Genomic DNA, 144,179 nt, shown 5'->3' on the forward strand with positions numbered 1-144,179 from the left:
CATTTTCTAAGCCGCTTCTCCGTCAGGGTCGTGGGGTTGAAGAATTTAATGCCTCTAAAAGGAAATTATAATTGTAATTTTTCATTTTTTCTACGATTTCACTGTTATACATACACAACCTCTGTTTTTAGGTTCACTGCTCATTTGGCATAGTAAATATAACGACTGTGATTGGTCTCCTCCACCAATATCTTCCAAGGTTTTTTCTGCAATTTGTTCTTGAGAAATGTCCTAAGAAAAAGTTCACATCAGATTCATGATGTGTTCCTAAACCACAGAGTTGTTCACACCTTTGTGCTCTTCAGTGTGTATAGATTATGTTCTTGCCTAAGAACAAATCCAATATAAGAAAACACTGGTAAATGTCAGAGTCTTTGTAAAACCTGTAAGTGGGTTTTGAGAATTTCTTCTAAAGAACAGTTGGTGAACGAGGCCCATTGTTACCCAGGGTTTCTATCACCACCATTATCAAGACATCTTGTTGCTAAGTTTCATTACAAAACACCATTTCAAATCAAACCACTCTGAATGATTTTGTTAACATCTGACAACTGTGTGATGACAAATGCTTTTTTGATAAAGTAAACATTTAGGTCAATGTTGGTCCCCACTTCAGGTTCTGGAGTATCTACACATTGAAATGTTTTCCTGCTTCTAATTCAGCTAATCAGTTACTTAGAATATCCTTCCTGACTTGAAATGGGTCAGTTGGAGCGGGGAAAAGTGTGCTTGGCAGGGCAGGGTGACTCTAGGAGCAGGATTGTGAAAAACTGGGTTATTCTAAGCTTATTGAAAGGTTACGTGGAACAGTGGTGTAACCCATTTGGAGGGGCAAGGACAAGGGGACCTACAGTGACTAGGCCCTCTAGAACCTTTATTTGGCCTCTCATATAGATGCTGACACAATTGTACCCCCATGAGTCCCAAAAAAGATCCAATTTCTTAATCGCATACCTGTTAGCTTCCTCTCTCTCCTCTATGTCTATCTTCCTCTTATTCATAATGCAGCTCATCCATGGTAACCGTTTCAATTGCATCCTTAATGACCAGCAACATGATATATTCATTATTTACAAATCAGAAATCTTAAACAGTTAGTAGAACAAACACTTAGGTTAATGTTGGAAGCTACTGCATGGAGTGGTGTGCCTTGAGAGCATCAACAAGTTTGAGACAATAGGAAGTAAACAAGCACCTCATAAAATCTTAGTTTTACCTTTTAGCCTTTGACATGGGAGCTGTTTTAGTTTGGGCATAAGTACAGCATTGCAGTTGCTGTAACACAGGGCTAAAATGCATGCTAATTTTAAGGTGATAGTTTGATTTTAAAAAGTATTTACAAATTCATTTTCCCCAATGTACTCAATCTACAAAGATATGTTTGCTGTCTGAAGTTTAGTTAGTTTAGAAGTTTAGTTTTGGACGAGCTAGACAAATAGACATAACTCCCTCTTAAAAAAGACGATTCAAGAGTTCTTTAGTAAAGATAATGGTTATACATAGAACCACGGACACTCGTGAACACTTGCATGCTTAAACGGTACTTTGCATGGTGAAATTTCTCTTCAGATTGACTGAAAAACAGAAACACTAGCGTATGTATTCTATATACGCTTGTCATCACAACAATAGCAGAACCCTTTTCGGTGATATATAGAGTCATTTTCACAATGTTTTCAAAATGATCATATAAAACACATTTTCTATTCACTGGAAGAACATTTTCACCATGCAAATGACAAATTAAGCATGCAAATGGTTCGTTAAGTGTTTATGGGTCTGTATAGAATCATTGCCTTTACTAAAGAAGCCTTAAAGAACCATCTTTTTTAAGGGTGATGTTGCATAGCCTAGCTAAAAACATTAATAGCAGCTGTCTTGAATTGGTAACATTTAGGCATGCAGTTTGTACAACACTAACTGACCATCATAATCATATAAGCTCTACATTAAACCTGTAGCACAAATGCTAAAGAAGAAGAGTTCAGACACCAAACATATCTTGGCTGACTGATTACACTTGGGGTAAGAGGAAACTAGGTTTATCTAAGTTTAGCATTCCTGCAAATATTGAGTTTGTGAGACATTTGTGAATATGAGTGCATAACATCCTTTTTGGATGTTATTAAGCCAAACACTACAAACTATTTATGATATAATTGTCAGATTTTACCAGTGATTTCAAACATGTTTTTAAAATGGTAATTTTTCAAGTTTCAATTTCAAGTATTTTGCCTCCCCCTATGCGTGGCAATGCTGGAAAGATGGCTGTTGAGCACAGGCTTCCCTGTAGGGTCTTTGACCAAACTCACAGCTCAATGACAAAACTTAGTACCAGCAGCTTAATGCTGTCTCAAAGGTAAGCGAGACTTTATCTGGGTCACTGTATTTGCCAAAATTCATTTTAGTATGATGTCTAATGGTAATGCTACAGAAAAATGTTAGCTTAAAACTTCAGTCAGATTGAAGACAGTGAGACAAGACTCACATTTGTGATTAATACACTGTGTGAGGCTAAATGTTAATGCACTCTTACGCATATCATTCTTTGTTTTGTTTTATTAAAGTTTGCTAAAAGACCCCATGTAAAAGATTTCCTCAGCATCTAACATTGCACTGACTACATAAGCTTATCTGTTGCTCTGACAACCTCCTTATTAGACATGATAGCACTTTAACATAGAGAGACTAAACGATTGCCCTGGCTTGATTTATGTAAATATGATATTTGTAGATAGTTGTATGTCATGCAGTGTCAGAAACCACATAGGTAAACAGTGTTTCATGATTCAGGCATGCAGGTTGTACAATGCTAACAGTCATGAAGCTTAGCTACATTTTTAACTGTATATATTGTCAACTCTCAAATATTTCTGCATTGAACATCTTGTAAAACATCATTTTTAAATTATGAATGTTTCAAACTCCTGAATGTGCTTCTAAATGTGTTTTGTACTTCTGAAAATTTTAGTCTCTTAGCCAATGTGTAAAATGTCACAGCATTTATAGATCCTGTGTTGGCTGGCTACTCCAGCATTGGCTGGCTGCAAACTAACTGACTATAGCAACGCTATTTCTTTTGGAAATGCTCAGTTCTGGTTTGGTATTGTAGTCTTATTACACATTAATTGAGATCTTAGACATCTCCTTTAGTGTATTCAATTTCCACAAATTTTAGGGGAAATTAGCTAAGTTTTCAGATTCATAAATATGCCGTGGCATATTGTAGAGATTTTTGGAGGTGTCCCAAGCATAGTTACAGTTGCTAGGCTATGAAGGACCTTTTGGGTGAACAAATTTTCTACAGTGCCACTTTGAGGCAGACCAGTGCTGCAGCTCTAGTTAGTTAAAAAAACCAAAGACAGAAGCTCACTGTTTCATAGATGAAGCAGCTAAACAATGAACTTTCCTTGAAATTGTATTTGAGTGTCTATTTTACCCTAATGAACAACATAACGTCACAATAAGTTTATTTTTCAAGGAACCCCAACAATTTTTTAAGGTTTTAAGGTTTTTAAGGTTAAGTTAAATAGTACAAGTGGTAAGCCTATGTAGCCTGTAATGAAAGTTTGACAAACTCACCAGAAAGAACTGACATAGGACTTTTCTGAGTTTTGCAGTTGAGGACTTTTAATTTTCATAGCTCAAGTGCAAAAACATATTAAGGAAATATAGGTTACTACAAACATTCAGTTGTTGTGCATTCTGAGTCTTTAAGAGTCCAGATCATGCTGAATGCTTCTCCCTTTATTTAAAAAAGAACAGAATTTGATGTACTATGTAAACTAAAGTTAAATGTAAATTAAGGTTTCAAATTGTAAGGTTCACTCTCCAGCCCATACATAGAAACAAAGCTACAAAAACTGACTGTTTTGAAGTCTGACTGTTTTCACGAAAACCAACATTTATTTATTTCAGCCTATTCAGCCAACAGCAGTTTAGCCCCATCCACTCAAGCCTAAATTATAAAGAGTATTTCAGTCTAAACCTAATTTTCGATTGAGGCTTGATACAGGACAGTCTTAAAAGCACAGTAACAAAAACTGCCTGTTTAATTCTGAGGGATAAAGAAAGTTGGGCACATATTTATTATGACGGTTTTTGGTACATCCAAACACACCAAAACATTAAAAGTGGACCTCAGGAAAAAATAACAGAAGAAAACAGTAAGAAATGGGCTCTTAAAAATAAAAGTGAAGTGTTAACAATTCAATCATAAAATAGGTAGAGTAAACCTTAACTAAACCTTCGGTAGAGTAAGGGGTGGTCTTGGCAGCCATAGTGCATGATCCAGCTGAGCAACAGCTTTAGGGCTGTCAGGGTATTACAGGCTAGAATAGAAGATTGAGCTTGGGAGTAAACTCTGCCCAGGAAAACCTGAATCAATGTGGAAGAAGATGAAAAGAAAATCATGCATTGTCAGCTTTTGGGAAATCAAATATTAATGGTAAATAAATTACTCATTGAGCTGAAGTGAAAAGAGCTATAGGCAGTACTCTTGTCATTAGGCAGAAACTTTATGTCATGCCAAGCTGCCAGTGAAGACTTCTTCCTGTTCCACTTCATAATGCCTGCTACAGACAGAAGTGTACTAGTTTATAAAGAGTACACACAGAATATCCTGTTCAAACACACTGCGCAGTCTGAGTGGCTGAATGGGTATTGTCTCATTCAGGTAAAACAGGACTCATCATCAGGGTACTTGCGTTCATCTAGATCAAATGACTCACTGGCAGAACAAATCTTTGTGACCATATGCGAAATCAGCTTAGTGAATCATGTTTGTTGAGCCATTTCCTCCTTTTGGGTGCTCCTGGTCAAAAGATATGTTAACAGATCCTCACGATCCACATTAAGCCATAAAAATCTGAAAATCTGAAGTATATAAAACTATAATATGAAGGGCTGCATTTCTAGATGCAATATAGGCAGCTTTCAGAATTTTTCTGTTTTCCATGACATATGTTATTGGAAGGGGCCTTAACACGGAGAAGAAATATCAGTGCTGTATTATGATTAATACCACTATTACTAGGGGAATAAAGACATGTTTTTTGCATTATATCTCTATGACTATTCTTTTAAAAAGCTTATTATATGTAGTAAAAGTGTAATGTCTAATGAGACAGTGATCTTTTCCCCTCTCTCTCTTCCTCATTCTCTCTCTCTCTCTCTCTCTCTTTCTGACACATACACAGATATACACATTTAGTGCACCTGTACTGATACTACTTTCTCCATATTGTGCAACAGGAACCATGTCTGACAGGTTCATGTTCCCAGGAGCTCTGAGGTGTTCCTCTGGCTTTGTGGTTCAGGGACGGTTACTCACCTCTTTGTTCGGCTCTTTTCCCGCCCCCTTTCCCAGGGCTCAGGCTAAACAGAGCAGCGCCTTCCCTGGCACTGTGCCAGTTTCAGACTTTCTGAGTTTCACTGATGTCATTCAGTGTTAAAGCTCAGGCAGAAGGTGCTGCACTAAGGCTGCTGCCTGGGTCTAGTCCTGCCCATGTCACATCAGCATGCCAGACACTGAGTCATTTTTCTCATGGAATTCAATATAAATAAGATAAGATAAGATAAGATAAGATAAGATAAGATAAGATAATCCTTTATTAGTCCCACAGCAGGGAAATTCACAGTATTACAGCAGCAGCAGAGTAATAGAAGTAAGGCACTCAGTAATAGAAACGGGAAACAGTATAAACATTATAAACATTATAAATAATAAAAATTAAAGTTAAATCTCTAGACTATTTACAGGAAAATAAGAATAAGAATAAAATAAGAGTTGCATAAGATCTGTATTGCTAGAATAAATAAATCATTTTCTATAAATAATATTCATTGAATGCAGTTTTTGTTGAGGGTTTAAACTTTTACAAAAAAAAGATTCAAAAGTTAGAATAAATTAAATAAAAACAAAACAAAATATAATTCCTAAAATTTACAATGAAGAAATATAACCAAAATAAATGATTATAAAATAAGACTACCATTGATGCAGAATCTAAATAAACAAACCAAAACTTTAAAAATACACTTGGAATGGCATCTTAAAATGAGTGTGTTTGATGGACGCCTCATGGCAAGCAGTTCCAGAGCTTGTGACCACAAAAACAGAAAACAGCCTCATGACTTCTGTTCCATAAAATATATGGCAACATTCTGAAGTTCTGACCACCAACACTGACCATTGCAGATGTTGCTGTTCACAAATGTGTCTTGTGTAGACTGTAGATTGGACTCTCTTAAATAGTGCGTGGGGCTCAGTCACACTTCTACACACGACAATCATCAGTTAATGGTCCTGTTCTTCACGATCTGTGTTAGATCAGGGAAAGCAAAAGGTCCTCCAGGACGTAGACTGAGGAAAGTGTTTCATATTTTAACCAATTATATTTATATGTTATATATATTATATAACATATATAACAATTATATATATTATATTTATTTATGTACTTGAATAAGGACAGTTTCAAAAACTGAGATTCTGATCAACAAATCTACTCAGTGCACTGACAGTTTCGACATGTACTCATGTCTCACAGCTGTTGTCTGTGGATTTGCCTGCAGGCAATAACGTTACTCACTCCTGCCCCAACTGCCATGCTTCACAGAGATTTCCCCAGTTTCGGTGTGTGTCTTATAAACTGTCATGTTTTCACTTCACACAGAGGTGCTGTGTCACGTTGCAGCAGTCCAAAACATGTGCAACGAGCACAACATCCCAGAATAAGCCTTTTTAAATTGAAAATAATTTTTCATTTTTGATAAAAGAATGCATGAACAGTTTTTGAGTGCATTAGTGGATGATGTGAGTTGAATACCTCTTCCACTCTGAAATGAACAAGCACCCACTGCTCATATCTGTTACCTGTGTCTTTACATTTTTAAACCAAAAGCATGATTCCTGACCTTCAAACAGCAGCCTTTCCAGAAACCCGATGAGCTGATAAACACTTCAAAGCTTCCATATCAGCCTTGTTATGGTCATTGACAGAGCTGGATTTGTGCCATTATCTTTTCAGTCTCATCATGGCTTGATTGGATTGACTATTGTGAGGGTATCAGGCTGACCATTGAACCAACGTCTCTATTTCTTACTCTTAGCCCCTCTCACTGCCTGACCTGTCAAAAAAGTATTGGGCAACAGCACATTGAGCAACTGAGGACTTGGCTTAGTCAACATGATCGGGATGCAACATTATCACTTGCTGGTGTTCTGTTGTCTGCAGACGTAATGCTGTGGGAATTTATTCATTAGTTTAACTTTGTCTAACATTTGCCCAAAGAACATTTGGTCCCATACCATAATGGTCAAAAACATACAGGCAGCCTTTAGCAAACTTGAGATCGGCTGCATTTTTTTCCCATTTTGCATCCACAAGTTTTGTGATATTTCTACACTTGGAAGGTTTGGATTGATTAAAATAAATCCTGATGTGATTTCTCTGTTAGTGCTGTTCATTATAACAAGTTTGAATGCTAAGAACAGACTAAGACCCCCTGAAGAGGTTTATAGCAACTGCTTCCCATTATGGTGCAGTTCGTTTTAAGTGTGAATGCAATATGGACCAATGATATCTGTACAGACTAAACACAGAATGAAGCATTATCTGTTCTTTAGACCTTCTTTTCTGTCTCTACCTGGCCCTGTTTGGAGACAAGCGTTTTATCATCTCTTCATGAGGTCTGAGTAATCATAGAACGTATGGTTTCAATTTTAAAACATAGCTGAGGTGCTTTTTAACCCCTTAAATGGCAAGGGCCCACCAGCAGGCCTGAAGTTTTGTTGCACACTTACATAACCTAAGAATAGCTCAGCTAGTAATGGAATAATCCTTAATATGTAATAAGCCTTAAGGGTTTAGGCCATTATAAAATACTTGATATACACATATCACATACAACTAGTACATCACTACAACTAGTACAAATCTCTTCTAATTAGGCCACACCGTTGTGATTTTGGGAAGAACTCTGTTGTGCAGAGGTGGTAACCAAAATGATGTGTTGTTAATATGACAGGACAAGCCAAACTCACAGCCTGGTTGGAACATGTGATGGTTTTTCTGCAGAATTTTGAACATAATTTCTATTTATATGCTGAGTTTTACCTGTTGGGGGAAAAAATAAGATATAAAATATGCTGTACCTTTTGCACAGGCCACATTTTAAGTTTTATTTTTTATATAAAGTATGGTTGTTTAGTATGTTTAATTCAGCAAATCGAGCACTAAAATGTGCAGAAATGTGTTCTCTGTAGATGAATTAACTTACTTTTACGAAAACATGCAATTTGACCTGAGGCGCCCAAATGTTTGCGTACAATTGTACTTTAGCTTTCATCATCTGTAATTGTTTGCACCAGTTGATCAGTAAAATATGATGTGCTGTTTGGTAAATAATACACTACGACTTCACATACGGAGAATATGGAAATCCAGATAATAACAAAAGTATCACAAATGTTCTCCCAGCTGCAACCTGATATGTGTAATACCCAAAAAACACTGAACCATGGCAGTAGAAACGCATGCTCTCCTTTAGATAGTTTCGCAAATCATAATTGTTTCATACAGTGTAGCAAAACATGAACGAATTTGCATGAAAAAGTTGAGATAGGTCTGATCACGGTAGACAGGACGCTGGAGGTGTGTCCTAGTCTGGGAATTAATAGGTGTTGCCATTCTCACACTCTTTGTTTAGGGGAGGGGGTGATGTGACTCATGGTGACTTTGGCTCAATAGTACAACGACAAGTGGGGACAAGACACTAACAGTAACCAGCAGAATCCCACACTTCCACATGTGCTGGAGTTGAAGGGAAGAGAAAGTGACATCAGGATTTATTTACCCTTGGTGATTGGTCTCGGTTACATGAGTCTCGATGAGCTAGTGATGAGTGAAGTGTAGCCATTAAGCATGTATGTTATGTCTTGACCTGCTACCCAGAGTCCTACAAACAAGTGAATTAAATTGTTTATTAATTTATTAATGTATTAGCATTGCTGTTGTTAAATATAATTATTAGACATTCACCCCCATGCAAAATGTATAAGAATTCAAATAAAAGCAGTTCATACTATAAAGGCCTCATGACAAATGTATCCTTGCTTATATCTTGCTTGTAACTAGGCCACAGTTCTGGAGACCTTACACGAGCAGTGTGGAGTATACCACAGCACCCAGCACTTTGGAGTATACACTATATGTCCATAGGTGAATTCAGCTGCTGGTGCAATTTGCAACAGCTTGCTGTTTTGGCATGTGAAATGATCTAAAATCTAGTCAGTATATCAAATATTTCTCATTTTGAATATATTGTAAGCTTAATATAAGATTATTTAACTTATGTCTGCACGTTTTAGGTGATTTTTGTAAGTGAAACTATCCCACTACATTGACAGTGATCTTTGCATGTTTCAAGCATATTTTTTACAACAAACAATATTATCTGCCAATATATTCAGATCATTGTACCAAATCAGATCAAGTAGAAAATGTTTCAAACTGGGAAATTTTGGATATATGGACTAGATTTAAGATAATTTCACTTGCCAAGATACTATTTCTTGTACCCATTATGGACACAGACATTCAATTCCATACACAACAACCTTCATAGAAAAGCACTGTAGATTGAATAGGTAGCTCTGGAGCAGCTGCACATGAGCCTAAGATCATGCTAAATGAAGTGCTGAAGTGGACCAGTGGATATTTGCTCTCTGGAATGATGGAGCTCCATCCAATACATTTGGGAGCTGGAGTTGGAGTAGAGTTTGTGAACTAAAAGTAATCCTGCAACATCAGTACCTGCCCTCACTATTGCTCTAGTGGCTGAATGCAATCAGATCCTCACAGCAATGTTCCAACATCTAGTGTAGCACCTCCCCAGAAGAGTAGAGGCTGTTATTGCAGTAAAGGGAGGATAAATTACCTTTGATTTCAGAGAAGAAGCTGGATGAGCAGGCGTCTACAAACTTTCAGAAATACAGCGTAGCTATAAAAGCATCTCTACCTTAAAGATATTACACAAAATTCAACACCATCAAGCCACCGAAAAAGCTTGCAGAACTATAACAGAAAGGCTACAGGCTTTATTAAGATGCAGTGTTAATAGTCTAGCAGTATCTGTATGGTAGGCAGCCTACTGATCAGTGTAGTAGCTCTGTTTTATGGGGCTTCAATTATGCTTCTAACAGCCTCTTCAGAGCACTGCTACATGTCCAAGTACTGTTAGCCACTGAGCAAAGAGTAGAGCTGAGAAATAGCTGGACAATCTGTTCAGTCTGTAAGCTATTAAGGTAATACTAGACTCCATGAATCAGTGTGAAGCTATTTGGCTAGACATATTGTATTGGCTATTTCAGACTTGATTAACCCATTAAAGCAATATTGATTCAGTTATTAAACTCAAAGTCAATGTGAATCAGAAATCGTTATGCCTTTTCCTTCAGTAGCGTCATGTACTTCTAAGTGAAACACAGTATCAAGCAGGATCCTTGAGCTAGCCAAGTATTTCACTCGATAAAATCAGTGGGTGTAAGAAGGGGGAGGTGAAATATGTCATTATTGGTTTATATTTTTTTCCCCACATGTTGGTGCACAGTGATGTAATCAAAATTCAGAATATGTTTACGAAGCAGGCAAAAGTCACAAAATGTCAACCAAATATTACAGAAAAGCAATAATTTTGTGTAGGGATTATAACTAAAAACTTAAACTAGTAAGGTAAAAAAAAAAAAAAAACAGTCAAATTTGAATTCACTTGACTTTAAGACTTATTATTCAGTTAATAAAGTCAGGAACTAAAATATGGATCCACATATGAGACCTTAGCTTTAAACACCATGGGTCTGTATGTGGGTCCACATTGTATATGACATTTAAGTTTTACAGTAGTTACTACAGTCAGGTCCAAAAATATTTGGACAAGTTATGGTTATTTTAGCTGTCCACTACAACATATTGGAGTTGAAATTAAATAGTGAATATCAGATCAAAGTGCATTCTTCAGCTGTACTTTAAGGAAATTTAAATACAAATTGCTTGTTCTTGAGGCATTTTACCTTCAGTTTTGCCTTTAGTGCTTCAGCAGTCACATCATCAATAAAAACATGCCCTTGCCATAACACTACCTCCACCATGTTTGGCAGATGAAGTGGCATGCTTTGGATCATGAGCAGTTCCATCCCTTCTATATATCCTTCCTTCCCTTCTTCAATGTATCTGCCCACAAGATGTTCTCCCAAATTCAGTGAATGATTTGTTTGACCTCAGGTTTATTTATGTTGTCTTTTTTTTTTAATTAATCTTTCTGTTTCTGAGGCTTACAAATGGTTTTTGGTGTCACTGGTCATGTGGAAACCCATCTGTATTTACATTGGTGAAGTCTTTACTTGCCTGTTAACTTTGACACAGATACATCTACCTCCTGGAAGGTGCTGGCCGACTGTTGTTGTAAGGGATTTTTCTTCACTAGGAAAAAACTTCTGTCATTCAACAGTTGATTCTTTGATCTTCCAGGCTTGAGCTCACCAGTGCGTTCTTCCTTCTCAAGAATGTACCAAACAGTTGATATGGCCTCTGTTAATGTTTTTTGTGTCTGTCTGATGGCTTTGTTCAGATTTCATTTTGAGACTTAACAACAGATTTCAAAGGAAAGTTCCACCATTGTAATCAACTCCAGACCCTTTATCTGCTTACTAGTAAGTTAAAAAATGACGGAACAACACACATCTGGCCACGGAACAGCTGATTAGCTAGGTGTCCAAGCACTTTAAGCCACTATAATTGGGGGTAGAGGTGATGTGTATGGAATTGGTAGTAATTCTTGATTTTGTAACATTCGGAGAGTGGGAGCCTTCCTATACTCCACAGAGAAGTCACAATAAGTCTCAGTTCAACATCTTTCTGGCCTTTATCTCCAGCTACCCAGCAGCCTGCTCCATCTGAGATTACTGTCACATTTCTGAGACTAACACGTGAGACAGCTGCATACTTTCAACAGGGATGATGTCTGCTGTTATATTTTTCGGGTTAAACGACATCCTGCTGTTTAACTATGGTGAAAGGAATGGGACCAGTCAGACCACAAATACTCTGTGATTAGCCATTACTTACACAAATGTAAACAGATCAAGTGGCAAATTAAAAGAAAAATATCGAGTTATTTAGATAATGCTTTATTCATACATTTATTATTTAACGTCCATTTAACGACCAAATTATTTTATATTTACATTGGCATCTCTATCACTTCTCTTCCAGAATACTGAAGCTCGTACAGAGCTCAGTTATTTCAGAACGAGTGAGGTGAGTTTGCTCTCTTTTAACCTCAAGGTGCACGTGTGTGTTACTGATGATGAAAACACCTGTTGCAGAGCCTTTCTGAAAGTCTACACTCACCTGACCGGCTTGACAAGCCCTTTCCCAGCATCTCCACGGAGTCCACTGAGCTAAAGGAGCCGGTCTGACCGGAAGAACACTTACTTCATTTGTCTGTGCATACACAGCCGACAAGGCACAGAGCACTGCTTGACCACACCGACATCCGCTTCCTCAAACACAGCTGTCTGAAAGTATTTCTCGGCTCATATCAGAAACTGCCCTCTTGATCATAAGATACACGTAGTCAAATGCTCCGTAATCAGAGGTAACTCGAGTTGCCTAAACTCGTACTCAAGCACAAGACTTGTCACTTCACTGGAAGTCAGCCTAAATTGAAAGTGCTGACTTCCCTACAGAACTGTAGGGGAACTCCTAGGTGCACTCCTCAGGAATTGATGTTCATTAGGTTTTGTGGATCATTTTGGTCTAAAAAAATGCTGAAACTGAAAGAAGTGAAAGTTACGGGGAAAAAAACACAGAATAAAAAGAAAATTACTTCCTCGATATGAATGACTAAAATGTATAAAATAGGTTAATTTCATCACACACACACACACTTGAGTACAAATAAAAAATCACATATCATTACTCTTACAAATCTATCAAAATGTGATAGAACTATAGTACAGCACAGTCATTATTTTTTCACCTAGAAAGCTACCTGTAGTTGTACAGCTACAATTTTGACTGTATTAACAAAAGGTCTGCATTTATTTATCTTGTTTTTTTTCATGTCTGCACCATATAAGTCTCATTATAAATATTATGAAGTTAGTCACAGTGCTTTTTGTTACTAAAATCATGTGAAAAAAAAGATGATGCTTTTACTCAAGTAGAGATATAAAGAACTTTTCCAAGCATGTCTCTTACACAAAGATAGGTAGAGAGAGAAAGAGAAAGGGGAAAAAGAGCAAGAGAAGATGAAGAGAAAGACAGAGAGGATATAAATGGGTGGAAATTAGGGAAAGAGAGAGAGAAAGGCTAGAAATAGAAGGGAGAGAGAGCAGAGAAAAAGAGACATACAGGCAGATAAAGGGAGAGGACAAGTAGAGAGATGAGAGTAAATGAGAGACTTGCAGAGGGAGAGAGGAGAGAAAAGAGATTGAGAGAGAAGGGGGTCAGAGGAACAGAGAAAAAGAGAAAGAGGAATAGAAAAGAGGGCAAGAGAGAAGAGATAAATTGAGCAAAAGAGGAAAAAAGAGAGGAAAGATAGAGTGTATGTGTGTGTGTGTGTAGTAAAAGAAAAAAGCAAGGGAAGAAAGGCTAGGAAAAGAGCGAGCAGAGAAAAAGAGATACAGCAACAGACAGGCAGATAGAAGGAGAGGACAAACATATGAGAGGCAAACAGACATACACAGGGAGAGAGAGAAGAGAGAAGAGAGGCATAGAGAGAGAGAAAGAGAGAGAGAGAGAGAGAGAGAGAGAGAGAGAGAGAGAGAGAGAGAGACAGCAGTGCTTGATGAAAAACAGAAAGGTATTAACAATTAAAGCTGACATGCTTTTAACTCAAACCATCTTGGTTAAATACTGCCCCACAGTTCTCTGGAGTATCTCAGGTATTGCAGGCGTGCAGTTAGAACACCTGTCTCCACGTTTAGGCACACTTCAGTTGACCCTGCAAGAAGTCGTTTAGAAAGGGAGCTCAGAGCCAAAATTCAAATGAAAAGCTGAGCTGTGGGGAGTGGTGGTGGGGAGGGGCTATCTGGTGTAAGTTCTGAAACAGTTCTCAGAGAGGCGCGGGGGATGGAGGGCGTTTTGAAAAGCACAGCAGTGAGCCTTTTAAATACAGTTACCTCCTGAGGACCAGCAGCTGAATCAGAAACATGAGGTGGACATTTGAGAAGCTACTCCTTATTTACCAGCTCCCCTATGGGCTTTGCAGAATATGTGCTTTGCCTGCTGAAGTTTAAAACTGTAATGTGATTTCATGCATACAGAAACAGGTCTTGGTTATAGGTCTGTGGTTATAGAGCAAACAGTACGTGTATTTTTTTAAGATAAACAAATTATAAACTATAGGTGTATACGTTGAATAATATAGTACAATAACATACTGGATTGAAATGTTTTGCATTCAATATAGTGGAGTTTTCAATCAGCCAATCTTTCAATCAATAATTTGTTCAAGTATGTTGTTTACACATAAAGAATATGACTTTTTTTTAGTAAATTTTATTCATATATTAAAATGACGTACATGTTTGAATTGTGTAAATTCAATGCACTACCTCTTTCAGGGAATGATGGTGGCATTTCAAGGCCTATAAATAGTCTACTTCCTTTTAATTCACGAAGTGCATGCCAGGTTTAATGTAGGAACTGAAACGGTTGTGTTGTTTTGATTAACCGTTTTTGCTTTGTCAGTTAAGGGACAGAAGGGCGGGAGTGACAAACTGTCTCTAAAAGCAAAGAGAGGGAAACTCCCAGCTCAGTGGGGTTCCAGCACCCTTCCTGCACTGTGGGGTTTCCCTCCAAAACACTTCAGCCTTCAGGCGCACAGTTAAGTGGAGCAAGATCTACAATATCCCCCCTTTGTCTGAAGAGTGGCTATAATGAAAATGAGTGGGGTTCCGTTAGCATGATTAATCTACATGATGCTGACTTGAATCCATTATGTGTCAATCATCATTAGCAACACTGGCATTTTTAAGGAATATTTCCTCTGCCATTTGCAGCATCCAAAGTTCAACCAGGTCATTGATCTGGAGCACTGCTATCATCTGAAAACATTTACCCCTCAGTAAGGATCCTGTTCTTGCTAATTTCAACTGCAAATGAAAACACAGTTCAGCGTATCCTGCTTCTTTATCCATAGTCTAATGTCAAAAGAACTCTTTCCTCTAACCCTCAAACTTGGCTATAAATTAATGCAAATGAGTGGGGACCAGGTAGCATGATTAATTCACATGATGCTAACTGGGATCCACTATGCGCCATCTATGCTTTATCATTTAATTAGATCACCCAAAGTCAGCAGGTCCCACACTGTTATCACTTTTATCACTTTTATCATGTTTTTCCTCTGAACAACTTTTCTTCCTAGGAAGAGCCCTTTCCTCGCTAAGGTCAATGGGAAATGAAAACGTAGTTTAGCATTACTGACTTCTTTATCTAAACTCTATCAAAATAACTCTTTGGCCAAAACGCCTAACATGGTTATGAATTAATGACAATAGGAATGAGTTAGCATGGTTATTCTTCATAATGCTAACTTGGATCCATTCGTTATAACCAACATTCACATTGTAAACACAAAAATTCCTTTACTATTTTTGCCAAGCATCTAAATCTGACGAGTCCTCCACTGGCACCACTTTCATCTTTTATTTATCCTGTGAAAACCTTTTCCTCCTGGTTTGGGTCCTTTTCTTCCTAATGTCAGCTGGAAGGAAAAACATAGTTTAGCATATCCTGCTCTAGTAATATCAAAAAACACTTTGCCCAAAACCTTTAACCGGGTTATGAGTGAATGAAAATGACTAGGGGCTAGTTATCAAGAGTCCATACACCCTCTGTGCCTTATTCCTTTACTGTGGCTTCCAAAGCTGATGGGTCCCTCTTTGTCATCACTTGTATCATGTTTTTCCTCTGAAAACTTTTTTTTTTCCTAGTAAGGGCCCTTTCCTTGCTAATGTTAACTGGAAATGAAAACATAGCATAGCATAACCTATCTAATCTAAAGTCTAACACTAAAATAACTTTGCTCAAAACCACTAACATGGCTATGAAGTAATGACAACGAGTGAGGATCAGTTAGTATTACTACCAATGTAATCTATGTACTTACATGTAACTATATCCTTAAAATGTAACTATATGCTCTTCTCACGATTCGATTCTCACATTATTCTCACAACATCTCGAACAAAAGTTGAATGAAGAAAAATGACGGCTGTGTCCATGCTTACTTACTAATGAACATGCTGGTGAAGGTTGCTGATCGATGCTGGCTGCTGACTCTTTGGTGCCCAAACAATGCAGTTGCATTTGATGCCATATTAACAGAATGTTCTCTGTTATGCACATTTTTTTCATCACAATGTCACAATACATTGTTACACCCTTTCTTATGATCACTTTCATCACATTTTCCTCTGAAAACCCTGTTCTTCCAAGTAAGGGCCCTTTCTTCCATAATGTCAACTGGAAACACTTATTATATGAAAATACTTCAGCACACACACAATCTAATGCACACAAACACAAAACACCCTGCTGCGTCTACAGTGTTTACATATACACAGGGAAGTCAACAGTGTTCATGGCCGTCCATCAGGATCAGGTGCCCCGTGTGTAAACATGAGAGCTTATCAGGATGCTAAATAAGCTAATACCCAACACTTATGGTGCAGTGATTACTCTGGGAAAGTCCAAGTCAAGTGACAGGATGATGTTTGTGTGCGTGTTCTGGAGGTTAGAATCTGACGCACCCCTCCTCCCTTGGGCCAGTTCCTGGCCAGTTCACACCTCCAGTAGGGATGATTATCCTGCTGGAGGGGTCTTCACAGCAGGCTAACACACCGCCCTGTGAAATTTCTACCCTCCAATCGCTTTAATGGCTTCTCAGAGCGGGGTTCATAAGCAGACCGCTCCAAATGGTCAGGAGAAGTGAGGTGTAGGTGCTTGGGAACCAGTATTCAAAAAGAAAAAAACTCAGGGTCTCTGAACTCTGACCTTCGAGGCTATTCTTGTCCAGACATGACCGAGGCCTAGCATGAGAAACAGGAGTAAGCGCGCTTAATCATTGGTGATAAGACACTGACCAGAGAACACAAAAGTTTTGCTGGAAGTACAAACACATTACAGTGCAAGTACTACAGGCAGTGTGGTTCTCTTTTCTTTTTACAGTGCAGGCAAACCTGTATGTCTGCTGTCTTAGTTAGAAGTAAGCTATTAGTAGATCATACTACCAACAGATACTAACTAACTTTAGTACTAAAATACTAACGATGATTTATACTGTTACCAAACAGGGCTGAACCTTAAAGTGCTTGTAGAGTTTAACAGTTTGTAGAGAAGAACAGGCATAATGATGCAGTCATTACTGAGTCAGTAATGGGTCGATGACTAAGTGTCCATGTGTCCACCAAGCAGACTCCACAACAGCTGTTCTTCAGAAATTATGTGAAATTGATATAGTTAACTTTTGCCATATGTCATTTTGCCTTCAAAGGCACTTGGACTGTTAAAAGACACCAAACAGGTTGTAAATATACATGCACTGCCAGTCAAAAGCTTTGACACACCTAATTCAATGACATTTTGATCTAAAACTCGACATTCAACCTTCACTATTCATTTGCTTTGTTTCCAGTCTAATTGGCCATTAAGTACAAGTTAATAGTGTACAGGAGGTGTTTTTAATCATATCAGAAATAAGACAACCTAGCAACGCACAGCAAAACGGGAACGTTAAAAACAGCAGTTTCTTAAAATCCGTAGGCGTTTCTGTCCACTGTGAGAAGACAACTCAACACTAAGGGTCTGAAAAGATGTGCAGCTGTCAAGAAGCCCTTACTTAGAAAAGGAAACAGACCAAAAAAAAAGGAGAAAACCTGAAAGTCAAACAGAGAAGTGAGAAGCAGAAAAAGCAACCAATTTTTAAGACTAGGCTTCGGCACACTGCCTCCTCAAAGTCTTCTGAAGAGAGCTTGTGTTACAGCTTTAATAAAAGACTTTGGTGTGATTTTCTGTTAAATATTTATATTTCTGCCATTTTTCCCTCAATGCTAAAAAACTTTACAATTTGCACTTGTCTTCACCTATTTTATTCTAAAGTGTGGAAAACAGTAAAAAGATGCAAACCCCCTTCTTTGATGTGCATAAACTTTTGACTGTTAGTGTACATGACATAGTGGCCGGAACACAAAAGATCCCTCAGTCTTATGAAAACCAAACAATGTAAGAAAAATAAATAAATAAATAAATAAATAAAAAACCAAACACTTCAGTGGCTTATAATGCTACATTAACCAACACAAACCTAGTACAGGTTTTGTAGAGAGGAGTGCAGTACTAAACAGGTCTCAATCAAATCTGCTCCATCAATTATAGTTTGATTAGATAAACAGCATGTATGCAAACTCTAAAACTCCTCTAGACTGGAAACACTTTCTTACAAAAGAGCTTGCACAATTAATTACTGCTGACTCAGAAAAGAGCAGGGGAGGTGGATTAGCATAATCCAGCAACAATAGTGACCATGCTGGAGACTGGTAAGAAGGTTGGACTGACTACAGTCAGTTTCTATACATTGTGTAAGTGTAAATTACAGTAATGAATCCCACTGACGCTAGTAACTGATTGCCTAAACCCTGTTACTTCAATTTGAAGTCACACAGAAACGGATTGCACTGACTATTTAAAACAATGTTAAATGAGCCCTTCAAATAGTTACTGGTGTATTAAGTACCAATTCACAGTCTGTGCTGTACAGTAAAATACAGATTTTAAAAATACTGTTATCGTCATTCAGTAACGACAACTGATGAACCCAGTTAGTCAACATTAAAGAGGCATATGGTTTCCCTCTAGTGGGTAGCAGATGTTAACACAGGAAGTGTATCGACAGCAATAAAAAACTAATTTTATTTACAGATTTGTTTGAAAAATGCATGTACAACAGTGATTTTAATAAATCGGTGGATACATGTAAAATGTTACTACACATCATTTTTCCCTATAAAAACAACCAACCATACAAACAAACAAATAAAAAATGATTCAGTTTGTAATTATCTACTCATTACTAATAAATCAAGTACTTTGTCAATTTATCTGAAATTTGTTAAATTATCATTTTTCTTCATTATTATTATTATTACTATTATTATTATTATTGTTGTTGCTGTTGTTGATCACTTTATGTCAGCTGTCAGAAAAGGCCAAACTTTTTTTTTTTTAATATTAGAAGAAATCACAGGGAAAGCAATTCCAGATTGCACGGTGGGGATATTACACAAGGACGCAGTGATTCAGGATACTGTTCTCAATGAGTTTCTAGACTGCAGTGAAGCAGTTTCACTATAGACAACTGAGGAGAAAATACTGGAAAGAGAAAAAGAAAGAACTGTGAATACATATTTGACAAACAACGTAACTGAAAAGCTATTCTGAGCATGCAGAAAGGCTAGATGTGCTGGCATTACATCTTTACCTTTATGTCACCGGCTCTGTGCAATTATCTCCTGACAGCTTTTGTACACGTGAACCAGACAACTGAGTCTTGGCTTTGAACTCTGGGGGGAGAATGCAAAATGATGATGTTAGAGTCTCTGCGTGTAACTGATTCCAATGCAAGATTTCAAAACTTCATATGTTTAGTACCTACTATCTGTCAGATGTCATGCAGTTACACTTGAAGTCACTGTCTAAATGGTCAAAATCATTAAAGGGCCAAAGGCAAAATATTTTCTGTAGCTTTTTTTTTTATTAAAAGAGCATAGATCATTCCCCAGCCCATATACAGAAACAAGTTTGAAAGAACAGCCTCTTTGAATTGACTGGTTTTGTGAGGTCACAAAATGAATACACTAAAATATATCCGCCTATTTAGCCTGCAAGAGTTAAGCTCTCTGCATTTAGGCTGAAGTTAGAAGGAGCATTTCAGCCTGAACCGCTTTTTGAATTAGACACAATACAGAGCAGCCGAACAGAACAAAGCTTGTTCACATATAATCAGTCTTAAAGGCACAGTAACACAAATTTACTATTTAAAAATATATAAACAAACACCTGGAAAAGAGGGACGACACTGGCGACTCCATCCGGCTCTGATGAGTCTTTTATCAGAATGCAGAGGTAGTATATGATACTATGCTGAAAAAGAAAGGCCTGTATGATTTTACAGTCAAAATTTACAGTCAGTAGCATTGCATGTACATTATAGGATTGGTCCTAATAAACAATAAGGAGTTCCCTTACCATATAAATTGCTTCATTAATAACAATGTCTTTGATCTTGTTCATTTCAATGAATGTTGTGCTCTCCCTTCCCGAGGCATAGAAAGAAGACAGCTGGACACCCAGAGAGCCGATTATGAGAAGGGTTTCTTGGTCCACTTTCACAAAGTGGATGTGCAGCATCATCCCAGCCAACGTCACGATGATGGCACTAGACAGGACAGTGGTGTTCTACAACAGACATTACACAAGTCTTACAGTCAGTCCTCATAAAGTAATCAGATCTTATTAGGTATACACTGTGTGTCCAAAAGTGTAGACACCTTTTCATGCACTATTTCTTCTGTAAGGCAATAATAGGGGGTGTGTCCCCCTTTGCTGCAGAAACAACATCTGCTTTTCTGGGAGGGCATTATACCTAGACGTGGGACCATTTCTGTGAGGATTTGATTACATTCATCACACAAGAGCATTAGTGAAATCAGGTTCTGATGTTGAAATGGCATTTGTGATCCAGAGCTAATCATTCAACTCATCCCAAAGGTATTGCATATAGTGCCATCACTCCAATGAAAATAGTTCCACTGCTCCTCAGACCAATACTGGGGGCTTTTATGTCCCCCTCTAGCTGATACTTGGCACTGGGCTCAGTGACCTTAAGCTCATGTAGGCCAGTTAAGACAGAGTTACACTTATATACACATACATGTACGCAAGACGACCGCTCTCATTTCATGATCATCCTGAACATTAGATGACCATGTCCAAAGAAGGGAACACTGCTCAGATTACCAAGATGTGATGCAGCATACTGAGCATACAGAGCAAACCGTGACACCAAGAACTACAATGGTATATTGCAAACAGAGCTTGTCTGCAAATACCACCACTTGTATGACAAAAAGACATGTTTAAGATATACATTAGGGTCGGGTGGTACGACGATAATACGGTATACCATGGTATGTAAAAATGATGACAATACTGAAAAGTTCTGATGGTATTTCAAATGATGGCGTGTCAAATTTCTATTCTATGTCTGACAGGATAAACAAACACATTTCTCCCATTTATTTTTCACTGATTAGTGGTGTGGGAGTTCACCCACATGGTGCTAAGCATTAGAGATGGATCTTTGAAGGGAACAGGTTCTTATGGCTCTTTGTTCTTTTTTTCTTTTTTATGGGGTGGGGGTTTGCTTTCTTTGCAAAACAATCACTAGGATAATGACAGGACAAGATCTAAACCAGATTCAAACTAAGACAACCCACCAATATATTTTTTTTTTCATATGTGTGGAACAGGTTTAGGTTTAGCAGCACTAAATTACTCATATTGCCAGACCTGCCAGACCTCACTGATCTGCACTGTAAACATTACAAGGTGAAGTCATATCCCTCTGCATGGTCAGTGAATGTCTGTATGAATATATATAACATTATATTTATATATAAATAAAATTGCTTTGCTTTAAATGCAATGCATGTAGTGCTTAATATTAGGAAACTTTTTGCTGACGCAACAAAAAAACAATTATAATGAACTTTTGTGCAAAACAGATTTTAGTGAAACAATTTTCTGAAAAATATTTCGCAGAGGATTTCCAAAAATAACCCCTGCAGTGGACTAGTGGACTGTTCTGGGATGTGTACACCTTAACTGCTTTGACAAAAACATGACTGAAACGTGAGGCAGGGAAAAACAATCTATTTTTAATCCTTCTCTTAATTCACTCTCTAGCTCTCTCAACCACCGTTGCGCTCTCTCTCTCTCAGGCTCGTGGAACTGGAAAGGCCAACTTTGAATGGTGTGTTTAAACAGCAACCAACAAATCCTGTTCTTGCTGTCTATATGCAGTGATACACGACTCTGGGTTATCTGTCATGCCCCCTGGTGGATATGGCTTTTAGTCTTGTAGAAAGTGGCATGGCATGGTTTTACCAAGCGGGAGGGCAGTGTAATAGCATTCAACAAATGCCACAAAATACGTAAAATATCCAAACATACAACAATAAAAGTCTAGTACAATAGCATGTGTGTGTATATATATATATATATATATATATATATATATATATATATATACACATATATATATAACCACAGAGCTGGAAGATCAGAACAACCTGAAAAATTTTAATTAATACAGCAGTAATAAACTTAATAATCCAAAACAGTAACCACTAAAATACAATAGCATATAATTATAACACCCCATTTAGGGTATTATAATCAAAACTGGTTTTTGGCACATTTTTTTAACATTAAATTTTTCATCATGAGTTCTCTTTAACTGACTGAAAACTAGCACCTTAACTGTATTAGCAGGATATGTTATGTTAGCCACGCTGAAGCTTTGATGGTACACATCTCCAGTCATTTCAAGGGAACAATTTTGCCTAGCAACAGCCACTCAATAGGTTAAGGGTGTTTTCTCCACAGGCCCAAGCCAGTACTCTCTGTGCTGCTGACTGTCTCACGGCTGTGCACCAAATCTAATGGAGAGTTTGGAATCCATATTGGTGGCATGGCACAGATAAACATCACGCCAACAACTCCTTGCTGTTGTAAAGATGATAAACTGTAATTAATGAACCAGTTTTACAGACACATATAAAACAAAATGTAAGTATTTAGTAGAACATTAGTCACATATTTCAATATTTTTAGCTGTCCTTTTTTTGCTTGAGCTAAAGTGATAAGGCTGTGCACCAGTATCCATAACTGGCTCCCAGATATGCAAAAGACATGCAGACGACTGTGTCTGCTCACACACACACACACACACACACACGCGCGCACGCGCACACGCACACGCGCACACGCACACACACACACGCATTTTCTAAGCCACTTCTCCCTCAGGGTCACAGGGGGTGCTGAAGCCTATCCCTATCATTGGGCGGAAGGCAGGATACACCCTGGAGAGGCCACCAGTCCATTGCAGGGCAGACAGACATACATACACATTCACCCACACACTCACACCTAGGGGCAATTTAGCTTGTCCAACCTGCCGGACTGCACGTCTTCGGCTTGTGGGAGGAAACCCATGCAGACACGGGGAGCACATGCAAACTCAACACAGAAAGGACCCTGGTCACCCGGCCGGGGAACCGAACCCAGGCCCTTCTTGCTGTGAGGCGACAGCGCTAGTAGACATATACGTCTAGTTAAAAATAAAGTACAACTGTGCCTTGACAACCCATATACAAAGCCACTTAGAGCCCATGCTCACCTGAAACCCATATACACACACACATACATTTTTCATATATATATATATATATATATATATATATATATATATATATATATATATATAAATATATGTGTGTGTTTGTGTGTGTGTGTGTCTGTAACCAAAACAGGCACAGTAACCAAACACCAAAACAGCCTGTTTAATGGTCACATAAAATGAATTATGGCTGTTTTACAAGTCTATTCAGGGGCTACATAGGACTACGCGTACTGTAGCTGAAGAAAACAACGTCGCATTGTGCAAAACGATATACATCAGCTCAAGTAACTAGTGAACTGTTGCAGCCAAATCAAGTCACAGACAGATTTAATTCGCGATAAAATACTCTCTTTAGTCTAATACTTACCTACTTACTTAATAACACTTGCCTACAATGATTGGTTACAGGACTGAGACCGAAAACCTAGCTACTCACCTCTGTAACAAAAAACACGGCATAGGCGACTAACCACACGGAGCAGGTGTACACCATCACCTTGCGTAAAGACACCTTCGGAGAGCTGACAGTAAACTCTCTGCAGAAGGGAGTGTAGTTTTGGCAGTCCACCGAAATCGGCTGTCCGTTTATGTCTGTAAACTCTCCCTCTTCAGCCATGTTGACAATGGCTAACAGCGCCGGCTAACGATACCTCGGCTGTCACAAATGAACGTTAAAAAATGTCAAGAAACCTGCCATCAACAACGAAGTGTTCTTAAATATCAGCTGTTTTATTACCGAACAAGTACCGCTCGAAACAACTTCACAAATCAAAATCCACTTGATGCTCTTAAGGAATATTTTCTAAGGCTTGTTGAAATTCAGTTCACGTCAATGAAAAAGAACTCGCCGACCTCTGAATGCACAGTGTATTGTGGGAAATTGAGTTTCACAACAGTGGCGTACTACAACTTTGTAAAACCTCTGTGAAATGTGAGGTGGGCATTGATGCGTTTCTGTAGTACGGTCAGTTTGAAATATTGGTCAGATCTAAACATCTGTCCCATCCCAGTATTGTTTGAAGCGTTATCTGCTGAGACTGACATGATGCTGTGATAACTGTTCTTCCTTAAATGAAATAAAATAGCACTGTGGAGTACTAAACTCATCACAAATTTGAAAAGCTTTGTCCCCTGTGTTTAAAACAGTGTCCACGTTTCTCAAAGCACAGTGAAAGATTTTGTGCAATTCCAGCACTGAGATGTAAACAAAGTCATTCATAGTGGTTTGGCATGCGCTCATTCACTGTAGAGAAACTTATAATGTCATTGCACTGTCTGTGCAACTGTCTATTTTTTCTGTGCATATGACAATAAAACTTTCAGTGAGGGAGGTTTCAGAGGCATACAACTTTTCAAACGTTTTGGTTCCTATCACCACCACTGTGAACAATTCTGACTCAAAAGCTTCTCTAGAACGCAACGTTTCACACCAAACCGCTCTGAATGACACACAGCACTGAATATATCTGACGCACTTAATTGTGCAAAGATTTTGAAAAATTACCCTTTAATATAATTTTTTCCTTCCTCCCCTTTCCTCCTCTGCTTTTTTTTATTTATTTTGTTAATTTATTTAATTTATTTAATTACCACTAACTGTGGTAATTGCTGCTTTGTCTCTTAAGGCCGCCGTGCGAAATGTATTTGTAGAGCCCGTTTCACCTTAGCTTTAAAACGGCTCTTCAAAGCAGTTTCACGTCATGTAGTTTCCAGTCACGCACTACATCTCCCTACAAACCTTGCGTGAAAATTTCCCCTCCGACCTTCACGCTGAAAACAAAGTCGATCAGCTGATGTGACTTGGCAACAACACTGCGAAATCAACCGGCCAGCGGAATTATTTTAACCTGCTGCTTTAAAAAAACAACCCAACCCTGAGCTGTCCAGTAACTGGCATCTTTGTCTGAATTTGTCCAGAAGTAGTCAGTTTCCTGTCCTCCTGCCGCTTGCTTGGTGGAAAGCATTAACGCTGTCTGGCTCGAAAAAGAAGATTTGTTTTGCTGTTTTGCTAAGTCAGGAAGGCTGCTGACCGCAGACTCCGCCGCTGTTATTTTTGGGGTAAACGTACAGCAGAGATTATTTGAAATTTAGTTGACATAAACCTGCTGTATATAAGTGTACATATATTAAACCAAATCTAATATTTGTTGTCATTGTATGTTAGCTAGAGGGCAGTATCCCTTTTTTTCGCAGCGTCAACGAACGAAATGCTAATGCTGCTAGCTTGCTGAACAAAACAAAAGCTCAACACGTCCGGTGCTCCGAGCTGGCGGTGAACAGCGATTTGATTTGGGAGTATGTACAATCTGGTAACGCATTTATATCTATGATATTGCTTATTTAAGCGATTGGTGACCAAGAACGGTGGTTTGAGAAGTTTTTTTTCTGTTGGGACAGAATGCTAGGCAGCTAAGTGTACAGTACCGAGGCCAGTGTGGGTGCTAGCTGATCTATTTCTAGATTATAAGTGGCTAGATTTAAAAAATATATATATATATATATAATCACTTGGTGAGCATTCACTTAATCTGACATTTGACATGACAGTTGGAGATGTGCGTTACATTGTAATTTATTGTAAGTTAGCTAAGTGAATTATATCTACTTTGATCGACCAGTGTCAGAAGTTCACAAGTTAGTATCGGTGGTAGCTGTAGGTTGTCTGAACTGGGATTTAAAGCAGAAACTTCACGTTTTTAGCCAGTGCAATAATTTAGTTAGTTAGTGCTAACTAGCCTTTACAGCAGTGACCTAAGTGGCACGTGTATGGTGGTGTTATTTGTTTGTGGTGCTGACTGGTTTTACTGGTTTTAAAGCTGACAAACATTTGGATGGAATAATATAAGCCTCGTTTCTTACCCAAGCAATACCATCGCTCAATGATTCGAATGAACAGTTATCAGGTGCGTTTGGAGGTCTAAGCCAGTTGCTTGAAAGTCAGTAAGCTACCTCGGTTGTGATGAGCGGACAGGGTGTGACTGGAGCTTTGGTCTGCCAGGAGAGCTACGCGTGCGGTGGCTCGGACGAAGCCGCCTACGAGTGCGACGAGTGCGGCAGCCTGCAGTGCGCACGCTGCGAGCTGGAGCTGCACCGGCAGGAGCGCATGCGAAACCACGACAGGGTGCGAATCTCTCCGGGCCATGTGCCCTTCTGCGACTCGTGCAAAGGGGACGGTGGATGTCCGGCCAATGGTTCTCGCCTCAGGGCCGTGGTCAGGTGTCAAGGCTGCAAAATAAACCTTTGCCTGGACTGCCAGAAGCGCACGCACAGCGGTGTGAACAAAAGAAAGCACCCTCTTTCTCCTTACCCACCCTGCAAACCTCCGGAGGCAAACATGAACTGTGCGGACGTGGAGTTAGAAGGTGTGAAGGCTCAGCTGGACAAGGTCTCCAGCTTTCTCTTGGTGGATGAGAAGGAGGAGATGCAGGTATGGGAATGAGTTGCATTGAGACAGGTTCCCAGAGTTGGTCCTTTTGGACCCCATGCTGTGCACTGTTTTGTGCTATCCCTTATGGGCTGGGTCAGGTGTGTTACAGTAAGGGATCACAAAAAGATACTGAGGAGGGGTCTGTAGGTCTAATCTTGGGATGATCCTTTTGGTGTCTTTTTCTTTCCCTATAGCTCAGTCAGTGTTTACCAGTCCTGATCCTAGAGTATTTCATGAGATGCATGTTTTGGTACTTTACTTGAATCAGCAGATTTTCCCCATATGACAAATGTGTTCCATCGACCAAGACATGTTGGATGTCTGAAGTTTACTTCTTTTGATAAGCACATTACATTAGCACTGTAGCTTTAGAGCAAAACGTAAAAAGCAAACTTCTGATACCAAGCATGTCTTGGCTGATAGACCATATCTAGAGCATGGGGGATTAGTCTCTCCTATAGTTCTATAAAGATTAAGTGCAGCGATCCTTCTGGACCTGTATTGGGAAACAGTGCTGCAGCTGTTAAGAAAACATGTTTTAACTATGTGAAATGTCCAAGTAGATGTTGTCCCAGTTTCTATTATTTATATTAATATTTACACAGCATTGTCAAATTGTATGCTAAAACTATTGATTATTGACGTTGGCCCACAATTTCTATAACACAATATCACAATAAGATTTGTTTCAGTGCAGAGATTAAAAAAAAAAGAAATGCCTAAAGATGCATTTTGCATTTACTACTATTAATTTTTTAATCAACACTTCAATTACGAACAGGTGAAGGCTGCAGAGGAATTTGTGAGCAAACTAGGCTGTGCACCAGACGAGCTGCTGAAGGTGGTGTCCATCTTTGGTAATACTGGGGAAGGAAAATCGCACACGCTCAATCACACCTTCTTCAAGGGCCGTGAGGTGTTCAAGACGTCACCCACCCAGGAGTCATGCACTGTTGGAGTGTGGGTGGCACTGGACCCGGTCCATAAGGTGGTGGTGGTGGACACAGAAGGGCTCCTGGGAGCAGGAACAAACCAGGGTCAGCGTACCCGTCTCCTGCTGAAGGTGCTGGCTGTGTCTGACCTGGTCATTTACCGCACACATGCCGATCGTCTTCACGACGATTTGTTCAAGTTCCTGGGCGACGCCTCGGATGCTTATTTAAAGCATTTCACGAAAGAGCTGAAAGCCACCACTGCCCGCTGTGGTCTGGACGTGCCGCTTTCCACTCTGGGCCCAGCTGTTATTATCTTCCATGAGACCGTCCACACCAAGTTACTAGGCTCAGGTCAGTGAGCTGGAGCTCTGCTGCTACTGTTCTTCAAATGGACAAAATCGTTAGTTTGATGTGATCAGTAACAAAGTGGTAAAATATTATTTAGTTATATATAAATAGCTAGTTGTTATACTGAATTTTTATTTTGTTTTGAAGCTTCATTCTTGTTGACACTGGCTGATATATTGGTCAATACGGGTATTCAAGTAACGTTGTCACAAAGTAGTATTCATTATTAGTTTTGGCAGTTTATCAAAAGATAAATATTATATCAACGATAGCGTCTGTTGCATAAAGTAGCAGTATTCTTGTTGCTGTAGTGTATGAATACATTGTATTAGGGTTCCCTCTGGTGGATTTTTAAGACAGGAAAACAGGACAAAACAGTCCAATCAAAACAATGTCAGGTTTGTTGAATATATAGATCATTAACTTTATTAATACAACCTTAAATATAATCTATTACTGTGATATATTTAGAAATTATTGCGACATGGAATTTTATCAGGACTGCCCAACACTAATTCTTGCTTTTCAACGCTTTTCAGATAAGCCATCTGAGTCTGCAGAGCGTCTTCTCCAGGAGCGCTTCAGAAAGCTTGGGCTCTTCCCAGAGGCCTTCAGCTCTATCCAGTATCGAGGTACACGCACATATAACCCTCCCACTGACTTCAGTGGCCTGCTACGCAGCGTGGAGTTGCAGCTGGACAACACCACCACACGGTCTCCACGATCTGCTAGTGTCATCTACAAGGCTCTGCAAGTGAGCATACTTCTACACTTGCCTATGTCTAAAAAATATTTAAGATTTTCTGAAGGATTTCCTGAAATCCATGTGAAACTTGTGTACCAAAGTTAATTTGTTAATTTTACATGATTATTTTCCATTTTCTCTTTATCTCTCGAATACTGTACTTGTACGATGTATATATAATATGTATACATTTATTTACATGACTCTGTTCTGCCCTGTTTTTTGCCTCATTTAAAAAAACTGTAATGCCAAAGTCTCCTGTAACAACACTCCTTATTCATCACTGTGAACGGGCAGGCTAAACTGCTACAGGCTGAATACGCGGTCACATATAAGTATGTTCTTGATTGTGATAACACAGTCATTATCAATATATAATTATCTTTTTTTGCGTACTAACTCTATGGAATCGCTGAAGTGAACACCATGTTTTAATCTGGTTTACATATCACAACAAACTGTTATACTCAAAAAATGTTTTTATGAATGTTTTGAGTGGTCATACGTATGTGATTTTAGGCCTTGAGTGAACGGTTCAGTGGAGAGATTCCTGATGAGCATCTGACCAGCAACTCCTTCTTCCCTGATGAGTACTTCACTTGCTCCAGCATCTGTCTCAGCTGCGGGTGAGCTTGCATATCAGTCTTCTAAGGTAGACAGCAGTACTACTGTGGAGTTTAGTATGTTTAAGCTAAAGCCTGCTGAATATGTGGGTTTCAGCTCAGGCTGCAAGAACAGCATGAACCACCTGCGGGAGGGAGTGAGCCATGAAGCCAAGCAGCGCTGCCGCTATTCCCCTCACTATGACAACCGCATTTATACATGCAAGGTCTGTTGCGCCTTTCAGGCTGTAATACAGTATAAACTCTATGATTAGATGTTTAGTGTCCTTTGATGATGTCTGCTTTTTTGGCCTTGTAGGCATGTTATGAGAGCGGTAAAGAGGTAATTGTGGTTCCCAAGACAACAGCGTCCTCTGATTCACCCTGGTTTGGCCTGGCTATATATGCCTGGTCGGGGTACGTCCTGCTATTGGTTATGCATTGGAGAATTTAGCCAGTTTATTGACCCCTATCTGAATGGTGAAATTGTATTTCTTTTTGCAGTTATGTGATTGAATGCCCAAACTGCTCAGTGATCTACAGAAGCAGGCAGTACTGGTATGGGAATCAGGACCCTGTGGACACAGTGGTTCGTACTGAGATCCAGCACGTTTGGCCAGGGGTGAGTAAAAATTAATGAATTAATAACAAGTGTTTGTGTATATAAAGTATTATGGTGCATTGGGGGTGCAAATATCACTGCTGATATATTATTTGCTGGTAAATTATCATTTGCACATTGGAACTACAGGCAATGGTATCAGGTATGTTTATATACGTACAAACTGTTAGCTTAGTTGAAAGCAAAATATGTTCAGTTTAACTCCTGGATATTGGCCCAGGACCAATTCTGTTTTATTTCAGCCAAAGCAATTAACATTAACCATAAATAAGATAAATAATGTAAAAATAGAAATAAAAAAATAGAAAATATGGAATTTAACATGACTAAAATTAACAGAACATTTTCTTGTAATGGAAAGTTGATGCATGCTTATAACAGTGAGAATCTATGAATTATGAAGTAATTATCATTACAGTTGTAGTAGTTACTGAATAATAAGGCAAAGTTCATAGAAAAAAAAATGAATATAATGTCTGCAGGAATAGTTGTTGCTACTGCCCCTGATCTATCTAGGTCAAACCTATCACAGGATAGCTACCAATGTGAGAGAGTGACTGTGAGTGTCCAGCCACTGTTCTGTCCAGCTCTTTTTCTTGCTTCTGCTAAAACAATCTGTCACTGCCCCCCCATTTTTTTTTTTTTAAAGTCTGATGGATTCTTGAAGGACAACAACAATGCTGCCCAAAGGCTGCTGGACGGAGTGAACTATATGGCTCAGTCTGTGTCAGAGCTGAGTGTGAAACCTGCCAAGGCCGTCACTTCCTGGCTGACAGACCAGATTGCCCCTGTTTACTGGAAACCCAACTCTCTCATATTTGTAAGTGTTGTAGCTTTTCTTCTCTTTCTATTTAAAAAAAGGAAAAGTAGAGGATAAAACTACACAGGATGATGCTGTATGCTAGGGAATGACTAGGGTTATGGTTAGTGGTATGTGTAATAACAGGTTACATGCAGTGCATGATTGTTTAAATATAGGTCAAGGTGTAGGGTCAGGTCATGCATTCCATACATTTCTTTCTTCATGGTTATAACAACTAGACACTACCTTAAAGTGAGTTGCAGAACATGGTATAAGGGTAGCATTGTAGCGTACTCTATAGAATGTATGTCTTTTGGCAAATGTTTCAGAACTGCTACAAATGTGGTGAGGACTTCAAGGATAATGATACAAAGCACCATTGCCGGGCCTGTGGAGAGGGCTTCTGTGATAGCTGCTCCTCCAAGTCCAGGCCTGTACCTGAGAGAGGCTGGGGGCTGGCACCTGTAAGGGTCTGTGATGCCTGCTTTCAAAACAGGGGCATACCAGAAGGTTAGCTGTGTACTAAACATGCTTTGGGCAAGGTTTGAAGAAATTATTGAATGTTTTCAGCGTTTAGTAGATTTTTAAGCAAACTGCCTATGAGGGTTTATAGACCTCACTGGGTGTTTGTAAAAGGTTATGCTTTATCTGTGCTCTTCTTTATTAGAATCATGTTTCAACTTGTGTTTTCCACACAAGTATTTATGACCGCTAAATGCAGTGCAAGTTTGGCTGCTTCTGTATGAGCATATTTGGTCTTTCAGAGCTGTTGGATGCTGCATTAGCAGAGGAGCAGAGTGGGACATTGATAGCCAGAAAAGTAGGAGAAGCAGTACAGAACACTTTAGGAGCTGTGGTCACTGCCATAGACATCCCTCTAGGTTTGTATTACACCCTTCACTTATATTCCAACCCACATACATACATACATACATACATACATACATATATATATACTAGCTGCCCTGAATTGCTGTTTATGACTCTCGCATAGAGATCTCCATTTCTCAGTTTTTTGCCAATATTGGAAAATGCCTCTTTTCATTGTGTGTATATTTTATGAAGAATGGACCAAAAGAAATGGCCCAAATGAGTTGTAAAAAGTCTGGTTCCTTTGACTTGCATTAAAAGTAGATTTTTTCCTTCTCCTGTTATTTTGGAGAAACAAGGCTTTCTTTTGACAACAGCGAAATGCAGAGAAAAATGGAAATAAGAACATGAAGCTCCTCCGTTGTTGCTACTGTTTGTGTTTACTGTTAATGTCACGAATTACGAGAAATCATGTGACCATTCAAGCCAAAGAGAATTTTGCCTTCTTTTACAATGTAAAACATAGACGGGTGCTTGACCAGTTTACAGAGAAACTGTTTTTTTTTTTTTTTTTTTTTTAAATTTCCTCTAGTCATAGTAAGCATGACTCAGAAGATCACACGACAAAATGATTACATGTATTTGCTGTATTTCTACCGATATTATATTGATGTTCTTACTTGTGTGTTAGGGTTAGGATGTGTTAGTTTGACAAACAGTAAGTGTAATTTGGAATGATGTCAGAGTAAAAATTCAGAAAAAAAATGATAGTGATAAATTAAAAATAGGTCTCATGATTTTATTTTCCATATGTCATTTCCCAAGTGACTTCAGAGCATTCTATTAAAAGTCAGCTATTCTATTAAGTCATCATGTTTATTCGCTCCATCTCCAGGTTTGGTTAAAGACGCTGCTCGCCCAGCCTACTGGGTACCAGACCAGGACATTCATTGCTGCAACCAGTGCCAACGTGAGTTCAGTGCCCGCCTCTCCATTCATCACTGCCGGGCTTGTGGACAGGGTGTGTGTGATGTCTGCTCCCCTGACCGTCGTGCTGTACCCTCACGGGGCTGGGACCATCCTGTGCGGGTGTGCATTGCATGTAACCAGAAACCTGGAGACCTTTAGCAGGACTGGAAATTTCAACATTCACTCTGACACCCACCCTCGCACACAAGTTGCATTGGTTCAGCCCACACTGGGAGCGAAGCACCGTGCTATAAAGCTTTCTGTCCTGTAAAGCAAGAGGAGCAGCGCTGCCTTTTCATCCCAACATTTGGTTCTTTCACACGCTCGTCTGCACTGCTCTAGCTTTCAATGGACGCCAGCGCCACTGAAGTCCAGCTCAGAACGAAAGAGAAGCTAAGACTCATATTTAATTTGCAGCTAAAATCGATTGAGGAAAACTTGAAATTATTTTTGACAATCCATTGCTTATCATGTTCTATTACCCATGTTCACTGTGCAGCCATCATGCTGATTTCATGATCTTTAAATCATATCTGGCTGGAATATGTTTTTGGGTCATGTCCACCAAATGCGTATTTGGTGCTTATGACCTGAAGACCAGCAGATCAGCATCCCATTACAATTATGGTCTGCATGAATCCAGGGAAGGCCTGTACTGTAAGCAAAGGCAGCTGAATGGCCATTACATAAAACTTGCACAGCAGGCTAGTTTACCCTTCTTGAGCTTAAGACATTTTCAGGCGTTATTTAGCTTTTGAGTTCTTACCCAAGGAGTGACTGTTTTTATCCCCTAACCCTGAAGCATACCCTTAATGTAGTGCTCTAGGGCCATTTCATTTTAACCCAGTGTATTGCCTCCTATTGAGGAGCCCATCTCCTTGATTTTAGGATGATCTCCATAACCCAGTTCTTATTTTATAATGGAATTATAACACTAAGCCATAGAGAAACTGCACAAAAGTGTAAGATGTGGCATTGCCTAGGTGGATTATACACTATGATGCCAATCCACTTGATTACACATTCATACAGTCATTTACTGCAATGTTAATATTCATATTTCAATCACTGGTACAGTAGCTATTGTCATCTAGCCCCTGGTATGGGTTCATAGATTCATATAAAGGGTTCTCTGCCAAAAGAAAAAAACAAAAAAAAAAAGCTTGTCTAATAGAGTTTGTTTTATTTGAAGTGTATTATTAGGATGACTGAACGTGACAAACAGACTTAAGTAACACAAATATCAGTAACTGTCATGTTTTATGCACCTATGCTGATTAAATTAAACTTGAGTACCTCTCTAATGTAATGCAGTGGTGAGTCTTTCAAGTTGAATTCTTGTGTTGTACATTTTAGTCATTTTACACCACAATACACCTGCTTCAGTCCTTCATGATTCTTTAAAATGTGTTTCAAATTAGAAAGCACTTAAATTTTAAGTAAAAAAAAAAAAAAACACTTTAAAATTAATATGTACTTAAAATTAATATGTACACTAATACATGATGTGTACAGTTAGTCCAGTGAGTATTTCACGAAGCAGAATTTATAAGTTTAGCCAGACAACTTAAGCCCAAAATCAAGCCTTTCAAACAGGATAAAAGCTGAGGGACATTCCTATTAGACAGTCCTCAATTTTGGGTTAACATCTGGCTGGATGAGAACTGCTGCTTTATGAAATACCCCAAGGATTTGGAAAAATATTGGCATATGGTATTATTATGGTGCATCTGACCACATCTGTACATCCAGCAGGTGGTGCTGTAGCTCCATTTCAAAAGCCATACAGAAAGGATGGCTTTTTTTTTTTTTTAACCTTTTAAACTTTCCCACTGTATTTCTCATTTCTTATGAACTCTCTGGGTCTCTCTCAGATAAGTTTTTCTCTAAAGCATAGACTTCATCCTGCAGTCTAAAATTGCACTTATGGAGGTCAAAATTCAAATAGCTTCCATGTGTGCATTATTAATATGAAAAAAATTCTAGCGATCCATTTTGTTCTTCCTTTAAAGACCATATGCCCCAAACAAGTACGATTCAATCTAAACAGAAAAGAACACAGCTGTTAGGATTCGTAACTGGTCTCTATATAATTGTACATGTTAATTTACCAGGTTCATGTATGCTCTGAAGGAATTTACATACACAGCAGAGAAAGATTAAACTGGATTACATAATCATAAACATAATCTTTTTGTTGTTTAATACAACAGTCTACAATCTACCTTTTGCTGTAAGTCATTGAAGCACTACAGAGTGTGTGGTTACCAGCTAACCTTGTCCTTTTGGTCCTGTCCAATCTTGGTAGTCATTGTTATATGGGTAGTAATAAAGATCACGTTGGACAGCCATTAGAAGGCCAGGCAGTCCTCTGCGGCCTCCCAGCTGAGAGGAGAACACCACATTAGGGATGGAGTCTTTCCCTGCAGGGTGTGGAGAGGGAATGGTCCTGATGAGATGTCCATCTCTAAGGCTCCATAGACGGGTATAGCAATCCTGGCCCACTGCAAACACAAGAGGAAATTAAAGTTATAAAATAAATCCTAATATGAGTCAGTAAAAGCATAAAGTTCCATATAATTTTGGCCCAGTATTAACTGCAAAACATTGTCACACATTAATTGCTAAAATAAAAATGAACATACTATACACACCTGGGCAAAATGGCACAACACTAAGCTTTTAATGGTCTTAGCAACAAATCAAACAGATGAAGTAATTTAATATGGTGGCTTTTCCCTTTGATTTCTTTAAATGTTCTTTTTGTGCAATGTTTTACAGAAAGAAGAGTCCCACTCAGCATCTTCATGGCTTCAAATAGTTGAAAAACATTGTTGAGCTAGTTTGTGTTTTAAGTGATACCAAATATTTTCTATAGGGTTTAAACCTGGACACGGACTGGCACAAACTGTCAGTAAAAAACATATTTCTTATAAACATAAATATAAAAAATAAAAAAAGAGACATTTGTGCCTTTCTGGTTCCCCCAATTGAACAAACAACCAATGCTGCAATAATAACAAATATTTTTAGTTCTTAAAGTTCTTCAAATATTTTCAAACAGGTCAAATTTATTATGCAGGCGATGAATTTGAATAGTAGAGGAGGTAAGAGGAAAACAAGGAACAGAACAAAACTAAACTTAGGTTTAGAGGAAAGTAACTTACCTAACAAACAAAAAACAAACACACAACGATTAGCCTAACTTTATAACTAAAGCAAACCAAGACAAAACAAAAGCATACAAAAAGAGCCTTTTCCCTCCAAAGAGGTTATACACTACTGCTACTGTGTGAATAGTTACTAGTTCCTCACCAATTTTTAAATAATAATCCCCATAGTTTAAAATAATTTTGAATTAAAATAAGCAAATCAAACAAAATTGTAAAGTTTGAGATTTAATGACATTAATCAAATCAAAATGAGCTCCAAGTAAGACCACCTCTTGTAATCAGGAATGTTTTGAAACATTTACGAAGACATGCATCAAATGACAGTATATTAATAACAGCAGCAATACTTTGGGTTTTCCTAGTAAGTGGAATAAAGAACATCAAAAAAGGATGGGAAAAATCCTTTTACCTGCTAGCAGCAGTCCTTCTTGCTCACTCAGGTGAAGGGGCAAATAAGCATACTCATTGTGATGACCTTCATACTGCTTTACTGATCGCTTAACACGAACGTCCCACAGCTTAATCTGATGAGATAAAACCAGAAACACACCAATGTTAACATGAATTAACATGAATTAATATTTTTCATTAAGTAACATTATTTAGTCCACTAGCTATACGTCAGGCATCAGTGGCAAAAGGAGCTTCTTAGAGACAGACCTTTCCCAGCATGTCAGCAGCAAGGAGGTAGTTTTCATCCTGGAGGAGTCGGACGGAGGTGACAGCGGAGTCCTGATAGAAACGGCAGGTTTTCCAGCTGTGGTCCCGTCCCCGGCCTCTCTGCCTCAGGTCAATGCTGAAGATTTCCCCTGAACGGCAGCCATTAAACAGCACTGGAGCCTTACACAAACAGCATTTGTGTAAGTCATTATGGTACTAGGCTCTGTATCGGCAAGTATTAAAAAATATGTACTTGGTCTGAAAAACTGTCAAAGCATCGCTAGAGCTGGAAGTTGCTTAGCGCTAACACACATGGATGCAGAATGCTGGCGTCAGTTTGCGCGCCTTGATAAGAAAAGAATGGCTTTGGATGCTACATGACGCAAAATGGCAGCCTTGAGGCTGTTCCTACTCACTCTCAGGGCAAACTGTTGGGTCAAAACATCACTGCCAGTGCTGTACGTCTGTCTTCGTCCAGTCACTGCATCAGTCACAATGACGTGCCGTGAAAGACCTGAATATGCAGGATTAGATTTCTGCTCATTACATCAACACAAAAGTGAAAACACGCAATTACCAACAAAGAAAGAAAAACTCACCTGTGCTGAAAGTTTTATCAGCCTGTGGATTTAGGCACCAGGCACAAGACCAAGCTGTGGAGATCTTAAAACTGCAAAGCATACCAGGCTGGTCTAATTACAGAAAAAGAGGATGCAGCTGGAGTTAAATCTGATATATGAACGAATGACTTGCTTTATTTTATACAGTAGTTCAAAAAGTAGTATAGTGTAGTAAAGTGTGGAGCGTAGTGGAAGCAACTGAGTTGTCTCACCAGGATTGGAGTTACTGAACAGAGAAGCAGGCAGTAAACTGACACAGCCTGGGGTCTGAGATATACCCACCAAACACAAGCTGAAGGGGGCTCATCAGGAAAATAAAGATTCCTTTCATGGGTTACATTGTCTATTAACACAACACAAAGCAGTTGAGAAATGAATAATTACCACTCGAAAGGATACAGAACATGGGAGTCTGAATGAGTCACAGATGCCCAGCACACAGAGGTCATCTGAAACAAATGAAAATAGATAGTCTTATTAAATGATTTCACAATCTCATGAAAAACAGCTGCTTTTCCAGTTGAGCGTCTAATACATATTCTGTTTATAGTGCATCCAGATCACTTTGTTCAGCTGAAGTAGGCTTACACCAAATCCCTAGGATTACAAATCGTTTGGTTGATGACTTTAGGTTTAAATTCAGAATTCGCTTCAGTAGAGCAGTGTTTCTATTCACTGCAGGAATGTCTGAAAATCTGCCTTAATGTTTGAATGAGTCCATCTTCAGTCTATTTTAGCAATCAGCATTACAAAAGTACATGTGCAACAATGCCCGAGTCACAAGACAATTTGTTAGCCACAACCTAATGTGCCATTATTTCAGTTTAACTCTTATGTTTTATCTTTCTATTGTTTTGCTCATCTTCCTATGTTGAGTGCTTAGAAAGAAAAGTATTATATAAAGAATGCTGTTCTTTATTATCATTATAATAAAGGTATTATCGTGAAATCCGTGATCTTACCTTGCGGTTAGTGAAGTACAAATTATCACACATCTCTACTGACAGAGAGCCCTTCCTGCAGCCACGGAAGTTCATGATACCGTACTTGCAGCCTCCATGTGACACATCATTCACTGTGAACACCTGCTCACAAGCTGAATCAGCCTAGGGAGAAATATTAGGCAGATGAGGTAGCAAAGGCTTGTTTTGAGTGTACTTACAAAACCAGTTAACTCAAAACTATCTTATAATAGAAGCTGTAAATACAGACATATAAATACAAACTTGAACACATTAACAATAAAGATCTTGGGACAAGAGATTGCCAGAGTTAACTCCCCAGCTTGCTCGGTCTGGCAACTAGACTGAAAGTTCACTGTCCTGAACAGATTTTATTCTCTCCCAAAACAATTTAGCTTTCAAAAACATTTTAATACAAAAAAGCCCACATACATAAAGCTCTTTCAGATTATTTATTTATTCTTAAAGCAAAAGCTATTATTACTACAACTACTTACTTGTGGTGCAAAAGAATAATCATAAGAAAGCAGAAACTATGTAAAAATCTATACACTTGTGCTTTACATTTGCAACAAACTTTTGTAGTCCTTTTTAATAATAACTTGATTTTTACTATTTAACTTGACGCACAATTGAAATAGACCTTTTTTCTGCAGAAAGGGTATGCCTGGATCTAAAAGTGAATAAAGGGGGAAAATATATAGATTCTCTCTTGTATTCACTATTACAGCTTTTTAATATAGAATATTTTACTTAAGTATATATTCCTTATACCTAGCATTACAGTTCTTTTGCTTTTGTGTCTCTGTGAGGCTTGTGGTATGTTCTTCGAGAAGGACACTGACATTTGAAAGGACTGGTTTATGCCCAGCACCAAACTATCCTACCAGACATGGCAGCAGCCTGTGGTACCAGAATTGAAACTAATCTCCTTCATTGTTGGAGAAAGGTGACAACTCGGGAACCTTCGGCCTGACTGAGAGCTACTCTTGCTAATGGCATTAAGATGATCAAAGGACACTAACTTTGTTGCCTGAATTTCACCAAAAAGGTTCCTGAGCTCATCCATGTCTGCATGACAATAATAGTTTTGCTCTGTACTTATAAATAAGCAATTATATATGTAGCCTGTCTTATTTACATATCATTTGCAAAAGGGTTTAATTGCCTTGTCAAAATCTGTGTTAGATGAAGAAGACACTTGTAGGTGCCCCCCAACTCTCTCTGTCTCTGTGTTACATTTCTTTTTTATGCTCCTGTAATTCTGAAAAACATTTTTCTTATTAAATATGAATCTATGCATTTTTGAAATTTTATGTGTGGTCTCCTCTTCTTTGTTTTTGAGGTACATCACTCACAGAAATTATAATGTTTTTTATACATTTCAAAATTTTTAACTTAGTCATTGTGGTAAACAAAGGTAATATGAAGTAAGGACGGAATGGTTGAACATCATTTTGCCCAACCAGGCAAGTGAATTGTGGCACTGCTACCCCAAGTCAGTTTTTTACTTGCCCAGTAAAATTAATTTAAGTTCTTTAAAAGACATGTGACTGTACTGTTTCCTGAGTGAAAACTCCTAGATACTTTATACTACAAGTGAGATTTGAGTTTTCTGGTTCCTTGTTTATGTACGGGAACACTTATGAAATGATCATCTTTGGTAACAGAACATAATCTACAGAGTAAGAGATAAAGTTCCTTGATAAAGGAATATGAATGATTCCTTTAAGAAAGGGATGACACAGATAACACAGACATAACTTCTGCATTCATCTGTCGGAAGAGAGGACAGTTCTGGCTGACCTGCAACATGAACACATTTTCATTGAGGTCTGTTAGGCCTTAGTTTGTCCACTGAGGCAGAGACAGCAGCTCACCACAATGAGGCGGAAATTGTCTGTGTTCGGGCTGTTGGAGTCGGAGCTCTGCACCTCCAGTTTGTGGCGTTTCATCTCACTGACCTTCACCTCATGGACCAGCCTGATAAAAAGAACAGTCAATGCTTTAATATACACCATTTGAAAATGCCAGATGCCCTACACGGTTTGAAAAAATGAATTTTAGCTATGTTTTTACCTTAGTTATTCAGAGTCATGACATTTTGTTACAGCAGCATCCATATCCTAATTATCGCTGATTTACCTTTTTCAGCTAATATGGAGGGAGAAAGTATGCATGATGTATACAAGCTTCCTCTGATACTTTACCTACAATAGGAGCTTGAGGGCAGCATACCCAGATGTCTCCTCTGCAATAGCAGTGCAGTGTTAAGTCCAGTCCGTGGAGCTTTCTGTGTTTTAGGGTTACAAGGTTCAATTAGTAAAGAAGCATATGATCTACACATAACTAATGGTACTTTCCATTACTCTTGTTTCTTTTGAACATATGGAACACTATGCATGGACTCTAGTGCTTAAATGCACGTCAGTATCTAAAACCTCACCTTGTTCGGGTGCTCATCCTCCACAAGCAGCTTTGCCCTCTTTTTTTCTTGCTCCTTCGTCTCCAGCATTTCCCTTGTTAACGGATTGCAGTTGTTGTGTCCAGGCAAAAGCCGGAAGTAGCGGTTCTTCTCTGGATCGAAGTAGAAGCCTGGCAATTCTATTAAAGAAATAGTTTGGCACAACAATCTTATGACCGGAATGTTTTGAAGGAATGCACCAGAATTTTTCAACGTAATTTTTTATCTGTCCCATATGTAACACACAGCCACATACAAAGGTTTGCGTGCCCCTGGCCAAATGATATGTTTTTGTTGATGTAAGAGAAAGTAAGTTCAAATATTCTCTACAGAGAACACACTTCTACAAACCGAATGGATAATTACTGTTTATTTGTGACATACTGAGAAAAAGAAATCAAAAAACATAAAATGAAGCCTGTGCAAAAGTTATGGCACATTTTATATTTTATGTTTTATTTCTCCCCAATATGCTAAACTCAGCAAACCAATAGAAATCGTGCACTAAAATTTGTAACAAAAAAACATATTTACATGTGTTCCCTGTAAAGGATTTAACTTCTTTTCATTAAGACAATCAACAAAACATGGAATTTGACTGGGTTTTCGCATACGACTATATGACTGAATATTTAGAAAGCATTTAGAATATAACAGGGGTCTCTCACAACATGTTTCACAAAGTGAGGGTTCTTGATTGAATTGCAGCAAAACCTTACAAATGCAATAGTGGTTATTTTATTTCATGACCGTTAAGATGCTCAAATGCAGCTTAATCCCTGTACGTGTATACACACACACACAAACATATATATACACATATACATACACATACACACATATATATATAAATAAATGTGTGTGTGTATATATATATATATATATATATATATATATATATATATATATATATGTGTATATAAATAAATAAATGTGTGTGTGTATATATATATATATATATATATATATATATATATATTTATATATTAAAAAAATCAGTTCTTATGCTGTAAAGAGATATTTTTCATGTGATTGGCCGTTTTGTTATGGCAATGTAGCATGGTAAAAAAGATATCCAATGTTCATGAGACAGGAAATAGTGGGTTAGACTGAACTAAGACAGGACCCAGAAAACCTTACGGCTCACAGCTAAGCAGCAACCGCCCATTGGCTTTTGTTGTGAGTGTGTTTCAAATCAACAGGTTTTTTTTTCACAAAGCACACGCAAATGTGTAGAAAAGATTGTCCACTGTAAGGAATAACAGATAAAGCAGATGCATATTAGGTTGAAAAATACTGCCAGTGTTCCACTGGTGGTTCCCAATGATGAGAGCTGACCTGGAGCAGCTGTAGTGGCTCTTGATGAGGAAGCTGTGTCTTGGTCGGAGTTGCTTTCTGCTGCTCTGGAAGAGGGCCCTGCTGTTGCATGGTCCCATCTGCTCAACAACAAAATGATATTAGGTTAATGATGCAATCCACATGTTCCATTTCTCACACCGCAAAAAGCAGCATCATATTTTGGTAGACTAAAATGAAAAAAATAAATAACCAATCGCTGAGACAGGTGTTCAACTTCTCACACATCTTTGGCTTTGTCAATAGAATGAGATGCTCTGGAGCAGCTGCATGAGCCCGAGATCACTCTGCTATGCAAAGTTTCAGCTAGAGGAGTTCTCTGGAGTGATGGAGCTCCAACCAATAACTTTAGAAGCTTGCTCGGTGAAATGGCTCTCAAAAAAAGGGTTCTGCTATTGTTAAGTGGCAAACCTGAACATATAGAAGAACCCCTTTAGGTGCTAAATAGAACCATTTTCAAGAAGATTCCATGAAGAACCATATACAACATTCTCCAACAATCTGAAGAACCATCTTACCATGCTTGGCTCTATATAGCATGTAAGGTTCTAAACAAAGCCACTGTCTTTACTAAAGAACCATCCTTTTAAGCGGGTAGTGTAGAGGTTTCCCACAACAGCAGGAGCTGTTACCGCAGTAAAGGAGGAACAAACTCCCTATTAATAACCTTGATTTCAGAAGAAACGCTGGGTGAGCGTTTCACAACCTTTGGGACATGTAATGTTGTACAGTAATGAATTAAACAGGTTAACACGTGCTCAGGGACAACAAGGACTGCTAATTCAGTCCGGTTGTAGTCAGTTGGATTTACCCATACTCGGGACTTCTGCCAGCGGAATGATCTCTCCTTCTCCAGTCAGCCCGATGATGATGAAAGAAGCGTTTGCCCCTCCCTCTCCAATTTCTCTTCATTTCTCTTGTTCACATAAAATGAGGCACTGAAGTAAAAAAAATACACAGCTACAGCCACCCACTTCAAGCCAACTGTGCATGAGGGAGAGTAGCTAAGGCACGTCTGAGCGGTAGCTAAGCTAGCTAGCTAAAGGTTACAACGCGAATGTACACGTGGCAAACCACGTTATCTGCACATGCTTTTGCTGTTGGTTCGACAAATTTCATATACCTAAACTCTGCCTTTGACTCTTTAACTCTCTATATGTTCTGTTTGCCTCAGAACGCCTTCTTCTTCCGCACTCACACAGGAATCACCCTGTCTCGCCATGGACAACGTTGTTTCCTCGTGTGGCTTAGCGAAATCCCCGCCTCCTCCGCGTCCCATTGGTGGGTTTAGCAGAAATATGTATCATCCCGGTACGGGATTGGACATTTCTGATGTCAATCATCGCGAAAGACGGAACGAGCGGGACAACAACACTCACGGTGTTTATGTTATAGATCCGTGTGGCAGAGAGAAAAGACAAGTTATTTTGGAATAAATCAAAAGCTTTGTAGGCAAGAGGGGCGGTTCACATTTAGCACGCAAAAATTAGGAGACATTAAACATACCCACAGGTTTTGGTCTTATCATCTTATCACTATTACAATTCTGTGAAACGTTGAAGCGATTTTCATGTGAACAAAATACGCCTGTTTATCTCTGTTCAGTGAGATGGGTACCAAATGGGTAAAATAACAGCAGCAGAATAATCTAAAACGAAACAAAGTGAAATACAATTAATGAGTAAAGAACATAAATAAATAAACAAATAACACAAATAAATACATTTAAAAATCAAATCATTGTGATGACCAGACATTAAGACAGTAAAATAAAATATGTTGCATAGCTCCATATATTTGCGGAAAGCACTGGTCTTCTTCTCATGTGTCATTTTAAGGGAATATGTATATATTTCTATATGTTTTGTGTTATGGATTTGACAGCTATCTTAGGCCACGCCCATCTTTTAAATCCTGGTGTTGTATTGGACAAACTGCTGGACGCTGAGGTCCGTATTGGTTGTTTTTTTCATAAGGGTCCCAAAGAAGTCTGAGATTTTGAATATTGGGTTACGGTGTGGCAAAATGGCGACTGTCATTCAGAATCCACTAAAAGCGTAAGTAATAAAAGGAAAATGAACGCTGTAATTTTGATAATGTCTGTGTTGTGGGTGGTGGAGTGTCTCAAAGCAGCTGTCGGAGGAGCGGTGAATGCTGAGACTGTGTGCGTGTTTGGTTTGGGACTCTGCAACCTGCATATATATATATATATATATATATATATATATATATATATATATATATATATATATATATATATATATATGTGTGTGTGTGTGTGTGTGTGTGTGTGTGTGTGTGTGTGTACTTGTGCTGCGATAGTCCAGTCTTTGTGTTTGTAGAGTTGCTTGCAGGGTCCGTAGCTCTGTGCTTGGGTGATGATATTCGGATCTGTTTGTCCTCGGTCTGACTTACGAGGCTGGAGCTTCTTATTTGCCAGCTTCTTGTTCGAATTTTCCCGTTCCACCTTAAATGGTGCGGCAGTTCTATTCTGGCGGCTGAGGTGCGAGAATGGAATTGCTGCACCATTTAAGGTGGAACGGAAAAAACTCAAACAAGAAGCTGGCAAATAAGAAGCTCCAGCCTCGTAAGTCTCCTAAATCCGACTTCAGCTTACCTGGATACTGATTCTGCAGGTTGTGCATGCTACGTGTAGCAGTGCTGTATTTTTGCTTTCAGTGATTTAGCCGTGGTCCTGTTCAGTGCCGTGTTTAAGCAGTGTGCTCAGGTTTGATAGGATCTTGCTCCGCTTAGGCTTTTGTGAAGCGCTTCGTTTTTCGCCTCAGCGCCAGGCTGAACACGTTTAAAACGCGACTGGAAACTTCCAGACGCTTTTATTGTCCTGGTTGAAGCTCCACAATATTACTGAAATGAAATAACTGCATTTGTTCCACATAGCATAATAGATTGCAAATTCTTTAAAGGGGAACTCCACTGAATTGTCAAAACGTCTGCATAACACCGTGGTTGAGATATAAACAGTCATTCAGAGTGATTTATTGTGAAATGGTTTACTTGTAGAGAAACTTACTGACTCCGATTTCTTTACAGTGGTGGTGATAGGAACCAGGGGTCCCAAAGTCTATTTAGTATCCAAATTTACCAGTGAACCATCACAAGTTTGATTTTATATATGTTGTGTGTATGTATGTTATATATATATATGTATATATATCAGACATTGGGCAGCGTACTAAGTATCCCATGTAACTATGTGACTTTCTGTGAGGGAGCTTTCAGAAGCTTTAAACTCTTCAGATGTCCGGTTCCTATCACCACAACTGTGAACCATTCAGACTTGGTTTGTCTAGAATGAAGCATACGCTGAATGATTATTTTTGATGCCTCGACCATTTAATTATGCAGTAATTTGGAAAAATTGGTGAAGTTCCCCTTAAGCATGTTTCCACACTGAACACCTCCCAATGCTAAAGTTACAGAGTTATAAACTCCAGTGTAGTAATGAATTATAGTTAATCACTGAACTGCATACTCTTTAATTAAAATGAATAACAATGTGTCTGTGGTTTAAATGGTGTTCAAAAAGCTTGCTGAGTAATGGCTAAATAATATAAAAAAAAATGTAAAGTGAATTATTGCAGATGCGGTTACACATTAAAATAAAATATGTGATTATATTAGTATATGTACTTACAATGTTTATTGAAACGCATTGGTGTAAACTAAATAATAAGGTTAAAGATTTTGATAACAGTGATTTAGTCCCGATTAATCAAAACACACACAGATCACTAATCCCAGCATGCAGTGTAGTTTTTGAGATTTGGCTGAATGACTTTCATATTTCATATACTTTCATATCCTGCTTTTCTGCAGAAACTCTACAAACCAATCTAACACTGAACTGTGACCAATATTACAGTAAATACGAACCATCCATATATCATACAGTCCTTATTGTGGTGCTGGTCAGTCACATATTTTAACAGTTTACACAGTTTAACTTGGACAACTTTTATTACCTGATTCATTACTTCTGCAATTTCAGTTTTCGGCTGAGAATCGTTCAATCTTAAATTCCCCATATCATGAACTGTAGATTTAACTTGCTTCTTGAAATAAAAGAGTGTGTGTTAATATAGTGTATAAATATTGTTCAAGTTTCAAAACATACCATTTACTTCTCAGTCCACACAGTGCATGGATTAAAACTAAACTGTAAAAGCAGCCAAATTTGAAAACGCTATTTTTGTCACCAAAACTAACACATTTACATATATCCACCTGCTCAAATTAAAACTGATTAGCTCTGCCCATTTGTGTTGAAGTTATGAGAGTTTCAGCCTGGATTCCTCTTTTATTGAGACACAATTTAGGAGAGCCAATCAGAAGAGAGATAATTTACATATATTGGTGTTCAAGGCACAGTAAAAAAAAAAACAGCCTGTTTAAAAGTTTAGAATCAGTTGCCATTCAGTAATAAATACAGTGACACCGGAACATTTATTCACAATTTAATGTATTTTGGGAACAACAAGAAGTTATGACCTTTTATGAAAGTACTATGAACAGCTATTTGATCAGCAAGATTTGGTCACAGATTTTCAAATATGAGGCTTTTTGGGTATTCATTTTATTATAAGTTAAGTTTCTATGCAGTAGAGCTTTCTCAGTTATCATGGACTCATCTACAGCTTAGTTCATTGAAAAGGTCTTAACTTTAACTGCTTCTATAAACAGTTTGAAACCTATAGAAGATTAAAATATTAAAAATATTAAAGTTGGAATTAATATTAGTAAATTTGATTTTATATTATTGAAAACAGTGACTACAAACTTTTGAATGGTCATTTAAGTAACCTAAAACCACAAAGGTGTGCTGATGTACTGTACTCTATTATTAATTAATTATGTAATATCAGTGGATTACCTTTTTCAGTGTACTACTGATAGAAATCAAATCACATCCTATGAGAATAATATCTGATATAGGCTGTTGGCAAATATCAAACCATACTCATGTTGTTGCAGACAAAGATATGACATAAATATGAATGGCAGTGCCCTGACCTTCACAGTAATAGATCACTTACAATCAGTCGTGTGCATTTATCAGCCATAATTTCCATTCTGCTTATCCATAGTGTGAACCAGAAAGGTCACAACTGATGCATCAGACTTGGCATATGTGGATTTGTAACTGGGAGTGTGTGGATGGTGTATTGTGGGGGCGGTGCTGTCTGCAAGCTGTAGGGTGGTGCAGATTATACACACACACCCAGGACCCTTCAGGGCCCATCTGTTCTGAGGAGCCGCCTGAGAGAGGTGTCACACCGCAAGAGAGAGGGAGACCCATCTGCTCAAAGAACTGGAACACACACACTCCATACACATAAACACCCTATACACACATGCAATACTGTACAAAAGTCAAAGACTCTTCATGTATTTCATTTCCTGTCAAAACAACAATTAAGTAAGTAAATAATTTTTTGAGGATATTTCTGGTGAGGTTAGATATAAAATAATCCACTTTCATAAATAATAAAATAAACAGAACTGGAGTTAAAAAAAATGATCAAAAGATACAGAAAAAATGGGAAGAAAACAATGCTACTAACAACCATGCAAGAGCTGGTATACCACCAAAACTGTCCCCAGCAGATCAAGCTCACTTAAAGCTTTTATCTTTGAGAGAGAGGAGGAAATCAAGCTCCACTCTTGCTTCAGATCTGAAAAAATCCACAGGTTCCTGTCCATCCTTCCACTGTGAGAAGACAACTCAATACTATAAAGAATGTGTAGCTGTTAAGAAGCCCTTACTGAAAAAAAGGACATTTTTGGAACAGTTTAGTGTATTTACAACAATTTAGTGAATTGAGTGCAAATCTGCAGAAAAATGCGACCAAAATCTAAGACTGAACTTTGGAGGTGTGGAAAAATATACTTGCAAATTTGAAAATCTGAAAGCAAGTTTCCTGAAAAGAGTGGAAGCTGTAACAAAAAGGTAAAGAGCAGACACACTGAATACTGAAAAACATTGGGCCTCATTCACCAACATCATTTTAAATGTGTTCTTGAAAAAAAGGCTCTAAGAAAAAGTCTGTGTGATTCATTACATGTTCTTAAATCACAGAATTGTTCTCACCTCTCATGTAGATTCTGTTATTACCTAAGAACAAATCCTGAATAAGAAACACTGGTCAATGTCAGAATCTTTGTAAAAACTTCATAAGTGGGTTTTAAGAAGATATTTCTTCTAAGAAATAGAGTGGTTGGTGAAAAAAGCCCACTGATATTTAGTTAATTGGGGGGTTGCAGAGATGTAGACGGGGGCCACAGCACACACGTGTCATCACACGCTTTGCCATCTGTCCTTGTTCCTGTTTTTCTCACTGCTCTGTGTTCAGTGTCACCATCTCCACTTATTGCATTATAGAGGAACCTGTTCACATGGGGGCAAAAAGATGTAATTGTCCCAGAACTGCTGACTTTGTTTTTCTTGGTTTTTGTAAATCTCATCATTGCAGGAGATGTGTGGTAGTTTTCAGCTCCTGAGCTCTTTGCTTTGACTTAAGACTAATAATATGATAGATAATATGACTTATTAAAATATGTCCAGACACCCCTTCTAATTAGTGAATTCAGCTATATTAAGGTGCACCCATTGCTGGCACAGGCTTTTGACTGTATTCACTCAGTCTGTATAGTCTTCATAGAAAAGCATTGGGATATTTAAAAGTCGTCTTTCCAGAAGAGCAGAGGCTGTTACTGCAGCAAAGGGGAGACAAACTTCATATTAAGAGTGCCAACTCTACCTAATGAGCGACATAAGCAGCTGTTTGTGGCCTTGCTGCCACCCTAACAACTTATGGGTTTTTGGTGCACCAATATATTGTCTAACATGCTTGAGAAGAAAACGTAAAGATGTAAAGGCATGTTTTGTTGCAGTGTTAATGTTATTCCATTTGTTTTGGCTTGTAGTTGGACAACAAAAAGTAGGGGATCTGGGTTTCAGCTTCACAAAACCTAACAAATGCATTTAACAATAGCAGTTAACAACTTTCTTAATCCAGATACTCAGGCTGTGATTAATTCAGGTTGAGGTGCCCAGGCTGTCATTAATGTGCTTGTGCCATCAACAATATGCAATAAGTGTATCATTTAGGCAGCTTATGTCAGTCATGGTTATTAATTAGCCTCTAATTAAAAAATATCCTATATAGGCCCCCAAAAGACTAGAGCCAGCCCTGCCTAGTATTTGCGTTGGATGAGCAGTTATCTGCAAAGCTTTTTGAATTATTCAGTAACTACTATGAAACTAATATATAAACTATAAAGACTATTGTGAGATTGAGGAATTAAAGTGTGAACCCTTTAAGTTTAACAGAGCACTGAGATTTGAACCATCCTATATCACTTAACTTGTAAGGGTGTAACAGTGCTCATATTTTAAAGTGATGTTGCATTCTGAGGTCAAGATTCTTCTTCTTCTTCTTTTTTATATCTTACATAAAAATATCTTGTTTCTACAGAGCTGTATATATCGTATTAAGTATTATTGCCATTGGAACAAGTTGTGTCTCCAAAATGGGAACTTTACAAGGGAAGGACAAAGCTTTCATTTATAATGGAAATTAAAATTTTGGCACATTGTATAGATCAGCTGGTGTTTCTACATTAGTTTTAGTTTCAACAGTGAAGACATACTACATAGATTAGTTTGGCTCAGATTTCAAATAATCTTTTTCAGAACCCAATGTGCTATGCACTAACAGAAGAATCCCCAAAAATCACAACCTCAACAATTTATTAGGGCTTTAGGAAAAAATTGAGTGCAGATGTGCACATATCATAAGCTCCTCCCATTGTAGTACAAATGCATATACATCATCACTGTAATATTCAGATATTTCTTATCTTTTTCATAACATTGAAATGTAATGAATGTAATGTGTCTGAATCTCATTAAGATCTTGTTGCATTTAGGTTAAAACATTTTCTCTCCATCAAGTTGCTGTTTTGGATACAATGTTTTCATTAAAAAGGCAGCAATGCCCACAGGGATAACAGGGGGATGGAGTCAGGTAGGGTACACTGTGTTCTACTTAGATTGAAGGGGTTGTGGGAGGTGGAAAATATTGAGGTTAAGTTATAATGTGGTTCTGTTTGGGGGGGGGGGGGCATGTTTGCAGGAGTCTGCACCCCTCCCCCATCTTGCGTGGGAGCAGCTTGATGGGGGAATCATCTGTCTGGATGAATTTTGGTCCTTACATCAGTGGTGCACTAAAAACACAGAGGAGCCTGAAATCCTTTGTGTGTGTGAATAACTGGGGCTTGTGCCAAAAAAGAGAACATACCGCTATGCCCTTTTCCTGCGCTGCACATGGAGCCTGCACATGTTCGGTTTCTGTGTGTGAGAGTAAGACTGGGTGCAGCACATGCCTACATGGTTTTTATCCATTTTTACTGTACTGTTCTCCCCAAGGCTCTACAGTAATAACTCCAGCTTCTAGATCCACTCCTGGGCTTAAAAATGAGAGAGACAAAATGAAATGATACAAAAAAACATCTATCTTCTCAGTCTAAACCCCCCTGCTATTCTGTTCCCTGCCTGCTGAAAAGCGGAGCGTGGCAGAGCCTGGGGGGAACACGACCTTTGGCCCTTCCCTCCTCCTCTTGACAAAGCATATGGGAAAAAAACCCTTTCCAGAAGCTCCTGAACCTACACGCTTTGAGCCTTGCCCCTTGCTCACAGCTCCCTCCATTATGTAAGGCACTGGGGTTTCCCCCATACAATGTAGATGATATCCTAAAAGGAGCAGTAAGCTGAAGGAGCATGTCTGTTCAGACACGCTGATCTGGTGTAGGCCGGTTAAAGTGTCACTGATTGGATTTGATCCGAACTCATCCAGATAACCACTTCAGGAACCTTACTCTGCACCCTGAATAGAATTTATATGGTAATTCCACAGATTTTTCAAAATGTCTGCAGAATTCAATTGTACACATAATTATTCAGATGTAGACAAAATAATTCAAAATCATTCATTGTTGTCATATGATTCGCCTCAGATGAACTTACTGTCGTGGATATACTGGTGATATCAGGGGCCGCAATGTCTACAACACAAATATAGCCATTTTATTTACTATCTAAAAGTGCCAGTGAACCTACCTGTGTTTTTATGTGAAATGTTGCTGATGGTAACTTTGTAAATCTGGTAAATCTGAACAAATGAGCTTTTGTTGGGTGCTATAATGCCTTTTAGTGCAGTGCATGTACCTCTCCACCATGCCTATATTTAAAAAAAATATGTTTTCAGCCAAAACGTGTCTCAAAACTATCGTAAAACAATGTCTCAGGCATCAGGCAGCACATTCGTAATATGTATAAGTTGTAATAAAGTTCTGTGAGGGAGCTTTTAGAGGCAGTAAATGCTTCAGGCGTCTGGTTGTTATCACCATCACTGTGAATTGTTCTGACCCTGTAGGTTTATCCCTACCATTCCACTCCCAATCTTAACCATTTAATTATGGAGAACTTAAACATTGGTGGTATTCTTATATGTATTCCATGTGCTTCAAAGTGGGCCACTATGGCTTTTCTAAGGCCTTGTCTACACATGTCCAGATATTCCTGAAAATGCCATTTTCTTCCCTCCATCAGATCCCCAGTAGAAGTGAGTAATATGATTTGTTTTTTCAGACATCTGATCTGTTGGAGCAAACAAAGACAACCATAATGACTTTTATTCAATATTTGATATACTGTGTTGCACAAAATTCAGTTAAACGGGGGGCTAATTTTTCTCTCCATGATGAACCATGCAGTTGGTCAGAGGTCTTCAAGTACTGACAACATGTATGATACATTCAGAAAAGCAATGTATTGCATTGTGATAAATTTTATCGCAATAATGGTATATATTGTCATATTAGACAGCCCTAATGCACATCAACATCAACATCAGAATCTCTCCTTATACAAGAAAAACAAAAACACTTTGAAAACGCTCACATGAGCGTTCCACTCAATGAGGAAGCAATGTCATAAAAGTGAACACTAAATGCCTTAAAAAGGATAATGTGAGCATGTGTATTATCTTGGCCACAAAATTGTGCAAAACTACAATATACATTTGGATGGGAGGAAGAACCATTGCTAATACTAAATTTATCATCTCTACAAATTGTTCTTGTCTCCAGTAATGAGAACTGCAATATTTAGCTTTGAGGCAAAAAGGCTTAGCCAGTCTACTTAAATACTGGTGATTATTAATTATTTCTAGAGACGAACACAGACCCATAAATACTCCTAAATGAACTGTGTAAGATAAATTGTATCAGAGGTTAATAGTAATAAGAGATGCAGTCTGTTTTACAGCAGCCATAATGCTATTCTGGGCCAGTTTTGCAGTTTTAATACATATTATACTGAGAAAATGTGTTTTTTTGGTCTTACTAGTGCATAAGAACATTTACTATGAGAGAATGATCATGTCCTTAATTAGAGGCCACAATCAAGTCTTACATTAAATTGTCTTTGGAAGTTCTGGATTACTGCCTGGGCTTTTTGCAAATTCATCAGACGTCATTATTTTAATCAGCAGTCTCATCAGAATCACTTGTCACAAATTAGGGAGTCGTTCCGTTCCATAGAGCTGTTCACTGTTCTAATGGCGAGACAGCAGCACAAATTAATTAACTGTCAATTGGATTAATGAGTATGTAATGAGGCTAGAGCACTGTAGTCTCCTGCACTCAATCTCCAAACTCATAAAAAGCAGCTGGACTGCAGTGGTCCACTGAGTTTGATGCAAAATGGTTCACTGGAGAGAAATTTACTCTTTATAGTGAGTCAGAATGCCTGCAACATGAATATAGCCATTTTATTTTCAGTCCAAAACCACCAGTGAATCTACACATTTTTATATGTAATATTGACATTGGTAATATGTAAGTCTGACACCAAGATTTCAGACAGAAGGCAGCATACTCATATTCATTTAATGTAAGCTTTTGAGATGCATTTAGATGTCTGTGACCATTCAGTGGCCATCGCTGTGAACAGTTCTGGGATTTGGTCAGGATACTCATAAATTTGTGAATTTCCCCGCTGTGGGACTAATAAAGGATTATCTTATCTTAAATTTGTCATTTTTAACAGGACTAATTGGCATATTGCAGACTTGCCAGTGCTTTAACAAACTATATTTTTTGTAGTCCTGGTTTAAAATCCTCCGTGAAAGTGCACAGTGTGTTATCTATATTTAAGGTGTGGTAGCACACATTTGAACAGTAAATATCTTGTCTCTGTAGTGTATTCAATTGAATATAGGTTGAAAAAAAGATTTGTAATTGTATTCTGTTTTTATTTATGTTTTACACAACGTCCCCACTTCATTGGAATTGGGGTTGTAAATGTATATTAGCTTAGGTCTTGCTCATTATTATAAAATATTGTACCTAAATAGTATTGAATACTGAGATAAATTGAAAATGCAAACATGCTAGCATGAGACAGATTTAGACGCACTGCTTATTTTTGCCATATTGGAATAGTATCAAATTAAGACACCACCGTATAATATTGAACAGAATTATGAGCTTTGTGAATCATTACAACCCTAATAGAAACAACAGCAGACTGAGATTAAGACCATTGAGGCCACTTGGTAGAGTATCTGCTAGTAATGCGGCAAGTCAACGGGTTTAAACCCGACTCAAAATGAATAACCGTTATACAATACCTCCCTGTGGAGAAAAAGAAAGTGAGTGGAGGAACACTTTTGGTCGACGACATTGCATAAGAACGCTTTGTTCCTCCCTTTCCCTTTTCCATCGAGGCACTGTTTATGCGGTGAAACCATATTCATATTCCGGAGGCTGTGGTGCAAAGCCCATGTTTAATTCAAATTCAGCACTGATTATCGCAGCACTATGCATATGGATCACAAAAGGAACAACAATACTTTGAGATACACCTCCCTAAGCCAATGATTATTCAGCACTCGTCTAAAGAGGGAGCCTTAAAATCCACTCAAGAGGTCTATTTGAATATGAAAAGATTTCCTCTTCTGGGCAGAAGAGGCCTCAGCACTGCACAGCTGAACTGAGGTTTGGGTCAGTAACGGCCGCTTCTGATTGGAACGTCAGACACTGAACGTTGCCCTCTGTGGAAGCTTTGTGTAGCTCTTGGGACGACAGCAGTATAAACAGAGCCCCTCTGCCGGGTCTTTAAAATCTCACACACTGCTGGGATGCTGTGTGACACCTAGCTTCATGTTTATTCTTCTTCTTCATCTGTTTCATACACAGTTTTTATGTTCAATAGCACTGAAGGGGCCAGCAGAATTCAGCTAAAGCTTAAGGGGGGCAACAGCTTTGAAGCTTTAAGGCACTTGGGCCCATAAGTTTAAGATTATGCTTTTATGAGTGTCACCATTCAAGTGATAGTTTTGCAAAAAAAAATGTGCTTGTTTAGTTTCCTTCTTTAGTTTTAAACTGGAACAAATCATTGCTGTCCTAACTAAGCCATGATTCTCCAAAATGGTATGTTGCCAATGGTAACATAGAAGTTGTTTGTGCTTTCATGCACAAGAGAAGCGAAAGCAGTAGATAAAGTGTAGATAAAGATGGGGTTGGCAAATGTGTATGTCATTTTATTCTGTAGAGAAAACTGCACAAGAATGTTACTACTAGCTTGTGAGCTGACATAAATTTGTTAAGTCAGTACCTTGAGGTTTTGATTATTAAGGCACTAAAGTTATAGAGGTGTTCACTCATTCAATAGGCAGCTTGTTCAATACACATACCTTCTCTTTTTTCCAGCTCTCCTATTGGCGGTTGCTTCCATGTTCAGTCATGTAACTGACTATCTCACACTACAGCACCTGTAAATGTTTTGAGCTGTAAAAATCAAACATTTGAAAATATTGGAAGGCCTCCAATCAGTTCAAAGCTCAAGCATAAGGCTAAAGATGACAACTCATTTCCCTTCTTACTCTTATCATATCATCCATGCCGTCAGTTGTTTCCGATGATGCTTGTGATTCGGAAAATCACTTCTGATTGTGGAAAATTAAAGATATAATTGAGCTAAAAAATGTGCATCTGTTCTGCAAGTTTCATTTATCTTTTTTTAAGATATAAATGAAAATGAGATACAGTGCAATCTCTGCACCATAACGCTGGCATTTTGTAAGCCATTGACAATTATGCAAACTGTGATAGTGGAACATCCGGGAGGAGTTTTTTGAATAATGCCTTGGAAATTCAAATGTAAAATCTGACTGAAATTCCCATCTGTAGTCCAAATATGACTTTTTGCCAGACAGTTCCTTTTAGAACCAATAGAGCTTGTCTCGACTGCAATGCAGCATGAGGATAGAGTGTTGCTGGTTGTGGAAGCTGAGCAGCAGTTGTGGGATGCTGAGTGATCGCTAAGTCTCCATTTTTACCCATGAGATGGTGCTGATAAAGTAACCTCTGCTGCTAATCTGTGACCAGTTTTCCCTTTCACCCCCTAAACTCTGAAATCATGGTTACGAAGAATACGATCCTAGATCAACACCAAAGGCCAAGTGCTTCAGACAGTACTGGTCAATGGCAGGTGACTCAGTCATGGCCCTCATACAGTTTGTGAGCTTGAAGTGCTTTGAACTTCTTCAGCACTTTCCACAGTCTCTGGCAGAAAACACAGGCTTTTCAGGGAATAATTCACACAGGAAATGTAGAGAGGAAGAGGTATAAAGAGAGGGAAAAGATATACAAACGTTAAACAGGAAATCTTTCATTTTACTTCAAAACTATGCAGTTTGATGTAATTCAGACATAAAAGAGTTCTGCAGATATGAAGTACTCCATTTAGGTTTGTATATAAGAAAGGAAAATGAAGTAAGATCGCCTGATAACTCCTCATTGTAGCCATAGATTTGTGAATTGCGCTCTCATTTTCATAGAAATACATCAGCTTTGTTAGTCGATTATCACATTACCGTAGCCGCCCCATTTCACTCTGGAAAACACACTCCCTTCTACCTACCTGTTTACTCTCAGTCTCTCGCTCTAGCTCTCTCTCCCTCTCCGAACACTGAGGCCCTTTGTGTCCCACTGCTGGGTCAGAGTATTCCTCTTTGTCCAGCCCAACATTCCACACATAACTGTGCATCCTCTAACCCTGAGCAGGGCTGATCTAATCGAGACAGGACGCATTCTGGCTGGCTCATGCCCAGCACAGGAGACTCACTTTCAGCTTTCAGTTTACAGACTGGTGGATCTTCTCCTGTCCTTAATAATAAAGGTGCCAAAAGGAATAAAATAGGGTTCTTTGTATTGTTGCACTGATATTATATACTGCACTGATATCAACACTGGCCTTATTAAACTGATCAGATATTGTTCATTCAAAACAGTTTTTTAGTCATGGTCATTAAAAATTTGTAACGAGGCAATTTTGTGAACCATCAATATACATTTCCCCACAATCCTAAAAGAATGGTGCTGCATGACTGTCTTTACTATGCTTCATAGCCTGTATTTATATATGTATACTTTCAATTAAACACGAGCCTACAAGTCTACCCGTGTCATTGAACGTAAAATTCCAAATAACGTAAGCTTATTATTTACCAGAAAACTATAAACTATAAAAAAACTATAAGGAACCCTGATTGAAAGGACAAAATTTTAGTTTCTCCATAATCTTCTATTAAAATATAATGACTTTTGTGTTCCTCTAAAATTTTGCCTGATTTTTGATTGTCTCCATGAGAAAAATAATAAAATTAACCAATAACATAATGTTTCGTCATCCACTCCTACCACCCCCATCTATCATCATCAGAAAATGCTGAGTTAGCTCACAGACACACCCTTATACCCTTTTTGGCATGGAAACATGATACATTATGGAAGGAAAATTTATTATGATTTCCAATTCTCTTCAGTTTTGACAGAGATTTTACAGTTCTTGGATACCATTGACCAGGTATGTCAAACTGGGGACCTTCTAGGCCATAGTGCGGCAAAGATTAGCATTCACCCTCATCTAAGGTGCTGAATTCAGTTTTGAACGCCTTGCTAATTAGAGAGTTGAAGTCTGCAGTGTTTTGCCCTTTAGCCCATGAGGACTAGAGACTGACACAAGATCAACTTTTAGTTCCAAGAACCTTTCAGTGAATGTTTTTTTAAAGAAAATAGATGTGCAATTTGAAGAAACTTAAAAGTTCCCAACATAATGTAAAAATACCAATTGAGGTTTTTCTAGAAGTATTTAAGAACCTTTATTTTTAAGTTGGCAAACAGGGCCATCAGTCTTCTAAGAGTATGTTTTTCTGGGAAAGGTATAAGAGTGACTGAATTTTCCAAAATGCCTTACATAGTGTCAAAGAGAAATTGCATTGCAAGTAAATGTATACCTGGCCTACTGACTGACTACATCAGTGGTCACTTGAAACCTGCTCCTGGAGATCTACCATACTGCAGACCCCAGTTCCAGCCCTGATCGACCACACCTGGGTCAAATAATCTAATGATTGATTCAGAAGTCCTTAATTAGCTGAATTAGATGTTTTAGGTTTGGGCTAGAATTGAAACCTGCCAGAAGGTAGATCTTCAGGGGGATTGTTGACCACTAGGCTACATAAAGAAAGCACACATAGCCATCAACAGGAATTTAACAATTGCTGGTAGCGCACTGAACAGCAAGTTAATGGTGGTGATTGAATGAGCTGTGGAATGTGGCTGGCAGACTAATACATAACAAGAGCAGAAGTAAATAAGCACAAACATCTCGGGGTGAAATGAAGAAAATCCTCACAACAGCAAAAGTTACTCATGATTCTGAAAATCTAGCATGGCAGTGTTTTGTATGAAAGGGACATTTGTGTATTGGCAGTAGGGCTCTAAATCTCAGTGATTGAATTCTGATTCTTTAAGAAGTCATTTCAGTGCGTCATGATTTTTTCCAAGATTTAAATTGATTATTTTAGAATTATTTCTAAAACTACACTGTGTGCACTAATGTGAGTGGAGGAGCTATTTACACTGTATGGAATATAAAATAGGGATAAACCAATAATGAATTTTTATGTCCAATTCCGATTTCTTTACAGTCAAATTTGCTGTTTGTCGGCAGATTTTTATCAGCCTTTTTTCACCTAAACCTCACATTGTGTGGATTAAATGTACACGTGTAACACACTAGTACCGCTATTTACTATTAGCCGAAATGGTCATATAAATAACATTGTTTACTCTTTAATGAGCCAGGCTGCAAATTCTTAAATGGAAAATTAGTTGCATGTTTAAATAAAGAGCCATCTGGCTGTGTAGTGCAATACTGACATGTTGGTACAGGTTTTGCAGCGGTTATCACATTATTTACATCATAAAATTAAAAAGCATAACTTGATTTTATGAAGCTAAAATCAGTTCATTTCAATCTTGGCTGATATCTGATTATATACAGAATCTATAATAAGGCAGTAAAAAAAACAATACAAGATTTTTTATTTTTATGTGTAGCCAGAAATGTTTCATTTTGTCTAAATAAAAATAGGCACATACTTGAATAGTACTGTATTTGACAATAGTCTGTTCTAGCTTTCCAGCTGAATGACTTTACATCACTGCAGTGTGATGTACTGCTAAACCTGTAATTGATGACATTTGTAAGCCTGGTTTGAAACTGACCATCTCGACCTTCCTTTTTTTTTTTAAGTAATACTGCTAAATAGATAATCAGAGTGCTCTGTGCTAGATTTGGTCTTGAAGAACTGTAGTGATGTGACCTGAACTTCTTGCTGTTATTCCTCTCCAGTCTTGGTGACCAGTTCTATAAGGAGGCCATCGAGCACTGCCGCAGCTACAATGCCCGCCTGTGTGCTGAACGCAGCGTCCGCATGCCCTTCCTGGACTCGCAGACAGGTGTGGCTCAGAACAACTGCTACATCTGGATGGAGAAACGCCACAGGGGGCCAGGTACCCGAACCCTAACTAAAGCAGTGACATGAGAAAGGCCACAAAAGGCCAGTGATGAAATACACAATGTTCAGTAATTCAATGAATTTAATATTAATATTTATTACTATATACTATACACTCTTCCAATTGTAGTTCATTAACAGTAGATGGTGTTTCTTTTAGTAATACATATATGTATATGGAGTAGGGATGCAAACATTTGGCAAATAGTTTTGACCAACAACAGGTCATCATTAGTTGGCAATTATTTGTTAACAGACTAACAGACTAAATATTAGTCTAAGTCTAAAATTAAGGGCCCAACAAAATATTGATTATAAAACATATCAATCAGGTTCTTAAATTTGCTTTGCTGAGCAATATTTGTTACCACTGTAAAATATGTAATATACAGACACTTATGAGTGCGAGTTCTTCATTAATACACTGAGATATAAAAAGTATATAGACTGTGGACTGAGGTCTATTGATTTGATAGGTGAGAGACTATATAAAACATAGACTAAACACTTTAAAAAGATTGTACATCAAGTTGTTTGGTAAAGAAAATGGTTTTATATAGAACCATGAGCACTCAAAGAACCCTTTTCATGATTAAACCATTCTTAACATCATGAAAGGTTTTTGGATTGATTTTTTAAAGGGTTCTGGTACTGTTATGACAACATGCTTGTAACCAGAGAGGAACCCTTTCAGTGTTATATGGAACTCTTTCAAAATTTATAGCACATTCTCCATCTATTTGAAGAACCTGTTCATGATGCAAAAAAAACTATATTCATGCAAAGGGTAGTCTGGGTTTTCATGGTTCTATATAGAACCGTTTTCTTGACTAACCAACTTTTTTTCTTTACAACCTGGTTTATTTTGACCTGAGCCACTGACAGTTATAATATGTTCATGGTTATATACCCAAAAACTAAGAAAGATGGACTGGAATGTACTCATTACTAGTTCATGTTAAAACGAACATAAATGCTGTGAGTGGGACTAGCTTAGGCTATGTCTACTCTAGTAGGTCTGGAAAGCTATTGTTGTCCATCCTGTCCTTCTCTCTACTGCATCACTGCCGATATGTGACTTTCTAACACTGCTATGCATCAAACTTTTTCTTAGAGAACATGTGCGAAATGTCTGTCGATATGGTACTACGATTGCTTTAGTTGTGCTATCACTCAAAAAGCAGTCTAGAACACCATTTATAGCCTCACTTAGCAGAAAAAATGTCCTATTTCTCCATCGTGCATGCACATCAAAAATGTTCCTCAACTTGAAAGATAAATGTGTATTCAAATAAGAACTAACATTTTTTTAACATTAAAATGTTTACATTTTGACATTTTTAAATATTAACACTGGTAGAGCAATTGTTTATTTGTTTCTAACAGCCATAATATTGTGTAACAGCTTCAAATGTGGCTCAGCAAATCAGATTTTAAAATTGGAACTAATCAACATACAAGCATGATTTTATATAAGCGAGTTTGTCTCTGATTAATAACTACTAGCTGTTAATTATTAGCTACTGTTATTCAGAAAAATAAAGCGTTGCTCATTTCTCTAGATGTGCTCTTTCCTTTCTCAGTTTCTGCTCTGAATTGTTTTAAAATGAACTGAACAGTTCCAAAATTCCCCAAATATGCTTCAGATCAAATGGTCAGTCATCAGTGGGCATCACATGTATTCCGTAATGTTTGATCCTGCCACAAGTATTTGGATAAAGAGAGCTTTTGCTATACACACCCTTCAGAGCTTTCCTTTAGAGTACAAACTAGATCTAGGCTTAGAAGTTTCACGTCAGATTTATTTGGTGTTTTTTTTTTTTTACACATTTCCAAACAGACACAGGAAGCAGGCTTGCTTTGTAGTGGATGTTTTAATACATACTTGATATTTTAAATACAGGACAATTTAGCATGTTATAAACACTGGATTAATAAACACAGACTCTCTTTGTTTAGCCTACTTAGACCAACCAGCTGTGGTAGTTAAGCTACATCCTAAGCTGTATCCCAGTTTTGCTTCAGCTTTATGCTTAAGTCTGTTATGAATTGAATAGCTTTTCTATAAAAGACAGCAACACAGTGCCTTCCATCTGACCCAGCTAGAGCCGCTGTTGATATCAAGGCAGCAGCAGTCTCTGCCAAAAGGAACAATATGCTACTGAGAGCTGGACACAAATAGAATCAACATCTTGCATGCTAAAGCCTCTCAGACACACCCTGTACTTTGTGGTAAACCAATGTTTATTGCATGTTTTTTATTTAGGGCTTATCTCTATCTCTGTTGTTTCTTCTCTTCAAGCCCGTGTCTAGTTTAGTTCATTTAACCGCAGCAACTGCCATAAATTATTCAGTCACTTTGGATAATATAAGCTATGTTTTATGTGAGATCCTCTCAGGACTTTAAATGTGCGGGTGAAGAATTGTTTAATACAGTGAGGTTCAAATGTCTGAGAAGTGTTTTTAACTACAAATTCTATTATCAGTATAACAATTTGAGTGAAAATAGATTCTTTGAAATAGGTACATGAATTTTGAAAATTTTTTTAGTTTTTGAATTAACTTTAATGACAGTGTGCACTCAAGCTGGACTGTACAAGTTCAAAAATCTCTAATAAGCAGTTCAAGTGCACCCGAGAGTCACCTAAACACAAGCTTCAGTGGAAAAAATTAGCCTAAAAAAACAGTCTGAACTTTTTGTACTAAGGCTTTAACTTGGTCAGTATCAAACGGAGTTGGGATGTAACAGAATATAACTTTTGGGAATACGTGTTCAGAATACAGAAATGAAGTATTCAGTCAAATGTACATTTCAATTCAGAATACAGTTACATTTTACTATTCTAGGAGGACATTTTTAGGATACTAACTCACTAAATAAAAAAAAAATCTTACCAACACTATTCACATATTTAAATAGTGACCTAACAGCAGAATCTTGAATAATTATTTATTTTACTTGTTGGAATTCTTATTTGCTTTAAATTTTCAAAATCCTATAACTGTGATGTTGCCATATTTAAATGAAAAAAAAATCAATGTGAGAAATTAGAAATATGTTGTAATAGAGTTATAATAAAAGTAATAGTTGTTTTTGTAAAAGTGGTGATCAAATTCCGTGTTTGTGGTAACATATCAAGGAATAACTTTAAATAGAAAAGTACAGTATATTATTTATCACTTAATGAGTTCTTAGTGTTCCCCAAAAACTTGAAATATGTAATAAAACATCTCTAGCTTAGTATTTCAATCTACACTGCATAACATACAGTATTATTGAATAAAATATGAGCAATCGTTAATGTGATTTCAGCTTTTGACCAGTATTCTGAAACAGTGATGCTGTTAGTAACACTATTTACAAGACCAAGAAAGTTATCTGCTAAAACCGCTCATAGACTTGTCAGGTATGCAAAGCAAAACCCCCACATCACTGCCAAGCATCTACAGAAATATTTGACTGGCATGGGAATAGTAAATGAATGTGCAGCATTGTTGGACAAACATCATCCACATGGGAGGTTCATCAAAAGAAAAACTTATCTCTGATCTCATCACAGAACTCAACATCTGAAGTATGCAAAACATAAGACATAGATAAGCTAGAGGTATTTTGGAATAATTTTCTGTGATCTGATGGAATGAAAATGAACTCTTAGTCCTAACTACAATACCCAAGAAAAAATTAGGAACATTTAAATTAAAGAACACCTCTCCTACTGTTAATCAAAGGGTGGATCTGTTATACTTTGGGGTTTTTGGCAGCCGTTGCTGCAAGGAAAGTGTTGGGCAGATTTTACTAAACATCAAGAAATGTCAGTGAAGATACTAAAGATGGAAAGATGTTGGATATTACAACAAGGCAATCATCCAAAACATACATCAAAATCAACTTTAAAATACTCCCAAAAACAAAAGACTAAAGTTGGAATGGCTTTCACTGTCACCAGACTTAAATGTTAAATTGGAAATCTGTGGTTAGATCTTAAATATGTTGTGTACGCAAGATGACTTTGGAATATTTCTAAACTAAAAGTGTTGTGCCAAGAAACAAAGTCCTAAATCAAGAAGAAGGACTGTTAGCTAGGCATAAAAAACTATTGGAGGCTGTGATTCCAGCCAAAGGTGTTCTTACTAAGTACTGACTAAAAGGGTTCCCAAACTTAAGCACCAGCCACATTTGTTTTTCTTTCCAATATAATGAATTCAGTATGTAATTACAGAAACATGCTTGTTATTTGAGTGTGTATTATGCAGAGGTGGTGTCTCTGTCCTTTCACTTAGAAAATTAACAAAATGTAAAAGTTGACCTTGAGTACCCTTTCAGAAGCAGCTGTGCCATGCCATGAAAAAGTATTTGCCCCCCTCCTGATTTTCTTTGCGCTTCTGTAACAGTGAGTTATTTCAAATCTTTAGATGAAATGATTATTCTTAGAGACTTTTTTGTAGAAACTTCTGTCTGCTCATCTGTCCAAGAGCTGAAAGCAAAACATAAACAGGTTATGCAGCAAAGAAAGTCAAACAAAAACAAGTTATGATCCAAAAAAGTGAAGCAAATCCACATCTCAATGTCTGAAAAGAAACTAAAGTAGTTTTGGAGTGGCCTAGTCAAAGCCCTAACTTGAACCCAATAAGGAGGCTGTGGCAGGGTTGTATAGTTGCAGTTATTACTGCCACAGGTCATGAAATCTGTTATTAATCTTAAGGGGCAGTTACTTTTTCATATGGACGATTCGCATGTTGGATAGATTTACTCCTTTATGTAAATTAAATAATAATGCAAAACATGTGTTTTGTGTTTGGTAAAGCTCTGTCTAATATTACATTTTATTTAAAGATCTAAAAGCATTGACTGTGACAAATATGCAGTAATAGAGAAAATCATGAAGGGGGTAAATACTTTTTCAATAATGACCTTTTTCTGCATGGTTAGTTCAAGTTACTATATCATGTCATACAGAGCAAGTTTCACCATATCTTTTCATTTAGAAAACAAAATTTTTGTTTGTATCAAAGTGTAATGACTTAACCACCTCTAAAACATCTGATGTTTGATTACATCACTGTGCACCAGCAAATGGAGTTAATAATATTAACCAATAATATGTTTCATCTCCACCTATTATTGAATGAACATGCTAGGCTAGCTCTGAGATCCTCCGTGGTAACACATTTCAAAATGGAAATATGTCCAGGAACCAACATGCATTATGAATTACAATTCATGCTGACATTATTTCATTTTTATTGTATTATACTTTGTATATTTTTACTCAGTTTTGCCTCCAGTTTAGCTCTCCCCATCACACAATGATATCAAACTGGGAGAGTGCAGGTTAGTAGAAACCACTTCTGTTAAAAAGGCTGCAAATTTATTGAACAGCTCAGCATGCTTAGAAGAGAACACTAATGGCCAATTGTGTTACATAATCTAACAGAAGCCCGAGTCTAGTCTAGTAAGTGTGCTAACATTAATTAAGGAAAGGAAAGTGAGGGCTATCCTACCTACCTAGAGAGAGCATGTTCAGTTATGCTCTCTTGGACTACTGGCCATGGCTGGCACACTCATTTTAAACATATAGTACTCCACTCCAAAATGATAACTTTACAGGAGTAGAAAAAAACCCACTTTACTTTTAATGTGAAGTCAATGGAACCAGACCCTTGTTCCAAGTCATTTTTGCCTGTTTCTTTTGGTCCATTCATCGTTAAATCTACACATAATGTAAAGGGCATCAAACATTGTCAAATTACATCATAAACAGAAAAATGGCATAAAGGTTAAAGATACAAGATATACAAGGTTGTGTTCTGACAGCACTGATGTAACTGTAATAATCACTGTGTAATAATTTTTCCCACTGCAATTTTATTGTTATGTACTATTAATTGAAGAGCTTTTATTCCAAAACACATTTTAGACTACTTTCAAGAGTTTATTTCATCATATGAATTGGGTGTGGGCTTTTCACATACATGAAATATAATAACCACTGTTAGTAGAGCAGTGGGTATCAACAGTGACTTTTTGTTTCTTAGCAGTATCTGAGCTCAGGACTGTCTTTCTCTCTAACCTACTGGTAACTAGTAAAGATACTTTCTCTAGATAGACAAAGCACTTCTTGTAAGTCGCTCTGGATAGGAGCGTCTGCTAAATGCTGTGAATGTAAATGTAAGCAATAATAAAAATGTGTTTTCCCTTAAAATGGTTTAAAATGTATATACAGCATTTTGACATGAAACTCTTCAATGACATTTTCCTTATTTAGTGACTGGGCAAAACTTTTTTTAGTATTAATTTTTAGTATGTTAGTGTCTGGACACACTGTTTTGAACATGCTTGTGTGCCCCTGCAGGACTGGCTGCAGGTCAGATGTACACTTACCCTGCCCGCTGTTGGAGAAAGAAGAGGCGACTCCATCCCCCCATGGACCCTCAGCTTCGACTGTGTGAACTCAGGCTTGGTATGAACATAACAGAAGGTTCCTCTGTCTTTCTCACACAGACACAAACTCCCTCCCAGGCTATACACCTTGGCTTCATATTTCTTTCGTCTCTCTATCTCTCTCTCTCTTTCTCCCTCTCTCTCCCCTTCCTTTTCTCCATGGTCATTCAGAGACTGTAGCATTGGCCCCATCTGGCTCTCATTACCCTTTCTCTCTTTCTTTCTCTCTCTCTTTCTCTCTCTGTCTCTCTCTCTCTCTCTCTCTCTCTCTCTCTCTCTCTCTCTCTCTTTCTGTGTGTGTGCCCTGACTGGGCCCCTTAAATCATTTGGCCATGCAGCATCAGAATGTAAGCGAGGCTTAGTTGGTGTTGGTGGTTGTTGTTGGGGAGGGGAGGGTTTGATAGAGCTTGTGGAACTCGATAAGAATGAATAAAGGCCAGTCTGTGTCTAAAGGAAGCCCAATGCATTGTTTTCAGCAAACTAATACTGCAGTCTAGAAGGCCTCCTTTCACTGTGCACCAAGCAATTCCAAGTGCCTTGCTCAACCAAGGAATGAAATATCGCAGATGGAGAGCCTTGGGTAGAGCTACATTTGTCTACAAGACTTATATAAGGCCTATAAGGATACCGGAGCTGCAGAGTGTAAACAAAGCTGTGCTGTGAAATTGCATGTTGGCTGGATTAGGGCAGAGTTCCTGTGCTTGTCTAAACTTTGAAATCAACTTGCTGTATCTTACATTTCAAGAGAGTAAGAATGCTGCCACTATAAACATGATCGCCATTCAACAGCTCACACTGTAAAAAGCGTGTCTCCTCTTTAAAATACCAAGGCAACCAGCTGTACAGCTATTTTTAAGTGAACTCAATTTGTATAATTCTTGGGGACCACTTAATGAAACCGCCTGTGTTGGCAGCTCTCTTAAAAACAATGACCTCTCTGAACTTGGTTCCCTGTTTTTCAGTAAAAGTTATTTTATGTAGTTATTTCTCACTCATAGCTTTCTGAAAAAAAGCAAAAGAAAGAAATACTTTATTTGCAAAAAGCAAAACAATCCTATACATTTATACTATATTTTTTCTATTTTTGATACCAAAACCAACAAAAAGAAATCACAAGTGTTAATTTGAACCTGACAATATAAAATGTAGATTGACTGCTAGCGTAATTCATTGTGTATCTAGGTAATTAATTACATAATAATGTTAAATGTGATTTATTTCTTTCCTTCACTTAGAGGGGTATTATGGGTGGGTATGGGGTTACTGTGGCTGGAGGCTGAGGATCTTGGGGTGTTTGGGGTGTGGGGTGGTTGTGGTACCACATCACTTTATGTCTGTATGACTATGAAGAAGCAGGGAATTGTGTGACATTAAGAATGAAATGAAAAAGAAAAGTTTAATCTCTCCTTAAAGGAACTGGTGGTGGTGGTGACTATTACAATCAAAATAAAACAATGAATTCATATAAAGAACTGTATGATGTACATGGAGTATATAGCAAAGTAACAATGAAATCTCTAGACTTCTAGACTTGAATGATTAGATGTACTGATACCATTTTGCAACTTCATAAATGGAAATTCCACCAATTTTCAAAATTTCTAACTAAATCAAACCACACAGTGGTTTATTGTGAAATGGTTTATTGTAGAGAAACAGATTTCTTTGCAGTTATGGTGATAAGGATCAGGGGTTACAAAGTCTCTAACACAAATATATACTAGTGAAATTCGACACATCCTAGAAATAATTCTCTATCAATGCTGTCTAAAGAAAAACAAGCATCTCCAAAATGGTAACTTTATAGGAGAGGGCAGCAATGGTTATTTTTAAACTTTCATATTTAATGTAAGTTAATGTAAAGAGATTTTCTAAGCAGTTTTAGAGCATTTATATTGGTGCATTTATCAGGAAAAGTTCACATAACGTAAAGAAAAACTGCTGTTCAAATGATAAAGAAAAAAAATTAAAATGGCAGTAATAGTTTTTTGTTTAGTTGGTTTTTGGACAGCAGTGATATGGTAAGTTGATAATAATAAAATAGTGGTAAATCAGAAAAAAATAATGAAAAAGAATCTCAGTGAAGCTTTACACATCCAGATAAATCTCTTTTATGTTAAATATATAAATCACTCAGAACATGTTTTCAGTAACAGTATTGTCATGTTTGATTTTTAGAACCCCATGCAGTTTCCATGGTGCATCCCAACCATTTATAAACTCTCTAGGTTTCTGGACAGCAGGAAGTTAATGGTTGTTGTCCGGCCAGAAACTACATTTTCACCCATTCAGAATAGGCTGCATTTGTTCTGTTCCAGCATAATGAAAACTGTCTTTTCACTCAGTCGTCATGACTAAATGTCTAAACCATGTAAGAGCTGCAAACAGCCACCAAAACATTTTCACCACAACAACACAGCTGTATCTTTCCAGCAGAGACAGAGTCCATCATTACAGATACAGTTTGGAACGTGAGATATGTGTTTGCTAACAGTTAGCAGCCTAATGTTATTTCTCTCAGGGAAAAGAAATGTAAGAGCTTCTGACGTGGATGTAGAGGGAGAACATATTTGTGGCCACTCAGTCGGTGAAGCCTTATAGAAAGCATGGTTTGTGACATTTCTTTTCAGACACACAAACTTTTATCTTCTAAAGAAGATAAAACATGCACAGACTGGTACTGATGTCAGCAGAGAACAAGTAATATATATAATAATAAATTGGGTAGAAAAAATGTAGATAACACACAATACCAAAAAATATTAAACACATAAAACAAAAGATGTGCACAATGAAAAGATGTATTGTAAATATTTGGACTTCTGTACAGAATTAGCTCAAGAACAATGAAGAAAAACAAGTATTCATACATAAGGTGTTTACGAGGGTTATGCTATAATATGCTATAATGTGTAAACCCAGCATTAACTGTAATAGTAATGAGCTAAATATATACAAAATAATAATTTGTGGTGTACTTTCTGTTGGCTGTCTCAAACCCTAAAAATAATACATACATATTTTGTTCAAATATAAGATGTTTAACATAAGATATACATATAATACATATATGTAAATAACTGCTCAAAGCTATATTTGCTGGTCAAGTGCTGGCTAGCACTGAAATACCATTGTAGCAGTTTTGTTAGTGAGAAAATGGAATGTTCAGTTATTTGTTTTAATAAAATAAACATAGGTACGGTATGAGTTCACTCAAAGCAAAGGATTTTATGAACATATGAACATATTTGCATATTTACACATATTTAGTCTACAAAAGTTTAGACCTGAGAATTCATGAAGAGGTTATAAGGAGTGTTTCAGCTCAGACTACTTTTTGTTTGTGGCACAATACAGGGCATTGAATCAGATACACAGTTACATTAACAATCAGTGAATAGTTAAAGTTATGAAACAGCTGTGGTATAAACAGCTGTTCGAACAGTTGTCAATGATTTTAGCTGCTAAGGCACAGTGAGTGAGACTTCATTATTTTTGTTAGTGTCATTATGCTTTATAACTAATTAGTGGTAGCAGAGTCAAAGCAGTGGTGGTGCAGGTGAAGGGTCTCACTGCAGAAACTGCATCTTGAGTTGAACATCAATGAGTTTAGGCCTGATCCTGGAGAACTGCCAATGTGATTGGCAGTGAGGTATAAGCCTGTGTAGTACTAAGAAGTTAATGTGAAAGACCGGTGTATATTTTGGAGTTGGGTTAGAGTTTATGTAATCATGCACAAATTCAAGACTGCATCCCACATTCACAGGAGTTCAACTAACTGCAGTGTCAACCGAGTGTAGTAAATGCAGAAATCAAACTAAATCAGTTCAGAAACTAATTATTGAACTGAAAGGGACTACACTGCACTTTTAATTTATATATATATATGTATATATGTGTGTGTGTGTGTATATGTGTGTGTGTGTGTGTTTTTGTGATATCACACAATCACAAGAGGAGTAAAGTAAATTCGAGACAGGCTGTTTCTGTAGCTTAATTTTTTTCATATATAGACTTTATTGACCTGCAGAGTGAACTGTACATTTTGAAACTTCAACCATGTTTACATAATGTATCAAACTCTTACATGCAGAAGAACATCATGTAAGGCAGGTTGTGCTTTGGACCCCCTCCTTTAGTGGCTGAATCTGATGATTGTGTGTTTTTGAAAGAGTTTGAAAGAGGACTGCATAAAACTACTATTGTCATCATATATTTTATTGTCATCATATCTGATTTTAATTTGATGAAAAGTAATTGTTGTGCAAACATCATTTACTTTATTTGAATTATTTCTTGACTTTAGCACAAACAGAAATGTCACAAATGCAGACTCAATTCTGTTTAGAAACATAAAGTGATAACATAAATCAAATGTAAATGCGATTCATGTCATTGTCAATAATCACACAATTATGCTATTTGAATCAGACATTAGCAAAATGTGTAATATATATATATATATATATATATATATATATATATATATATATATATATATATATATATATATATATATATATATATATATTAATAACACAAGAATAATAATACAAGAATAACTCAAGACATTGAAAGGTTGAAAGCAAGCATATTGTGTTAAATTATGTTGGCACGTCCTTTTGCATTTTATGTTTTATTTGTTTCTTTGTTTGCTGCTATTAATTTCTACACACATTTACACCATTTAACAGGAATTCAGGTTTTAAGTACTGAATAACATTTGAGTTCAAATCCCACAGTCGCTAAATAAATCTATACGAAATTGTGTTTCTTGACAGTCACTGATTGGCGAATGCAATCTAGTGATTTAATTAAATTCAGGAAGCTGGGAATGGCAATCTGTTGTGCTGATTGTTGCGTGTTTGAAGAATTTGTTCCTATTAGGCTCTTTGTCTTTAGTGTCTGCTCCGGCTGCTGATTAGCAGGTGGAAATGGGTGCGAAGAGTACTAGGAGATGCTCAGCTTGTGCAATCAGCAACTGAGTGACAGCACAGTTCCCACGAGACTGAACGAGCCAGACACAAAGAAGAGAGAGAGAGAGAGAGAGAGAGAGAGAGAGAGAGAGAGAGAGAGAGAGAGAGAGAGAGAGAGAGAGAGAGAGAGAGAGAAACTAAAGGGAAAAAGCCTCATCCAACACATGGTTCTTTGCTTTGTTCTGGAAAGAGTACACAGAGCATGGAGGTGTTGGATGCCATGATGTCCATTGCTGCATAGATTAAACATGTAGAGCATCAGTGAACAAAGCTCTGGATTGAAGAAACAGAGTCTTTTTCGTCTCTCTCTCCTTTATCCCTCTTTTATCTTGAGCACCTGGAGGCTTTCTCCTTTCATGAGGCCTGCCAGACCATCAGCTCTGTGGAATAAATGTATGAAGCGCAGGTGCATCCAGGACAAAGCTCACCCAACTGACCTTCTCACCGTCAGCACACATATACACAGAGTGCAGAGATTGATGGTTAAGTCATCCTGAGTTGAATTGCCTTCACTTTATTATTTTTCCTTTGTTTTTATTTTTCCCAATGGTATATTTTGGTTACAAAAGTCATAGAACTCAGCTGTTCATCTTTCCTTGCCTTACTCTGTCTTTCTTTTCTCTTGTTTCATTATCTCTCTTTCCACATCTTTCTTTTTATTGCTTTTTTCTTTCACTTTCTCTCTTATCTTCTCTCTCCCCCCCCTCTTTTTCTTTCTATATTGTCTCTCTCTCTCTCTTATTAATTCTCTGTCTTTCAGTCTCTCTCTTATTAATTTACTGTCTTTCTGTCTCTCTCTCTCATTAATTCTCTGTCTTTCTGTCTCTCTCTCTCTCTTATTAATTCTCTCTGTCTTTTACTCTGTCTCTGTCGGTCTCTCTCTGTCTGTCTCTATCTCTCATTAATTCTCTCTGTCTCCTTTTCTCTCTCTCTCGCTATCGCTCTCATTAATTCACTGTCTCCTTCTCTCTCTCTGTCTTTCTCTCTTTCTAGCTTTCTCTCTCATTAATTCTCTCTGTCTCATTCTCTCTCTCTCCTTTTCTTTCTCTCATGAATTTTGTCTCCTTTTCTCTCTCTGTCTCTCATTAATTCTCTCTGTCTCCTTTTCTCTCTCTCCCTCTCTCTCTCTCTCATTAATTTTTTGTCTCCTTTTCTCTCTCTCTCTCTCTCTCTCTCTCACTCTCTCTCTCTCTCTCATTAATTCTCTCTCCTATTCTCTCTCTCGCTCTCGCTCGCTCTCTCTCATTAATTCTCTCTCCTATTCTCTCTCTCTCTCTCATTAATTCTCTCTCCTATTCTCTCTCTCGCTCTCGCTCGCTCTCTCTCATTAATTCTCTCTCCTATTCTCTCTCTCTCTCTCTCTCTCTCTCTCTCTCTCTCTCTCTCTCTCTCTCTCTCTCTCTCTCTCGTTAATTCTCTCTGTCTCCTTTTCTCTCAGAAGCTGATTTGATGCCTAAGAAAGAAGCCCCACCCTCTGAAGCCACAGCTCTGGAGGCTCTGTTGAGAGGGGAGGGGATTCTGGAGAAAAGGAACACCAGCTCTAAAGAAGAAGAGACGCTGCTGGAGATCCAGGTACGCATCTACACAGACACACGCACACTTGCTTCGAAATACCCTGTCAGTCAAAAACGTTCAAAATAGTTACAGTTTAAAGCATCTTATTTAACATTTTGTCACTGTCATAAAAACCTTATAACCTCATTTTTTGTTTTATATATTTTGCCATTTCAAATGGCAACCACTGTTTTTTATTTTTATTTTATGACTAATCGATCAATAGAAATGCTCTAGTACTTGGGCTAATAGGAATATTTTATTATTTGGACCTATAGAAGTGATTAATTATGTGAACAGTCCGCTACTTGGACCATGTAACGCGGAGTGAGGAGGCAGATGCATATGCTGAGATAAGCGAGATTTATTAGAGGCAGATCCAGGGTCGTGGTCAAAACGGTCCAGGGTCATAGAGCCAACACTGATAGATCGAGGGGCAGACATAACATAAACCAGAATGAACACCAACACAACAAACATCCAACAGAGACCGATACATCAAACAAAGACCGGCAAACACAAGAGGCAAACACAGGGCTTACGAGGGTCAGGTGAAAACAATCAGGGGAGGAGTTACCAAACAAGGGGCAGGACTTAAAGCAAAACAAAATGCACATGGACAAGACTGGGAGGGGCCAATCGTCACAGACCAATAGAAACTTGGAATGATCATTTTTTCTCTGACTCCTGTATTGGTGCCATTTTTACGAGGTACTACCAGTGTTCTTTAAAAAAAAGGTGTCAAAAGGTAACAGCTTCCTTGCATTATGCCACAGAAGAAACACTTTCAGTTCCCTAAAACATTCTGTGGGTGGTTCTTTTGAGAACCATTTTCATAAATGAGATATAAAGGTTCTAGTAATAACTCCTAAATTGGTGTTGCACCTTTACATTATGAGAATATTCTTCATACTCTAAAATATCTTTTCAAACATGGTTCTTCTGGTAACCAAAAGCGGTTCTCCTGTGGCATCACTCAAAGAACTCAAAGAAGAGTGAGGTTTATTAAAATATATATATATAAATAAACATATTGTCAAGCACTTTATGTCCTTGTTGTGATGTCAGCACTCATCGGCACTCAAACCTTTCATCTGGTTAAAACATCTTTAGACTAAGAAAGTTCTGCTTTGTCAATGTGTGCTTTTAACAACAGTTTGGAAAAAACTGTCAAGTCATTATTTTGAAATTATCCACTGTTTGTACCAAGCATGGGACTTTAATGAACATGAAGCTGAGTGTTGTAGAAAAAATATGAAATATTAGCAAAACTTAGCATCTTTTTATGCATTAATTGAAACGTAACAATGAAAAAAGTCACCAACTTTTGCTGGACAGCGTGCATTGTGGCCTGCTTTGAACTCTGTACAGGGCCTTCACATTTTGAAACTTTCTTTGATGGTCCCAGTGGAGAGGCTGGGCATCCGTTGTCTTATTCACTTATTCACTAGTCCAGTTCCTGCCTACGATACAGAGATGAAGAGAGACCCCCTGAAAGTATCAGAGTTCCCCTCAATGACTGCCAAAATCTTCACTGAGTACCATTGTTTGGCTCTTGTTGAAGATATCGTATCGCGTAATTCTGAAATATAAAACGGGCCGGTATCTCCTCTGAGCCTAAAAATATTTTCCCATGATCTGTAGAGGGTGCTCGAAGCTGAGGAAAATGGGGACGGTTTCCATGATGATGAGGACTTTGAAGTGGACACACCGAAGAGGAAGCAGCGAAACAAAGGCAGGGTGAGTGACGCGGCACATCAAAGCAAGACAACATGGAAAAGTAATGCTATGACAAGAACAGAGGAATAAACAGAACAGAAAAACACATCCTGCATTTAACCCTGAAAAGTCGAGTTGTTACTGCTATACTATTGAAATGTAATTACATAGTTACATCATTAATTTGATGAGTTAATGGAGAAAATGTAAAAACGTGATTTTGTTTTGAGTTCAAACAAAATAACATATGTCTAAAGAAAGCTTAGAATCTGTTCTTTTGGCTGAATTTCACTGCTTGTTTCAGTGAGCTACAGGTGTGAAATAAATTTCTAGCCATGCTTTTATTATCACTGATGATGGCACATCTGTTAACTGCTGTGTTGCTCAGAGCCGGGGCTCTGGCCGCAGGAGGGCAGAGGCAGTGGCCAGTGATGACCAGGACAAGCCCTACGTGTGTGACAGTAAGGACCACCTCATTACACTGACCAAAATCAGTATGACTCTATCACCTTCAGCAATTCCAGACAGCTGGTAGCTAGTTCTCTGCACACTAGGGCTGCACCATATGGCCTAAAGACTTGTGTTGTGAATATGTTACAATATATTGCAATTGTGATTCACCTCACAGTATGAATCATCATTATAACATGTTTCTGAGTGAAACACAGTATCAGTGAGGGTCTCTGAATGAGCTGGGCATTTTCACTCAGTGATGGGGGTGGCAGAGGAGGAGGTGCATTATGATATTAATGAAAATGATAGCTGCTGTTGTCATATTCCTGTTGACAAACAGTGATGGTCCAAAATTACTAAAGAATCTTGTATTAACTTCCATTGAAATTAGAGAACATTTTTCTCCTATAAAGTTACTTTTAAAGATATGAGGTTTTGTTTTCAGAGCTAGAATGTGATATTGCCAAAAGTATTCACTCACCCATCCAAATAATTCAAGTGTTCCAATCACTTCCATGGCCACAGGTGTATAAAACCAAGCATCTAGGCATATAGACTGCCTCTACAAACATTTGTGAAAGAATGGGTTGCTCTCAGGAGCTCAGTGAATTCCAGCGTGGTACCGTGATAGGATGCGACCTGTGCGACAAGTCCAGTTGTGAAATTTCCTCAGTGCTAAATACTCCACAGTCAACTGGTATGGCAAAGTGGAAGTGATTGGTAATGACAGCAACTCAGCCATGTAGGCCACGAAAAATGCGGATGCTGAGGCGCACAGTGTGCAGAGGTCACCAACTTTCTGCAGAGTCCATTGCTACAGACCTCCAAACTTCATGTGGCCTTCAGATTAGCTTAAGAACAGTGTAGAGAGTTTCATGAATGGGTTTATATGGCCGAGCAGCTGCATCCAAGCCTTACATCAAGTGCAATGCAAAGTGTGGAATGCAGTGGTGTAAAGCGCCGCCACTGGACTCTAGAGCAGTGGGGATGTGTTCACTGAATCACGCTTCTCCGTTAGGGAATCTGATGGACGAGTCTGGGTTTGGCGGTTCCCAGGAGAACGGACTGCATTGTGCCAAGTGTGAAATTTGGTTGAGGGGGGATTATGGTGTGGGGTTGTTTTTCAGGAGTTGGGCTTGGCACCTTAGTTCCAGCGAAAGGAACTCTTAATGCTTCAGCAGAACAAGAGATTTTGGACAATTTCATGCTCCCAACTTTGTGGAAACAGTTTGGGGACGACCCCTTCCTGTTCCAACATGACTGCGCACCAGTGCACAAAGCAAGGTCCATAAAGACATGAATAAGCGAGTTTGGTGTGGAAGAACTTGACTGGCCTGCACAGAGTCCTGACCTCAACCTTTGGGATTAATTAGAGCAGAGACTGTGAGCCAGGCCTTCTCGTCCAACATCAGAGTCTGACCTTACATGCGCTTCTGTAAGAATGGTCAAAATTCCCGTAAACACACTCCTAAACCTTGTGAAAAGCCTTCCCAGAAGAGTTGAAGCTGTTACAACAGCAAAGTGTGGGCTGACATCATATTAAAGCCTTTTAAGAGTGAGAGTTGAGTGAGATTAAGAGTGAGATGTCGCTCAAGTTCATATGCATGTGAAGGCAGACAAATTAATACTTTTGGAAATATAGTGTAACAAAGTGTAAACTACCTTCACAAACTGCCTTTTTCAATAATGAACAGCAATAAAAGTTGCTTTGTACTGTTTCATTTTAACTAAAAAATAGCTCGCTTTCATTCTGAATAAACAATTCAATGATAAGCTCACAGTGCATCCAGCAAATAGGGGAAGCTTGTGCATCTTTTAAACAGTGATAGAAAACATGGCGGCATGTGATATGTTAAAGATCTGCCTTTATTTTGGCCCAAAAATATGTGTTTACTTTTGTTAGATTACATAAATACTTTGATTGATCAAACTAGCCAGAGACGTTAATCTGAAACCGTGATTGGTCATGTGCTAATTGGTTTGTGGGCTCATTTGCATACTGAGGCCTTCTTTTATATCAGTATTGCAAAAGCCAAATGCTATATTGTGCAGTCCTAACACAAGAAGATACAGGTATAGATCACAGGCTCATTTGTTTAATTTTTTCATGTGTAATCCTTTATTCCAGTGAGTTCATATATTTACTCCTCATGTTCCTTGTATTTCTCAGTTGCAGGGCATTAGTGTGGGTTTCTTTAACCTTGTTAACCTATTTCAGCCATATTAACAACCCAGAAAACTTCAAAGTCCTCTGCAGTATAAAGACTGGCTTGTGTTGTATCTCTGTATATGTTTTCCATTTCAGCATGGACAGTAGGCCTGCGTGGTCTTTTGTAATCTCAAGAGCATGTATCTACTCGGAAGGAAAAAACGAAAAAATCTTTGGGTTCCAGAAGCATCTTTGAATGAAACTTGTTTTGTCTTCTTGTCTGTTCTTTTGCTTTGTGTCTTCTCTATTCCAGACAGATACAAACAAAAGCATAACTCAAAAACTGCTGACTCAGGTATACGGCCATGTTGCCATCTTCCTCTTGCTTGGACTTAAGGGCTGCACGAATGACAAGGCTTATCAAGGCTGTCCGCTAATCAGGAGGGCTTAACGTTAACCAGCCGAAACGGAGCTAATCTCGCGCTCTGCATTGTTTCCTGCTTGGCTAATGCTAGGATGCATGGCTAACAACGCTCAGTTTCTTTATGCTAATGGCTTTACTGAATTCGAGGTAATAGGCAGTGAGTACAGAGATTGCCTTTAATACTTCTGCTATGCTGCCACCTCTTCTGACCCCAACAATAAATTTGCCTCACTGGTGACATGCATGCACTGACTTCCCTTTTCGGTCTTATGTTATGCCTTCCATTATGCCTTTGTCTATTTTAAATTATCTAGCATCTGTAGAGTTCATGTGTAGATGCCAGTCAGAGTGCAGCCCAGCCAATGTGGCACTCCAGTTCACTAGTCACCTGTAGTTTTGGTGTATTACAGATTACTGTAGGCAGTTTAATCCTTTGCTGCAGTTGGAAGCCCAGTATTATATTAATCTAAATACATAAAGTGATGCAAATTCACTTGATTCAAATGCATACATGATTTAAACATATACACAGTGGTAGTATCAAAGTTAATTTTTTCACAGCGCTAATTTTTCCTAGTTTGTTGCTTCAAACCATCTGCAGTTCCACTGATTGGGTGCTGTATATGGATGTTTTTATATTTTGGTTTCTATTTATTTTTATTTAGAAATTTGAAAAAGCTAAAAGTTGCCAATGTCAAAAAAGGCAATTTGAATGAGGGTGTTTAAATTATTGCATAAATCGGAAGTTCTATTTATTGTGGCTGTCTTGATAAAACCACAGATTTTCCAGCTACTGTCATGTTATGAATTTGTTCATCACTGAAGTACATCTAGTCTTGCGTGTCATTTACAAGCAAAACAAAGCACAGATGCAGCAATATGAGTAACATCTGTAATCTGACCGACTGCAGTCAGTGCTTACAGGAGAAATACTAACAAAAGCAATGGCAAAAATACAGTTCTCCTCAATACAAGAAGTAATGTAGTATGATAGAGTGGCTACAATGTGGATCCACTGCTTCTCTCACTGGATGCTAGCGATGAAAATAAGAAAATGTGTTCACCCATTTTCATGTTTTCACTGCACTGCATTAGATTTTTTTATTTTAGTTCAATTGAACCCTGCTTTCAGGTCATGAAAATAATGTTATGAAGTTATTGAAAGTAATCGATATATTCTTACAAAGCTTATTTTGTCCAATCAAATACCTGCAACAAAATGCACTGCTTTTAAATGGAGCAAAAAACACATATCTTCTAAACCGCTTATCCTTCTGGGTCACAGGGCAGTTGGAGCCTATCTCAGCAGTCATTGGGTGGAAGGCAGGATATACCCTGGACAGGTCACCTGTCCATTGCAGGGCAGACAGACAGACATACATATAAATTCACAACCACACTCACACCCAGGGGCAATTTAACATGTCCAATTAGCCTGACTGCATGTCTTTGGACTGTGGGAGGAAACCAGAGAATGCGGAGGATACCCACGCAGACACGGGGCGAATATACAAACTCCACACAGAAAGGAGCCTGGTCCCTTCTTGCTGTGAAGCGACAGTGCTAGCAAAAAACATATTAGAACAAATAATACATGTGATTGTGCTTAACTACAGAAATGAATATGATTAATTGCAATTTGCCAAAAGTGGATAAACTAAAGACAATATTGTTATTGATTTAATTTTATGCATGTGAAAATGAAGTTCACGTTTGAATCAAGTAAATGCATCACTTTTTGCAGTGTATGTAATTCACACACACAAAAAATTGCTTTCACTCTGACAGTGAACTCAGTTAACGCTTGTAATGTCGTTAATCAATAAATGAATCTGATGTTTCTCTGCTTCATGAAAACAACTTGATCAACCCACTGCATACCAAATCTAATTTCTACAATCTAATAATGTGACAGCTTGCATCTATCAGGTTCTTTTGATTAAGCAGGTACTGTACGTATTAGTGGAAACTTGACCATAGAGTTGAAAAGTTAAGACAGGCGAGATCACATGCCTCATGTACTACATCCTGTATGTTAAATTACAAATGTCCCTAAATAAAGCTCTTTGTGTTATGCTAAAAATCCTGTGTTACTGGCACATGGATCTAAATCAGCAGGGGTGGCCTGATACGAAAGTGATGGGCTGATGGCAATTACACATTTTGATGGCTGTAGTGCTGATAAAGAAATCTTTATCCTCAGTGAAGTTGCAATGTAAATTATGCACTCCCTGTGTTACTACAGTTTAAGCTCCTTAGAGTTCAGCCACAAATTTGGGCGCTCAGCTGAAGCATACACTGTTTACTGCATACGTTACATAAAGTCAAACTGAGAATGTTACATAATATGCATTAGACTAAGATTAGCAGTGAACTAATGTACTATTAATTATTATAAATTACTTGGCCCTAGAAAACAAAAAATGCCAACAGTAAAGTACTGTACTTAAAGGGGAATTCCACCAGTTTTATAAAATTTCTGCATAGTTCAACTGTTGAGATATTAATAAAGTTAGTTGGGGTGGTTTGATGTGAGATGGTTCATTGTAAAGAAAAAAATATTTACAGTGTTGAGGATAGGAAACTGGGGTTGTCATGTCTACATAACAAATATATCAATTTTATTTACTATCCAAAAGCACCAGTCAACCTACTTATGTCTTTTGAGTGTTTATATCTAATGTTGATAACGGAGAATTAGTGGTAAATCTGAAAAAAAAATTCTTTGAGGATTCTTTGAGGACTATTTTGCCCATTTGCCTGCATGTACCCCTCTACCATGAATGAATTGTAAAGATTTTTTTGGCTTATTTGGTCAAAATTGATTCTCAAAACCATTTAGATATAAAGGCATTAAATGGCTCCGATGTCTGGTTCCTCTCACCGCTGTTGTGAACAATTTGATTTTGGGCATTCAACTGATTTATCAATATTACGTTGAGATGTAATCAAATTCATTCAGAGTGGTCTGATGTGAAATAGTTAATTGGCTTCCCGTTTCTGATTTCTTTACAACAACGAGAGGAACCAGGGGTTGTAATGTGTGCTATACAAATATAGCCATTTTATTTCCAATCCAAAACCAGCAGTGAACTTACACATCTTCTGAGTTTGTGTAGGTAACATGGTTGTTGGTAAAATAGTGGTAAATAATAGTGCCTTACCACAACCTGCATGTACCTCTCTGCCATGAATGAATTTTAAGAAATACGTTTTAGGCCAAAAGCTCTTTTTAAAACTATCATAAAACAATGTTTCTGGCATCAGGCAACATATTCATAACATATTTGTGTAAAAATGCTCTGTATGGTAGCTTTTAAGGGTATTAAACACTTCAAACATCTGGTTCTCATCACCAACATTATGAGCAATTCTGGCTGAGAAGGTTCTCTAGAACAGTGCATGACATGTCAAACCATTTTTACATTTTTAAAATGTTGGTAGAATTCTCCTTTAAATCCTATTTCATTATACAGAAATTTGAAAACATCAGTGGAAGTCCTTACTGTGTTATAACACATCACTGGATGAATCGTAGTATTTGACTAATAGCGATATATATTTATGCACATCTGACACTGCTATGGTACCTATTCATCCCTACCAGCCAGAATGTACCGTTATGTAGTTTAGTTCTAGCATGTGATGTGCTCACTTCAGAATTGTATTGCTATTATTTTATCTGCAGCATAATCCTGACATAGTTCTATGTGCTTGCCCTGTAGTCTGTGTGTTAGCAATTTAGGCCCAGCTGCCCTGTAGATTGAGCTTTTTAGTATCCCAGCTCAAATAGGAGTGTACTGTAGCACTGATTTCAGATCAGATTGTTTTATTATTGTGACTTTGCACCTTCTCCTTTGTAGTTTGTGGTAAGCGTTATAAGAACCGGCCGGGTCTGAGCTATCACTACACCCACACACACCTCGCTGAGGAGGAAGGAGAGGAGGAGAGAGAAACGGAAATTCCACAGTCACCGCCCGAACACAACCCTGAAAACCATAAACGTAAGATGACTGCCAACCTGGCATTATTATACACAGTATCTGCTCAAACACGCCACATGCATAGTGAAGTATATACTGCTTTTGGTTTTTAACGTCTAGACATTGCATACAAGATTAGCCAAAACCACTACAAACAGAATTAGAGCTCTGCAGCCTGACTATTGACACAAATAATGAAGAGCTGTTATTTCTTGAGCAACATTGCATTAGCTACCTAATTCTTAAAGAATTGGCTTTAGGACTCTTTTTTTTTTTGCTGCTTTCTAAAGTTTTTAATCGGGGAGCACCTTCATGCAGTTCAAGCATGCTGCTATGCTCCAAAGAATCAATACTTTGTACCTATTAATCATTTTGCAGACACCTACCAATAATTTTATAAAGCAGCTAAATTTTATTTCGTTTAACGTTTTACTAGCAATTCCTGTTCCTTTTTATTTACACTAATGTTCAAAACTTGCTATAATCGTGTGAAAGCTTCAATGATTTGAACAAAATTCAGTGCTCAAAAGTTTTGGCACACTTCTATTATCTTTTTTTTTATTGAATTTGTTCATATATTTTGGAAATTGTGCTCTGCCATATTGAAAAGTACATCATTTTAGATATATTATAACTTCTCACACAATATGTTGGGCCCAAATGAGCAATAGCAAGCTAGAAACATTCACCTAACCCTCTGTTTTACTTCAAAGCAGATTATGGCACACAAATGCACATCTTCAAGCTGGAGGTCTACAGTTCTACTCCTGGACACGCCTGACTTAATTTCTTTAATATTCTGAGATATTGCTTTAGAAAACTTCAACTTGATTTGCAAATATATTAGATATGAAATGTCTGTGAAAAAGAGAACAGATACGTAAAAGACACACAAATGTCTTATATAATTTTTCAATCATTTTAAGTCTCAGTTTTTTGTTGTGGCTGTTGTTGAGTGTTATAATATTTCTGATGGATACAAAAAATAATTGATAACTTTAACTTGGAAAATAATTTGTATTCAGAGTGTGTCCCGGGACTATGTGTAAAATCAGTTTGGTTTCAGATAAATCTATAAAGTGGATTCACTGTGCAACTTCATAGCTAGAAATCTGTCAAACAGTAAACAACATTATACAGAATGCCTCATGTTAGAAAAGAGGTCATCATATCTTGAAGGCGATTTAAATACATTATTGTAAATAGATAATAACAGGAACAAGTCAAATGTAAAATAAAATATAAATCTTCTTGCATATAAAATAAAACAAATGATTAATACACCAAGTGATCATAAACTTTTAATGGTAATTTGAAAGACTGAATGTTTGAGTGTTTTTTAACATTCTCTTCACTGTTTTATTTACACTGTTCTATTTACATACACCATGAAGCATTCTGAGCAGTGTATTACATTATATGTATTTATGCATTATTATTACTACTGAAATATTCATCTTTGTGGCCTGTTCTTTCCCTGTAGCCCAAAAGGGACCAGATGGTGCGATCATCCCCAATGATTACTGTGACTTCTGTCTGGGGGACTCAGGCTCTAACAGAAAGACAGGCCAGGCTGAGGAGTTAGTGTCTTGTTCCGACTGTGGGCGCTCTGGTCAGTACCTTTGGGATCTATTACACTCTAAAACTGCCCTACTCACCTTGCCTCATCATCTCACCAACATCTGAGGAGTAAAACTACTGCTACATCAAGCAGCTTATCTCCACCTCCATCTTTTCCTTTTCCATCTTTTTTGGCAAAAATACTGCTTCTCTCTTCGCAATGTCCAAACTGTCCAAACTGTTTTAGATTCATATTGAAACAAAGCAAAAGTTTGAACACCCTTGGTCAATAGACATGTTCTGCTGATTTTGTAAGTAAAAAATAAGGCAAATACATCTCTTACAGAGAAAAAACTAAATAGGACATTTTTCTTTATATTTGATGAGCGTAACGTATTGGAATAAATAAAACATAAAGGTATAAAATGAGCCATAACTTTTGAGCAGGCCACATTTCATCTTTCCATACATGTTAAATTCACAAATAAACAGTAATTGTGCATTAAAGTGTGTGTTCGCAGTAGAGGATTTGTTCACTTATTTTCACTTAAAAAATGTAACAAAACATGTCATTTGACCAGGGGTATTCAAACCTTTGCAAAAAACTGTATACATGCAGATCAATGTGGATGACTTTTTGACTGTAAAGTTAGAAATCACATTTCACAGTCCTGTGATATATTTAAAAAATATGTCTCAACCTATTATGCAGCTTCTGTATTATAAAATATTATATGAGATATTGTATAGGGTAAAATAAAACAATCAACATAGTCATTTGGTTTCTAGGACAGGCCTTATTAATAAGTCATATTAATAAGCAACATCAGGAATTTAAAGAGAGAATATTGAATTAAATAATTTAAATGTACCATGTATTCCATTTGTTTCAACATGTTCTCATGTGGTGTATTTCATTATGTTTAACTTATGTGCACATATACCATCAGCGCATAGTTTGTAATGAGTGTGTGTTCATTTTCTGGTATTTTACTGAGTTGAACTAGTTGTGGTTTGGGTTCTTGTCTGTGTAGATAATGCATGTTTCCCAGTGTTGGGTAGTTCTTCCCTCAAACTGTAATGGGATTACTTTACTGATTACATCCTGGAAAAAGTAATCTCACTACTTATTACTTTACTTCTTTACTTCTTTAATCTCTAAAACCCAAACACATCTGTACCACCTGTAACGTGTAACGGAAAATCAAATATTAATTTAGAAAGGAACAGCATGGTAAGCTTAATTTAAAAGGCATGCCTCTATCCAGGTTTAGCCAATTATCCTGGTTAACATTATGAACAACTAATGCTGTTTGTATACACAGGAACTAACTGGTAGATACAGTTAAAAATAGGCAAAGGTAAGAGAGGTGTTTCTGAATAGAAACTTACATTACGTTATATACCAGGACAGGTATGAATAACCTGCACAAAGGAAATTTATTTCAAAATGCATCATGTTTAATAAAAATGCTTCTTTTAGGGATAGCAAAGCAAGGACAACATTTTCATTAAGTCACTAACTTCAATGTGATTACAAAAATTATGTTTGCTTGAAAAAAACTTACTGTTATTCATTTTCTTCTTATTATTCTGCAGTCAAATATTTGCAGTGCTATTCCCTCTAGAGCTTTAAAACTAGAACTACAAAACCTTACAAGATCGTAGAATCTACACCCAAATAGGTTACTTGTGCTATTTTAACTGATTCCATAGGAATGATTGGAGATTGCTCAAGATCCTGAAACATCAGGGTGAATCATTTTGCTTATATAAGATGTTTATTATTCTACCTCTTCTTCCACCACAGTCAGTATACAATCAGGGATATATATATTTTTTGAACCCCCCCCCCTTATTTCACAAATTATGCTCACAACTTAGCAGTCACCTGGGACACCAAAATATCAGCCTTGCAACAGCTTAGCCACCACCTAACAGCAACCAAGGCACACCCTAACAAAATACTGAAATATCATAGCAACATCATAGCATAAATGGAATGGATATATGAACCCATTTAAGTTATCATAAACAATCAACAGTGTTTTGTGACTGATTTAACTTTTGAAACATTACCAGCTGCCTTTGTCAAGCCAACTTAATAGTCTTTCCCTTTTTAGTTTAAACTGTAAAGCATTACACTACTTTGTTACAGGAAAAGCTAATTACTGTTATGCTATTTGTACCACACTGCCCCCCAACACTGATGTTAAGACTAACATTTTCTCAATTTTTTTAAGCTTTAGTAATATGGCAAATGTTGAGCACTATAAATATATTGTGATCGATAGTAACATCTATTAGTCTCTTATATGTAATGCTGATCTAACAGTGAGACAGTTTAAAAAGCAGCTCTGAAAGCTAGATTTTGCCAGTCATTTCACAAAAGTAATATTTATTGAAGGTATTGTACTGCTTGATCGTTTAAGCATACTGCAAAACCTGTGTCTGTGTTGGAAAACACTCAGCGTTTTCAGTTGGACATCAAATCTCATTACATTGTGACAGGAGATTTGTTCAACTTGGCTGTTTATTGTCTGGTAATTTATTGTCTGGTACAAATGTGGTGGACGTATGAAGAGCTGTTTTCTGTTTTTTAAGTTAGGAGGAATTTAGGGCCTCATTACTTTGCCTCAGTTCATGTGCTCCACAAAATATTCTTATTCTATTTTTCTTTCTCATATTTTGCACATTTTATGTTTCTTCCTTCTGATGTCCTTTAGATATGTCACTCATTCTCAAACTGTTTCCCTGCTTATGGGTGAAATACATAACTAGCACAGACAGCGAGAGAGAGAGAATTCATTATGTTGAAAGACATAAAAACGCTTGGCAACATAAGGAAAGTGAATAGAATCTTACTGGAATTACATCTTATGCAACTGGAAATACATAAAATTGAGGACATACTAAAAAGCAGCACACTCATGGCCTCTGTATTTCCGTTTAAAGGAAATAGCAAATAAACTAAATTCATCCCTAAAGTAACTTAACTGGTCATATGCCAGGCTGCCTCTGTTGTATTGCCAGTTGTCCAAGCTGAGAGGAATGTGTGAAGCCTAGCTGACTGCAGTGTTGCTTGTGTATGTGTTCTGCTGTGATGCTGATGTGTCCGTCATACATGTCAGCTGGACGTGCGAGAGAGCCGAGGACGAAGAAGAGGCCGGCTGGACTTCGGGACATGTTCGCTGACACATCCGAAAGTGAGGCGTCCACCTTTCATGGCTTTGAGGAGGACGAGCTTGATGGGCTTCTCTCAGATGACAGCAGTGGCCCACCCCAGAACAGATAGATAGAAGAGATAAAACAGAGCAAGGAAGGATTTGGTGCACTGTTTTTCAGTGCGCATAATGGACTTCAGCGCTAATGGAACTATTGGAACTAACGGCTAATGGTTTTCTCTAGAACCGTAGTGGTGTTGCTTTTACAGCCTTCTTGTATAGCCTCTCTTTGAGCAATGAGGAGAATGGGGGCAGGGCGTAGAATACAATTTTTTGGCAGAGATGTGTGCAAAAAGGAATTAAAAATAAAAACAAAAATAAACAAAAATAAAGGACAACTTCCAAACGTGGGCAACTTCAAAGGACACACTATGTGTCCATAAGAGACAGTGTGTGAGCTCCTACCACTGAATAAAGGCAGTTGATGAGAAGGAACAGATCACAAGACTTGGCAGACCAGGCAAGTCTGAGAAGATGTTACCACGGCGACTTGGATACGCTGACCAATTGGAAGGCAGAAAGAAGCGAGGGAGGACAGTTAGCCGAGAGGTAAGAGCCAATCGGCGTTTACCTTTCCATCTCTCGACTAACAGGGCCGATCGTTCCCTCTGCAGGACATGCGAATCCTCGTCTCTCTAATGTGTGCTGCTGGCCACCTGGCAGGGGAAATGGAAAGAATGAGTGGCATTCAGTGGACACTTCGTGTGTGAAACATCATTTTCTTTTACATGAACTGGGTTTTGCCTTCTCAATTTGTTGCCATTTTAAGGTAGGCACTGGGGGTGACTATGAAACACACAGTCTAACAAGAGTCTCTCAGAAGTGCTATTATGAAACCTATAATCTGTTAAAGGAGTTGGATTTGAGGTTTATCATAGGTCTAAGCCTCCTTCATCAGTATTGAATGTGTAGCTTCTCTTAAAGTGACAGCTGGTTTCAGTTGTAATGCCAAATGATCAATGACAGTGCTTTTTATTCTGCCTTTGTTTGAGTATTTCTTGCACTCTATTTACAAACTGCCATTGTTTTTACTTTGTTTATATCGAACACAACAGAATACAAAGCCTGTTATTTAGCTCAGTAGTTGTCAAGCTGGTCCTCAGAGACACACAGATGGTCCACATATCTGCTTGATGTTTTGAGCAAAAATGTGAAATGTCTGGGGTTTCAGAGAAATGATTTGAGAACCACTAATTTAGCTGCTTCTACATCTTTTTTTTTAAAAGTCATAAAAGTTTGCCTTTCGGTCTAAGCAATGCTGCACACTCAAATCACAGTGTATTTTGCTTTAGTGCTATTTTAATCAAGTCTAATCAAGGGCACTATTGTGGTAGCAGCTGGGCCTTGTTGCTTTCCTTGCTTGGATTAGCTCTTCAAACCACAAGAATTGCTGAAACAGTGCCTCCAATTGCTCTAGCTAACAGCATGCAGTGAGTGGTAAGCACATTGTATTTGTTTATTGGCGGCATTGTTGCAGTGCTGCTAACTGGCTTACTGCTTTCAACAATTCCTTACTTTGTGCTTTTAAGTCAATATCTGGACGTACAGAAATGGAAACACTGAGATCCAGCTACTGAGCTACAGCTAAGTTTGTTTTGTTCCAGACCAATTTTGCAACAGCTTTGAGGGTATTTTGAAAATGAACAGAACAAGATTTTACAGCTTTGCTCTGTAATTCCACAGTCTGTCTACTGTAAATGTCAAAGAGAGCTGTAAGACAGGATGTCTATGAGGAAACAATAAAGGGCCTTTTTTTAGCTAAGATTCCTGTTCAGCTGTTGTTCAAGTGCAGTTTTAGCATGAGTGACAGCCAAATAATTTCATCTGTCTTAGAAGATAAGTAGCCAAAACATAAAGTGAGACTTATTTCTTATTTAACATTCCTAAAGCTGACTGACAGGCATGTGAACATTGTTCAGATTTGTCTTTTGGACAGGAGAAATGTAACTTAGCACGTGGAAGCTTCCCACAGAGAGAGAGAGTTTCACACACATACTCTGCGCACTCGTTCACAACCTGCATGATTTCTGTACAGGGAGCCTTAAGCAGCTTTACTGGTTACTCAAGCAGGAATAAAGGCAGCAAGCAGGCCAAATAATGGACAGTTGTATACATTGGCAGTTAAAGCGAGAGATGGGGCAGGGACTAGGGATGTGTAACCACCTGGCTTTTTTTGTCTGTCTATCTACTTCTTACCTATCTGTAGCTGTTTGTAAAATTTTAACACCTCTGGTCAAATTACATGTTTTTTGTTCAGTTACCACGTCATCTACAGGCCACAGGCAACTGTAGATGATATGAGAATTCTGCAACTTTTAGTGCAAACGTTCTATTTATCGGAAGAAAATAAAACATACAATATAATCTGTCATCAATATTTATGTGTCAAAATAGATTTGAAATATTCAGTAGTTACGATGACATTTCCATTTATTTAGTTATCTAAAAAATAAACATTTGCTTGTTGTTGCCATTTCTAAAGTGACTTTTGCTAAATCTGACTTTTTCCAATGAACAAGTCATGATTGTAAAGGACGATCAAAATGATCAGTGTCTGATAAATTTACAACAACAATGACAGGAAACGTTTCTCTGTCTTAATTTTATATTTATATTGTTGTTAGATTGAACTCTCATTTCTCTCTTTCTCTCTCTAGGCCACCCCACTTGCCTTCAGTTCACAGACAACATGATGCAGGCTGTGCGGACGTACCAGTGGCAGTGCATTGAGTGCAAATCCTGCAGTCTGTGTGGCACCTCGGAGAACGATGTAAGAGATTTTAACCTAGCACAATAATATCATAACATACCCATCACAGACTGGCACAGTATATGGGAAAAAAATTTTATTATAAGGCTCTTAATGGATATTATTTTAAACCAAAATCTAATTAGTACTTTGTTATATGTTAAGGGGTGTAAATCTCTAACCCCATAATGATTTGATTCATTTATGACTCTTTATGATGTGATTCAGGTCTCAGATCTCACCGGGACTTGATTTGGTTATGCTTCTACTGTCCAGAATTATCTTACAATATACTGAATACACAAATATATAGACAATGACATCTTTCAAAAGAATATTATAAGTTATAATTACTATTGAATATAATTGATTATAAGAGAGGTTCCCAATCCTTTGCAACTGGTGTCCCACACAGCTGATCACAAAAGGTTCCTCGACCCTTAAAAAAGATTTAACCAGCCTGATTGAAAATGCAGACAAATATAAAATACAATATAATCAGTGTTGCCTATTGAATTTCACTTGATTGTATAATCACAAGCAGAACAAAAAATCTAAAAAACATCTTTTAGTAACCATTTATACATGATGGAAAAGTTCCATATGATGAAAGAGAGAAACATTTTACATGCGTTTTACATTTTTGCACTGAAAATATAAACATAGCTATGTTGGTTAGGTCCATATTGGTATGTATTTTACCAAAATACATACTTACATGCATAATTACCAGAATATTTCATATTTAGCCAGTTTCAGCAACCGAGGATCAGAACGCCAAGGCCCACGCCTTCGGCACTGCCTGATCCACAGTGCACCGAACCCCTACTACTGCCCCTCCCATCGGTGGTGGGTCGATGGGAGGGGGGACTCATGTAGCTCCTTCGGGCTGGGCCCGGCCGGGCACCATGAGTGAATGCCCGGCCACCAGACGCTCGCTGGCGAGCCCCTCCCCCAGGCCTGGCTCCAGGGTGGGGCCCTGGTAACCCTGATCCGGGCAGGGTACACAAGTCCTGTTGGGGACATCAGGCCGTGGACTTCAGCTTTCGCTGGATTGGTTTGCAGCCGAGTGTGAAGCGGCCGGGATGAGGATCAGTACCTCCAAATCCGAGGCCATGGTTCTCAGGCGGGAAAGGGTGGAGAGCCCTCTCTGGGTCGGGGATGAGCTCTTGCCTCAAGTGGAGGAGTTTAAGTATCTCGGGGTCTTGTTCACGAGTGATGGTACAAGGGAGCGGGAGATTGACAGGTGGATTGGTGCTGCGTCAGCAGTGATGCGGGCTCTTTACCGGTCTGTTGTGGTAAAGAAAGAGCTGAGCCATAAGTCAAGGCTCTCGATTTACTGGTCGATCTACGTTCCCACCCTCACCTATGGTCATGAGCTTTGGGTAATGACCGAAAGAATAAGATCGCGAATACAAGCGGCCGAAATGAGTTTCCTCCGCAGGGTGTCTGGACTCTCCCTTAGAGATAGGGTGAGAAGTTCGGTCATCCGGGAGGGACACGAAGTAGAGCCACTGCTTCTCCACATCAAGAGGAGCCAGCTGAGGTGGTTCGGGCATCTGGTTAGGATGCCTCCTGGACGCCTCCCTTGGGAGTTGTTACAGGCAAATCCACCCGGGAGGAGACCCTGGGGAAGACCCAGGACACACTGGCATGACTATATCGCCCAGCTGGCCTGGGAACGCCTCAGAATCCCCCCCAGGGAGCTAGTGGAATTGGCTGGGGAAATGGAGGTCTGGCTTGGACTTGGAGGTCTTGCTTAGGATGCTGCCCCCACGACCCGAACCCTGGAGAAGCGGAAGATGATGGATGGATGGATGGATGGATGGATGGATATATATTTCATATTTAAAATTATGTTTGGTTAAATGTCTTTGTTTCTTAACAAAGATTTGTAATTAAAAAAAACTGAATGTCTCTCCTGCAGGATCAGCTCCTCTTCTGTGATGACTGTGATCGGGGATACCATATGTACTGCCTCAAACCTCCCATGACTGAGCCTCCTGAGGGTAAGCTCACCACACACCTGCGTACACTTCTTGACTTGTCCAAAGCATTATGTGTTTCAGCAGGACGTCCAGGTTGGACACAGGATAGAAACTATGATCAATTGTGTTTAACTTGCAACTAGCTCTGCGTCAGAGAATAGTTGAGAATAGTTCATCACTCAAATAATATCCGGTCGAGGGTGGTCCTTTATCAATTAACAGATGGGGTAGAGGGGGGCTGATGAATTGTGCTGCAACAGATGGGCTACAGGCAGTAACTGTAAAGCTACAAAGTGCTAGGTGCATGGTGTATGTTTCTGATAAAATGCCCAGTGAGAGTAGATTTTATATATATTTTTATATATATATATAACATGAGCATGTGTATTTGTATGGAATCCATGAATTCATTCTGCCCTTCACTGCATTTGCAGGAAGCTGGAGTTGTCATCTTTGTCTGGATCTACTAAAGGACAAAGCATCTGCTTTTGGAGAACCGTCAGTGGTGTAAAGTTTTTTTTTCATTTCTTCCATACCCCTCATAGCCTCACTAGTACACACAGCACGGAGCAGAATCAGGATGGAGGCACACACCTGTATCTCTCCGCCTTGCAGCTCCAAGTTGAAGTGGTATAGGGAGAGTCTACCTCTATAACGTTTACTCGTCTACACAGCACAAAGTAATACACAGAGTCAGACATTTCAGTCATATGACCAAGTAATCAGCAGTCTACCTCGCAAACTCAGTCCAAAAGCAGGGTCATTTACGCCACGGTATCTTTGGTAAAGTGGAAGAAAACAAGTCGTGCCAAGCAGCACTATGATGCATCCACGTAGAAACTATTCAGGTTTTTGTAGAACAATCATTTCTGTCAAACTCTTTTAAAGAGCACCAAAAAGAAGCATGAGTGAGACTGATGGAATACAAGCTAATTTTATAATTCAGTTCACTTTATCATGTTTCTTTCAAAGCAGGCACCTGTAAATTCCTCTTGGTCTGTATGATAAATGACAAAGACTGTTAATTACTTTCATTATGAAGATTCAAAGACTACAGCTTTGCACAGTTTGTAGCAAAATGCCACTTCTGCCTAAGTCACATAGCAAAACAGCCTCTTACAGTAATTCCACAGTCATTATGCTTCATTCATCCCCCTTTGGTAACACTTTACTTATATCCGGCTACATAGCCTTGAAGGAAACATGCCATAAACATGTCATGAAAGATGTCGTATGCTCTCATGCTGTCAGAAGTTGTCATGACAGATTATGTCCATTTTATCCAGCAGCAAAAACTCCAGCAGCACTGCTGTGTGTGATCCACTCACACTAGCGTAACACACTAACACACCACCACCACCTCAGTGTCACTGCAGTGCTGAGAATGATCCACCACCCAAATAGTACCTGCTCTGTGAGGGTCCATGGGGGTCCTGAGCATTGAAGAACAGGGTGAAAGGGGGATAACAAAGTATGCAGAGAAACAGATGGACTACAGAATTTCTTAGCAGACTATGTAGTAAAGGAGGAGCTGTTTGAAAGTCAGCCTGGGTGCGGTGCTACTTAAGGCAGATTTAACTCAATTACAGACATTTGAAGTGTGTAAGACATCCATGGGACATATTCTTTACTAGTTGATCAGCCTACTTCTACATAAGAAAAGTTGTTAGCCTCTCTGTTCAAAAAGAACAAGGATTTTTATATACATAATACATAATTCAGTTGTTGTGAGACATGAAGTACTGATTGTTATTCATTTATACACTTTCAATACTTGTAGTAGCTGTGCACTATACAAGTAAACATAAAATGTATATTTGTTGCAGAGAACTGAATCCCATCAGTTCTATATTGTCTCTCACTACATTATTGCATGTTATGGCACATTTGGTTTGCTTTAAATGATAAAAAAGAAAGAAAATCAAATGCTTACATCACATACTAATTTTTAGTCATCATGACATCACATATTATGACATATATCATGATTAATCATGATGACAGGTTATGTTGCTGGACATTGTCAGACTTCTGCCATGACATGTATATGGCATGGTTATGTCAACGTTACTTAGCAGGGTTCAAGTAAAGTGCTACCCACATGTCTGTGTTTCCATTTCTGTATATTTAAACAAAAAACATTTCAACATGAGAGCAAAGATTTATAGTACAAGATGCAAGATTTCTCACATACAACCCCAATTCCAATGAAGTTGGGATGTTGTGTAAAACATAAATAAAAACAGAATACGATGATTTGCAAATCCTTTTCAACCTATATTCAATTGAATACACTGCAAAGACAAGATATTTAATGTTCAAACGGATAAACCTTATTGTTTTATGCAAATATTCGCTCATTTTGAATTTGATGCCTGCAACACGTTCTGAAGAAGTGGGGACAGGGGCAACAAAAGACTGGGAAAGTTGAGGAATGCTCAAAAAACACCTGTTTGGAACATTCCACAGGTGAACAGGTTAATTGGAAACAGGTGAGTGTCATGTGAAACACATTGAGTCACAGAAACACCGCCCGCTTCTCTGGGCTCGAGCTCATCTGTGATGGACTGACGCAAAGTGGAAAAGTGTCCTGTGGTCTGACGAGTCCGCATTTCAAATTGTTTTTGGAAATCATGGCCGCCGTGTCCTCCGAGCCAAAGAGGAAAAGGACTGTCTGGATTGTTATCAGCGTAAAGTTCAAAAGCCAGCATCTCTGATGGTATGGGGGTGTGTTAGTGCCCATGGCATGGGTAACTTACACATCTGTAAAGGCACCATTAATGCTGAAAGGTACATACAGGTTTTGGAGCAACATATGCTGCCATCCAAGCAACGTCTTTTTCAGGGACGTTCCTGCTTATTTCAGCAAGACAATGCCAAGCCTCATTCTGCACGTGTTACAACAGCATGGCTTCGTAGTAAAAGAGTGCGGGTACTAGACTGGCCTGCCTGCAGTCCAGACCTGTCTCCCGTTGAAAATGTGTGGCGCACTATGAAGTGCAAAATACGACAACGGAGACCACGAACTGTTGAGCAACTGAAGTTGTACAATGAAAAAGAATTCCACCTACAAAGCTTCAACAATCAGTGTCCTCAGTTCCCAAACGCTTATTGAGTGTTGTTAAAAGGAAAGGTGATGTAACACAGTGGTAAACACGCCCCTGTCCCAACTTCTTTGGAACGTGTTGCAGGCATCAAATTCAAAATGAGTGAATATTTGCAAAAAAACAATAAAGTTTATCCGTTTGAACATTAAATATCTTGTCTTTATAGTGAATTCAATTGAATATAGATTGAAAAGAATTTGCAAGTCATCGTATTCTGTTTTACATAACGTCCCAACTTCTTTGGAATTGGGGTTGTAGAACTATTCAGCTTGCACTGAGTGACTGCTATGAAAAAAATGTGAGTAGAAAAAAAGAGTTAGATGTAGGTAGATGTCTAGAACATTGGATTATAGAACACTTGTGAATGCAATCATGAAATCAGCAAAAAAGTGTTTGGCTACTTTAAAATATGTATTTAATGCTATATAGAGCTACTATAACTTTGTCAAGACTGGAACAAAACATTTTTTGTGTTTTTTCAGTGTATATTTTCCACAGACAATCATGACTTAGACTAGTTATGTATGTATGTTTTGCATATAGATATTCCATTTGTGCTTCCCCCATGCCAAGAAAACCCATATATCTGTGTACACAATGTTTCCTTCTAAATCCTGAGCTTTTATTTGTTTCCATTTGTATTTTATGTGACGACATCTGACTGTTTAATGTGTATGTTGTTGCTTGCATTGAAATGAACAGTTTTCCATTTGTTCTTTGTAAGTGTTTGACTAATTGGTTTGTTCAGAAAACATTCCACTGTGTGAGTCACTCTAGAAAGTTCTGTAGCCACCTCCTCTCTTTTGTAGGGGAAAAGGGCGCTTTAAAGTTTTACACCTTGCAGAGTGAAACATCTGCTTGCTCCATTTTGTATTTCTTTGTTCATGATATATTAGCATCTCTATTTCCATCTGGATATTCTCGCTTGCCGTCTCTCTTTCCTCCTCCGGTCTGTATAATGCATTAGAGGCTCTATTTTCAGAGCCAATTTATCAAGGCAAATGCTGCAAATCCTCAGATCTGCTGAATATTTCATCTGACTCTGGCAAGGGCTGTCTACATTGATCCTAGTGAACAAAGAGCTTCCGGAGATGTTCTGATCAGATGTCATGGTAAGTCAGGAAATGTGGATGAATATACAAATTTGGAGGAAAGAAAGACAAGCAGATGATTCTCTTTAAATTAGACTTGATTTACTGTTTGTGTAATTAATTTTTTTCCCTATCTTGTGTTGTTAACAAATCATTGTTGTTTCATTGTTTTAAGTATAATAAACAGTTTAAAGTTAACTGAAAATTGTGATTGCTTTGATAAGTTGATGTAGTTACACTTCTCATGTCTAACACTAGAGGTCAGCACATACAAAGGCAAACTTCAGAGAAGTACCTTAGACTTCTAATGAACTTCACAAAAACATTTCCAGACATTTCAGATAAACGCATAGTGTAAATACAGGCCATGCAGATGGGGCAAAAGCACCAGGACCTGTAGTTCAGGGGACCCCATGGCAACTGAACTCCTTAATATTCTTAACTGGACCATTTATATCGTTTTCTTGTTACTCATGGGACAGGTGGCATAACAATTTGTGGGCAGAGGGGCTTTCGCATTGGGGCTTATGCCTAAAGTCTTTATTAGGATCCTCATGAGGACACAATAGTAGACCCATAATCTAATTATTTAACATACAGTTAAACATTTGAGCACCTCTTTTTAAATGACATGTTTCATCAATGTATTCTGAAAATAAGTTCACACATCCTCTACAGGGAACACACTCAAATATAAGAATTTTCAGCTGTACAATTTCTATTTATTTACTACATTTAAGATTTTGAACAAAAAATAACTTTTGCACCAGCCACATTTAGTTTTTACATGTTAAATTCAGCAAATAAACAGTAGTTTTGCATTAAAATGTGCAGAAGTCTTGTCTCTATAGAGTATGACAACATATTTTCACTTACAAAATCTACAAAAAATGGAATTTGACCCAATTTGGGAGGCTCAAACTTTTGCATACAACTGTACCTCACCAGTTAACTTCCTTCAACACTACACAGACAGTACTGACTTCTTATTCATAATGTATCTCATCCATCACAACCTGCAACATCAAAAATGTATTATTTATAAGTCTATAAAAGTGTTCTCCAAACCTGGTCCTGGAGAGCTTCCTTCCTGCAGAGTTTAGTTCCAATCTGTATCCAATAAGCTGCCCTGCACCTTACTTAAGTCTAATACATCTGTTCTAGACATTTAGGGACTTGAGAAGAGGTTGACTAGCTGGCTTGACAAACTGTGGTTGGAACTAAGCTCTGCAGGAAGATGGCTCTCAGGACCAGGGTTGGAGACCACTGGTCTAAAATCATAAATAGTCTAAGACAGGGGTGTCCAATCCTGGCCCTGGAGATCTACCACCCTAATTAGAGTTCAGATTCAACAGACCTGGATCTCATATTCAGAGGTCCCTGAATATGAGAACCAATTGTGTTGGCTATGAATTCTCCAGGGTGGTAGATCTCTATGCAACCTGTTGAATTCATACTTTACACAGTCCTGCCTTTCTCTTAACTCTTCCCCCTGTTTACTTACCAGTCTAGAAGAAAAGTTCAGCATCAAACTTCATCGTTTAATTACTGACCAAGAGCTGCCTACAGTGGCGAAAGCAACACCAATGTTATCTCTCGTTTTGCTTTATATCACTTCTTTTTGGTGGTTTCTTGCCAGGGGCAGGCAGTGCTACTTCTTCATCCTCCCTTGGTGGACCAGACACATTATAAAGGCTTTGAGTCTACCATTAGATCAACCAATGCTACAGTGACGCACTATCACCTCTTGAGTGATATGGAAGTGCTATGGATGGGCCAGGGCTAGCAGATTAGCATGCTAATTTTAGTTTAACTGTTGTAAACTGAAAACCTTTTAAATCGCTCAATTAAAACGTAACTGTGGCTGTGTCTAAAAGACAGGAGGCTGAGCTGGAGGTGGCGGAGATGAAGATGCTGAGATTTTCGTTGGGAGTGACAAGGATGGACAAGGTTTGAAATGAGCAGATCAGAGGGACAGTGAAGGTGGAGCAGTTTGGAGATAAAGCCAGAGAGGCCAGGTTGAGATGGTTTGGACATGTGTTGAGGAGGAATAGTGGATATATTGGTCAAAGAATGTTGGAGATGGAGCTGCCTGGTAGAAGGAGAAGAGGTAGACCTCAGAGAAGGTTTATGGATGTAGTGAAGGTGGACATGGAGATGGTTGGTGTAAAAGTAGAGGAGGCAATGGATAGGGCAAGATGGAGGCAGATGATCCGCCGTGGCGACCCCTAAAGGGAGCAGCCGAAAGAAGAAGAACAGAGACTAAACAAACAATGTTTTACTACTTATTGAAAGTCATTTTCTTATGGAGGCATTCATTTTTGTGTATAACTTTCCAATGCTTATTAAACAGTCAAAGTATTTTGCCAAAATTTTTCTCTTTCTTAGTTTAGGTCCTAATTGTAGTGCATCATAAAGCAGTCCTGTGCCGCACATCCAGCAGTAAAGTGAATATGAACCTTCTTTAAAATGTTGTCACACACTCCTCTTTTATTGTAAGGATGTCAAAATGGTTCAATGTTGCACCTAAAAGGGTTCTGCTATTGTCACAAGCTTGACATCTCTCTCTCTCTCTCTCTCTCTCTCTCTCTCTCTCACACACACACTATCTCTCTCTCTCTCTCTCTCTCTCTCTCTCTCTCTCTCTATATATATATATATATATATATATATATATATATATATATATATATAGCTACTGCGATTTGGTCATGGGGAAGCTTTGTGATAACATTGTGACAGCCTATTGTGTTGATGTCCAAGTTTGGTAGTAATTCCTCCAGGAAGTTGTGACAACCTTATCGGACAACATTGTGACAACATGGTGGCCATTGTCAGCACGATGTCACAGCCTCCTAGAATCCTCTTAAGTTCCATTATATTATGAATGGCACTCCATGGAATATTGCTATGTTGTCAACAGGTGGTCATAAAACCACACAGTAATGTTAGTTAATAATAAGGCTGTGATAACGTTTGAGAATCTTGTTCAGACAACATAAACAGCACAACCTTATGACAACGCTATAGCAATGATGTAAGAAAGTAAACAACATTGTGACAATGTTCTGTGTTTGCTGGGATAGCTGACCAGACTAGCTCTAGCTTAAGCCTCTCAGTTGAAACAAAAAGGGGTTCTTTATAGGTATCAATATACTTGGTAGTACAGGCGAGCAGCATTTCAGTCAAAGGTTATTCCATTAAAAGCACAAGGATTTGAGCACAGCTCAGCCAACCCATTTTTATAAAGAACCATGTACTATTCTAAAAAGGATTCTACTCTTATTATGTCAAGCTTGTATTCTAAAAGGTTCTATAAAGAATTTATATACAACACCTTCTCCATCAATCTGAAAAATAATATTTCACTTTGCAAACAACCATTTAAGCATGCAAACGCTTCTTTGAACGTTCATTAATCTATATAGAACCATTGCATTTACTAAATAACCCTAGAACCACCTTTTATAAGGGTGCATGAAAGCTAGGTGTCCAGATAATGAGTATATATCGATCTGCTGGCTTGATAAGGTCAGCAACCCACTAACTGTTTGCCACTGCTTGTCCACCTTCGGACCACCCAGATTATTGTCCTCCGTAAAAGGTGTAACTAGTTTTTAATCTCCTCAAACAGATTTTAAACGCTCTTGAACAGAAATATTACAATTGCAAGGAAAATTTTTGACATACACTTGAAAAAGAGGGTTCTTTAGTAAAGACAATGGTTCTATGTAGAACCATTAACACTCAAGGAACCCTTTGCATGATTAAGGTGTTCTTTGCATCATGAAATTGTTCTTCAGATTGATGGAGATTGATAAATGGTCCTACATAGCACCTTTTTGAAAAGTCGACTTCTGCTATCGCTATGATGTCAAGCTTGTTACAGTAGAAGGACCCTTTAGTGCTATATAGATCCCTTTTCAAAAAGAACCACCTACAGCACATTCTCCATCAACCTGAAGAAACCTTTCATGGTGCTACATAGAATTTTTTTTTTTTTTGAAGAACCATGCACTCCTATTAAGAGTGTAGTTATGCCTCTCAGGAAGCATCTTTTAGACTAGCAAGCAACAACAATAATCAAGAACCCAAGAAGAAAATCAGAACTCTTCAAATAGATACTGAATATTTATTAGTTGACTCTGGACGTCACGTCCTTCTATTCATCGTAATCCACTGATACTCATTTTTATCTTTGAAAAAAACTAAAAGCTGTAAAGAAATATTATTTAGAAATATCCCATGCATAGTTTTGTGCTTCTTTGCAGCACTTGTGCCTCTAATTATATACTCACTCTCAGACTTCTTCTACACAGCGTTCTCTATATGCAGAGTGGCTGTAATGTATACATACATTGTTTCCACCGCTTCAGTCTAAATACACTGTCAACAAAGCAGTTCTAGCTGGAAACACAAGAAGAAAACACATTCCGTAGTGTCTCTCGGCCACCCGCCTGGCAGTCCATGAGCTGATATTGACCAGGAAGGGCCTTAGAGGGTCTGTAGTTTCTTTTATATGCATGTCTGGCAGTGCTACACAACTTTCCACAAGTGGCAGCAACAGCAAGCAGTCCAGGTCCAGCAGATTGAATGAGGCAGCGCTGAAAACCTATGAAAAATGCCCACAAGCCTGGACAGTCTCTGCTGTGAGTAAAGGACTCTGTCCTTTATTGTGGTCCTCTGTGTGTGCAGACCATCTTTGGAGGGGTGTAATATAATATATGTGTTTTATCACCTTCATAATACTACTCTGAAAGCATACATCTTTAACATTCAGACTATATTTACATTTTCATTTGGGCAGGCAAGCTAGATGAATACACTTAACATGGACCAGCTACATCCGTGGTTTTGACACATATATAGTTCTACATTAGGTTTAGGTAGGTTACTTCTCTTTTTAGTTCATAGCTAAGATGCTTTGTATAAAAAATATGTATGAATAAACCCTTCAAACTTTTTTTCTTACTATAAATCTTATTTCCACACTTGGGATAGTACATGAAATACAAATAAAACAAAAAGCAGTGATTTGTAAATCCATTTTGACTTGTATTTAAATTAAAACAATATAAAGACAATATGTTATACCTCATTAGCTTCATTGTTTTTTTTGTAAATATATATGCATTCTGAAATTAATGCCTGCAACATGTTCCAAAAAAGTTGGGACAGAAACAATTTAAGACTGGGAATGTTGTTAAATGTTCAAAGAACATCTTAAACAAGTGATGCAATCATGCTGATATATAAATAGTATCCAGGAAAGGCTTATTGGTTTATGACCAAAGATAGGTTGATGCTCCCCTCTTTAGCATGCATTTGCATTAATTGTAGGGTTGTTTCACCCTCTGAACAGGTTTAAGTATACTTTGACCAACTACTGCCAGTAAACACTTCTTTACGGCTTTCACAACAACAAGACTGTATTTCACGGAAGCCATATGTCAACAATATCCAGAAGTGCCATTAACTTGTTGGGCTTAAGCTCATCTGGAATGTACTGATGCACTGTGGAGATGTGGTCACACAATTTAACCTTTCAGATAAAACTTTTTCAGAAAAACGAGCATACCAGCATAGCCAGGGTCTATCATGGTGTGGGGGTATGTGGTGGGTAATTTGCCCATCTGCAAAAGCACCATTAAAGCTGAGGGGTACATATGCATTTTGTGGCAACATTGATGTCTTTTTCTGGGACGTTCCTGTTTGTTTCAGCAAGAAAATGCCAAGCCAAATTCTGCATGTGTTACAACAGCATGGCTGCACAATTAGAGAATGCCGGTGTTAGACTGACCTGCCTGTAGTTCAGACCTGTCTCCCACTGAAAATGTGTGCTGCATTATAAGCCCAAAATATGTCAACCAAGGAATGCTCTGTATGGTTGCATTGGTGAAGACTTGTACAATGGAAAAATGGCATAAACTCTGCAAAACTAGATGAATTGAGGTCTTTAGTCCCCAAACAATTATGAAGTCCTGTTAAAGGTGATAGTAAACATTCTTCAGTCCCAACTTTTTTGCAACATGTTAAAGTTTGCAATGTGCATAAATATTTAGAAAAAATATATAAAGTTCATTAAACAAAACATAAAACATTGTGTATTGTACTGTGTTCAATTTAATACAGGTCAAACAGGATTTCCCTGTCACTGCTTTTTGACTATTAACATTTCACATACTGTAATCTTTTTTGGAACTGAAGTTTATACATCTGCAAATGTCAGTAGGAGAGTTTATCATTTGTTTGGTTATTGTGCTAAAAAGAGTTAATCCCTCATCGAGATTGACTGGGACAGTCATAATCACTTCCATGTGCTCCTTGCTGTTCTATACAGCTCTGCTCAGGAATTTCATAATGCAGCAAAACCTGCGACAACATTGTACATTGTATCTTGTTTCCATGAACTGTGAAGAAGAAGAAGGTTCAAATCAGACTGTCGATTAGAATCCAGCTAGGTTGTACTGCATCCATTAACACTTCAAACAACTTCTCTTACAAACACAATATGGTCATATCAAAAACTGTGCAAACCTTGCCAAGAGTACACAGAGACGAGGAGCCCTTGCTACTTTTTTCTCTTCTTTTGGAATGTTCTGCAGCCTAGAAGGCACACGTCCCTCTGGACCACCCACTCGCACTACCATCCGCTCACATACTGGCTTAGCATATCACCACTCTTCACATCTCCAGTCATGAAAAAGAGGATGAACTGGGGGGTAAAGGGTATTTTTAAATGGCAATCAAGGCAGTGGGTGTTCATTCCCACCATCACTGCTGGTAAGAAATATCAAATAAACACATGGTAATCCTGGAAGTAAAAATCTGACATTCATATGTGCAGTCATGGTAGCTGAATCAAAGGTTGTATATAATTGGTTAAATACAGATGACACTGTCCCCGTTTGTAAGGTTTTCGTTGACTTATTGCATGCCATCTAGAGTCCATAGCTGCACTGTCAGGATAGCTAGCAGCTGGTCCATATGTTGGCTGAGTAGATGACTACAGTCATACTACGTTCACCCCAGCAGACCGCAGCTCCTGTGGGCTTGGCTGGGTTAATCCAGTCCCAGGCCTCGTCAGGAGGATTGCATGAGGCCTGTCAGGCGCTTCCCTGTCAGAGACTTACCCTGGAAAGACAAGGAACATTGAGCAATACTGAGACAATATCCATCCAGGTAAATGCAAATGAAAGACAAGGAACATTGAGCAATACTGAGACAATATCCATCCATTCTTTTTACTGGTAACCAACCATTATTAGGGACACAGGTATATAAGTATGTATGTATAGTCTGACCAGAGCTAGATTAAAAGAGAGTCAGTTGTAGCACTGTGTCATGTGGGTAAATGTCCTAAAGGTCATTTTTGCTGAGAAATACCAACATGTTCACATGAGCAGCAGATACTTTTCGATTCCAATGACGGTCAGGTTGACTCTTGGTCAATGAGCCAAAAAGCATGGAATTCATCATATCATTGTGATGATAACTGACTCTAGAAAACCTAGTGATTTATACATCACTGTGTAAGGCTTCAGAGAAAATTAGTTTTCTTGTGTTCTCATGCATATGATTCAAAAACGTCTGGACAGTCAGCCAGTTAAATGAAAGAAATCTGACTATTCAAGTATCAGTTGTTTATCAGACATTAAATTCACTTTTTAATGGAGAGCATTGGTTGAACATTTATGTATTTGTCAGTTATAGGCTAATTAGTTAATCATTAATATCCCTAACAAGCGCAATACAAGTTCTGAGAGTTTAGAAACGACATTAACATGGAAAAAAATACATTTGATTTCTTTTTCAAGAGATAACAGTTGTTTTGTACCATTTTCCCACAAAACTAAGCAAAGACAAAAAAAACCTGTGATTAAAAAGATCAAATCCACCTGAGAGCCATCTGAACACGAGCTTCAGTGGACATGGTCAGTGTATATATATTTATTTATTTATTTTTAACGTGGCCTTTGATTTTTGGACTCCAGTGTGCATTATAACACAGCACCATTGTAAAGTATGCATATTACTTACAATGAGAGCTAACTGGCCTAAAGTACAGCCTCCGCATGGGGAGGTTAGTTTTAACATAGTGTCACAACTAAGCTGCTCAAAGTAAACAATGAGTACAATGTATTTTCCTGATGTAAATTAACAATTGTTAATTTTCTTGTGATTCACAAATCAATCGAATGCTAAAAAAACGATAGATCGGACATCTCTAGATCCTAGTCAGCAACATGCACACATTAATTTTAAATATTCAGTAAAAAAACAAAATGTGTTACACTATGCTGTCCCCAAATACAACAGGGGTGCACAATTTTTAACATGAATAAATGTCTCATGTTGTTTTAGTTGTTGACAAACAAAATAAAACAGTCGTAAAATTTGATTGAATCTTCAAAAAATGCACATTAACATAAGTTGTTGGTTATGCCTGAAGAGCTTTCAGTGAAATTCATTCTGTAGCTAACAATGAATTATTTGTTTGCATCATCAGGTTCAGAATGGCAGCCCCACTCACCACACTGCGGGTGAATTTCTCCAGAGAAGTGCGACGGCCTTGTTCACTTTCAGGCTGTAGAGAAGGTACACACACAGAAAGGGTTCACATCGAGTTACCTTATAATCAACATCCTATTTTTTTTTTAATAAAAAAGGGATATTCATAAATGAAGACTTCTGTATTCTTAGACATCAAATACCAAAACCTCAAATAGCATCATCAAATACCATCAAATACCAAAACCTCAATTTATCATATATTAAATTATAAGTTCTCTGTACATATAACTGTTAGTCTGACAGCTTCCAGGTCAGATTCATCTGGATTTGTTCTGTGCTGTATGACAAATTCTAAAGCATCTCTGCTCACTCTTCTTAACTGGTTATAGAATATCTTTTAGCTATAAAGTAGAGGTTATAAATCTCCATAAATTTGACCCTTGGTTTTAGTAGCCTGGCCACTAGTGAAGTGTATAAAGGATTATGGGACAGAGAGACGTTTGGGTACGGGTCTAAAGCTTTCACACTGGCAGAGATATGAATTGTAAATTCTATGTTATAACATGACTTCTGTTGTGAACTGTTGCATGCTTTCTCTCCAGAAGACTAAAAAAATCTTGTGTGTCCCCAAAATGATGCTTGCTGGCATGAAAGCTTGCATCAGAATTCTGCAAACGCTTGCCTTCATATCCCTTCCCCAGGGCATGCGGATTCTGGGTGAAATGAAACTGAGGTTTTGACGTACCTTCTTTCTGGCCAGCAGGAGGTCCTGGTACACACTGGAGCGCAAGAAGCGGGTGTAGCTATCGCTTTTCATGAGCTTATAGATGTGGTCCTGAGAATGAGAAGATAAAAAGGCTTACTGTGAGCTGATGGGTCTCTCAGGGAGTGTGGATGGATTTTGAGTTGGAATTTTATAATAAAGTGAAAGTTTATCCTCTTGCTTGTAGCAGAGGAAGAAAAACAGTGAACCTCAGAGAGTCATTTGTTAACACAATCATGGGCTATTCCCACTCAATAATTGGCTGATATGTAAGCAAGTTTTTCTTAAAAGGAATATGTCTTTGTCTGAAAATATGCTGATACAGAAACATTCTGAGCCCAAAGAGGCAGCAGATAAACTGTGCATTGTTTTGTGAAAGAAACCTAAGCTAATTTCTCAGCCCAAGAATAAACCCAAATATTGTTCATCTTTGACATGGTTTACTCTCTGACAGGTATCTGCTGAATGTCATTGCTAAACCCAAAATTCCAAAATGCAGATGAAAAAAGAAGGTTATGAACCAGTTTGCACAATTTGCACCACCACACCAAAGAAGAACTGCATGGCCAAGATTATGCAGCCACATCACACCCACATGTGCTTTTGAAAATCTCATTTCAAAACCTAAGACATTAATATAGATTATCCCTCCTTTACTGCTACAACAATTTCCACTCTTCTGAGAAGCCACAAGATTTTGTAACATGCTTTAGAGATTCACTTGAACTTAATCAAATAATCATCAGTAAGATTTGGCACTGATGTTGGGTGATGAGGCCTGGCTCACATTCACTGTTCCAGTTCATCCCAATCTACAGTATGTTCATCGGGACTGAGGTCAGTTTCTGTGCAGGCCAGTCAATTTCTTCCACACCAAATTCAGCAAACCATTGCTTTATGGAGCTCCCTTCTTGCTAAGTCTGTCATACTGAAACAAGAAAGGGCCTTCTCCAAACTTTTGCCACAAAGTTGGAAATGCTTAATTCTCTTGAACACTATTGTATGCTGTAGCAGTAGTATTTTCCAACGCTGGGGCTTTAACAAAGATAAACAGCCCTAGCCAATTATTCCTCCTCTACCAAACTCTACCGCTGGAACTATGCATTCGGCAGATAACGTTCCTCTGGCTTCTGCCAAACTTACAGTACCAGATGCTAAAGTATGATTCATCTCTCCAGAGAATGCATTTCCATGACTGAATCCAACAATTCTGTGCTTTACATCACCCCAGCTTTAGCTTGGCACTATACAGGGTGATCTTAGGTTTGAGTATAGCTGCTCAACCATGGAAACAAAATCCTTGAAGCTCCCTATGAACAGTTCTTGTGCTGACATCGCTTCCAGAGGTAGATTGGAATTTGCTAGCGAAGCAGGAAAGTGGGAAAGAAACTTGACACACCTTGTTTGGAGAGGTGGTGTCCCATGGCAGTGCATGTTGAAAGACACTGATTTCAACAGTACTGCCAATGTTGGTCTAAGAAGATTGCGTAGTTGTGTGTTTGCTTTTGATTTTTACTCAACTGCTGTTGTGGTCTGACAAATTAAATACATCAAGAAAAAGAAACTTTTGTAGGGTTGTTTGTTCAGCCAAATTTCTAACTTTCCCATATGCTGACCTTTTACATTGATTTATAGTTTTTTAAAATTAAAAAGTGGCTGTTCTTACCCACTCATGCAGCTGCTCTGTGCTTGCCATGCAAGGATGCATGTAATGAACTCTAGCCTAATATACTGTACCTTTAATCAGTAGATTTATTTAACATGTAGTTATATGTCAATATATTTAAGTAGTTGTTTACTCTTATTACATTTGTATTTAAAATGTAGTTTAAAATGTCATGTAATTAGCACAGCTTACAATCAAGAAATGCAAGTCTCCCTAGTTTACTTTTACTTTGGCCCTGTTTCTCTGACATATTACAACTATTTCTGGACAAATTTTAGTGAAGAATCAAAGGGAAATGTTTTTTTCCGCATCAAGAAAATAAAATCAAAGAACACCAAATATGTAATGATGGGTTTTAGTAAGAGAGGCAGGCGCATACAAGCTAAAGTGTCTCCAGAAGATCCTGAAAGTGTGGAACAAGACCTATACACTCTTAGTGCACTCACAGCATTCTTCCCTTTCATTAACCAAAATGCTGAAGAAAACAGTTTGTCTGCAGCTCAGGCTGTCCTTAAGTGCTGTTGACACTTGAAAGCCACTTTTAATGATCAACAACTGATTTGTTTCTGCTGAATTCAAAAGACCACAAACTACTATGTGTCAAACCCAAAAGAGTTTTTTTTTTTTTTTAAATATCTCTAATATGCAAACCATTTGTCACTTTATCCCATTAACACAGAGGGAAATAATGGTTAATTCTGCCTTTTAAGTGATTTTCTTATTAAAGCTGCATGCGCTACCTTGAGTTGCCCTGTAAAGCTTGAAATAGAAAGTTTAAAGTCAAAGGGGTCTGATTTTGCAAGAGATTTTCAGACCACATCTATGGTGCAAAATATAGAGGGTTCTGGGGAGTCTTGGGCCTCTAACCTCTTGGATCCCCTGAATGTCTGAAAATCAAAAATGTAGGGCATCTCTGTAGCAAATTGGTTTATCCAGTTGGTCCTTCATAGCCTAGTAAATGTTACTATGTCTGAGATGCCTCTGAAAATCTTTACAATACACCATATTTTAATTTTAAATCTGAATACTTGCTCAATTTTCTCAAGAGCTTGGTGGAAAGAGTGAATTGTTGCTCATTTCTCAAAGGGAAGACAAAGGAGAAGTTGTGTAAGACCACAGTCAATGTGTGGAAGACATCATCAAACTAAGACATTTTCAGAAGAATTTGTTAAACCAAACATTTTTCTCACAGACCGACCACATCTTAAGGTCTCAAATGTAAAATCAACATTATACTGATGAAGATATGATGATATATGATAATTCATTCACATCCTGAGAAGACATGTCCTTCATTACATGACTACATGAACTTTGACTGAGTTTTTTCGCTTGATACACTATCAAAGTGCTTGAAGTCATCAGATTCATCTGCTCATTACAAAAATTACACTACAAAATGTTCTTCTGCATGTTGCATGCAATTACATATTCCCACCAAAGTGGTCTACACATTTCCAAAATGTACACAGCTTTAGTAAATAACACAGTCTCAAATTCTGTCCATGCATCTAGTTTTCAAAAATTTCAAACAAAGCTGAAAATTTTAGCTTTAAAGATTTCATCTTTAGGTGTAATGTTGAGCAAATGCATGCATAGGAATCACAACTTTTTAACAACATATGTACCTTAATAACATACCTAAATATTAAAAACTACTTCCCAAATGGCATTTTTGTCAAGCTGACAAAATATTTACAATGAATTCTGGATATTAATAATATGATGTAATTCTCAAAGCTATATAGCTTTTTCAGTTAAATTAGAATCTTTTAAGACTCTATTCATCAAGACAGACTGATGAGATAAAAGTTTTATTTACAGCTTCCTAGTATCCTAATAATTATTTGAAACCTGAGACTCAGGACTCATTTATTAGAATCACTTTTATACATTAACCTGTAACCAAATTGGTCTTGACTGTTAAAACATGGATTCCAAACTTTTGAATGGTAATGTACTTCTTATTTCAATCACTTGTTATTGTTACTGCGATTTAACTACTGTTTTTGAATGCATGCCTGCACTTTTGCATTTGCATTGCTTTACCCAGTGTAAGGTCCCTTGTGTCAGAGAAGTCAGACTAAATGGATAATAAGATTTCTAAGTGTAGATGCTGGTTTCTATTTCACTAGGAAGCCTGCATTAAGAGGATACAATACCACATGTTACTAAACTTTGGAACTATCTTTAAGGATTCAGGTGTAACCTTTAAGAACCAATCTTAGTTCTCAGCAGTAAATGTGGTCAGCGGAATAGACTTGCCTGGGCATCCTCAAAACTGTAGCGGCCGGGGTCTTTGAGGTTCTGGCTGGTGCGCTCATAACTGTGTGAGTCCAGGTTGATGGAGCTGGGAGCACCTTCAGCTAGAAACTCCTGCCAGATCTCCTGAGCACGGGCTGGCACGTCCTGTAGGGGGCGGCGCTTCAAATCCTGCACCGCCAACCAAAATCTATGAAGACAAAACCACTCAGGTAAGATTACCAAAGCCCTGGTACATGTTCTCAACATATCTTTTACAAACAGGTGATGTCCACTGATTAAAGGAGAAGTCTGCCAAAGAAATCTAATTTACTTCCACTTACCCCAGTTATAGTTGATCAGCCAAGACATGTTTAGGTTAAAAATTTTGCTTCTTGGGTTTTGAACTGGAGCTGCAAGGCTAACATTGCTAACAACCACTAGACTTTTAGCCACCCAAACAGTATGTTTGTGTGAAAATACATAACCAAAACTTCTCTTAACTCTTTGTTAAGGTTGCACAGACTTGTCAATGTGATTTAGAGTTGAGTTTGACTTATTGTAATGAACAAAACCTTGTTGCATAGCTGAATGCTACAAGCAGCCTTTTAGACAGCAGGGTCTGTATTCACAAACCACCTAAGGAGAACGAGTGCTGATCTAGAATCAGCTTTTGTGCAAAGACTGTCGTAAATAAAGAAAAATTTGATAAAAGATCAGTCCTGTTTGTGTGTACAGCCCTGGTATTGTTTAAAATGGCTGCCTGTGCCAGTAATTTTCATTTTTATAGCTCACAGTAAGTCACACTGTGTTCTAAACCATATGTGGTGAAAACAAAGTGTGTGTGACCTTAATGAAGAGCTGGGTGTGGTTTTTGGTTGAGAGGAGTTTTGGTGAGGTAATTTTTTTTTTCAGAAATGGTGACTTTTGGGTGTAGATGACTATTGAGTATTAGCAATGTTAGCCTCATAGTTCCAAACTTTGACTATGGCTGGGGTAAGTGGCAACTTGGGTTTGTTTGTTTGTTTGTTTATTTATTTATTTAGGCCGAACTCATCCTTTAAATAATGCAGCAAAGTTTCTTAAAGTACATAAATTATACTAATTATCTAATATCCTTTAAATAATGCATCAAAGTTCCTTAAAGTACATAATTGTACTAATTATCTAATATGTGTCTAATATATTTTACTTATATAGAAATGGTCACCAACCCTCCTCATGAAACTCTACTTTTCTGCAAAGTTCAGTACCAGTGTGCATCTAACATATTGCACCCCTTCACCTAGCACTAATGTCTCTGATCCAGCCAAAAAACAACCCCTGAAGCAGGTCATTCACTGGATGTCCAGAAGCTTTATTTTCAACTATTAACCCATTATAAACTTCACAAATTATATCCTATCTGCATTATCTGGTATAGCCACCAAGGAACTTTTTAAAAGATGGTTCTTTAGAGCACAATGTTTGGAAAGGTGATTTGGAGGTGTAAAGACCTTTATAATAATGGTGCTTCAAGGGATTCTTCCTTCAACCTTTACATTTTATGGAAGTGTTTTAAAATTCTTTACACTCACAGATCTTTTTTAAAGAACCAATTTTTTTAAACATTCTTTAGGAAACCAAGTGTTCTTCTAAGGGAGATATCTTCAAATCCAGATCTTTAGTCCAGTTTCCAGCCCTATATTGTTCCTTTACTGGTGTTGATGTGACTGATTGGCTTTGTAGTATTTTGTCACCAGTGATTAGAAAATCCTGGACGGGAAGCTTGGTTTGGATTAAGTACCTCTGTTCTAACACATCATGCAAACAACCCTTTTTTGGGACCTTTAGTGCAGGTATGTCAAACTGGGGACCTTCTGGGCCAAAGTGCTGCAGAGATTAATGTTTACCCACATTTAACATTCTGTATTCAGTTGATGAAGGCCTTGCTAATTAGCTCATGAGCTGAATCAGGTGTGTTTAACGAGGCACTGTGCTGAAGTCTGCACTGTATTGACCCATGAGGACTGGAGACTGACACGTGCTTTAGTGAAAGAATGTGGGAGAGCTGGGCTTCTTTAAAACTGCTGTGGTCCAGTGTCTGGTATACAAAATACTATGGAAATAAAACTGAACTGAACTATTTTAAAACTGTCCTTAACAAATGCATGAAGCCCACTGTACAGAGAATAGCTGGTGCACACTTATCAGCCAGCATGTTTTGCAGACTAAATGTATTATATCCTTAGCAAAGTGGTTATAAATAATAAATTACTTTGCTGAATAAAGGCAAAGAGAAACAAGTAGAATAACATTCATAGAAATCAATTTTTGCATGAGAAATGTAGTATTTTAAATAAATGGGCCTGAACTGAACCTTAGAATTAAAAAGTACAAATAAAAAATGTCAATAGGCTTTTCCTGGTAAAATTAGGGATATATGAACAAATGATTAAATATAAACTACATGTACTACATGCACAGCATAATGGAAGCTTGGAACATCACTTGACATCGCCAGAGTGGTACTTTTTCCATTAGTGCACTCATAAACCACAAAACTAAGCTGTGTAGAGAACATCCCGTACTCACAATGAGGAGAGAGAGAGGAGGCAAAATGTTCAATTTCTCCTTCTGTCCTCACGTAACACTCCGCTGTATCTCTATTGATCTCAGCAGAGGCAGCAATATTGAAGCATTTTAGGCTATTGAGGAGCCCCAGGGAGAGCCAGGCAGTCTAGAGTACATATCATATCCACTCACCTCACAGTTTCATAAGTGGCATAGGCCTGCATAAGACAGCTCCCCTAGAAGCTATTAGATTGAGGCTAGGAGATAGGGGAGATAGTGGAGAGTGGAGACAGAAGGGTGGCTACAGACAGGCACCGTTTTATCTCTGCTGCAGTTGCTCCGAGGCTCCATGATCTCAGTGTTATCTCTATAGCTCACTTCAGGGCCTTCCTGTCCCAGGCAGGCCCCATTCACAGAGATCCGCTGATCCCTTCTGACCCGCTAATGATCCTCTGTCACAGGCAGTAGCAAGGACAGTTGCCTGGTGAACACCGGAAGAACTGTGTTTCCTATATCTGAAATCATTTAGCACAGCGCTGCTTTGGTGACATGCAGGTGCTTAAATTTGGTCACAGTACACCAGAGTAGAATTCAATTCAAAGGTTCTAGTCAAAAAACTGCTTACACAGCACATCCAAAACTTTACAGACACCACCTCATCCTGTGTTTCTTCTAAAAACAAGGGTGTTAATAGTGAGTTTCTCCTCCCTTTTGCTTCAGTAACAGACTCTACTCTTTTAGGAAGGCTTTGCACCAGATGTTGGAGCATTGCTGTGAAGATTTAAATGCTTTCAGCCACATGAGTATTAGTGAGGTCAGATACTGATGTTGATGATTAGTTCTGGATCATAAACTCCAGTCCAACTCATCCCAAAGGGAATTGAAGGAGCTCCATCACTGTTGCACTGCTCCACAGTCCAGTGCTGGAGGGCTTAATACCCCTGTAGTCGGTACACGGCACTGGGCACAGTGAGCTTAAGCTCATGTGTTGCTGCTCTACAGCATCCCATTCTATTAGCAATTCTTTTCTATGAAGACTTCACAAGTTGTGTCAGGAGGGATGTCTGGATAATTTTGGACATATAGAGAGATGCTACATGGAGATTTTGCTAGCGTAGTTGGTGTCCATCTGTGCACTCAGAGGTAAGGATCACTGCTAATCAATACAGTTATTCTGATCATCTTTATATTATGATAAACTATTTCCATCCTAATGGAGTCCCTTCCAGGATGACATAAGGGGCAAGGGGAGTCATAGAATTTGAAGTTTAGGCTTTCACAGTCACCAGATCTCAGTCTAAATTAACACTTACAAGAGGTTTGGGTCCAACAGCACTCTCCACCACTATAATCATCAAAATGCCAGTTGAGGAAATATCTTTTGGAAGAATGGTGTTCCATCTCTCCAGCATAGTTCCAGAGACTACTAGGAACTATGCCAACATGCACTGAAGCATCTTCTGGTAGCTTGTGGTGGCCAAAAACTTTACTAAAACACTTTGTAGACTTATGTTGGCTTTTCCATTAATTTGACTATACATAATTTGCATAAGCGAATACAAGTGTCATCATTAAGTTAACGAATATCTTAATACAGTAGGTCTGTTTCATGCAATCGATTTTTTTAATGTTGGTGATTATTTTGCTGATCTCGGCTTCATTAGGCTTTTCCATTAATTTGACTGTACCTAATTTGCATGAGCAAATACAAGCATCATCATTAAGTTAACGAATATCTTAATACTGTAGGTTTATTTCATGCAAATTGATTTTTTTTAATGTTGGTGACTATTTTGCTGATCTCAGCTTCAGATGCTTCACCCACAGAAGACCCAAGAAAGAAAAGGCCAATTTAGCTCCTGTTGAGAGGATAAAGTGGTCCACGAGGGTTAGACACAGATCACATGCTCAGTGGCATACTGCATGGGGAGTAGTTTTGGTTGTACTGGGAGGCATGAAGTGACCAGGTGTAAATGGGGTCAAAGTAGGAAGAAGAAAACACAAGCACAAGCAGAGATGCAGTCGGAGAGGAAGAGATGAGCTTGGGCCTCACCGCAGGTTCTCCGAGCTGAACTCAGACTCAAGAAACTTAAGAAACTGGTCACGGCCCACTGGGTCCTTCAGAGCCTCATCCAGTGAAAAACCCCATTTCCTCACCCTCTGCTGGCTGGGGTCTTTACTGAGAGATGAACAAAGAGAATAAGAGAGAGTGAAAGAGTGGGTGAGTATGTCCTGTGACAGTATGTACTGTGACAGTAACAGAAATGCCAACACATAAATGGTATAACTATAAACGTCCACAACAGAGTATACTTTTAATCTGCAATTGGCTAGGGCCCGCTGGCAGGGCCAAAGTTTTATTACACTTCTATAACCTAAGAATAGCTCAACAAGTTTGCTTTGGAGTCCCTGTAGTTACCAAATTTCTTTACTACATAATATGACAGTGTGTGAATATGTAGATAGATGTACAGTACAGTGGGAATATGAAAAATTCATTTATCTGAGCAGTCAGCTTTCATTTGTTCAGGAAGCACCAACATTATTTTATTAAAACAAATTAAAAATTAAGAAACTAGTGATTTTGTGTGCATGAATGTGCTTAATTTGCTACATTTGGCTACATTTGAAATATGATTAAATTGCTCTGGATAAGAGTGTCTGCCAAATATATAAATACACTGTAATACAATGTAAGATTTGCTTGACAAAACCCAGTATTTGTAGTTTCCATCCACTTTTTATCAATTACAATATTTATATAATCACCTACAGGGAAATTCCACAGATTTTCATCTTTACAATGCAGACAAAATCACAGCAAATAGTGTGATGTTGTAGAGAAACTTGCAAACTTAAATTCATTCTCAGTGGTGGTTATAGGAACCAAACATCAGGGTTTAGTGCCTCTTAAAGCTTCCTCATATTAAAATATTACACAACATAGTTACAAATATGATGCCTGGTGCTGAGACATTGTGTTAGAATGGTTGTGAAAGTTTTGGCCTAAAGCATATTTTAAAAATCCATTTGTGGCAGGGAGGTACATGCAGAGCGTTGGCAAAATAGTCCCAAAGGAAAATGTATGTTTATCACTGTTTTACCATCATCAACATTACATATAAAAACTATTTACATGATACTATACTATTGGCTTTATTTGTGTTGTGAACATCACAACCACTGGTTTCACATTCAGAGGGAAAAGCCCTGGAAGTAGAGATGTGAGGATAATATGGGAAGAAAAACATGTTGGAAAGAGAGGGACTCAAACCTGGCCTCCAGCTCCCAGAAAGTGCAGTCGTCACTGATCCAGGGGTTGGATGGCTCAGGGGGGCACACAAACGGGTCATACTCCAGATACTGCTCTGTGTAGCTCATCAGCCTAAAGACAAACTCCACATCATCACCAAATCCAAAACCCTTAACCTTTAACCATGTATGTTAATCTTTATGTATGTTTTTTCCAAACATTCATAAATACCTCTTGTCAAAACACTTATCTATCTAATACAACTTGATCTACAAACTGCCATGGAAGTGTAAAACAGTGAAAACATTGTTTTAACAAAAAAAAAGGAATATATTTTGCTCTATTCAGAAACATTTGAAGGTGATAAGAGCTACTTGTAGGGTTATAAGCCAGGGCCTGACCAGTCTAAAGACTTTGTGGCCAACACTGTTTTTGAATCTGAAGATGATGTAATAGCAGTGATGCCACTACTAAAAAGGCTGCTAATTTTGGGCATTATTTTTGCTGACACAAAGAAAACTGCATGTCAGTACTTTTGGTCAACTGATATATGAGTAAAGCCCACTATAAACATGCACAGTGAACATGGTGGTCTTTTTTTTTTAGGGGTTAAAAAAAGTTTTAATTTCTGTTCTAAGAACGCATTTAAAAGTAAATACGAACCACATCAGAGTTCGGCTTTTACACCAGTGAAACCAAATTAAAAAATGAAAAAAAGCCTCTATACATCCAGCCCTGCTGGAGGAAACTGCTGAGTAAGAGCCTGCTGTATTGTGTTGGTACAGTGGTTCAAGATGGTGCTGCTGATGAACAAAAGAGAAATGCAGATTCAAGAATCTCTCTTCCCTCCAATTCTAACTACAACCAAAAAGTGATGAGGCAACAGAACGTCTTTGGGATGCTTAGAGAAAACAGCAAAGTCCATTGTCTAAAATTCAATTTCCTCAACTCAACTATATATAAACCTGCATTCATACAGTACTTCTACAGTTCAATATGGTCTGAACAATATAGACACCTTGCAACAGCACAGGAGAGAGAGAGAGAAAGAGAGAGAGAGAGAGAGAGAGAGAGAGAGAGACTACGCAGGGACACTAAGCTATGAGGACTGTATGCTGTTTGTGAAGAGAAGTTAAATGTTGAAAGTCTTCATCTGGAGTTCCTCTCACAGCTGCGGCTGTGTGTATTGATTAGCTGTAGAGAGCGAAAGAGCTTTTAAGAGTTTCCTGAGCGAGGGATGAGCTGGGACCACGCACCGCTGGGAGAGGAGAGGATTTTCTGCACACTCCTCTCTTTCTGCAGGAACCACTTTGTTCTCACTGTTCAGGCCTGAAAAGTGTTGAGTAGATCAGAAAGTTCTGGGAAGTAGAAAATTCCACTTACGTTTCTGCTACTTTGGACATTTTCATACAGTGTCTGTCCAGCTGAGTGTTCAGGAATAAAATCTGCAAGGTGGTGAAATGCATTTTAGCTTTTGTCACTTTCCTTTAAGATATCGCCACTGTATTAAGTAAACCTTGTATCTTGAACACAGTAAGTCTATAGAAGACGAAAAAAAAATGTTCTTAACAGCCAGACTTTACTACTGACTGAATACTTTACATTATAAAATGGAACAATTATACAGAGCCCTGCTGGTGACATCCCATATGAATAAAAATAATGCATGGTTGCACTTTATTAACTCATGGGAATGAGATCCTAAAGCGTGGCCATGATTTAGTAAGGCATGAGAATGAGATAATTAAGTTGTGGCCAAAAGTTAGCAAGGCGTGGAAACGAGATCATGCCTTACTACATCATTGCCGTTCATTAGCATCTCATTCCCATACCTTACTAAGTCATTTGTTTATTTTTTAAAAATGCAGTGTTTCATTGTGTGTAACTGCTTGGCTGACACTTATTTGTAAATACGCTGTTTACATATAATGAAATGTTTTCTTACAACAGAGTGCATGAAATTTCATATGCATTCATATTGTAAAGAAGAAATACAACGCACACACATGCACGCACGCACGCACACATGCATACACACACGCATACACATGTACACAGACACACACAAACATACATACACACGTATATACACACACACAAACACACACACACACTCACCTCTTTCTCTACGTCCTCTTTGGTGTCCTTCCTGCTGGGCTGCGGGTGTGTGTGTACAGGACTCTGTGTCTGTGTGTCTTCAGCCACTCCATACACTGACTACACACACACACACACAGAAAGAGAAATAAATCACTATCACACTTTCCTCTCTCTTTCTCTCTCTCTCTCTCTCTCTCTCTCTCTCTCACACACACACACACCTCTGTGACCCAGTAACACACTGAACACTGCTTTTCTGTTTGTGTGTGTTAGTTTCAGAGTCATGCACTTTCCAGAGGAAAAAAGTAGAAACACTCTTGGTGAAATGTAACTGGAGTCGAAATACAAATGTATGCATGCAAATGTACTTGCGTATCAAAAATAAAAGTACTTTGAGTTACTGATGAGTGTGTTGATAAATAAATTCTTTTAGAAACTCTGTGTGACTGAGATATGAACAGCTATGGCTGCGGGCAAACCTTTGGGCACCTCTGGCCAAAATACACATTTTGTTGCTTTTTGAAATTAAACAATAGTAAATGAAAAAAAAAAAACATTTTTGCAGCATGTGCAAATGTTTGGACACCCTACTACATCAGTACTTAATCACACCCCTTTGGCAGATATCACTGGTAGCAAACATTTTTTGTAGCTAGCTAGGAGTCTGCTCCTCCTTTAGGAATTGAGCATTTAGTCACCCACTACTCTAAACCCACTAAGCATGAACAGCATGCTTCAAATCTACTCAACGGTTTCCCATGAAGGAGTTCATGGTGAATTTTAAGATATGTTTTGAATCGTTGTCCTGTTGTAAAAGCCAGCTTTTCAGTTTCAGATTCTTCACTGGCTGTGTCACATTTGCTTTTACAATTTGTTGATATTTAATGGAATCCATTCTTCCATCTACCTGTACAATGTTTTTCATGAACCCTCTGGCTTTGACTATTTGTGATGAGGCTGCAGATAATCTTTCAATTTAATGACTCTGATTAATCTTTTTTCCATCACCAATATCTTTTTATGGACTCTCTCTGCTTTGTAGCCATTAATCAGCTTCATTTTTAGATCTTCAGCCAGCTGCTTTAAGGAGGCAATGTTTGTTGTGTACAACCACAAAGTTTGATGAGTCAGAGAATTTACTACACCCTGCAATTGCCATCAGTTGACTATACCTAATGTTAATTCTTGATCTGCCTAAGCAGTCCTAACCAGAGTCAGTTAAGGCCTTAGCAGTTAAATAAGTTCTGAGATTACATACAAACTTTTGCTCACACCACAATTGTTCAAATTTAAAGTCACAGTTTCCAGTCACACAGATCTCCTTAACAGAGACTGTTAATCAGAATGATGTTATACAAAATCTGTAAGAACCCAAAGTACCTTTACTTTTCATATCTTAACAATAAATTGTGCACCACTAACTAATATCACAGTCAAATATTGACCTAAACTCTTACAAAGACACCCACTTCCCCCACCCCAATCACACAAACACACACACAAATACAGACACATACACTACCTTTTTGACTCTTTGGGGGTTTTTCATGCGTCGACACTTCCTGATGTCCATTTCTGTGGTGTTGACACAGCCTGGCTGTGGGTCACATGATCAGTCATTCATTTCTCACTAATCTACATTACCCATAAAGTGTGCTTATGTATTGTGTCGATATGTCACATATTATATTAACAGACTTGTTTTTTTTTTAAAGATTAACAAATCAGTGTGGAAATTTTGTGTGTGTTTATGTGGTAATCCATATCTACACACACCACTGGTCGGTGGACATCCCAGAAGGCTCTTTCTTGACTGTCGAGAATCTTTCTCTCCGTCTTGTCCTTTTTTCTGTCGATCCTAAATGATCACAGAGGAAAGATATTATGGGATGTAGTAATATAATTTTGTGCAACCACACATACTAAAATGTATGCAAACAGGAAATAAAGAACTAAAAGTGTTTCAGTATGTTGTAGATCTTTTTCTAGGCTTGATGACTGTCAGACTGCTTACTCATATTTTCTAGTTTGATGAAGCAATCAGTTCGCTCCTGCACCACAACTGTGCTTAACAATAACTAAAAATGAGTCATTTGGGATTCAGCCACATCCCTACTCAGCAAATAGTGCACGATTTGGCTGGAGAAGCTGGAATTTCAAACTTACATAGCTAGCACACTGTTGAGGGAGTATGGAGCCGTTTGAGATTTTGACTTGATTTGATGCTACTTCTGACTGAAACGGACATTTGAAGCGTATAAGCCATTCATTAAAGTGATACTCCTAGTGGTCCATGCGAGCAGCATTAGAGTAAAAGATGACTCCATTAACAGCCCAAGGATTTTTTTTTGGAGCAGTAATTCAGAGTTCAGTTGTTGTGATGCAGCCATAGATGTGTCTACCATGTATTTACATTGTTTTCAAATGCGTCAATCAGATTTTGTTTTTTTCATAGTTTAATTGTGGGCCGATGCTGATATGCAACATTTTTAATGTACGTATCTGCAATGTAATGTGCCTTCAAAGGTAAAACAGTAGTCTTAAGGTCCAATTATTCACCTTAAATAAGTTTTAAAGGTTCAGTACATTCACTTGCCAGGATAAAGGGGACTAGTTTTACCTATTAATGAGCCAAAATTGTAAAACAGAAAAATGCAACAAAAAGTCTGGAGTCAAGGCAGGGGGTCAGACCCAATTTTTCAGAGAGTGTACACATGCAGGAAAATGAGTAAAATGCAGATGCTTTGGTGCTGTAGCTCAGCATCACCTAAACACTGTGCTCTTCTGAAGTAGAATAAATCCATTTTCAAATACTGGTTTAAATTACTGGTCGAGCCAAAATATCTCCCTGATGCAAATCATTTTTTAAGTCTGCCAGTACTGATATGATTCCTGATATGATATCATGATATATGAGTACTGATATGATATCATTGCACATATTAGTTTCTTTCTTTACTTTAATGATCGAAAGGACCTATTTTCCCTGCTTGTCACAGACCATCCATTGAGGTCAGACTTTCAACACCTTTTCAACACAGTTCTTCTCAGTGACATTTAAATTTGGTTACATCTGAACTTCCTCGCCTTCCCCTGATGATCTATGTGGCATCCTACTTTGTTGGAATATCCATTCATTTCTTTGTGTTTTTCCTCCTTTAAAGGAGCATTGCAGTGTTTTTCCACCTAATCTGTATCAGCTGTGTCTGTACCATATGCTTAATTACCACAGACAATTATTTTGACACCTTTCCCAGCACTTGGCAAAAAACAAAACAAAACAGAAAACCAGTGACTCAGAACACATTTATCATTGAGGCTAAAGAAACAGCTTCTATTATAAGTGAGTTTTGAGCCACTTGGTCTCCTTCTCTAAGTACGTTATGCATAGTGATCAATGACATGCTATGGATGCAGCAGACAGAGACTAGGCTGAAAAACATTGCCTTCGAAAACAGTGACTAAACATCAGTGTATGAAATCGATGTGTCTGAGTGACTCTTTCTGACTGCCTGTGTATGAACAGCGCTCACCAACAGTAACACACCCAGAAAGTGTTTGAGTGTACAGATCCCCACTGTAAGAACAGTACGAGTGCACGTCCTCATCAAAGCGTGGACCTGTGAGTGAGTGGAGCTAATTCATTTCCATTCCTGCCACTTCACCCTTATGTAACTGACATTTGTAGCATCATCACACACGCTTTTCCTTCGCTGATTTTGTTCTGCTCTCCTGAATTGGCTTCATTCATCTCTGTCTCTTACTCTCTTCTCTCCGAGTTATGTGCTGTAGCATCTTTTCTCAGGAAATATCCGACAATAAATGATCCTGGGGAAAGATCGATGGCACGACGTAAGTGCCAGATGGCTTCAGACGGCCTGAGACTGCTTGTATTTGCAGTGCTTGACCATCAGATGAGGCTGTTGATCCAAAGTTTGAAAAAAAGACAGAAACCAAATCATATCACAAATAAGCCACTTTATGTGGCAATAAACTCAACAATGAACTCCTACTACCATATTATCATACAGATACAGTATGCTTCAAAAGTTTGCAATCACTGTTGTGAATGATGTACAACTAGTGCCGTGGCTGTAAGATGATTCTAATGTGATGCTAATATTCCATAGGCTTCAAACAATTTGAGCTGTAAGAAGTTTTCAGTGATGAATGAGTCTGTAAATAACTCCAATAACTGAGGAAGCTGTAAAGCATCAAGAATGAAATTACAATAAAATTATAAAAAGAAATAAAGAGAAAAAATTCACTAATTACTAAAGAATGCTATGGAAATATCTGAAACATTTTGCTATAAACAGAACACTGCCATGTCATTTCTTCTTGCTGTTAATAAAGCATGTAAAACTGGAAATAAACCATCTGTTTTTGTGTTTCTGTCTAGTTTATAGCATTTCAATCCATATAATGTAAGTTATTATTGAAGAATAATGAAAAATATGACTCACTAAACTTCACTAAACATTTGAACAGTAGTGAATAAGATGAAAGGTTATTGTTGTGTGTTGTGTCACCACATTTTTGCTGGGTTTCTGTCATGTCTTGGCATCAAAACAAACAGAAAAAGGTCAGAAGTGCAGCCAAGAACCTATTAATAAAGAATGTAAACCTATATGTAATTTATTATGCAACATACTGTGTAAATAAATATGAAATTAAGTATCTGCATTTGGAATAATACAGCAAGATAATAGAAAGTTCTAACTCTCCTGTTGAAAAGTGTAGTGCTGCAGCATTTAGCTACAGTCGCATAGAAGCGCTTAAAGACACCCCACAAAGACAGGAATACAAACCAGTGTCTCTGTGTGACCATGATTGTGTATGTGTGTGTTTGGACTCCAGGTGACGGTCAAGCTTGTTTTCGATGGTAAAGTGAACAGGTATGAGTGATAGGCAGCGCTCGCCCCGTTTCCCTGACGACAGCACTTACTTGACCTGAGCCTCAGCCTGCATGAAGATGAACTCCCACTTCCTTGCAAACGCTCTCTGCAACCTCGCCAGGTTCTCCTGAGAAAGAACCACAAGGCAAGTTTAATTACATAACACATCTTCACACAAAAGCAAGTTCAAAGTGCTTTATGAAAAAAATACAAATGAAAACTTCATTACAGCTATGCACAAAAAAAGAAAGAACGAAAGAAAGAAAGAAAATGAAACAAATCTAATGAAGAAAGAAGGACAGAAAGAAAGAAGTTAAGAAGTAAATCTTAAGTAAATCTAATGAAGACAGAAATAATGAAAGAAAGAAGGAAAGAAAAAAGAAAATGAAATTAATCTAATGAAGAAAGACAGAAAAAAAAGAAAGAAAGAAAGAAAGAAAGAAAGAAAGAAAGAAAGAAAGAAAATAAAGATGGAAGGAGGGAAGAGAATAAGAAAAGCACATAAAGGAAGGAAGAAAGAAAGAAAAAAGATGGAAGGAGGGAAGAGAAGAAGAAAAACAGCTAAAGGAAGGAAGAAAGAAAGAAAAAAGGAGGGAAGAGAGGAAGAAAACAAAGGAACAAAGAAAGAGAAAGAAAGAAAATTAAGATGGAAGGACAGAAGAGAGGAAGAAAAGGAAGGAACAAAGAAAGAAAGAAAGAAAGAAAGAAAGAAGGTGGGAAGAGAGGAAGAAAAGGAAGGAAAAAAGAAAGAAAGAAAGAATGGAATAAAGAAAATAAAAATGGAAGGAGTGAAGAGAGGAAGAAAAGAAAGAAGGAATGAAGAAAAAAAGAAAGAATAAGTGGAAGCAATAATTTTTACTTATTACTTATTACTATCTTATTACTATCTTATTACTACCTTATTATCGAATTTATTAGCGAAATGATTTAATTTGTTTCCCAAATGAATCAGTTCATTTAAAACTTTATTGAACAGGATTTGAAACAGATTTTTTCAGATGAATATGATCTTGTCTTTTTGCTCATGTCTGAGTTTCACTGCTCTGTATAACAGTCAGTCATGTTCAAAGCTTGTCTATGTCAGGAAGAGTCTCTCCATCAGTACAATCAGTATACAGCGCTGTGGCTGCTGCTACTGGCTGTAATAGCGGGGCGTATTTTCTCTCCCTCTCTGGGGGATTGGGGTGATTTAGCTTCCGTTTTGCCTCAGAGTGTGTTCTCTCACCGCTTCATAGTCTGCTAGCTCCAGTCGCGTCTTGTTCTGCATGGTCCGCTTGCACAGATAGATGGCTGCGAGGGGTGATAGAGGAACAGAGGGAAAGTGAGAAAGGAACAGAGAAGCCCTGAGAGGCCAAATCTTATCTACCGGCTCAAATAAATCCGTTACACACACACATTCACGCGCGAGGAGTAGACCTCAGATTGGATTTAGTATCTTCCTGATTAGCCATAGCCTCGGTCAGAGTGATTTACAGTGAGCGGTGACTCGGAGGTGAGAGAGAACAGCTGCCCAGAGGAGCCAAACTTACAGAACGTCCACTGGCCTGGAGGTCAGAGCAACAAATCAGGCTTACTGTAGCCACATGGCTGTCCAGGAGCACAGAGGCAGCATGGAAACAGCAGCCTACACTGAGCTGTTTTATAACACTGAAAGAGCCAGTGGACCTTTTTATAGAACTACAGTGATACTCTATATCAGCTGAACAGATAATTAACTAATAACTGAGTAATTAATTAATTGCATTGCACCCTGTGACTTTATCAACCTCATTTTCTTACAGATAAGTGACAAAAAATTTGTATTATATTATATTTTTATACAATATGATGGTAGTTTGTAGGTTAAGGTTATATAAGTGACTCATTACTAACTAGAGGCTACGCAATATATCACGATACTACTTAAACCTTGATACTAAAACTATTTTTAACAGGGTGTCAGCAGACAAGTTCTTTTATTTTGACTTTTTAATGCCAGTTCAAATGTAAAATGAAAATTTGCACTGATGATATACCAAATACAAAAACACTAATAACACCATAGCAATGCATATCTGTCTTTGATAGCTCAACAGCAGCTAACTTTAGTTTAATGCACACTCCTGCATCACAGAAGCAACATCCAGTTATTCAGTGTGGGAGGTATGATTTTTTCTTAAATCCAAGATCACTTGAATAAAAAATTAAGTCAATTCAATATTAATTAAACCCCTTAAAGTCCCAGGCTTATTGCATAATAAGCTTTATTATTTAACTAAACTGACTGAGCCATTTGTATGTTATATAAGTGTGTAATAAAAGTGTAGGCCAGCTTTTGGACCCAGGCCATTTAAGGGGTTAAGGGCTTTCAGTGTCAAATGTAGAGTACTGAGCAAAAATCAGAGACATCTATTCAAGTACATGTAAAAGCAGAAAACAGTTTACCTTCATTACAGCTTCCATTCTTTTCATAAGACACTTCATTTTGTCAAAGAAATATGAAGGTAAATCTTTCTACACCACCAAAGAAAGTTCACATTCAGTAATGTTGTGGTCTGGGCTCAGGGGTGGTCAGTTCATTGTTATGAGAACAGCAGCCGTTTCTTTGTTCCATTTTGCACATTTTCTTTTTCCTTTTCTCAATAAGGGCTTCGTGACAGCTACACATCCTCTCAGACTCAGTGAGTTGTCTTCACACAGTGGACGGATGGACAGAAACACCTGTGGATTTTTTCAGATCTGAAGCAAAAGTGAAGCTTTACAGTGCTGTTTATCTGATGGGGAGAGCGCTGCTGCTCTACCAGGTCAAGAGTCCCATTTTCTTTGGATCTTAATCATTTTTAAACTTTTAAAAAAAAATTTAAATTTTAAACACTTTTGTAATCTTTGTTTGTTTTCTCACTTATTTTACTTGGACATTTTTCTTCTTTTTGCAAGTGGTTATGTTATTATGTTATGTCTAATCACCTCAGAAATAGCTTCAGAAAAACGAATAACTTGTACTTTGCTGGAAATTAAATAACTTAAATGCAGTCTGAGTGTTGGACTTTTCAAGTATATTTTGCAATATACTGCTTTCTATTAGTTTTGAACAAACCAGAAAGAACACAAAAGATTTCTCAAAGGCAACACACAATAGATTTTGCTATCTAATTAATCAATGGGCTATGGGCTTAATACACATTCCAAATAGTAATATTTACCTTAACCTGAAGTATAAAAAAGTTGGTGCAACAGGAATGTATTAAAGGGTTAATTCTGTCTGGCTTTGGCACAGATCAGATGCTAGCAAAACATTTACTTCAGGATACTATAGATACTATAGATATATCATACATGACACCATAAATAAATCTGGGATGAAAGCCAGCAGGTTCTCTCACCATAGTCTGTATTCTCTGGCTCCCAGCAATTAGACGGCCAAAAGTATGGAGCCTGAGAAGAGAAAGAGAGAGAGATAGAGAGAGAGAGAGAGAGATGCTGATTACTTGTCTCCTTAAATAGACACGCAAATTCATCCTCACGCCTGAAGTGACAGCAGCACCGCTGAGCTTCATCATTTCTCTCATCTGCAGGTGCATATATAGAGGAACTAATTCCCCATTAAAGGCTGAGCTATTATTCCTAATGGACTGATTTATGTTAACATTAAAGTTAATGACAATTCCAGACCTTCGTCTTGTATGGTGCATGTAAAAGTCCTTTAAGTATATGTATATGGTACATTTTCTTGACGCATTACTGCCCAAGTAAATTAAGAACATTTGGAAGTAAATGGTTCAGAATAGCATCTCGCAGGTACAGCAGCAAATTTCTGAAGTCTGTTACACATAAAGTTTGGGCTCCCTGGTCAAATGACATGCATTGTTAATTTTTTCAGTGAAATTAAGGTTAACACATCTACAGAGGATACACATCTAGCTACGGCTAACTTGCTGAATTTAACATATTGAAGGAAACATAACATGTGCCATAACTTTCAGAGAGGCCACATTTTATGTTGTAGGATATGTTTTTCCCAAAATTGATAAATTCAGTAAGTAAATTGAAATTGTGCACTAAAAATCCTATAATTGAGAACAACTGCAGAACAATGCAAAACATTTGTTCCCTACAGAAGATAATCAATCAACAAACCCAACAAAACCTATAATTTGACCGCCCATGCTCAAACTTTTGCATACAACTGTATGCACAGAAATTTTCATCTTTAGACTCTTCTGATAGCAATAAATCTTTAAAGGGCCCATATCATGGAGCTCTGCCCATTCACACTGAAGTTATAAGGAGTGATTCAGCCTGGACTGCTTCTTGAATGAGGGACAACAGAGAGCCAATCACAACAGAGCTCCAATGCATATATCAGCCTTAAAGAGATTCTAAGAGATAAAGATAAAAACACAGAAAGGCCTGAAGTGCACCTCAGGAAAAAGTAAAATACAGGCGAAATGTAGACGACAGATGATTTAAGATCAAGCAGGTCAGCTGTATCAGTGCTGACATTCAGAACTGTCTGGCCAAGTCTGTCTCAAAATGTCTGTTGAAACCAAGCCTTGTTTTTCAAAGCATCTTGTTCAGGCCTACATGAATTTCATGGTGTACATTATAGCCAATTCCTGTGAGGCATCTCAAACGCTTTCTACTGCACTATGAGTCAATGCACATGGGGTTTTGATTCGTGTTCACAAAATGATAGCAATTACAAGCTATTAGAGCTTCAAAAGGTGTGATTTTGTCCGACCACTCATTGGTACTTTTATACAGATTTCTATGAATTCAGGGGAGGACAACCCCTTTCATCAGCTTTAACCCCTTAGACTGCTGGCTTTTAATGACTATTTTAAATGACTTGGTAAGTGATATGAAACTAATACATGGGTCATGTAGTGCAGAACTGAAACGTGGGCTCAGATACGGGTTCTTGCAGTTTGAAATCAACATAGATGGAAAATCGCATTTGCATGAAATGCAATTTTCTTCCATGCTTTGACGTATTTCCAAAGTGAAATGTACTATTTGAGAGGGCCTCAGAGCTAGCTTTTCTCTCAGTGATAGGTGGGGGATGGGGGAAGTGGAGGTGAGAGATGATATTATTGGTCAATATTATTTTTCCAAACTGCTCATGCCTGGCGATGTAATCAAAACCCAAAAGAAGCTGGTAAAAAGTAATCATATTTTGGACAAACATGACATCTTTTAAGTTATATATGATAATATGAGCAGGGACATGAATTAGCAACATAAGACATTGAAATTGAAGGTTTGAAATTCAGGTTGACTTAAATCAAGGGTTAAAAATTAATCACTACACTCGTTTTCCAATATCAGAGACTGTACCTTCAAAACCTTCTGATTCTGTCTGATCTCCCTTCTCCAGAACCAAAAACCTCCCAATAGATTTCCAGCCTCATCATTCGCTCCTCCACAGAGGCCGACTAGGGTCAAGCCTGAACCGCTGCTGCTTATAACTCCTCCACCAGACTCACAGATCACGGGGGGTACGGAGGTAATTATTCCACATGAGCATCATTACCTTTGTGCAATGTGATGAAAATACCATTTACACTTGCCAATTAACCAGAGTATGGAGGAAATGGGGAGGAATTTGTTTAGCACTCCTGATTCTGCACAGTGATAGTGCATCAGTGGAATCTATTCATGTTCTAGTTGTCTAGAGAAATGATGTCTATTCTAACAGCAGCAAAAAAGAAACATTCATTTGGTTGATTTAGTGGTCAGTGGACCAACAAGTGAACCATTCTTTTGCAAAAAGGTCATAATAAATACTGATAAAAGTCTGATTTCAGTTATTCAGTGTACTGGACACAGCATCTACATAAGCTAAAGGGGTTCTATACCAGTTAAAGGTAATGTCCAAGCCAAGAACCATTTAAGAACCTTTATTTTTTAAGAGTGAAAGACCCTTCAGGTGTACGTCAGTTATGGAAGAGAAATGACCTTTTTTTGCTCATTTATGACATTACCATATTTAGCACTCTGTACATCATGAAATGACTACGCACACAATAGGGGAAACAATACAGCCAGAGCACTTTTTCTTGAAGCCCTGTGCTATTTTAAACATGATGAAAGACTCCTGAATCTCTTCTGAATGCCACAGCACAGAGGGAGATAAAGAGAGTTTGCCCCGAGTCATCTCATCTGTAATCATGGAGAAATTATTGATTCAAGCCTCTGAAAAACCTCAAGCAGAAATTAAGTAGCTATATTTGGTGAAATTGCTCAGTTGGGAGACGTATAATCTGTTACCTGAATATAAACTCAGACTTACAGGTAAACAAAGAGGAGGATGTTGAATTCAGTTCCTTATTGCCATATCGCTGCTCAGCACCACTGCAAATGCTTCTCATCTTGTCTTTTTAAATTACATGAATAGGATATGAATCAGTGGAAGACCTGGATATGACTAAACAAAATGTTCATAAACTACTTTCCTCCTTATCCTTTCTTAAGTCAACATGAAATGAACATGGACCATTTTTAACTTTAACTTTTAACTTACTTAATGTGTTTACATTATATGTAAATTATATGTTATACTTTTACAGCAGCTGACGGTTTTCTGATGTCATTAAATCAGTTGTGCTGTTAATTTGACCTTAGCCTGGCCGTCTCTGTGGAGAGATGTGAATTGTTTCACAGTCGAGGGTCATCACTCCTCCCCTTATGCCCATTATAGCTCACTAGCAGCTCAACACACAATCACATTTCATACACCGAGAGTCAACAGTGTCTTAGTTCTATGTGATAACAGAATTACTAGTAACAATGAAAATGTTATGACTTTCACCGGTTTCTAAAATGTCTTTTTCATTCATTTTTCATTAAATCTCTGTGCACCAGTGGGGAGAGAAAAATAATATCATTTAATAATTCCATGCTTCCCACCACCCTGATCTATTATCAGCCAGCTAAGTGACCCTCTCTGAGACTGTGTTTTACTAAGAAGTATGTCACAGTGTGGAAGGAAAATGTGTTATGATTTCTGATTTATATTGACTTCAAAATTCAGAACTAGGCTCCTGAGTGGCGTGGATCCCTCTTTAGGCAAGTTGGATGGCCATTCCTTTCCACCAGCCACTCAGTAGCCACGTTTACATGCAACCTGATAATCCGATAATAATACGACTAATAGATCTATTGGGATAGAATACGTCAATGTATACACCTCAATCAGACTAGACTAGCCCAATCGAGGCCATTCAGAATACAATCTATCCAATTGAACGAGGTGGATAATCCTGTAAATAATCTGTTAAATAAAACAAAAATAACCATGTGGACGCTTGTATCCGATTACATTCCCAATCTGAAAGTTTAAGTATGTCCTGTGTATGTGCATTCATGTCATAGCTAAAGTTTAGAGCATTCAAAATGGCAGGAACAGAAACTGAGAAGACAAAGTTTATGCATTCAACTTTAAGAGACGGTGGTGAGATTGACGTCCAGCTAATATGTATATAACATAAAGTCTTCTTCTAACCCTAAACTCAGGTAACACACCATTGTTCACCTCACTCTGACTAGACTCACATGATGTTTGTTGTCATGGAAACATCTACATTAAGTACTCTACACATGCGCGTAGCTTTGGATTGGATTACTTGTAGCGTGCATGTAAATGAGGACTTTCCATTAGATTGTTGAGTAGAGTGCATACAAACACCTCAGTCTTAATCTATAATCAGAACGCATTTAATAGGATTGCCAAAAATATTTGCATGTAAACACAGCCAATGTGGGTGCTGCAACAAAATTGTCAGCTAGTCAATCAAAGCACGCTGAGCTGTCCACTGACACTACGTTAATGAAAAAAACGATGCAGTGGTGCTTCATATGTCTCAAAGGAAGCATGTGCTAGCTTTCACTCTCCCAGTTCGGTAGCAATATTTCTCATTGCTATAGAAACAGTTATTATTAATTTGTTTCACCAGAGTAACAATAAAAGGTGACTGAATGATGAAGTGCCTTCCTTTCCATATGTTTGCTTTGCTGTTTGTAATGCTAATTCATGAAATTTTAGTTTGTTATGTCACATTCTTGACATATCCAAATAAATATGACAAGATTTCATTGTGAAATCACATTATTAACCAGGAAGAGTAGCTTAACGGCAGAAAAAGCAGCTTTTTTGGATCTATAGATTAAAAGGTTCAGCATCTTTAATATTGGTTCTGGGCCTCACCTGAAAGCGGTAGAACGTCCCATCATCCTTCAGGGTGAGCACATGGTCAGAGATGGGGAAGATGTAACCCTGAGCAGCAATCAAGCTTCCAGTGTGCAAGGCCTCGGCTGAAACAGCAGCCACACAACATAGTTTTAGACTGGGCATAAAATCAAACACAGCCTCTGTGGTTTGTTTGTGATTAGCCAAACACTGGATGTTAAGGTTCACCTACCTGGATCTTCAATGGAGAGATTCTTCATCAGCCACTGAACAATGTCAGTCCCTGGTGTTTATCAAATAAAGGAAGATATCCATCACTTACATGGTGAAACAATGTAACCTGAGTCATTTGAGCTAATAAATGTCAGAGTAACAACAAGAACACCCAATAACACCACTGAAGATAAATATGATCTGACAGCATGGGTGGGCATGCCTCCTCCTGGAGTGTCAAACTTCAACAGGATTTACTTCTACCTCCAATCTAACACACCACATTAATAGGAGACGCCTAAATGGCACTGACACAAAATCTAACATACCCAGTGGCAGTATATGCCATAGAAATGCCTTTATGTGCGTATGTATGTATGTATGAGATATATGGATGATGATCTCAGAATCATTTCAGAAGCTTTGTACCATGTATTCAGGACATATGTAACACCTTAAAAGCAGACCATTTATTATAGTGCTATTTGAAATGGTAAATATGAGCAAATCTGGCTGTGAAAAATATCAGGTGGATATTGCCCAGAAAAGATAACAAAAATAGAAAACATTTATTAGCACCTCATACATTTAGTATTTTGGACACCTTCCATTTGCCAAGATTAAAGCATTGTGTGCTCATATTAGTGGAAACAATGTTGCTTTGTCAGTTTCATGAGAAACATGTATGAGCATATCAGTTACATGGGAATGAATTATATTACAACACCACAATTATTGTTGGTCGTTTTACTTACTTTTGTTAATAATTGTGTTGATGTAATGTATTTTATTCATGTGGAACTAACAAACACATTTGAATCAAGTAAATTCAAATCAACACTTTTTTGCTAGTGTACCACTGGAAGGATACCACTGGAAGGATCTGAGACCCCTTCTCTTGATAAAACCACCAAAGAAAGTTAATCAAAAGTTCCAAAAGGGTCATGTTGTGCAGAGCAGGCAACCACTTGCTAGTGTTGATTAGACAGCAAGTTGATTTTGGCTTGGTAAGCAATATTAGTTCTTGTTTGACTGATTAAAACAGGATGTGTGCATAGCCAATGAGAGGGTAGCTGATAAGAATACAATAGTCAGGGGTAATTTCATGATTGGGGTGCCATTTTTGTTACACTGACATACATTATGTTTACAAAAGGAATGAGGAAGTTATGAGGTATTTTAAATATACTGTTGCAGAACAAATACAATCCCATCTTCAAAATAGCAACTTTACAGGAGAAGGGAAAAAATATCAAAGAAATGAATGTAATGAAGCATTTTTCCAAGTCATTTCATCATAGAATTCCACCTAAAAACAACAAAATGTAAATTGACTGGGGTGTTCAGACTTTGGCATACAACTGTAACATAAATGATCATTCTATCCCAATTTTTGGTTGATTTGGCAAGGGCAGCTTTGCAAATGAACAAGGAGTCTGTCCACATTGCAAGGGATTGTTGCACTGAGGAATGGAGGAGAAAATAACTTGCTCACCTGTGACCACACTGGGGATCTTAGACATGAAGCTTTTGACCGTTCTGATGGGTACTCCTTCAGTTTCATCCTGGATTCGGGTCACTATATCCTCAATCTGCCAACAGGGGAGAAGAATAGCCTTTATGAGCTCGCAACTCACATTGCAGCTCCTTCTTAGTCATCTCATCAGTACTGTTTTCCTCAACACAGCTCACAGTTGGTAATACCTCAGAGTATGAATCACGAGGTCAGCACTCTGAAATCTGGCTGCATTACCCAACATTATTATTTCCCAAACATATTAATACACCACAAACTTCCTAAACAAAGCATTTTAATAAAAATATTGAGTTATTAAGAAAAACTCTATCTTGACTATGGCGGAGAGCTGAGATGAAACAGGCTGATAGCTAACTGCGCTCTATAAATAATCTCTGCACTGGTGAAAAGTGGCTTGTGCTCGACAGGAGAGACAGGGAGAGTAATCAGATTAGGTAGCACTTTCTGCTGTTGAGAATGCGTGTTGTCATCGCCACTCTTGGGTGCCCGACGCTCTTTTTGCGTGTTTGTGCGTGGGCGGCGAGACCCCAGTCGCTTTGGAGACGCTTAATGCATATCTATATATAAACCCAATCAGAGCGAGCCTCCAACCACCACGAGCCTGGGTGAGGTGCTGGGAAACACAATGGAGCTGGAACAAAATGAGGTCTCTTCATGTTATCTGAGTACAGCAACAGTACACACACACACACACACCATCAGGCATGTTAAACAACACAGTAGAACACTCTTTCTCGCTTGCTCTCTCTCTCTCTCTCTCTCTCTCTCTGTCTACCAAACAAATAAGTGAATGTACACATACTCAGTCATGCATCTGGCCCAAAACAAACACAAATAAATATTGCAGAATCACATGTTTGGTGTACCTACAACTACAAATGCATTTTCATTTTGTCACTTGCAAAATGTGCATGCATCTGATGGAGACTTAGATACTATGCTAATTACAAAGAAAAAAAGCACAGAAAAAAGCAGGCTTCAAGATGAGCGCTACTATTTTTAACTTCTCTATGTCCATTTTTATAGATAACAGATTATATATAACAACACACTAGCAAGTGTATTTCAATTACAGTAACCCCTTATTTGAAAGCTACTCTCATGGGGCCCTCATAACACATGCATAAGCATTAAACAACACATTTATAAAGCAAAATTGCGTAAAATCAAACTCAGCCTCTGTGGTTTGTTTGTGATTAGTCAATTGTGTATTTATTAACAGCTCATGCCATTAATTGCAAGACAACCTATATAGTTTTATGAAAAAAATTACTCTGTATTGACATAACAGGCATTAACATAGGTAAGACTTTATTTGAAGGCTGCCCACATAGGATCTTCATAATGCATGCATTTGCATTGAATAATAGTATATAATAAAAAAAGTATTTATGAACAGCAAATACAAGATGACATAAGTAGATTTAAGAAGTTAATAATTGTATTACATAAGGAGTCTTTAACTAAAGTGACAGACAGATTCTATAACACTGTTATAAAGCAATAAGTATAAGTAAAAATGTATAAGGCAGAGGCCTAGTGTAGTAAAAGACTCTGATGCTCTCGAACTTCAGTGATCACTCTCGTACATATAAATATTCTCATACTTGAGTATTAGAAGAAATATCTGAAATGAAAAATATATGAAATATATTTATGTAATGTATGTTATGTATGAAATATATATGAAAAATATGATTCCAGTAAAAGCAGAACATCTTTCTGTATTTCTATTTGAGTAAAAAGTACAAACTTTCTTGCTTATAAAATGTGCCTGAGCATTGACAGTCAAAGTACTGTGAGTTATTATAGTTGTGTTGTTTTATTTTGATGAACAGTTTCTAAGGAGATCTGTGTGAAAGCAGACTTGAAGAACAGAGTTAGCTGCTCGTGTTTGCATGGTGTTTCATAATAGTGTTATAAATGGAACAAATGCCTGTCACTGTACATTAAAGCCCCTCAAGTCAATACAGTGTAATTTACTTCATAAAATATGTTACTTCACAATAGCCTAAGCTGTTCATAAATGCACAAGTATTGTTTTAAATATTTTATTTACTGCTTATGCATACATTATGAAGTCTCTATAAATATAGTTTTCAAAAAAGTGTTAAATGATTTAATACCAATGTGTGATGATTTAATAGTTTGCACAGTACTAACTGGTGCAGTGCATGCAGTCCCGAATCAATCTGGATTATTTATAGATTTTGAATTTTGAATGCATAGATTGGACCTTGCAGTACATGTAAAGCTAGAATCAGGTTACCTAAATTGTTCTAGAAACAAATATCTTACATTCAATAAATCTGTTATTATATTAAATATGATAAATGAATGTATTTGTTGTCATCCAGGGGGAACTATATAGGCCTGGCTTGGCTGTGTCTCGCTATGGCATGATGAGGTTATAGGTTATTGCTGATAGCAGTGTAGTTATCATATTATCCAACACCTTGTAGTGGTACAGAACAAACAACAGCAAGATTTCTTTAAGAACACGTTTTAACATAAACCCAACAAGAAAAGCAACACAATTTATAAAGCATAATCCTGCTTTCGGAACAAAACCTCGTATCCACAAAACTTAGCAAGGAAAAATGCTCTTAACTGTAATGGAAGTAAATATAAACATGTATTTTTCCAAGTAATTTTGGACAATTTGTCTAGTCATCATTAAATTTTGACACAACATAAAGAGCAGCCTTTTTCAAACTAGGTCTAAAATTGAAAAATGATGAAAACTGTAAAGCTAAAATGTACATAAAAAGATGAAGAAAACAACATGGACTAATCTGGGCCTGAGTACAAGCTTCCATTAGGTGTTTGCTCCAGTGCACAATGTAAGAAGCAAACTTTGCATATCAGACATGCTTTGGCTGATCGTCTTGGTTGATGACAACATTTGGTTCATGGAGAAATATGTATACATACATATATTTATCGCCTCTCCACCCATGAAAGCACTCCAGGACCTGTTACTGCTTTCTAGCCTGGAGAAAACACTATAACACGTATTACTCCAAACGGGTCGATGAGCGTGTCTGCCACCATGGAGCCCAGCTGAAGAAGGCCGTGTTCCTCTTCATCCAGCGCCTGATTACAAGCCCTGGCCCCGGTCTCGCCATGACTTCAGGGGAAAACAGAGCCGGCTGCTGACATCTTAACACCCAAATCAATAGTGATAAAATGCACACAATGCAACTGGGGATGAACAGAGATAGTGCAACATGAATGGCATCTCCTATCTCAAAGCTGCAGCTTAGCAGGAAAGAGGAAGCGACACATGCTCTTTGATGCTGTCTGCTGTTTTCATGCCTTTAGGAACTACAAACAGTTTCCAGTTGGCGCAGACTTCTGGAAGCACAAGCACACAAAGGGTTGATTAAAGCCAGAGGGGGCAGCAAAGAGTATGATTTTGAAAGCACTAATTGGGAGAAACAAGTGTGAATGGTATCTTTGTAGGGAGTCTTCTCTAAACTCCTTGTACTGATTTCCTTTTTGCGCACCGAGAACTGAACATCATTGCCTTTGGGCTACGTATCCCACCTTCCACCTGGTGGGTGAATGACTTTTGATGAACATGGTCCAGACTCATTTTAGCTCTTTTAAAGACGAGCACTCCACTCAGATTCGTGCCAGTGATTCACTCTACAGCAGCGTTATCAGCAACACTCACTACACAGCTCCTTTCTGAATGAGCTATTTCATTGGCGCTGTTCCAGAGAACACTTCCACCATTCCCGATAGGCCATGGCCCAGTGGTAGGTCTGTCTCCACAAGCTTATCTGAAGGCCACATTCAGAGAATGCAAGGCCGAATGTTAACTGAACCAATTAGCACTTTAGCCTTTTGCAGAGAACTCTGCCAAGATGGACTGTAATTTGTGAACAAGGAATTTGTTGACCTCTGTCCAGAAGTGACAATTAGTGTTGAAGCATTACGTGGCTATGCTTAAAAAGACACTCAAAGAGAAAACCTTGTTTGTGCATGGAATGGAGCTGAGGGACAAATAGGATGTGGCTCCTCTTTGTATTTCTTCTTTGTGCTCTAAAAGAGTTTTCTTGAATCTTTGGCCTTCGTTTGGCTCAACAGGGCTTTGAATCTGCACTGCAGGAAAGCTGATTTGAGATAATGTCGGATGCAAAAATTGCTATTCTATACTTTCATTTACTTACTTTGCTTTTACATACGGTATTGTACTGTAAACTTGCTGGTGCATTCCTACGATTTATACAACATAGACCTGGGAGACAGGGTGATGTACAAACCTAATCTCAAAAAAGTAGGCACTGTCCCACCTTTTTCGGAATGTATTGTGTGAATCAAATTTGGTATTAGTGTATATTCAGAAAAATCAGTAAAGATAATAAGGTAAAGTTTTAAATCTCTCTTCTTTGTGCTCTTTTCAATAAGACACCCATAAAATGCATTTGGCAAATCAATGCTTTTCATTTCTATAAGCATTTTACCCTCTGTGTCAACTTTTTTGGGAATGGGTTGTCATCACATATCATTGATGAAAGAAAACGAGATGACTAATTTATTTTTTAAACAAGCTGCTAAATAATACTAAATAATGTATACACATGCTTTGTTGAATGCTTTATACACTTTCACTGTTGAAACAATGAATTGTTAATAGACATTAATAAGACGTTAGGCTACAGTACATTTTTCTTGATTTTGAAGAACTGGTGCCTTTTACTGATGCCCAAGACCAAATCAAAGCTGTTTGTAGTTGCTTAAATAATAACTTGTGCATATCAGGCACATGCACAGGCAGAAGGGGCATCATGAGCATGAATTAAACCTAATTTAATTTATGTAATATTGCATGCACTCTTATCAAGAAGACAGCATAATCATGTTTCCAAATGTAGTGTTGGGTTTTGCCAAGGCTGCCAAAAATACTAGCATTACTGTCTGAACAGGGATTTGAACAGCTGATCTGCCTTTGTACAAGGATAATGTTGTCCATTTTGTTATCCAATAGTTTTGAAATAGTCGGGTAATATATATATATATATATATATATATATATATATATATGTGTGTGTGTGTGTGTGTGTGTGTGTGTGTGTGTGTGTGCTCTGCTATGTATATATATATACATATAATCACCTCAACATCTATATATTACGCAGGGCTGACCGACTGAGCCTTGTCTTGCTGAAATGCATCTAAAAGAATAACAACATAAAACACAGTGTTGACCAAGGGCACACTTGTACAGTGTGAGGGCAGAAGGGCAGGCCCTCAAGCACCCCTGGGGTTTATGTGTAAGCTTGCATGCTGCTTGTGAAGTCAAATGATAACAGCTTATATGTGCAGTCAATAGCATGGATTTGGTAAATCTCTCAGGAACTCAGAGGACTACAGGACACTATTTCAGGTCATTCAGAGATTTGAATTTGCTTTCTTTCTCTGAAAGTAAAGAAACTCTCATACTAGACAATGGGCCGCCACAAACAGCTGCACAGACAGCTCTGACATTTCACTGTCATCTTAAGCATCTCTATAAATCACAACCTCTGCATTCAGCATTTCAACAGTGTCTCTCTGAGTGACAGTATTATCTGTCATCAATACTTTAAGCAGTGTCTATACGGTCACTCCGAAGAACGCTTTCACACTTATTTATTTGTCTGTGGAACATGCAGGCCAACCATGCTTCATGGCAGAGTAAATATGTGCTTTCCACTACATAAAACATCCAATCATAGATGCAAATCTTAGTGTTACAGTGATGAGAGCATAACACTTCTCTCTCCGTCTCGAAGGGTTTGAAGAAGAGACAGCAACAGATGTGGGTGGTTAGACGGCAAATACACCCTAAAGAGCTCCTTCTCAATCAAGCCCACCCTCGCAAACTTGATTACAACACGTCACAAAGGCCTGAAACTGCCACTTACCGAGGGAAAGAAAGAAAGACGAGAGCTTTCCAACTCTACTTAAGCGGGGGTTAAGTGGCAAGGTCATTTGAAAGGAATGTAGAGAGATGAAAAACTATAAGCACACTTGCTCATCATTGCTGAGTGACTCAAAAAAATTAAATCATGTCACTGTGGAGGCCCATCAGGCCAAGCCTTTTTAGCATAGCAAAGCTAGAACAGAGTGATCAGGCTTGCCACTGCAGGAAGGATTAGTGCTGTCATACATACACTTTGTTAGTTGCTAGTTTATTAGGTACACCTATCTAGGCCTCCTCCTTTGGCCCTCAGAACAACATGACAGGAAGAACTTTGTCAGCAATGACTTTCAGATATGCTATGCCTTTCAAACATTCTCCAGTGGATATCAGGTATATGGAAGTCCATGCCCACCAAGTAGCGCAGAAGAAAAAGCCCTCTACAGTTTTTCTGCTTGAAACTCTGGAAATCATTTGTGTGGAAAGCCCAGGAAGACAGTCATTTGGGAGGAACCAGCACATCTAGCACCATCTATCCCATATTTAAAGTTTTTGCCTATTTCAACACTCAATTCAATACAAACTGATGCCAGAAATGCTGGTCTTTCTGACCTACACCACACACTGCAGTCATCTGATATATGACAGGACATATATTGCAATGTAGTTTGTGTGAAGGGTGGAGTGCACTGAAGAAACAGCCAACTTATTTGTTGATAATCACATGACAACTGTATAGACATCCAGTGTCCTGAAGTTTGTCTATGCTGGTCCTGCAGATGCCATACAGAACCATCCAATCGATGCTGTTGATGATGTTGATTTTCCCGAGCCAGCCCCTGATGAATGACTCTCAAGTTCACCTCCCCAATCATGCACTGACGTGAGCTGCATTTGTCTGGCTGACACCAGCATCAGCACAGTCGAGAAACAAGGAGCCAGCAATGTGGAAAGAAAATCCATAAAATGGAAGAAACTACTTAAAGGTTACATTCTCTACCATAAACGTTGTCCATAAAAAATTACTAATATGGAAAGAAAGTTAGTTTTAAACATTTGTTTCTTTTTCTTTAATGCCACTGAACTCCAAATCATTTTTATCTGTTTAGTGCTATTTCTTTTTTTGCAAAGCAGCTTAACAGAAGTCCACATCAAAACCCCTAGTCAGCAAACCAGGTACGACAGTAGCAGGGAAAGCTCCTTATAAGCAATAGGAAAAAACCTTGACAGGGGCCAAGATTTAGAATGGGAACTCTCGTCAGGTGGACACCAGTTAGCAAAACAAGAGTTATAAATGTTATGATAATAATGAAAAAGTAAATAAGAATAAGAAAATAGTTCTAAATAGCACTTAAAGGGTTCTTCTATTGTTACAATGTTAAGCTCATAAAGATAGAAGAACATTGGTACTATATAGAACTATTTTCAAAAAGGTTTTATGTAAAACCATCTACAACACATTCTCTATCAACCTAAAGCACCCTTTCAACATGCAAAGAATCATTTAGGAATGCAAATAGTTGTTTTAGGTGTTCACAATTGTATATAGTTCACTGTTTTTACTAAAGAACCCTTAAAATACAATTTTAATTTAAAGTGTAAACAGTGTTCATGAGGCTGCATGACACATCAGCTCATCATGATTACTGACTTGAACCTACATAAACATGTATAAAGGCATATTCAAACAGACATCATCTATGATAAAGGCTGCTTTTTTCAACTTTAATGTCAAGTTAACATTTTTTCTTGCATTGTTTGCAACAGGTCACTTTTTTGTAATGATAAAGCATGTAAATATACATAATGTAAATACTGCACAGTATATGAATATCTAGGTGCAGAAGCCACATTTAAAGGGTAAAGCATAAAGGCTCTGTGTCTTGATATGATGCTGATGAACTGATCTGTGCATGATGATCGAGTGTTAATGCCAAGAATAAAAAGGGCCTTGGAAGTTCAGAAACTTTCATGAAACTCCAAATCATTAAAATACTGAAATTCCAATACATTATTATTCTTTTTTTTTTTAACTCATCTCATATCTAGCATCTAGCATGAAGCAAAAATGCCCACCAGCAAAGTTTGGGTTTTCTGTGAGTGGCATCCAAGACTCCTCTGTGAGCTCTTTTTACAACCACCTGGCACTGCAGCTGGGACATAAAATGAATCAGGCTGCAGGTGAGGGATGAGCTCGACTGAACTCACTTCTCATCAAAGAGCACCTCTGCTAATGTACATGTCAGAAGCAGCTGTCCCAACACTAACTCTCCACCTGAGACTTCAAGGCCTGCAGATTTCAAAGCCTAGCATACAGCAGAGCACTCAAAGCGAAGAAGAAGAGAGCTTCCAACCTCTCTCTCTGTCACTCAATTACTCCCTTTTTCTATTCCAAATCTATCAGTGTTTTTAATTTGGTCAGCATATCTTCTGTATCTTGATATATTTACAGTCAAAACATATAAGGCATACAATAAAACATCAAATTTCCTGTTATTCATATTGTACACGTTATTACCTTGTGTCAGAATGAACGAGTTATAACAACTTTATAATGGAATGTTCAACTCTTTCTGTTTTTGTTTTTGTTTTTTTCTTATTTTTCTACCTGATATTTGTCTGCTAGCTTGTCTTACTGTTTTATGAGATATCCATCTGGGATCCCAGAACAACCACCCACAACACCATAGCAACCTTTTGGAAAGACTTTAGCAACCACCTGGGATACCATAGCAACCATTTGGAAACACCTTAGCAACCATGTGGAATTCTATACAAGCCATTTGAAAACACCTTAGCAACCACCTAGGATACCATAGGAACCATTTGAAAACACTTCAGCAACCATCTAGGATACCATAGCAACCATTAGGAAGCAACTTGTTAACCATATGGGATACTATAGCAACTATTTGGAAACATTTTAGCAACCACCTGGGATACCACAGCAACCATTTGAAAACAACTTAGCAACCATCTGGGATACCATAGTAACCTTTTGGAAACACCTTAGCAACCACCTGGGATACCATAACAACCATTTGGAAACACCTCAGCAACCATCTGGGATACCATTATAACCATTTAGAAACACCTTAGCAACCTCCTGGGATACCATAGCAACCATTTGGAAATACCTTAACAACCACCTGGGATACCATAGCAACCATTTGGAAACACCTTAGCAACCTCCTGGGATACCATAGCAAGCATTTGGAAACACCTTAACAACCACCTGGGATACCATAGCAACCATTTGGAAACACCTTAGCAACCATGTGGAATTCTATAGTAACCATTTGAAAACACCTTTGCAACCACCTGTGATACCATAGGAACCATTTGGAAACACCTTAGCAACTACCTGTGATACCATAGTAACCACTTGGAAACACCTTAGCAATCACCTTGGATACCATTGCAACCATTTAGAAACACCTTAGCAACCTCCTGGGATACCACAGCAACCATTTGGGAACACCTTAGCAGCCATATGGAATACCACAGCAACCATTCGGAAACACCTTAGCAACCTTCTGGGATGCCATAGCAACATTTTGGAAACACCTTAGCAGCCATATGGAATACCACAGCAACCATTCGGAAACACCTTAGCAACCATCTAGGATACCCTAGCAACCATTCAGAAACACCTTAGCAACACCTTGACAGCCACCTAAAACATAGTAACTGTTTGGTTATGCCCTGGCAATTGCCTGAGAACAGCTTGATCTGCATAATGACTCTAGAGTTTCTATTATTCTAGATGAAACCTCATCAAACTGCCCCTTCCATGTAACTAATTTGAGGAGTGAATTATAAATTAGTGTGTGAATTCCTAAAAAGACTGATTGCCTGTTAAAATGTATCTTTCTGCTTTTCTAACTGTGAGTTTTGTACTGTTTAACAGAATTGTGCTGCCAAACGAAAGTCTTTGTAGTTCATCACTTCCTCCACTCGCATTGTTGAAATAGGGACAATAGTCATGGTCTCTTGCACTGCGCCTTTGCTACATTGCCTTTTCAATTGAGATAGTCCTCATTCTGATGGCGAGGCAAAGAGGACACGCTCTTTCATGGTGCAATGAGATTACTTCCAAGTAAATGTGTGGCTTTAGGGCATGGCACCAGCTCCCACATTCAGTTTCGTCTCCGGAACTTCAAACACCTCAAAAAATGTTTCAGAGCGTAAAAAATGAAATGAAGCGTTCTGTGCACAGTTGGAATGAAGGCAGATTACCCACAATCCACAATCACAAGTGTATAAATCTTATAACCTCCTGATCCTCTCAGCAAATCACTGAGGCCTCTCTTCCTCACACTCAGTGCAATCAACCTCGTATCCTGCTTGCTTTTCTAAACCGGCACTAATTACCTTATTAAAAGCTATAACGTAAGGCAACAATGCAAATGTCTTGAATATATAAACATCAAAAAATGAATGAATGCCAGGAGCCTTTACTACATTTAAGCTTCGTGGGCTGATCATTTTGCCCAGTGTATGTGAAAAGAAGCCTCCTTTCTGCACGCTATGGCACATAATCAAATGGGTTCGACTCTAGCTGAGAAGATTTCACACGAGCCCTGCTCAGACAATAATCCACATCCCTGAGGTTGTCTCCTGAAAAATCGTTATAATCAAATCTATTCAATCATAACAAAGCACGCATGTTAATCGTCAGCCAAAATAAATTGCCTCTCACTCTGGGTTACTGGCGTGGCTTGTAATTAAACCTGGAAAATCAAGATGAAAAGCAGTGGTGGATAGTCGCCTTTGGAGTGCCCGAAGGTCAGAAATGATGTTTGAGCTGCTATCTGATTTGCTCAGTGGAAGGTCCTAGCATGCACTGCTGATGGCATTCGACAGCTGGGAGATGTATTTCTTAATGGAAATGTAATGACAGGGCTGTCAGCCCCTGAAGAGGAGTCGGAGAACTGTGTAGCATCCATAGCACATTTCCTCGTTTTCGTCTGAATGCACATCATGGCAGTGCTTTTCCATAAAGCTGCAAGACTTCTATGCTGATTAAAAAGTGGGCAACCCTCAACGCCTGCTAGGCTTTCAGAGGAGGCCTTATGATTATGATGTTAAATTATATGTAGTTTTAATTTTATAGAATCATCATGCTTGTTGCATTTAAACTCTGCAACCATTCAAAAAACACTTTTATTATAATTATTTTCCCAAAAGATACTTATCCAATAAGGACTTTTATTCCTTCTTGGTATGGTAAGTAAGCTCTCTCATTGGTTAGACCTTCAGGAGTTGAACTGAAGACCTAACATGTCAAATTCACGACTAGTACAGTTAGTAAGTGACAGAGGAACTGATCTGTCACATTCTGATTTACAATGGGAGCAAGCTTATGAGAAAAAAAGTCACCGTAGGTCTTCTGGAAGTCGTCATTGAGTACAAGTATAAGTGTTAGCCTGACCAATCAGTCAATTCTTACAAAACCAACCTCAAATCATGTCCGTAAATGTCTGAGTGTCATAATCATCAGGCAGATTATGAACAGTATTCATATAATTTAGTAGATCAGTTGGAGCTGTCAGTGGTATAGCCAAAAATTGAATTCTTTAATTAAAGAATTTAAATTTAATTTGTCTGTTTATAAATGTTTTGCCAGTTTTTTACAGCAATTCCGATGTCTCATGATTAATGTAAATAATAATTTGATCACTTAAATATGAAAATGTTAGCAAAACTCAACTTAGAATTGAAGAAATGTTTCAGGTTTGTTTTGAATTTTGCAGCCAGGCATCTGTCACGCACCTCAACTCTCAAATGGACTCTTATAGTCTTATGGACTTCAAATCCCATCAGCCAGTCACATGACCCAGCCATCCAATCATCAGTCAGTCAGCAGATCCCAGTCACCTGAAACCTGTCTGTCTCTTTCAGTGTGAAGTATTGACTCTATTTATCAGTGTGTACTGAGCCCTTTGTCTGTAGTTTGTTCTCTTGTTATGACCTTGTTCTGTCTACTGTTGATGTTGTACATATATACAATATACATGCTATGCTATGTCTGTTACAAGCTTCAAATAAAGCATAGAATGTCTTTTACAAGCTTTAAACATCCATCTTTAATGTAAAACAAAATTGTGAATTGCTTTGTACTATTACTAGAACATACTAGTATACAAGCATACTACTAGAATCCCGTATGGGCACTAGCATGAATGCATTACCCTAGAGGTGTTTTCTCCTCATTTTTGACATTTATAGCTCAAACTAAAGGCTTTTATAGCCATGCTTTGCTACAGGGCTAAAGTAAACACTGAGTTTTCTTCGTACAGTGACCATTTGTCAGAGTTGCCTAAGACAGAGTGCTGTTCCAATGCCACCATTCTTGCTACCAGTCACGCACTTTTAGAAAAGGGCAGTCCTAGCCCTTAACTGGCTCCCTGCTGGTCCCAAGAACATGTGGGAACCTCTTTTAAACAATTCACTGGGCTCTAATCTTGGTATTTCTCATGACTCGGTCCAGTGGAGCTGAACACCAGCGGTGGGTATACACACTGAGCCCAAAGCATACCGCCCAGAGCTGACACAACACACAACACAAATACATTAACAAAACGGAGAGGCTGGAAGCCAAGCAATCATGCAATGATGCAAATCTGCTTCACCCAACATTAACTGTTCATTAATGAATTCAATCGCTTCAATCCCTTCATAAGGTTTTAACTTATCTTGTATAGCAACAACAACATGCAAGATACAAGCAGTAAATCCAGTGTGAGTAGCATCTTCATGTTTTTGCTCGGTTCAGGCGCAGCAAGTGAAAGTGTAAAAAGAATATGTGAGCTAAATATTTAAAATCTAATGATGCTGATTTAGTAGCATGATGTTGAAGCGTACTGAATAAGAAATTCTAAATTCCTTCATGCGCAAGCACTGCACATTTATATGCAGTAGACAAGCTGTGTTGAGTCTACCATATATGAGGCATCATTTACATTGACCTCATGGCTAAACTGTAACACATTCATAGAGGTCAAGTCAAACTCAGAAAGACACTTGAGGCACTGAGACTTCTGAGATCAAGGCTTTGCTGCGTTCTCATGAATGCAAATGCTGTATCCAAGGACACTTTGTATGTATGCCTGCTGTAGTATTAGAAATTATAATAGAAGATCTATAAGGTCACTTGTAACAAGGAATGTTTAATATGAAAGGCCAGTAAATACTAGACTAAATAATTTGTGATGACAACTTTGATATCATGAATATGAGTGTTAAACAAATTGCTGATTTCTACATCTCTCTAAACAAAGATATCATTTTTTACTGGAATATTGCATTTACTACCTACTATGTGTAAATGCAACATCGCAATAGTGGTGAAGGAAGGGGTCACAATGTATTCGATACAAATATAGCCATTTTATTTACTGTCCAAAATAACCAGTGGACCTACAGCTTCTCCTGACCTCTTTGAATTACTTTGTTTACAATACACTACTTAACTATACAGAAATCTTTTTTAAAAATGCTAGAAATGTATGCTTCAGGATTCATTCAAGATAATGTGCAATCAAGATAAATTTTTTTATCACAGCCTTTTTTTTTAAGTCTTTTTATCTTGGGACCAACAGTAATTAGACATTCAGGTGCCTTGTTGTTTCTTGTCCACCTGTCTGTCAACACAACTAGGAAATCAATAGCGAGCCTCATGAATGTTAAGGTCAGGGTACAGTCTTTTATAAAGTACATATAAAGCGTTTACAGTCCTGATTAAATCTTATTTAATGACAAGATAAGGTGCGCCAGAAAAACAAACCAAAAAAAATAGTTAACTGTCTGCTGATGATCCAAAGCGTATCACTTACTCTGTGGAACATGGACCGTGGGCATGTAAGGCTGCCGGTGAAAGTGGCTCAGCTGTCTTTATTGATGATTTAACTGTAGAGGATAGCAGCAGAATGAATTCTGAAGTGTGGACAGACA

At 38.1% G+C, this 144,179-nt stretch overlaps 5 protein-coding genes across 10 annotated transcripts in view; 2 read left to right on the forward strand and 3 right to left on the reverse strand.

Moving 5' to 3' along the window:
- Positions 1-18,959: 18,959 nt before the first annotated feature.
- Positions 18,960-24,384, reverse strand: pigh (phosphatidylinositol glycan anchor biosynthesis, class H). 2 transcript variants are annotated; one of them, XM_017692484.2, is made up of 6 exons: positions 24,275-24,384; positions 23,975-24,193; positions 20,319-20,528; positions 20,130-20,213; positions 19,552-19,633; positions 18,960-19,442 (listed from the first exon to the last, which is right to left on the reverse strand). In XM_017692484.2, exons 2-5 carry the CDS (start codon positions 24,152-24,154, stop codon positions 19,559-19,561), a joined length of 549 nt encoding a protein of 182 aa, XP_017547973.1. In that variant the 5' UTR covers positions 24,155-24,193; positions 24,275-24,384; the 3' UTR covers positions 18,960-19,442; positions 19,552-19,558. The 2 variants fall into 2 exon arrangements, with proteins under 2 accessions (XP_017547973.1, XP_017547972.1); XM_017692483.2 differs by having other exon boundaries at positions 23,975-24,384.
- A 947-nt stretch (positions 24,385-25,331) lies between these two features.
- On the forward strand, positions 25,332-34,099 carry zfyve1 (zinc finger, FYVE domain containing 1). The gene is made up of 11 exons (XM_017692582.2): positions 25,332-26,965; positions 27,747-28,251; positions 28,788-29,002; positions 29,513-29,619; positions 29,714-29,822; positions 29,915-30,012; positions 30,100-30,217; positions 30,867-31,037; positions 31,349-31,529; positions 31,784-31,900; positions 32,725-34,099. Exons 1-11 carry the CDS (start codon positions 26,498-26,500, stop codon positions 32,955-32,957), a joined length of 2,322 nt encoding a protein of 773 aa, XP_017548071.1. The 5' UTR covers positions 25,332-26,497; the 3' UTR covers positions 32,958-34,099.
- On the reverse strand, positions 33,965-43,289 carry wdr21 (WD repeat domain 21). Its single transcript, XM_037537890.1, has 13 exons — positions 42,845-43,289; positions 42,016-42,113; positions 40,660-40,817; positions 40,424-40,506; positions 40,094-40,196; positions 38,214-38,357; positions 37,651-37,700; positions 37,464-37,543; positions 37,231-37,323; positions 37,048-37,145; positions 36,632-36,811; positions 36,381-36,495; positions 33,965-35,302 (listed from the first exon to the last, which is right to left on the reverse strand). Exons 1-13 carry the CDS (start codon positions 42,943-42,945, stop codon positions 35,070-35,072), a joined length of 1,536 nt encoding a protein of 511 aa, XP_037393787.1. The 5' UTR covers positions 42,946-43,289; the 3' UTR covers positions 33,965-35,069.
- Positions 43,290-43,981: 692 nt separating this feature from the next.
- dpf3 (D4, zinc and double PHD fingers, family 3) lies at positions 43,982-91,587 on the forward strand. 4 transcript variants are annotated; one of them, XR_005130208.1, is made up of 12 exons: positions 43,982-44,090; positions 58,820-58,980; positions 65,342-65,449; positions 71,845-71,978; positions 73,605-73,700; positions 74,068-74,140; positions 76,595-76,636; positions 80,569-80,709; positions 82,172-82,300; positions 85,380-86,021; positions 88,130-88,242; positions 90,149-90,181. XR_005130208.1 is itself a non-coding variant. In XM_037537892.1 (12 exons), exons 1-12 carry the CDS (start codon positions 44,059-44,061, stop codon positions 90,718-90,720), a joined length of 1,185 nt encoding a protein of 394 aa, XP_037393789.1. In that variant the 5' UTR covers positions 43,982-44,058; the 3' UTR covers positions 90,721-91,587. The 4 variants fall into 4 exon arrangements, 3 of the variants coding, with proteins under 3 accessions (XP_037393789.1, XP_037393790.1, XP_037393791.1); XM_037537892.1 differs by lacking the exon at positions 85,380-86,021 and adding an exon at positions 90,644-91,587 and having other exon boundaries at positions 71,848-71,978; positions 90,149-90,230; XM_037537893.1 differs by lacking the exons at positions 76,595-76,636; positions 85,380-86,021 and adding an exon at positions 90,644-91,587 and having other exon boundaries at positions 90,149-90,230.
- A 6,903-nt stretch (positions 91,588-98,490) lies between these two features.
- The window catches only part of rgs6 (regulator of G protein signaling 6), a 134,435-nt gene continuing 88,746 nt past the window's right edge, over positions 98,491-144,179 (reverse strand). The window contains exons 4-19 of one of the 2 annotated variants that reach the window (XM_037538039.1): positions 130,271-130,367; positions 128,795-128,845; positions 128,581-128,687; positions 123,758-123,809; positions 121,621-121,685; positions 120,446-120,522; positions 117,274-117,355; positions 117,020-117,094; positions 115,516-115,614; positions 114,781-114,842; positions 113,419-113,529; positions 112,198-112,323; positions 107,616-107,802; positions 103,667-103,756; positions 102,941-102,994; positions 98,491-101,541 (exon numbers count right to left, since the gene is read on the reverse strand). In XM_037538039.1, the coding sequence (XP_037393936.1) occupies positions 101,491-101,541; positions 102,941-102,994; positions 103,667-103,756; positions 107,616-107,802; positions 112,198-112,323; positions 113,419-113,529; positions 114,781-114,842; positions 115,516-115,614; positions 117,020-117,094; positions 117,274-117,355; positions 120,446-120,522; positions 121,621-121,685; positions 123,758-123,809; positions 128,581-128,687; positions 128,795-128,845; positions 130,271-130,367 (1,386 nt within the window). In that variant the 3' untranslated portion in view covers positions 98,491-101,490. The remainder of the gene's footprint in view (positions 101,542-102,940; positions 102,995-103,666; positions 103,757-107,615; positions 107,803-112,197; positions 112,324-113,418; positions 113,530-114,780; positions 114,843-115,515; positions 115,615-117,019; positions 117,095-117,273; positions 117,356-120,445; positions 120,523-121,620; positions 121,686-123,757; positions 123,810-128,580; positions 128,688-128,794; positions 128,846-130,270; positions 130,368-144,179) is intronic. The other variant, XM_017692580.2, reaches the window with a different exon arrangement.

The sequence above is a fragment of the Pygocentrus nattereri genome, chromosome 4 (assembly GCF_015220715.1).
Source record: "Pygocentrus nattereri isolate fPygNat1 chromosome 4, fPygNat1.pri, whole genome shotgun sequence".
Classification (NCBI taxonomy): Eukaryota; Metazoa; Chordata; class Actinopteri; order Characiformes; family Serrasalmidae; genus Pygocentrus; species Pygocentrus nattereri.

What these genes read in the sequence shown, in the direction of transcription:
- pigh (XM_017692484.2), bottom strand. Translation starts at nt 24,154, where the DNA reads ATGGCTGAAGAGGGAGAGTTTACAGACATAAACGGACAGCCGATTTCG. An exon ending in TTAATGAAGCAATTTATATG is followed by an intron (nt 20,214 to 20,318) that starts GTAAGGGAACTC and finishes TTTCTTTTTCAG; the next exon opens with CATAGTATCATATACTACCT. An exon ending in GTGTCGTCCCTCTTTTCCAG is followed by an intron (nt 19,634 to 20,129) that starts GTGTTTGTTTAT and finishes TTCTCCCCCCAG; the next exon opens with AGTTCAAAGCCAAGACTCAG.
- zfyve1 (XM_017692582.2), top strand. Translation starts at nt 26,498, where the DNA reads ATGAGCGGACAGGGTGTGACTGGAGCTTTGGTCTGCCAGGAGAGCTAC. An exon ending in TCCAGCACGTTTGGCCAGGG is followed by an intron (nt 30,218 to 30,866) that starts GTGAGTAAAAAT and finishes TTTTTTTTAAAG; the next exon opens with TCTGATGGATTCTTGAAGGA. An exon ending in TGCCATAGACATCCCTCTAG is followed by an intron (nt 31,901 to 32,724) that starts GTTTGTATTACA and finishes CTCCATCTCCAG; the next exon opens with GTTTGGTTAAAGACGCTGCT.
- wdr21 (XM_037537890.1), bottom strand. Translation starts at nt 42,945, where the DNA reads ATGAAGAGAAATTGGAGAGGGAGGGGCAAACGCTTCTTTCATCATCAT. An exon ending in TGTACTTCACTAACCGCAAG is followed by an intron (nt 37,701 to 38,213) that starts GTAAGATCACGG and finishes CATTTGTTTCAG; the next exon opens with ATGACCTCTGTGTGCTGGGC. An exon ending in GTTCAGTAACTCCAATCCTG is followed by an intron (nt 37,324 to 37,463) that starts GTGAGACAACTC and finishes TTCTGTAATTAG; the next exon opens with ACCAGCCTGGTATGCTTTGC.
- dpf3 (XM_037537892.1), top strand. Translation starts at nt 44,059, where the DNA reads ATGGCGACTGTCATTCAGAATCCACTAAAAGC. An exon ending in ATTCAGAATCCACTAAAAGC is followed by an intron (nt 44,091 to 58,819) that starts GTAAGTAATAAA and finishes ATTCCTCTCCAG; the next exon opens with TCTTGGTGACCAGTTCTATA. An exon ending in AGACGCTGCTGGAGATCCAG is followed by an intron (nt 71,979 to 73,604) that starts GTACGCATCTAC and finishes CATGATCTGTAG; the next exon opens with AGGGTGCTCGAAGCTGAGGA.